The 119,941-nt window shown below is 38.8% G+C and overlaps 15 protein-coding genes, 1 long non-coding RNA gene, 1 other non-coding gene and 2 pseudogenes across 28 annotated transcripts; 9 read left to right on the plus strand and 10 right to left on the minus strand.

Annotated features, from left to right (window-relative positions):
* Nucleotides 1-3,174: 3,174 nt before the first annotated feature.
* On the plus strand, nucleotides 3,175-6,374 carry LOC121793039 (ACT domain-containing protein ACR6-like). Of its 2 annotated transcripts, XM_042191232.1 has the most exons (8): nucleotides 3,175-3,429; nucleotides 3,635-3,732; nucleotides 3,939-3,984; nucleotides 4,114-4,228; nucleotides 4,379-4,446; nucleotides 4,851-5,462; nucleotides 5,570-5,674; nucleotides 5,741-6,374. In XM_042191232.1, the coding sequence occupies exons 4-8, from the start codon at nucleotides 4,222-4,224 to the stop codon at nucleotides 6,062-6,064; spliced, it is 1,116 nt and encodes a 371-aa protein (XP_042047166.1). In that variant the 5' UTR covers nucleotides 3,175-3,429; nucleotides 3,635-3,732; nucleotides 3,939-3,984; nucleotides 4,114-4,221; the 3' UTR covers nucleotides 6,065-6,374. The 2 variants fall into 2 exon arrangements, with proteins under 2 accessions (XP_042047166.1, XP_042047165.1); XM_042191231.1 differs by lacking the exon at nucleotides 3,635-3,732.
* A 414-nt stretch (nucleotides 6,375-6,788) lies between these two features.
* On the minus strand, nucleotides 6,789-8,667 carry LOC121793041 (60S ribosomal protein L7a-2). Its single transcript, XM_042191233.1, has 6 exons — nucleotides 8,573-8,667; nucleotides 8,248-8,497; nucleotides 7,616-7,785; nucleotides 7,397-7,525; nucleotides 7,223-7,315; nucleotides 6,789-7,130 (listed from the first exon to the last, which is right to left on the minus strand). Exons 1-6 carry the CDS (start codon nucleotides 8,573-8,575, stop codon nucleotides 6,999-7,001), a joined length of 777 nt encoding a protein of 258 aa, XP_042047167.1. The 5' UTR covers nucleotides 8,576-8,667; the 3' UTR covers nucleotides 6,789-6,998.
* A 1,012-nt stretch (nucleotides 8,668-9,679) lies between these two features.
* On the plus strand, nucleotides 9,680-14,213 carry LOC121767639 (actin-related protein 2-like). Its single transcript, XM_042163968.1, has 15 exons — nucleotides 9,680-9,881; nucleotides 10,134-10,244; nucleotides 10,803-10,937; nucleotides 11,041-11,112; nucleotides 11,201-11,279; nucleotides 11,480-11,529; nucleotides 11,767-11,870; nucleotides 11,969-12,037; nucleotides 12,105-12,168; nucleotides 12,254-12,322; nucleotides 12,420-12,503; nucleotides 12,580-12,638; nucleotides 13,009-13,075; nucleotides 13,572-13,655; nucleotides 13,975-14,213. The coding sequence occupies exons 1-15, from the start codon at nucleotides 9,840-9,842 to the stop codon at nucleotides 14,053-14,055; spliced, it is 1,170 nt and encodes a 389-aa protein (XP_042019902.1). The 5' UTR covers nucleotides 9,680-9,839; the 3' UTR covers nucleotides 14,056-14,213.
* Nucleotides 14,214-14,484: 271 nt separating this feature from the next.
* Nucleotides 14,485-16,161, minus strand: LOC121767651. The gene is made up of 2 exons (XM_042163981.1): nucleotides 15,809-16,161; nucleotides 14,485-15,018 (listed from the first exon to the last, which is right to left on the minus strand). The coding sequence occupies exons 1-2, from the start codon at nucleotides 15,975-15,977 to the stop codon at nucleotides 14,681-14,683; spliced, it is 507 nt and encodes a 168-aa protein (XP_042019915.1). The 5' UTR covers nucleotides 15,978-16,161; the 3' UTR covers nucleotides 14,485-14,680.
* Nucleotides 16,162-18,822: 2,661 nt separating this feature from the next.
* On the minus strand, nucleotides 18,823-21,607 carry LOC121793043 (membrane-anchored ubiquitin-fold protein 4-like). Its single transcript, XM_042191239.1, has 3 exons — nucleotides 21,272-21,607; nucleotides 20,477-20,647; nucleotides 18,823-19,083 (listed from the first exon to the last, which is right to left on the minus strand). Exons 1-3 carry the CDS (start codon nucleotides 21,399-21,401, stop codon nucleotides 19,028-19,030), a joined length of 357 nt encoding a protein of 118 aa, XP_042047173.1. The 5' UTR covers nucleotides 21,402-21,607; the 3' UTR covers nucleotides 18,823-19,027.
* A 629-nt stretch (nucleotides 21,608-22,236) lies between these two features.
* LOC121793042 (regulation of nuclear pre-mRNA domain-containing protein 2-like) lies at nucleotides 22,237-26,983 on the minus strand. Of its 4 annotated transcripts, none has more exons than XM_042191238.1 (8): nucleotides 26,727-26,983; nucleotides 25,664-25,745; nucleotides 25,259-25,506; nucleotides 24,463-24,582; nucleotides 24,217-24,373; nucleotides 23,649-23,785; nucleotides 23,529-23,564; nucleotides 22,237-23,291 (listed from the first exon to the last, which is right to left on the minus strand). In XM_042191238.1, the coding sequence occupies exons 2-8, from the start codon at nucleotides 25,737-25,739 to the stop codon at nucleotides 22,536-22,538; spliced, it is 1,530 nt and encodes a 509-aa protein (XP_042047172.1). In that variant the 5' UTR covers nucleotides 25,740-25,745; nucleotides 26,727-26,983; the 3' UTR covers nucleotides 22,237-22,535. The 4 variants fall into 4 exon arrangements, with proteins under 4 accessions (XP_042047172.1, XP_042047170.1, XP_042047169.1 ...); XM_042191236.1 differs by having other exon boundaries at nucleotides 25,664-25,807; XM_042191235.1 differs by lacking the exon at nucleotides 26,727-26,983 and adding an exon at nucleotides 25,872-26,000 and having other exon boundaries at nucleotides 24,217-24,370.
* A 993-nt stretch (nucleotides 26,984-27,976) lies between these two features.
* On the minus strand, nucleotides 27,977-28,048 carry TRNAQ-UUG. Its single transcript has one exon. It is a non-coding gene; the product is annotated as a tRNA-Gln (tRNA).
* Nucleotides 28,049-31,973: 3,925 nt separating this feature from the next.
* LOC121769553 lies at nucleotides 31,974-33,792 on the plus strand (annotated as a pseudogene).
* A 2,213-nt stretch (nucleotides 33,793-36,005) lies between these two features.
* Nucleotides 36,006-37,104, minus strand: LOC121771378. The gene is made up of 2 exons (XR_006044014.1): nucleotides 36,493-37,104; nucleotides 36,006-36,376 (listed from the first exon to the last, which is right to left on the minus strand). It is a non-coding gene; the product is annotated as an uncharacterized LOC121771378 (long non-coding RNA).
* Nucleotides 37,105-38,698: 1,594 nt separating this feature from the next.
* On the plus strand, nucleotides 38,699-41,518 carry LOC121767659 (glycerophosphodiester phosphodiesterase GDPD1, chloroplastic-like). Its single transcript, XM_042163992.1, has 6 exons — nucleotides 38,699-38,852; nucleotides 38,931-39,115; nucleotides 39,674-39,733; nucleotides 40,044-40,421; nucleotides 40,503-40,699; nucleotides 40,938-41,518. The coding sequence occupies exons 1-6, from the start codon at nucleotides 38,756-38,758 to the stop codon at nucleotides 41,173-41,175; spliced, it is 1,155 nt and encodes a 384-aa protein (XP_042019926.1). The 5' UTR covers nucleotides 38,699-38,755; the 3' UTR covers nucleotides 41,176-41,518.
* A 699-nt stretch (nucleotides 41,519-42,217) lies between these two features.
* LOC121771082 (NAC domain-containing protein 83-like) lies at nucleotides 42,218-43,447 on the plus strand. The gene is made up of 3 exons (XM_042167879.1): nucleotides 42,218-42,450; nucleotides 42,601-42,854; nucleotides 43,117-43,447. The coding sequence occupies exons 1-3, from the start codon at nucleotides 42,297-42,299 to the stop codon at nucleotides 43,303-43,305; spliced, it is 597 nt and encodes a 198-aa protein (XP_042023813.1). The 5' UTR covers nucleotides 42,218-42,296; the 3' UTR covers nucleotides 43,306-43,447.
* A 5,339-nt stretch (nucleotides 43,448-48,786) lies between these two features.
* On the plus strand, nucleotides 48,787-54,004 carry LOC121793044 (uncharacterized protein At2g33490-like). Of its 6 annotated transcripts, none has more exons than XM_042191242.1 (11): nucleotides 48,787-48,873; nucleotides 49,087-49,222; nucleotides 49,698-49,770; nucleotides 50,114-50,188; nucleotides 50,383-50,444; nucleotides 50,527-50,595; nucleotides 50,751-50,779; nucleotides 50,864-51,071; nucleotides 51,196-51,423; nucleotides 51,798-52,767; nucleotides 52,898-53,241. In XM_042191242.1, exons 2-11 carry the CDS (start codon nucleotides 49,109-49,111, stop codon nucleotides 52,915-52,917), a joined length of 1,848 nt encoding a protein of 615 aa, XP_042047176.1. In that variant the 5' UTR covers nucleotides 48,787-48,873; nucleotides 49,087-49,108; the 3' UTR covers nucleotides 52,918-53,241. The 6 variants fall into 6 exon arrangements, 4 of the variants coding, with proteins under 4 accessions (XP_042047176.1, XP_042047175.1, XP_042047174.1 ...); XM_042191241.1 differs by having other exon boundaries at nucleotides 48,801-48,873; nucleotides 49,030-49,222; XR_006048983.1 differs by lacking the exon at nucleotides 48,787-48,873 and adding an exon at nucleotides 53,877-54,004 and having other exon boundaries at nucleotides 48,880-49,222; nucleotides 52,898-53,003.
* A 2,175-nt stretch (nucleotides 54,005-56,179) lies between these two features.
* Nucleotides 56,180-56,575, plus strand: LOC121780281 (protein LATE FLOWERING-like). Its single transcript, XM_042177829.1, has one exon. It carries the CDS (start codon nucleotides 56,180-56,182, stop codon nucleotides 56,573-56,575), a length of 396 nt encoding a protein of 131 aa, XP_042033763.1.
* A 2,540-nt stretch (nucleotides 56,576-59,115) lies between these two features.
* On the minus strand, nucleotides 59,116-62,900 carry LOC121767669 (annotated as a pseudogene).
* A 1,512-nt stretch (nucleotides 62,901-64,412) lies between these two features.
* On the minus strand, nucleotides 64,413-67,060 carry LOC121770485. Of its 2 annotated transcripts, none has more exons than XM_042167208.1 (12): nucleotides 66,977-67,060; nucleotides 66,519-66,744; nucleotides 66,356-66,430; nucleotides 66,225-66,283; nucleotides 66,004-66,136; nucleotides 65,829-65,925; nucleotides 65,690-65,756; nucleotides 65,506-65,604; nucleotides 65,259-65,348; nucleotides 65,026-65,180; nucleotides 64,845-64,946; nucleotides 64,413-64,757 (listed from the first exon to the last, which is right to left on the minus strand). In XM_042167208.1, exons 2-12 carry the CDS (start codon nucleotides 66,706-66,708, stop codon nucleotides 64,607-64,609), a joined length of 1,218 nt encoding a protein of 405 aa, XP_042023142.1. In that variant the 5' UTR covers nucleotides 66,709-66,744; nucleotides 66,977-67,060; the 3' UTR covers nucleotides 64,413-64,606. The 2 variants fall into 2 exon arrangements, with proteins under 2 accessions (XP_042023142.1, XP_042023146.1); XM_042167212.1 differs by lacking the exon at nucleotides 66,977-67,060 and adding an exon at nucleotides 66,838-66,969.
* Nucleotides 67,061-75,283: 8,223 nt separating this feature from the next.
* On the plus strand, nucleotides 75,284-77,661 carry LOC121767678 (translocon-associated protein subunit beta-like). 2 transcript variants are annotated; one of them, XM_042164015.1, is made up of 7 exons: nucleotides 75,284-75,451; nucleotides 75,524-75,707; nucleotides 76,465-76,563; nucleotides 76,666-76,774; nucleotides 76,852-76,923; nucleotides 77,058-77,063; nucleotides 77,345-77,661. In XM_042164015.1, the coding sequence occupies exons 2-7, from the start codon at nucleotides 75,526-75,528 to the stop codon at nucleotides 77,456-77,458; spliced, it is 582 nt and encodes a 193-aa protein (XP_042019949.1). In that variant the 5' UTR covers nucleotides 75,284-75,451; nucleotides 75,524-75,525; the 3' UTR covers nucleotides 77,459-77,661. The 2 variants fall into 2 exon arrangements, with proteins under 2 accessions (XP_042019949.1, XP_042019944.1); XM_042164010.1 differs by having other exon boundaries at nucleotides 75,285-75,707.
* Nucleotides 77,662-78,340: 679 nt separating this feature from the next.
* Nucleotides 78,341-91,071, minus strand: LOC121780289 (GEM-like protein 5). Its single transcript, XM_042177841.1, has 3 exons — nucleotides 90,661-91,071; nucleotides 90,189-90,463; nucleotides 78,341-78,571 (listed from the first exon to the last, which is right to left on the minus strand). Exons 1-3 carry the CDS (start codon nucleotides 91,052-91,054, stop codon nucleotides 78,341-78,343), a joined length of 900 nt encoding a protein of 299 aa, XP_042033775.1. The 5' UTR covers nucleotides 91,055-91,071.
* A 1,774-nt stretch (nucleotides 91,072-92,845) lies between these two features.
* Nucleotides 92,846-94,696, plus strand: LOC121767719 (cysteine-rich and transmembrane domain-containing protein WIH2-like). Its single transcript, XM_042164044.1, has 3 exons — nucleotides 92,846-92,997; nucleotides 93,132-93,432; nucleotides 94,444-94,696. The coding sequence occupies exons 1-3, from the start codon at nucleotides 92,955-92,957 to the stop codon at nucleotides 94,490-94,492; spliced, it is 393 nt and encodes a 130-aa protein (XP_042019978.1). The 5' UTR covers nucleotides 92,846-92,954; the 3' UTR covers nucleotides 94,493-94,696.
* A 186-nt stretch (nucleotides 94,697-94,882) lies between these two features.
* LOC121793045 (protein AUXIN SIGNALING F-BOX 2-like) lies at nucleotides 94,883-98,447 on the minus strand. The gene is made up of 3 exons (XM_042191244.1): nucleotides 97,443-98,447; nucleotides 95,928-96,423; nucleotides 94,883-95,833 (listed from the first exon to the last, which is right to left on the minus strand). Exons 1-3 carry the CDS (start codon nucleotides 97,919-97,921, stop codon nucleotides 95,051-95,053), a joined length of 1,758 nt encoding a protein of 585 aa, XP_042047178.1. The 5' UTR covers nucleotides 97,922-98,447; the 3' UTR covers nucleotides 94,883-95,050.
* Nucleotides 98,448-119,941: the final 21,494 nt, after the last annotated feature.

Genomic DNA, 119,941 nt, shown 5'->3' on the forward strand with positions numbered 1-119,941 from the left:
GTTGTGATCGGGCTTCTTTTCGTCTCCTCTAGATGAGCTGTCTAAAGACCGTTTTCGACGGTCTGCCTCATCGGCTCGGGAGAACTGGTCCGCAATGTCCCACATCTCTTGAGCTGTTTGCGGACTGCATTCCACGAGCTTTCTGTAGAGAGCTCCGGGCAGGATTCCATTTTGGAATGCCGAAATGACAAGTAGATCATTGAGATTATCTACTTGTAGGCACTCCTTATGGAATCTCGTCAGGAAGTCGCTGATCTTTTCGTCGCGACCTTGACGTATAGAAAGCAGCTGAGCCGAAGTATTCCGGGCTTCCGCTTTCTGAAAGAACCTCCTGTGGAAAGCATCCATCAGATCTCGGTAGGATCTAATGCTGCCTTGAGGAAGGCTGTCGAACCACCTTCTGGCGTTCCCGATGAGCAGCTCGGGGAACAGCTTGCACATATGGACCTCATTGAGACCTTGGTTCGCCATATTATACTGATAGCGTCCCAGGAAGTCATGAGGATCCACGAGTCCGTCATAGGTTATCGACGGAGTTCGGTAGTTCTGTGGAAGGGGAGTTCGGGTGATATCGTCCGAGAACGGAGTCTTCAATGCTCCGTACATGGCGAACCCGACATCTCTTCGGTATGGAGGAGATGGAGATCTCCTGTGATTCCGGTACCGAGGAGGAACAGGAATGTGTCGGGGTTGAGGATTCTTCTTCCTGGAAGACACGGTACTACTGCGGTAGTGACTTTCATGTCTGGACGAGGAAGGAGAATCTACCGTTTTCGTCTTCGTCTGTTGGCTCTTTTGCAGGAAGGCTAAGAACTCATCCTGCTTCTCAGCCAAGAACAGCTTGACAGCCTCATTCAAATCAGGCTGCTGGGAAGACTCAGTGGGACGATTTTTGGAGCGGCTTGTTCCTTCGCCATGAGAACTGGTGGTGGATTTATCCCTAGGCTGTTTTCCAGACCTATGGGATGGATTGGCTTCCTCCTGGTTCTCACGGGCAGGAATACGGGTACTCTGCGATCTGGTATGCATTTTTTGGGCGGAAAAAATGGATCAAAAATTCGCTTTATCACAAATTTGGTTCTCTGTTTCCCACAGACGGCGCCAGTGATGACTCCGCGAATTGTTGATGTTAGTAAATGCAGGAAAATACAGATCACGACACAGAGAATTTTACGTGGTTCGATTTACTGAGGTAAATCTACGTCCACGGGGAGAAATGGGGGCAGGTTTGTATTGCTTGATCTGGAATTACAGCTTACAACACAGACTTGCTATATGGTATTTTTCTCTAGAGAACTTCTAACCCCTTTCTATCAGATCTAAGTTCTATTTATACATTGAACTAAGATCGTGGCTTACATCATCACTCTAGGTCGTGGAGGTCGTGTAGGTCATGGCCTAAGATCGTGGCTTGAGTTGACGCCACGTGGTAGTGGGTGTGTTGGAAGTTGTGGAAATCCTGCATGGGTCCACTAACTCCTTGTTCGGTCGAATACTGAGACCGAACTGCTTTGGTTGCCGATCTGAGAGTAGAGCTTGATGCCGACCTGAGAGCAGAGCTTGATTGGTTGGCTTTTACCGAGCTGTAGGCTGAGGCCGAACTCTTTGGTAATGCCGAACTCATCCGAACTCTTTGGTCATGCCGAACTCATACTCTTCCTTGGGCTTCGGGCTGATGGGCCGTCATTGCTGTTGGGCTTGTTTAGTCCGTACCCCATCATTTAGCATTACATGAAATATTATGTGTTGTTGAAGTTCTCCACGTTAATCACCTATGTATCAAACACTACCTATAAAAATGGATAATGCGTGTTAATATATAGTACAAACATGGAACGAAAAATGAATAAGACATACACATATTAAAACAAAAAAGGCCTTTGTCAAAATTAATACTACTATGAAAATTGCTTTCATAAAATAAAAGTCACTGTTATTAATAAAAGTCACAATGTCTTCCAAATAAATAATGACCCTTCTTATATTTAAAGTCAATGTTACAAATATTATTGTTGTATTGATAAAAGTTAATGTCTTAATATATAAATCGGAATCGTCGGTTCCGGTTTTATAGGAAGAGGAACCGGCCCTATATGGCCTTCCGAATTTAGATTACTACAATAGCTTATTAATTAATCACAATAATATTTTTTACTGCTTATTTTTAAGTGATAAAATATTTACTTTGTAAACTAGTACACATGATTGTCCTTAAAGCTAGTACTATCCCGTCTCATTCAAGATGTCCATAATCTTGAATGGCGCGGAGTTTTAAGAAAATTCATTTAGTGTACTAAAGTAGAGAGATGATATGTAATTGGGTGCTTTAACGAGGAGAGAAGATAGATGAATTTGTTTCTAAATATGTAAAGTGTACATCTTAAGTGAGACAAACTAAAAAAAGAAAGGTGGACATCTTGAGTGCGACAGATGAAATACTACTCTATTATACTCTCTCCGTTAATAGAGGCGTTTCTTTCGTTACGGAGATTAAGAATAGTGTGTTAAGTGGATAGTGAAAGTAAGAGAGAATAAACTCATAAAGTAAGAGAGAGTATTATTTGTTGCCAAAAATATATATGACTCAATTATCTTGAAAATTTTCAAAATAGAAAAATGACTCAATTAACATGGAACGGTGGGAACGGAGGGAGTAAATATATAGATAAGGGTTTTACAGACTATTCAATATTCACATTGACTGTATGACAAAATGCTTGCATAATTCAGTGGCTAAGGCGTCGAATATATTCTTAATAAAGTTTGATTTTATGCTAAATTCTCGATACATAATTAATAATTTCACTTATATGCAGAGCATAACTCTATGTTCACGTGGCCAAAATAAATTCCTTAATTATGATATTTTCCTTATACGTCATTTTATGCTGTAACATATAAATATATACATAACCAATACTTTTGTAAACATATTTTTTATATTTCTTGAAATTCTAAATTTTTTTATATTTGTTGAAATTCGATTAGAAATAAATGAGTCTTAGGGTGGATGGGAGAGGGGTTTTTTTTTCCTTTTGTTATATCATAAAAATGTATTGTTGGTGATTTAAATAATTATTCATTAATTGATGAAGTGGAGTAATTGTGAAAAATGATAGTACTATAAATAGGAAGTTGTTGAAGCCACGTCGCAGTTAGTTACTACTCCTTGAATCGAGTGAACAGACGCCTACATTTCCTACACAGCTAATTCTCACTCCTCTCTCTCTTCATTTTTTCTGCAAATATTATTTCTCCTCACATATTGGAGAAGACTCTCTGTTTACAGCGCATGCGCACTCCCATTTTTTCCATCCCTACTTTTATCCACACCGATCATTTCTCTTTTGCTACGGAAAATTTCCTCCACACATTTGAATAAATGGATGACGAGTTTGCCAAGCTTCTGCGCAGGATCAATCCGCCCAGGTTTGCTGTATATCTTTGTTTTAATGATTTCTTCGTTTGATTTTTATCGATTTCGACGTTTTCTACTGCATATGAATATTTCTAGGGCTTTTTTATAGCTTGATTGTACTCGTATCTGATTGGCGCCATCATGAATTTTTATTTTCCGTGAATCAATTATATCTGCAACTGCTGTGTTTCAATTTTTTTATCTTCGTAAATTTAGGTGATTTTCAATTGCGGTGAAGAGCTTGATAAAAGTAGAGGCATCGTGCTCCTTTGGTGGTTAGGTTATCACTGAGGAATTTAGTGCCGGTTATTATGGTAGTAGTTTTGAGATTTCCATGTCACACACACGCACATGAATTTGATTAGTGTTCTTTCTACAAACAATGTCATGGAATTTGGTGTAGGGATTCCATTTTTGTATTGATTTTCGTTGTCAAAATATGGATGCTGTATTTTAGCATTTTTTTAATGAAATACTTATGTGTTTGTATGAGGACTTAATTCTTGGTTTTTTGTTGCAGGGTTGTGATTGATAATGATGCTTGTGAGGATGCCACTCTAATACAGGCATGCTCCATCCCCTTGTCCCGTAGAGTTTGAGTTTTGACTTTCATACCAGGATAATGTTCATTCTTTCATTATAGTTATGCAATTTCTATAAATATTCTTATTGGTAGATGGTTTTATATTATTTAGGTTGATAGTGTCAATAAGCATGGAATCCTCCTTCAGGTGGTCCAAATTTTGACAGATTTGGATCTTGTGATTAAGAAAGCGTACATATCATCTGATGGTGGATGGTTTATGGATGGTAAGCTTCGTTTGTGACAGTTACTTTTTACACTACTAAGATTTCTGGAAGTTGGTAACAAGGGTGCTTTGGTATTCTGGACTCTATATAAGCTTCTAGTATTTCTTCATTTCAAGTTTTCAACGGTGTATCTAACACAATTTTGTACAGTGTTCAATGTGATTGATCAAAATGGAAACAAAATTAGAGATCAAGAGACCATCAGCTACATCCAAGAGGTATATATCGGTCCTTTTCGTTTTAAAGATTAAAACCTGAACCACTTTGTGGTGTGTCATTTCTCCAAATTAAGTTCTTAGAACTTTTTATTTTTTCCTATGTATAAAAAACAAAGAAACTCATCATGCATTGGTAGTGATTAGATCTTATAAGTGTTGAAGCACTTTTACATAATTTTCTGCATCCACTTGTGGTGCCGAGCTAAGCCTAAGCACACGAAATATATTTGGAACATGCGTTAGTCTAATTGGATTAAGAATAAGAAGAACTTTGCTGGATGTTCTGTTTTTGTCATTATTCTGTGGAACCATGATAAAGTATGTATATTCATGCATATTATATTTTGCTCATTGGTTCTGTCATCATTTGTTTTCTATTCTCATTTCCACTCAACCATCTGCAGAGACTTGAAAGCAGTGATGATTTGGTTGAACCTTCTTTGAAAGGACTGGTTGGATTGGTCCCTTCTGAAGAGCATACGTGCATTGAGCTAGCAGGAAGAGACAGGCCCGGTTTATTATCTGAAGTCTGTGCTGTCCTGACGGATCTCGAGTGCAATGTGGTGAATGCCGAGATATGGACGCACAATGAAAGAGCTGCAGCTGTGGTTCTTATCACTGACCATACCATGGGTTGTGCAATTGAAGATCCAAAGCGCCTAGCAGCGATAAAGGAGCTCTTGTGCAATGTTCTCAGGGGACACAGTGATCTGAATTCTGCAAAAATGACGCTTACACCACCTGGCGTCACCCACAGGCAACGAAGGTTACACCAGATCATGTTTGCTGACCGAGACTATGAAAAAGCTGACAACTTGATTTGTGGCAATGCTCATGCCACGAACTCCAGACCTCATGTAATTGTAACAGATTGTGCTGAAAAAGATTATACGGTCATCACCATGAGATCAAAAGATCGACCCAAGCTATTGTTTGACGTTATCTGCACTCTGACTGACATGCAGTATGTAGTCTTTCACGGGGTAGTCCACACAGGAAGAACGGAGGCATATCAGGTACAATTTCTTGTAAACGTGATTTTTGTGTTCATAAATAAACTGAGTAGTGGTTGCTCTGAGCAACATCTACTGACACTACTAAAGTCATTTATCGGGCAATATAGGAATACTATATTCGGCACATGGATGGGGTCCCTATTAGTTCAGAAGCTGAACGAGACCGTGTGATGCAATGTCTGGAAGCAGCCATTGAAAGGCGAGGAACTGAGGTACTGATATCGAGTGGAATGTGTCGAATGAGTAAACAGATTCTGATATTGTCTGCATTTTATCAGGGTCTAGAATTGGAACTGTGTGCTGAAGACAGAGTAGGACTTCTCTCCGACATCACCAGGATATTTAGGGAAAATGGTCTGTGCATCAAAAGAGCAGAGATCTCAACAAGGGGTGGGAAAGCAAGGGATACATTCTATGTCACGGATGTTACTGGCAGCCCCGTAGATCATAAGACTGTCGACTCTATCTGTGAACAGATTGGTGGTGGTGTTTTGCACGTCAAATGGGACATTAACTCTTCCCCAAAACCACAGCAGGAGAGCACAATTAGCTTCCTTTTAGGAAGCTTCTTCAGATCTCGAACCTTTTCCTCGTTTACGTGATTATAGATCCTCCTCTACTACCTTGAATCGAAATTCTTACTTTGCTGGGTTTCATGTTAGGGTCGATGGCGGAACATGGAAACATAAGAATAGTGTACATAGATGTTTTATGGCAATGGCCATGTTCCTCAGGTAGATGAAATCACACATACTGTCGATAGGTTAGGAAGAGGGTTGTGTAGCCTTGTACATGTAGTATTTATTAACTCTCTTCTGTTGAAGCTAAGGCTCTTGTAAGTATATAGATGCAAAATATGTACATATCCAAGAATGTAGAAGCCTTAAATGTTAATGAAAATGCTTCTTGTGACATGGTATATTTTATCAGTAAAACAAAGATGGATTTAGCTTTCTTCAAAATTTCGCTCATCACTTGGTAACATTAACAGTTACTACTACTACTACTACATTTGATATATTAGATAGGACAACATTGACAAATAAAATGAAATAAGCAAAAATTAGATAGTGTTACTGTATTAGACAGTTGGAAATGCCTACAATTAAACAGAAGTAGTATAGTATATTAAATTAGACATAAGAGTGGGAGATGAATAATCTGAAGCAACATTACACCCTTAACTTAGGAGTGTGAGGGCAGGGTAGGCCAAAGACCTTTTGATAGAAAGTTTTTGAGAGAAACAGCCAAGTTTTTAAGAGAGCAACCGAAATGGAAAAACAACTCATTTAACAAGAAATAGAGGGGGTATAAAACTAAACAAGCTGTAAAATAAAAATAATTAAATAACTAATCAAACGCTCGAGAAACGTAAGATTTATCCATGTAGATAGTCTGAAGGATAGGAGCTCCAAACAGAAGAAAAATAGATGCATTCGAAGAACAAAATTCAAGTCTGATGTTGGAAAAACGATAGCAGAATAAGAGATCTCTCATTGACACTATGACTAAGACAAGCAAAGACACAGGAACTACTTAAGTCATCCTCTGTGCAGCCTCCTTGGCAAGTACCCTTTCCTTCGCCTTGGTCTTGGCCTGTGACTTAGATCCCATGACACCACCTCCCCACTTCTTCCTTGTCTCATCGTACTTATCATTAAAGTTGGCCTGTAAACACAGCAGATGGAAAGGGTTAGGCCTCAAATTAAATAACCAAACTAGAAACACATCTATGATACAGTTGGACATAGCCAAAATACCTTGATGGCCTCAAGGATTTTGCTGAAATCCATCTTGTCCTCGTTCTTTACAGAGGTCAAGCACAGAACAGAGGCAGTTTTCTTGTGTACAATCTGCACAGCACAAAACAAAATCAAATTAGAAAAAAATGAACAAAAGTGAAATGCAAATTGAGAAGGTGGGTTGCAACTTACACTTCCCAATCGAGCCTTGCCCTTGACAATGCAGTATGGGATCTCCATCTTTCTGCACAAGGCAGGGAGCCACACAACAAGCTCAATAGGATCAACATCATGGGCGATCACAACCAGCTGGGCCTTGTTCTGTAAAGAAAGAACACATAAAATCAATGATAAAACACAACAGCAGAAGTCAGATGAACACAACAAATAGGATGAGGATGGACTTCAAACCTGCTCAATTAGGTATGTCACATGGTTCAAACCATATTTCACCACAATTGGCTTCTTAGTCTCGGGGGTTTTGCCCTCAGCCTCAGCTTGAGCTCTCTTCAAAAGCCTATCCTTCTTCTGAGCTCTATCCTCAGGTCTGTATTTGAGTATCATCTTGAATAGGCTAGTTGCTAATTCAAGCATAAAATCAATATACAGTGTCAGTCTATGCGATAAACTAATTTTAGATTAGATATGCAGAATCAAACTAAATACTCATAAATCAAGGTTGCTTCCATTCATTAGATAGCTAAATCTAACCTAAAATATTCTACAAACAAGAATTAAGTATAATTTTCCATCAGAAAATTCATCATTCTATAGGAATATATCCATACAAGTCATGACTGCATTGACCCATTAGATATTTAAACCTAATCCAGAATAGTCTAAAAACTAGATTACAGTTTTATATCGGAAAACCACTCATTCTACTGAAACAATAGTATATAACAACTTCTAAACATAACATACTATATAAACATTGCAAAACAGAGATGTAGCAGATAATTGAAAGGCATTCACGATAACAAACAAAAACTACCCAAAGCTAAAGAGCTAAAACGTAGAAAATCAGTATAAAAAAGATGTACCCAAATTCTTATCCAATGTTTTGGAGAATTGGTGAATTGGCGGTGGCACCTTCAAGCGCTGCTTGAGGATCATCTTCTTGCGCTGAATGCGCACGACTTGCGGCCATCTCACGAATCTGTGAAGGTCCTTCTTCGGCGGGAGAGCGCCGCCGATCCCGAACTGCTTCGGCCTCTTCTCGAAGAGTGGGTTGACCACTTTCTCAACCTTCTTCTTGGCGGCGACCGGAAGCTTAGCGCCCTTCTTTGGAGCCTGAAAATCAACATAGTTAGATTAACGGAGATGGATGTGTAGATGAATGGCGAGTGAGAATCGAATTTTGTTTACCATTTCTGTGCTGCTGCAGCTGCGTCTTCTTCTTCGACGAAATGAGAAGGGGTTTGCAATTGGACTGGAAACCCTAAATTTTATACTTGGTGAAAGCAAATGTGGATCTAGGGTTTATGCCAATATTGGGCCGAATTTGTAAACTATATTGGGCTCATTAATGGGTCGAAGCCCAACTACATTATATAAGACTAGTATTATTTGATTTTGTTTATAAAAAATACTCCATGATTTATAATGTAGGTTTTAGTTTTATTTAGTTATTATAATAGGTAATTAATCTTACTTAGTTTTTAAGTTATTTATTACTAGTATAATCATAAATTATGTACGTATATTACTTGAGTACAATACTGTTTATACATTATGATTTATGATAATAATTACTCAAAAACTTATACTTTGTGTTAATACTTTATACTTTAATTTCAATGTCAAATAAAATGACATCATTGTGACAAAATAAACGTTGTTTTGAATTCTACCAACTTATTTTCTATGTTTGAACAATATGATTTCTAGAGAAATGTTAGATAGCGCACTGTAAACTAATATTGAAACCATAATCTAAATAATTTGGTTGATTAGTTAACTAATAATCGATCGATTTAATTGATAACTAATGTACCGAATAAGCATCTCTACAGATAACCGATGTGCCCAGTAACCATCCCTTCTCATAAATGATTCAAAGTTCACTCATTTAAAGACAATTTATCCTATTAATCGTGTTGACATTTTAATTTAATCGTGTTGACATTTTTAATACATTGCATTAATGAGTTATCAAATTATTCACTCTGTTTCTTGTTAATAGACACATTTCTTTTCGGCACATAGATTAACAAGTGTGTTAAATGAATAGTGAATAAAGTAAGAGATAGGAAGAGATAATAAAATAAGAATGATAATTACTTTTAGTCAAAAATAAAAATGATTAAATTATATTAACAACTTTCCAAAATTAAAAGATGATTCTATTAACATGGACCGTAATTTAAGAAAATTAGCATTACTACCCCTAAAAATTATTGACTTTTTATTTGAAACAACAAATAAACGAAAATCTTACTCCCCTATATGTGTTTTGGAGTTCATATTTACACAATTGAATTTTAATTGAAACAAACATATAACAGAAAATGTCATTACTATTGAATAGTTTAGTGAAAAGAATCATTATTGTTACTTTGCTGAGTTTCAAAGCAAGAGAGTTTGGTGAAATCAGCAGAAAGTTTTGATTTTGCTGGTGTTCTGAGTGATATCAATGGATAGCCGGAACGTCGTCGTTTGCGACAACGGCACCGGTGTAATTGCCTTCATCTTCAACCACCTACACATCTCCGTTTATCGATCGATTATCCGTTTGCATTTATTTTTTATCACTTTCCTTTTCCGATCGATGCTGCATGTTTAGCTAAATCCGCAACACTTGTTTTTATCGAGTGCTGAAATTTTTTTTTTTGCCTGCTGATCTTTAATTATAGAATGATATTAGGTTTTCGAGGGCAATTTGAGGTCAATTAGCGATGCTAATAGGTTTTGTATGAATTGGTTGCAGTATGTAAAATGTGGATTTGCGGGGGATAATTTCCCAACATCTGTGTTCCCTTGTGTTGTTGGGAGGCCAATGCTTCGCTATGAAGAGTCTTTAATGGAACAAGAGTTCACGGTCAGCTTGTTGCCCTTTTGTTTCATCTACTTCTGGTATTTGTTATTTACAGTTTAGACGAATGCGTGTGTAGGTAACAGATCCACATAATTTAGATAAGGAAAAGCTGTAGCTTGATCCATTTAGGTACACGAAGTAAATGTTGGATAAGTTTTCTTCCAATTTATTAACTGTTGGACTTGGGACTCACGTTCAATGTGCAGTAAGATTGATCAATGTCTGTATGTTAACCTTTAATTCAAATAAGCTATCGAAGTTCGACTAGGAGCCAAAGAAAGGTTGGCCATTCCCATTTTTTATTTTGATGGGTACCACAAGGTTCTACTCAGCTGTTATTTGCTGGAAATATAGTCATGTAAAGTGCAATAGCTATCTAGGAATTGTAGCATTGGGATTTGGAAGTGGAATAAGTGGATTATTTATCATTTCCTACTCCCACAATCTCAATTCTATGGTTCAGAAGCAAGCTTTTAATTCATATCGTGATTCAGATGCCAACTCTTGTCGAGCTGCACCAACTTATCCATGACTATTGGCTTTTCGTATCTTTTCGAACAGGATACTCTTGTGGGTGATGCTTGTTTAAAGTGGCGGCATCAATTGGACATATCTTATCCTGTCAACAATGGAATCGTTCAAAATTGGGATGATATGGGACATGTGTGGGATCATGTATTTTCTAGCGAACTAAAGGTCATTTTTCCTCTATACCTCATTTAGATCACTATCTTTGATTAGAAGCGGGCAATATCATTTAAGATGGAACTGAATTTCACCTGCTCTTATCTGTCTGAAGGTAGATCCTACTGAATGTAAAATATTGCTTACTGATCCGCCTCTGAATCCATCTAAAAATCGTGAAAAGATGGTGAGCTGACATCTTAGAATGATGTGCTTATATTTGCTTCTTAATGTTCAATATTGACTAATCTATTTCCACATTATCTTTGTTTCAGGTTGAGGTTATGTTTGAGAAATACAAATTTCAAGGTGTTTTCATCCAAATCCAGGCTGTTTTAACCTTATACGCTCAAGGTGCTTACAGGAATAAATGGTTTTTAGATGTTTGTAGCTGAAGTTTCTAGTTTTAACTACTGAATCCAGGATATTGTAAATGGTCTGCCCTTTATAAAGGGATCATCTAATGATTTTGATGTCAAAATAGTCGTCTCAAATTTATAATTCCTTTTGGATATAAAAGTAATGTGCTTTTAATGTTTCTTGACCCGACTCAGGTTTGCTTACGGGACTTGTTATTGACTCTGGCGATGGAGTCACTCATGTGGTAATATGTTGTCCCTGTTCTGTACTTGTGATGTGAGTTGGAGGTGACAAAAGACACTTAATGAGTCCTCCGTTTTAAAAGAAATTGCAATGAGAATTATAGCATTGAAAAGTTGGTTCCAGTTTGATAGTGCCCGATCAAGTCAGAACTAGTTTAATCGTGTGAAGATCTAGAATCATGTGTGTTTATTTGGTCATGTTATACTCTTGAAAGTGATCTGTGAAACTTGTATCCCAGGTTCCAGTTGTTGATGGATACTCATTTCCCCATCTTACAAAACGAATGAACGTAGCTGGGCGCCACATAACATCATATCTTCTTGATTTGCTCATGAGAAGGGGGTATGTGTTCTTGAAATTTCACTACTCAGTTGTTGCATTATGTTGGGGATACTGGGCTATATGGCATTTTTCTCATTATTCGTTTTATCTCTGTGAAGGTATGCTATGAACAGAAATGCTGACTTTGAGACAGTGAGAAATATCAAAGAGAAGCTTTGTTATATAAGGTGAACTTGCCTTCACTTCTTTCAATGACGGCACACAGGTTTTAAAAATTTGCCTAGTTTCCTGCAGTTATGATTACAAAAGGGAGTATCAGTTGGGACTTGATACCACCATCCTCGTAAAAAATTATACTGTAAGTTGTTTTTGCAAATTCTTGTCATTTACCAAACTTATAGGATAACATGTATCATTGATGTTGATATACCTCTAATAATTAGCTCCCAGATGGAAGGGTCATTAAAGTTGGGAATGAGCGATTTCAAGCACCTGAGGCTCTATTCTCTCCCGTAAGTATGTTTCTGCCATTCCAAAGCATTATGAGTACTTTCTGATCCATGCTTTATGACTTTTATGCAAATAATCTATTTGTTGTAATTCATACAGGAGCTAATAGATGTCGAAGGAGATGGAATGGCTGACATGGTATTTCGTTGCATCCAGGAAATGGATATCGACAATAGGATGATGGTACCCATATTTCTTTTAATTGCAAGGTCTGCATTTTGCAGTTGATAGTGCAATTAGAATCATTTTCTTTTTGCAGCTCTACCAGCACATTGTCCTAAGCGGTGGAAGCACAATGTATCCTGGATTACCTAGTCGGTATATATCATATCCCTCTCCACTTTCAGCGACAAACTTGATCGTTTCATAAGCATATTTTATCGGGAAAGTCCATCAACTTAATGTTGGCGAGGACAACTTTTTGTGTGGGTTTATTGGTATAGATTATTAGCCTGAGATGCAAAGAGATTATCATGCTTTCTTATCTATACTAAAATGACAACTAGGCCTTTGCTCGTTATCTTTGCTTGTTAGATTCGTTGGACGTATTATGCTCATTATAAATAGCTTAAGTTAGCGCAGAATCTTGCTGGTTCTGGTGGATTTGATATTTATTAAGGGCTATGTTTTGTTTTTAATTCTCTTGAAACTCTTTTTACCTTGCTTAATTATGTCATATTATTACCAGCTTGGAGAAGGAATTATCGGAGCATTATCTTGATTCTGTGTTGAAGGGAAATAAGGACGGATTGAAGGTAAGTTGATACCAATTCTGCTTCTAAATTGATATCATTTTCAATGGAATATGACAAATTTAATCTCTTCTTCACTTCCCAACTCTCTCTGTCTCTCAACCTTCGTGTCGTTGATAAATTAATTAGAACAACTTAAGCACATTAGATTCTAACGTGCAGCATAATTAACGAGATTGTTATTTGCAAATAATACGAGGCTGAGTTGATCTCTTGAGAATTCCAAGGCTCAAACGCAATCCACTCCACATTGTTAAAATGTTGACGTTTAGATTAGTAAGCTCTAGATTGTTTGTACTACGCTAATTTCAAAGACCTGTGGTAATCACTCAATGCTTCTTGTTACTCTAAAATATAATAAGCGATAGTTTGTCATCTTGTAGTGGGTCACAAGGCTTTCACCATAACCAGTCAAGTCTACTATCTTGTTTGAGTTACTTTTGCTTCTTTTTTGTCTTGAACACGAGTCAGGTGATATTCTATTTATTGTTTGGCATAGAAACTAAGACTGCGTATAGAGGATCCACCACGAAGAAAGCATATGGTGTATCTTGGGGGCGCAGTTCTTGCCGGAATCATGAAGGTTCACATTATTTATCCTCTTCCACCAACACACACACTCTTTTATTTGGCTTTTCCAATTTTATAAATACATACTCCCTCCCTCTCAGCTAAGATAACACGTTTGTGTTTTGGAAAAATGATAATAAATAGTTAAAGTGGAGAGAAAGTAGAGTAACAGAGAGAATAATATAGAGGGGAGTCTCTTCTACATTATTTTCTCTCTTATTTTGCTTTAACTATTTATTATCATTTTTCTAAAAAAAAATGCTGAAGAAATGTATCATCTTAGCTGGAGCAGAGCAAGTAGTAAAAACTTGATATCGTGCAACACATTGCAGGATGCTCCAGAGTTCTGGATTAGCAGACAAGACTATTTGGAAGAGGGAGTTGCTTGTCTGAGCAAACTAGGCCAGGCATGAGATTCACCCCATCAGTTTCCCGAGTTGCAGTTTCGAAATTTCTATATATTAAGCTAGAAGTTAAGGTATTTTCATGTATGTATCCTTCACTGTGTTTTGGCTTCAATCAAATACTAGTATTTGTTATCAATAAAAATGAAATATGTGCTTATTTTGGATGTCCATTGTACAACATTATGCTCATTATTTCATGCCCTTTATATCAACTTAATAGTATTACTCTCTTCATCCCCAAAAAAATGTCTATGTTTTGGTCCACCTACCAAAATTAATCAATTTCAACCTTTAACCATGCACCAGGCTACTAATGATGTAGGTCCCACTATAATATTCAACTATTTTTTCTCTCCTATTTAACCAATTTTGCATTAGAATTTAGATTGTCCCCAAAATCTCTATTTTAAGGAAACAGAGTTTGTATCTTCTGTATTGGTGAACAAATTTGCGTTGTGCATTAGTTTAACGCAAAATAGGACATCAAGAGCAAACCTTAAATACATGTACATATTACTTGATATCTAAACAAACCAAACACTACATATAAAGATTGCACCAAACAGGAAATTCTAAAAATCATCCCTTATAATGTTCAAGTAGAGATATAAATCATAACCAAATTATTGATTCATTTCCCACACAGAGCAGTGTCTCTCTTGGATGGCCTATAACTCAATGCATTGAGGCTGTAAATGCACATATTGGCTCGTTTCGATTTGATTGAAATCTGGTCGGAAGTCGACTGAAACCCTGGGATGGCGCAGGCCTTAGACGACGTCGAGAGCAGAGTTGCTCGGCAAGTGCTTTTCACTGCTTTATCTCTAGCGCATTGAACCCCATCAACAGAAGGCACCTCAAGCCTATAAATACCATATTTATTTGTTGTTCTGTTCACTGAAAATGATATTTGCTCAGCAGTTCTAGGAGCAATTGCATTGAACATGCAATCTATTCTAACCTCAACTCCTGTCCCATAACAAAATAAAAAAATGAGTTATGATTGCAAGAAAATTGTCTCATTTATCACAAATCTCGCAAGTTCTTACCTAAATAGTAATTCACATTAAAACTAAATACAAAACCTAATGAATCCTAGTTTCAAGAAAGGTACGCATATATTATAGCTATAACTCATAGAAACAAAGGTTGCAAGAACTTGAATCAGTAAAAATACAATCCACTCAAACCAACTCGTCAAACAATTAACAAGAACACTTTCTCTCTCATCCCACAAAAATCCTGCAATTCCTCCTTTTTTTTTGTCTTTCCAAACAAAACCTAACTCATTCACATCAAACCTAAGGCAAAACCAAACACACCCTAAACTCAAAGAAGGTGCTTATATTGTACAGGTCAAGAATGACAAGTAAGAGTGTTCAAACTCTCTCTCATCTATCAGAAAACTTGCTAAATCCAGCTTAAATCATTCACATCAAAACTATACAACGACCTTAACCACGAAAGTTAAGGTTGCAAGAATGCTTTAAACTCAAGAACTTCAACTGAGAAATTATTCACAAAACATAAGAATACACGTTCTCTCTCACCCCACCCCCAAGAAAATAAAAATAAAAAAAATCTTGCAATCCCAACTCTTTTTCTTCCCAGAAAACAGAACCTAACTCATTCACATCAAAACTAAGACAAAGCCAAACACATCCTAAAACCCAATGAAAGAAGGTAAGCATACTATACAAGTCAAGAAAAAGAAGAAAGAAAGTTGGAACAATTGAAAAAGGGGGGAAATAGATGAAACCTGGTAAGAAGTAGCTATGTCTGGAGAAGGAGTTGTTGGAGCAGATGTCACAATAAACAATGCCCATCACAGTGATTTGGGGATTATTAATATTTGAGTGGGATTTAGCAGCTTCAAGTTGGAGGAGGAATGAAAAGAAACAAAATGCAAAGACTAATCTTGAGGCCATTGCAGCAGTGTTAATTGATGATGGATGAGATTTGACTTGAGGTTTTATTAGGAGCCTATGGCTACATTGTTATGAATTTCTCATGTTTGTGTGTGTAGATAATGAATGACAGTTGTGTTGGAGTAGCATCTCTCTCTCTTAAGCTTGTGGAGTTGCAGCACCTTTTTTTTCCTCTATGCATATAAAACAAGTGCATGTGAACTTCCTTTGGCTTGTTATGGAGCAGGTGTGTAGGAGAGAGAGAGAGAAAGATTTGATTGAGTGGATTGCAATTTTAATTACAATGCATACTTAGTAGGAGTATTTCTTTTGTTGCACTAAAAAGGCGATTCCGTCGCCTTGGCGGCCTCCGGCCCGACATCATATGAGGGGATTCAATCAGGGTACGCAGTAGCTCGTTAAGGAGGAGACCTTAACCCACTGGCGGCCAGAAGCTCATCTCCTAAGGCCTCACACTTGTGCCTGAGAGATAGAAGCAAATTTCTTTTATTTTTATAAATTAAGAGCTCGGATCAATAATACTTCCTCTTTTCCCTAAAAATACAGGATTTGATGCCGAAATTTTAATGTACTTAGTAAAAAATTGCTAAAGCTGACTATTTTCAGAAACAGAGAGAATAATTTATTTGGAACTAGACATTTAATGAATTGATTATCACAGTCAGAGGTGATCATGATTGTAGAAAATTACATGTACTATTATTTTCAGAAACAGAGAGAATAATTTATTTGGAACTAGACATTTAATGAATTGATTATCACAGTCAGAGGTGATCATGATTGTAGAAAATTCATGTCCTATCATTTTGGTTTAAGTATACTATTTATCTTATTTAGAATTTACTATAACTCACCCCTGTTACTTGATAATAATATTACACAAAATGTTAGTAGTATAATAGTATTATCTACAATAGAAAAAAACTTTAAATATGTAAAATCCATATTACACTATCATATTATAATTATTACATAATCAAATAATTTTTTAAAACTAGGAGGTTCCAAATTAAAAATGAAGACGTGTAATTATAAATATCGACACACACACACACACACACACATACATACACATGTATATAAGCAGGGACGGAACTAGAAATCCAAATAAGCTGGTGCTAAAATTTTTAAAATAATATATATATTTAAAATAGTATTTCAAAAAATCTTACCTATCCTACTTATTTTTATAAATTTATAAAATGATAAAACGCAAATAAATAATGAAGTTTAAATGCAAAAATATTTTTATATGTGATAATATTCATTCAAATTATGAAGTTTAGTACTCCATTTGTCCCGTGTTACTTGCACTTTTGTATTTTGGCTCGTACCAAACTACTTACACTATTTCTATTTTAACTAAGAATTAGAGTATTTAATTAATATATTTATGTTGGTTAAGTGTTCATTTATTTAGTGATCACTCATTATATTTAAAATACTAATTTAATCATATTAAAAAATAATCCAAAGTTTATGGCCTAAAATAAAAAGTGCAACTAATATGAGACAGAAGTAGTAATATTTGGAAAGTTATATAACATTAATTTGAATATTAAATCACAAAATTACAATTTTTCTTAATTACTACCACATTAGTATAATAAATGTCTACATTTTATGACTTTGTTTACGTAAATGAGACAATTGAGAACAATCAAAATTTCGTGATTTAATATTTTAACAGATTAACTAAAATTGGACCAAATTTCATAATTTAAATAACTATTAGTAACATTTTTTTATATTAAAACATAAATATTAAACTAAATGCAAGATAAATAGCACACAACATTATTCCTCCAATAAAAATGTATATTGATAAATCTCTAAAAACACACCATTAGAGTTATATTATAATGTACTCCATAATAAAATAAAATGGGCCCTACTGCTGCCAACTGTAAAGTAAATGAGAGTAATTAATTTTCTAACTCCTTCCCCTTCCTCTCATCACTACATAAAAACTGAAAGTGCAGACACCGGCAGCGTCCTCCGGCCATGGTGTGATGGTGGGGTTCTGAGACCGGCGCCGGCCAAGCCCCCGCTAGAGCGGTGGCTTGGCTCATGCTAGGTCCGTCCCTGTATATAAGTATATGGAGTAGTATATGTTTGGGTGTATCCGTGTATATATCTATAGGTTGGGTGCACACTGCACATACTTATCTCAAAATTCAATGCTTCTTCTCAGAAAATTTATTACACTGAAATTAAGGAGTTGAATTCATTCAACATCCCCTGTCCCTATTTTTGTCCCCCACCCAAAACAGAGATTCATATCTTCCATTATAAGTATTCATTTAAGTCCTCTTATGACCCTACAACTTAGTTCCCCCTTTAATTTTACTACACGAACTTTTAGAAAAATGCATATAATGGAGTATTTATAACAACCATAATTGAAATTTAAATGTTATATTTTGTCATTATTTAGAAACCACATAATTCATATGTAATGTTAATATTGTCACGCAATTTTGATTATGAAACAAAGCTAAGTTATGGGACATCTCAAATAAATAAAGAATTAGTTTCACATAAGGGAGGGATTATGATTGTAAATTGTTGTACTTATATTTTAGAATGTGACAAAACTAATGAATTTCATCGAATATCATAAATAAAATGGATTATTGGTTGGTTGCATTGCGAATATCCATCGCAAAAGTCTTTTTCGAAATTATAAATATAAAGTCTTTATATTTATATTTATATTTATATTTATATTTATATTATATTTATATTTATATTTATATTTATATTTATATTTATAATATGGGAGTGACAGTAACAACAAAAGAAATACTGAATCAAACACTGATCAAGAACTTGAAGATAAGTATTGGAGGGAAGAACCCAAAGATGTTGTATTCTCATGGAGTAGTATGTAAAAGTTCTGCACCTACACATGTACAAGCAGCAAATTTTTATAGAAACAAGCATACATGACAAACAACTCTTACACATAAATGCTCTCAAAACACACACTGAATTATGAGCATTGTACTGTTTACAAATTATTGTGTGGTTGAATCAAACTTCCACTCTCACAAGATGGAACACGAACATACATTCTTCTTTGGAGTCTCGTCGACCTTCTTCTCTGTTAAACACAATGGGAACTTTCAGCAACTATTTTGGGGAAAGAGGATATTGAGGACTAAATGATAGTAGAATCACTGTGAAATGAGATTAATTTTATTTTCACAGGAAAATTGTATAGGAAATCCAGACAAGACTACTGACGTTAGATTCCAGCATATGGCAGGATTATAATGATCCTTACAATGAAGATGCATTGCATTGTTTCTATTGTAAAAGACCAATTAACCCAAACTCATACCCTCAGTCGGCCATATAATGTGATTCTCATTGCTATAGGAAGTGCAATGCTCGGCTACATGTTTATGATGTATATTCCTTCTATGTATGTTTGTGCATCAACTATGCTATCATAAATAGGAAAAGGAAAAAAACAATAAACAATTGAGGGTCTGTGTTGTGATGAATTTATTTAGGAAATGATTATTTAGAAAGAAAAACAGGTGGAAAATAGATGAATAAAAGGAGAAAATTCCCAGGTTTTATAGCCATATTTTATGCACAAATATGCATAGAAGGAATATACTTGTTATATCATAAAAGTGTACTCACTACTGTAATAGATTGGAATGGATTGAGCATTGCAATTCGTGTAGCAACTAGCAATGATAATCACCATATGTGGACGAATGAGGGTATGAGTTCGGGTTGGTAGGTCTTTTACAATAGGAATAGTGTATATTCATTTTAAGGATCCTTCTAATCCACCAGTTTCGCATGATAAAAATTTTGCTAAAATCTTTTTAGGTGATAAAAATAATCTGCGGCTTCGAGACATCCTTAGTTTTTATCCAACAAAGTAAACATTGGATCAGACTGGAATTTTTGTTCATTTATCCTATCCAGGTTAATCATGCAAAGTAAACGCGGGGTCTAATTGGCTAAATTCTTCTATACTAGTATACGGCATTTATCTTTAACGACATATCTATCATTATCCTACACCACGACCGGGATATATTCATATTATTCAACCTTCAAACATGCCAAAAATTTCAAAATCCACATAGACTGCATGCTTCTTTTCTCAGTGTCCAAGTATTCCCTAGATCCAACCATCCCCTGTCCTCGACTCCCATTTTTAGGAGTTTTAGTCAATGTAATAGCTATATTTGTAATGTGATCATCATTCCAACTTGTGTGATAAGCAAAGTACTGAATGCATACAAATTTATGCTGAAACCATAGATTTACTTTCGAGCATAGTATCTTATTCAAGAAACCTATGTGCAAAAGATTACAGCTCCACATGACTAAAAGCTCAAAATCTACGAGTTAAAACATTGTAGGCAAAATTAAGTATGCAGGAAATATGAAGACAATTAGAGTGTCTGAACTTATGAATTATGACTAACAATCAGGTTTGCATCATAACAAATAAGTAAAAAAGTTACCCGTCTTAGCTTTTGCTACCGATGGCTGTACAACAGCGTGCATGGTGATAACTCCATTAGGCAGCTCTCCGAATGGCATCTTGCACTGTGCAACGGTCTTGTTATTCTCCAAAATTTTCCCAGCACTTATTAATTTCACATCATTTGCTGCTTTTGGGGTAACTTTCTTATCTGATAATAAGCAAAACTGCTCCAATTACATTACATTTATGGTTAACGTATGCATTAAACTAATACAAGTCTCTGAAACTCAATTTCCTCATGTGCTCGAAAACCACAACTTCATTCGTTCACACAAATTCTGGAGCTACTAATACATTCTTACAATCATATGAATCCTGGAGCTACTCCCTAATAACATTTCAATAAATTTTACCACATTTTAGCATAAATCAAAGGGCATTTAATCATAATGGCATAAACTTATACAAGTCTTTGAAAGTTGAAACTCAATTCCTCATGTGCTCGAAAACCACAACTTCATTTAAAATTGCCCTGCTTTAGATTCTTATAAACACACAAATTCTTAACATTTCAGTAATTTTTACCATTTACGCATAAAATTCACCGAGCGTTTAATCATAAGTTATTTAATCAATGGGCATAGACTCAAAACATATTTTTTATAACTACTAAAACGATTAGAGATAAACTTTCTTCAATATTTACTATGTTCCCTCAATCAAATGCACAAAAGGAAAATTGAACATAGAAGACAACAAAATCAAATGAAACAAGCTCATGTTGTAGCTCCAAAATTCAAAGAGAGCATAAAAATTGAAGAGTTAAGCTAACCTTTAGGCCACTCTGCGACAACTCTTTCCTTCAGCATAGCAACAGTCGACGCCGGCGAATATCGGAACGGACCGATGTCTGATCCATCGTACAGCCTGAATTTCAGCTCTACCAAATCCTCCTCCGGCATTTGCTTTCTCCAATATCCTCACAATTGGAGGTGGCAACCGAAATTGATCGAAATTGAGGAACCCTAGAACAGATGTTGAGGAATTATGCAGTGGATTCTCCACTTCTTTTTTTCGGTTTTCAAGTTGTATTCCCATAGGGGTTGGGTTTATCAGTTTTCATTTCCCTTTTTTGTTTTTAAGTTTTATTTTCTTATATTTTCCAAAAATAAGATCATCATGCGGCAACGGGTGTGCTTGGCTTGGCTACAAAGCACGTTGCTACACTGAGCAAAATCGTGTACAAAAACATGAGTCAATCATGACTTTGTCTGAAATAGTCATCAACATCTGCTTACAATTTATAGTTTTTATATTTTTATTCCTTTTCTCCTATAAAGATACCATTCATTCATCCACACTTCATTCTATCATTTGTTTTTCCATTTCTTCCTTCAAATAGTAGTACTATATTTTTGAATGAATAGATTGTCTTCGGAGTCTTGAATCAGTCTTAGAAGACCTACAAAAGCTACACTCATTCGATTTATTTTATTTTATTTAAATACTCCCTCCGTCCCGGACTACTCGCAGATTTCCTTTTCAGCATAGAGATTAAGGAATGGGTGTATAGCAAAGTCAACAATTGTGGCGGTAGGTGATAATTTGTACTAAAAATGGAAAGAGTGCAAATAACTTGGGACGCCCAGAAAGGAAATAAGTGCAAGTAGTCCGGGACGGAGGGAGTATTATGTGAGAGTATATAATAATAATATAGCATTGTATTATTTGCATCACTCAATAACGATAGATCCTCATGCATCATATACCACCATTTATCCCATCCCAACGACCAGCTTATCAATATTCCGCATAATGAATTGATGAAATCATGCACGGCCAAGATATATATGGATACATCACGATTAATTCAAATACTAACAAAGACTCTAAATAGAAACTTCCCTAACTCCTAAAGGTCCAAAAAAATTGTAGTAGAAATTAAGTTACAAAGAGCCTAAATTACAATTTGCAAATCACTATATACCCAATCCAAATCTCTCCACATTGCTACTGTATAATGGAAACGAAGCTTAACTAGTTTATATTAAACACCATGGTCATATTCAGACAGAGGGGGCGGTCGGGCCGTCGTTCTACTGACGGCTCAACGGGGCCATCGGTAGAGACGATGGCTGGCCATAGAAACCCCCTTCCGGTGGAAAATTTTGATAAGCATTCGACGGAGGAGAAAAAGGAGAAACTCCAGTTGCCGGAGGGGCAGCTGGGGTGTAACCAGGTGGAGGTAGCGGCGGCTGCAGGCTCGGGCTGTAGGTGTATTGGCAACTGAGTATTGGCATCGCAGTTTGCATGTATTGGGGCACCAGATACGACTGCATAGGTGGTGGTGGCAATGGCGGCATGGGAGGCGGAGATGATGGTGGTGGTGGGGGCTCGTTTGAGTTCATCTCCTGGGAAGTGCCCGGCAGATTTTGCTCAAAGGCTGGAGCAGGGGGGTTCTGAGGAACGTACGAAGGGTGTTCGTTCTCGAGCTTAGACTTCTTCTCAGGGGGCTCGTTGATGGAGCTTCCGATCACTCCTTCTGACGCAAGAGACGAGAGCACAAAGGTCAGCATCTGGGCAGAAGACGACGATGCTGCGAGTTTTGCTGCCATTGCAGCTGCTGCGGATTTCGGTTCTTCTTTGATGTGGCTTGAATTTCCAGGAGCGGGCGCCTGCAGGGTGTAGGTCACTGAGGCTGTCTGCTCCCCTGCTGCAGGTATCAATTTCTGCGGCATCTGTGACACTGGCACTGCCTTTCTACTCTGCTCGACAATAATCTGTCCATTACCATTGCCGCCAAGAAGTTGCTTGCAGATATTACCGGCCTGCTCCGAACGAGTCTGCGCTGCCTGAGAATGCAAGGGCTGTATGGTCAGAATCAGCTATCTATTATCGCGTGTACACATAGATAACGAAATCAGTAATGATAACAGTCCCGAAGTTTCTTAATCACTCCAAAAAGTGGAATCATTGAGTAAAACGAGATTCAGTTCAATAGTGATGATCCAGTTCTAACTTCTAAGCATCCTTAATAACTACTCCATTAACTATGCACAGTTCAGCAACAATAAACGAGCATAGTATACCTGAAGTTGATCTCGGACTTGATCCAGCTTATAGACCTATTAACAATATGAGCACAGTTCAAAGTAAGATGTAAGAAAAAATTAAAACAAGACAACCAACTCTTGTTCCAAGAAATATACCTGTTCCTGCAGAGCCTCTCTTAAGAGAGATACGAGGTTTCCTCTAGCAGATTCAACAACAGCAAGTTGAGTGATGCAGTCCCTTAGAACGGCATGCTGCTCCTTGAGCTCATCACCTATACCACCCTTGAAATGGCCTGCTCAATATTTTCCACAGATACAGGCTCAGTTGTCAACACCATAGCAAGATGATGAAGAATTATTATTATTATTATTATTATTATTATTACTATCACTATTATTTATTTATTTATTATTCTTATTATATTTATTATTATTATTATTATTATTATTATTATTATTTCAACCTCTAAAAAGTTGAGGCTTAATCTTCCCCACAAAAAGTGATTTCACTATATATTTCTGGCTGGGGACAGCTCTTAAAAGACAAGTTCCCTATCTTTTCTTTCATCAATCCGAAGGAGCTAATTCAAACAAGATGGACAAAGCACATGCAAGGTAAGAAAAAGAAGATGATAAACTATATATATTAACGGTATCGTGTAAAGATGTTCGGGTTTTGTCAGATATGATAAACAATGGCGCATGAGAATGAAAATGTACGTACCTAATTGAGAATCACCCTCAACATCTTTCTCGACTTTTTCAACAAAGGTGATAGCATTTCTACATTTGGTAAAAATGGCATCCTCGTCCACCCGACTGCTAGAGACAGCTTCAAAACCAGAAACTAGTTTTTCCAATGAATTACCGCCAACCGGCTGCTGTATATAAAGGAAAGAACAACCAATTATTTGAAACTAAAATACACAAACCATGTAGTCGTGAAAGCATTTGCCATTTTAAGACGTACCAGTTTAGATCCGGTAAGCTTCCGAGTTTTATTGCCATTGTCCAATTGCTTTTTTACAAACTCTTCCTTAAGAATTTGGCCTCTCGAGCCAAATACTTTTCTCTCGTCCCATATGCTAATCTGCAGATGATAAGTAAATAGAGTTGGACTTTTCAAGTAAACTGTTGTAAATAATTCTGAGAAATGAATACCACCAAGAAAAAAAATTAATCCCATTTCTCCCTCTGTTTGCAACACGACGAACCGACATGCATAAAGATTTATAAACACGGGAGTTAAATTTATTTTCATAAAATTGAAATTGCATTTGCGTTGTAGGTAACAGAATCATACATGCGAGTGCTAGAAGATAACAAGCGCAGAGAGTCCAAAACGTTTGATAAAGATAAACTACTAAACAATCTCTTTTTTAAGTGATAACGAAAACTTTAAGTGAAGAAACCTATAACTTGGAACTAAATATAAGATTATTCCAATAATTATATGGAAGTAAATATTAAAGAGGGGAAGAATTTGGAAAGTGCCTTCAAATCGTTCATGCAATCAAAGTACATCGCATGTATATGATAACACCAACAAACAAGAGTACTCATGCAATTTTTTATAGGCCTTCCTGAACTTTTACTTGCACTGTTTGTTAACAGAAATTATGCATTTAGTTTTAGAACTTTTACTTCATAATTCACAATCATTTCATTTCTTGACACCCATAAATAGAAAATGGCATCCACGAAACAAGATATCTTCTCCCCTGATCCATATATGCACGTATAAAATGGACAAAAGATACACATACCAGGCGCAAAGCAGATCTCTTTGCGAATTCATCTCCATGTTCAATTACATCGCGAAGAGAATCTGGTAAAACCTTCCAAAACTCTGCAACAAACTCTGCACCCTTTCGTCTACTGTTCTGGAGAATGTCATTTGCAAGATATAGAAAAGCCAGGCGCTGCTCACGGGGAGCACTATGGAACTGTCTATCCCATGTTTCTACGACTTGTTTTGCTTTGTTCATGTGAAAAATGCACCAGTGTGACAGAGCTCGACAATGTCAAGGAAAAAGTTAGCAATCAGTCAAAACTTTGCCATACATAACAAGACAGCACCAATGGGGTTTTTTTTTTGGGGGGGGGGGTGTGGGGGAAACCATCATAGATAACAAGCATCAAAGCTACTAATTAATAGCATTGCAGGATACTCTCAATACTTTGCTGTGAGCTGTTGAGCTTTGATAGCTTGTCAACCAGTATCTGAGGATTAAAAGTGCTTCCCATGGTGTCCTGCTCAAAGTTTGCCAGGCCAGTGAGTATCTAGCCGACCACCACACAAAGCAAATCGGGTACTGCAATTTAAAAGGAATAAGAAACACATAAGCCACATAATCACCGTGGAGACAACTCACATACGCGCAAACATGGTGAGAAATTGCGAGCGAGGTGGTAACACGTCAGCACCTTGGCGACAACCCCGCACAAAAACATGGAAAGATAGAGGTAGTAGGTGAAACAGTAATTACGCATTGATAGTTACAAGACCCACTTAAGTAAGGAAAATAGTAGGACGTTAATGCATGACGTAAGGAACATAATCCCACCTGAACTAAAAGTAAAATTTATAAAAATCAAGAAACCTAAAGTTTTAAACGGAAAAATAATACTGAGTTCTGCAGACATCGGTCATTCCACTATGCCAAGGTTTACAACGATACTAGTGAATCTTCAAAGATCTTATCATTATTGCATGCATTCGCACAAACAAGTACATAGAAAAGCTTAGTCAGGTAATCTGGATACAGAAACTTGTTCTTGAGCTATTTCAAAGGCAAGCCCACGTCATCTTAACCACGGGGCACGGTGTAAGGAGACATCCAACCCCAATTTGTATCGTACAAGACTGAATTTTTTTCATCGCAACTACATTGTCCATACTAGGACAACTTGACAAAATTGGAACACCCATCTAAACCCGGGTATAGTAAATTCTAGATGAAGAGTAAGGAGTGGTGTGAACAGCTATTTATACCAAAAATTGTTCAATTCACCCCTCGAATTAACGGCCAGGATTCTAAGGCTACCCACATAAGCAAAATGAGCTCAAATAATTACCAAAAACAGAGAATTCGCACATTAAAATCTCGCACATATTCTCCATTGATCAAATATGGATATAAAAACACGTGAAACGGCTGAAAATTTGCCAATTAAACCCGAATACACAAGGTGCGAGCAGAAAATTGTAAACATGAGCTTTAAAATACAAACCTTTAGAAGAAACACGAGCCTCTGATGGTAAAGACTAATTTTCTTCAAACTTCATTCTCACTTTTTATGTTCAATGGAGGACTCGTCAAACTTTTGGGTTATCAAGCGGAATTTAGTACACAGAAGCGATGATTTCGTAGTTAAGTGCGAATTGCAGGAATTTGAAGATGGAGAATTGAAATTAGGGTTCGCAATGACAAATTGGATTTGAGGATTGATATCATGCGGCAATGAGAAAGGAGAATTGACTTCACCTCTCTACCGTGTGATGATTTTATTTATATACTTTGTTTTATTATTATCTTTACTTGTATTTTTCATATAGATAAAAATTGTGTTTTTGATTTACTTTTTGAGTGAACTGAGTAGGGTATCTATTCATTCTTTGATTCACTTCCTTTTTGAGTGGCCTTAAAAAAAATCAAATTTAAAGCATCTATCCAATAGTTAATTTACTAGCTTATTTTGTCCAATACATTGCAAAAACTTGTAAGCATTTAAAAAATCTAATAAGAAGACTATAAATTGTTAACCTATAAAAAAGGGAATTTAATATCAATATCTTGTGCCCATCAAAGGGAATTTAGAGTATTTTTTTAGTGTTCCATTTATTAAAATACTCCAATAAGTATGGTCCATTGCATATTTTTGTTTTTTTAATTAAAATGTAGATAAAAAATTGTTCTTGAATTAAATTAACATGCACGTAAAAATCGAAATTCCCTTGCATGATTCAAGTAAATACTAGAAACGAATACAATAACACGTACTATAATTTTATATTCTGTCGAGATTGTCGAAAAAATACATTTAATATTACCCAATTGATGTTGAGCCATTTATATTAATAAATACTGGAAAAGGACAATTAATGTTATAAAATGAAAATTAAGAACACAACATGTGCGATATTTTATCTATCATCGAGAGAGGCGATCAGGCGGAAAATTACAGCAAGCATTAGTCTAATGATGTTGAAATCATTTTAACTTCAAAGACTAAAAAGTAAGCAAATATCAATGTGTGTGATTTTCTATGTATCGGGTGAGCGAGACAATCGGAAAAGTACCTCAAATATAAAGATAAAAAGACCATTTATTGCAATTAAATGGAATCAAATAATATTATAGGTGTGATTTTTTATTTATAAAGAGAGGCAAAGTAGTCGGAAAAACTTATCAAGCATAAAGAGTGAAAATTAAAAAAAAACAAGAAATACTTAAAATAAATTAAAGAAAAGAAAAATAAAAAGGTCCTACCGGGAGTCGAACCCAGGTCGCTGGATTCAAAGTCCAGAGTGCTAACCACTACACCATAGAACCGGTTTTGTAAAATTCATTCACATGTAATTAGTTGTTGGTTAACATATAGACATGTCAAAAGTTTATTTCTAGGAGTTAGAAATATGAGTATGCATCTAATCATGACTGTCTCCTTCACTTCAAATCCTCATTAAAATATAGATGTAGTATGTTCTTTGCATGCTTAATTAGCTTCAGTCGCATAAGTCTTACTGTATTTACATAGGAAGGAGTGAGTGTGTTGTTGCTACCATTCTCTCTATAATTCTTGAAGGTGTCATAGTTCTTCTTGTAAAAATCTGTTTCAAGACTTCAATCCATGTGTTCTCATTATGCCATTGGTTGTATTTTCCAAGGCTTGCCTTCCAACAACCTCGTATTTGTACTTGTACAGTACAGGGAAGGGAATTGCAACTAACAACCTCGTATTTGTACTTGTACAGTACAGGGAAGGGAATTGCAACTGTTGCATGTGTTGCCCACACACTTCTAATTCCACTTAACTTAATGGAACAAATCACCCTTGTTGAGTTTTTCTTCTATGTACATATCAAATATATTACCCCAAATGGATAAATTACCAGAGAAGCTACAAAATTGTGTATATCATGACTTTGATTTTTTTTTAATTCTCCCATCGATTTAGATTTGAGGAAAATTGTGTATACTTTGAAGTCAAACATTAGCCTATTTATTATTCTTGATAATTTGCCCAATTATTTTTATTACTGAGGAACCTAAATTCAAAAAGTAGTGACAGTGTAGTTCAATTTCTGGCAATGAAGCACGATGCATTTCAAGTGGCCATTTTAAATGCCCCTCATAAAATCTGTCATTATTAGAATGCAGTATGGTAGATGAATACATTTCTAACTTTTTATCTTCATATCCATAACTACATCTTTTATTGACTCTATGTCTTATCAAATTCATATATAGAAAAAAAATGTTTTCTTTTTGGTCAACTATATACTACTCCCTCCGTTCCAGTTTAAGAGTCACATTTAAAATCTACCATATTTGGACATAAAATTTAACCTCATTATTCATCAAATTTACACTCAAATGCCATTTTTTCATAAAAATAAAACAAAACAAAATTCTAAATATACAAAAAGTCAAAATGGTCTCACTTTCCACTACCTCACTTCAATTATTATACACTCCAATAACCACTACCTCAGTCCTCACTCCATTTATTACAAACTACACCAATTTCTTAAAATTTGTGCCATAAATAAATCTTACTCTTAAGGCCATCCACAATAGGAATAGCCCAGCAATAGCTCAGCCATAGCCCAGTCACTGCCACATCATCAGCACTAAAAATCCTCCTGTCACATCATCAAAACAAGCAAATAGCCCAGCAATAGCCCAGCCATAGCCTAGCCACTAATATCCACATCACTATTAACAAATATATACAAAATGAAATAATTAACGATCACACAATATGCGAAATTTAATTTACGAGACATATACGGGAAAAGTTTAATAATACTATTAAAATTTTAAAAGTACAATAATTTAAAAAGTACATTAATTAAAAAAAATACAATAATAAAAAAAGTACATAAATTTTAAAAAAAATACAATAATAAAAATGAGTGACAATTCACTCCTCGTCTCCGTCGTCGCCGTCGCCACCATCGCCGCCGCCACCACCGCCGCCGCTGCCGCCGTCCTCCCTCCGTATCGCCTCCAACTCATCCTGCAGGCTCATGAGCAAGGTTTGAAGCATGCTCTTCTCCACGGGATCCGTCGCCACCCGCCATTCGGCCATCGTCTTGATCAACTGAGCGCGCGTTTGGGCGCGAGCGAAGAATTTGAGTTCCCGGGTGGAGTGGCCAAGGGGGGATGCCGACTGGACCTCCTGGGAAGCCCCGGCGTTCCCCCTCGCCGCTTGCTGAGCGCGCTTGCGCCCAATCGGTCGAGGTCGGCCACCGACCGACCGCGGCGTGGGGAACTCCTGCGTCGTCTCGGGGAGGTCGTGGGAACCACCGCAGCTGCCGCTGTAATCGCCGGTGTAGTTCAGTCGTTGCTTCTTCGGCCAGCCATCGTCGACACCTACTCGAAACTTCTCGGACCTTCTCAGTACAATATAACAGTTCCATTAGGTGAAGTCCTTGTATAGCCCCTTCACTGGGAAGGCTTTCTCCGCTATTCTCCTGCAGTCATCCTCCGTTTGGCCACTGCTCATCATGCGGAGTGCGTTGGTGTACAAACCCAAAAATCGAGAGACCGCCGCCCTGATTCGGTTCCAGCCCTTCCGGCAATACTCCCCGTTGCGGGTCTTCCCCTCCGGGCAAAATCTCTTGTAGGCTGCTGCTATCTTGCCCCACATGTTGACGATCCTCTGCTCGTTCGAAACGAGAGGATCGTCGCAAACACTCACCCACGCCTTGCTGAGGGCGACGTTCTCGTCGTCCGTCCACCTCCTCCGTACCTCCTCCTCACCCGGCTGCGACGACTCGCCGACCTTCTTCTTGCCCTTCTTCTTTGGGGCGCCACGCCCCGGCCCTGCCCCCCCTTGACCTACAGTCACCGGAGCTCCGAGAGTATCAAACCCCAAGTCATCTAAGGAGAAACTATCAAACCCTAAGGGCGTTTGGGTCGATGTGTGCGAAGACCCAGTCGAAAAATCAAAACTGGGGCGATAGACATCCCCCGCCGTCGCTGGGGACCCCCCAGGAGTCCACTGTGTAGCCGGTACGACCCCCGGAGTCCACTGTGTCGCCGGTGGCCCCCCGGGCATCATCTGCATCCCCGGTGCCCATCCCGTTGGGGTCGGAATACTTGGTGCCCAGCCCGGTATCGGCGGAAACGCCCCGGCGGACTCCCCCCCGTTGGGGCCCCGGGCATCATCTGCTGCCATGGGTACATGCTGTAGTACCTGGGCACCTGTCCCCATCCACTTCCCACAGGGATCGCCGGAGTTTGTGACCCGCTACTTCCGGAACTAGGCTCGTTGTTGAGATCCATTTACCGTTGTTGATCTTGAACAGAAATTAAGATAGAGAGAATACTCGTTAAAACAAGTGGTGCGAATGAAAATGACGAACAAAGCGCGTATATATAGTGTTTCGAAAAAAAAAATTATTTTTTCGCGTTAGGCGGTGCGCTGGGCGATCCGGGCGCTGCAATAGCGCCGAACGGACCGCCCAACGCACCGCCCAGCGCCACGCGACCGCCCAGCGCTGCGCGGTTTCTCTCTCCAATCGCCCGCTGGGCGGCTGCAATAGATCGCCCAGCGAACCGCCAAGCGCCGGCACTCGGCTGGGCGGTCGCTGGGCGCCTATTGTGGATGGCCTAAATTGGGATGGAGGGAGTACAATAGAATTCAAAATCGTTATAAATGTCTCTAATATGTACTTTTGAAATACATAAAATCAATCCTCCAAACCAAAAAGGTATAGCAAACACCTTTTCGTTTGCCAAGAAGCCAAAAATGATTATAACTAGGGATAAATAAATGGTCTGATAAATTTTAAAATTGAGTGTAATTTTTAATTCCTCACAAATTATTTTATAATAATAAATTCAAAACTAATTTATCAAAACCAATTCAGTTCTGATAAATGATTATCATTTTAATCATCATTCATAATAAAATGACGATATTTTATACAGTTACACCATTTTAATTTTTCGATTTTAACCATTATAGTACAATTTTGAAACATTAACAATTATTAGTAGTATTTTTTGTTTCAGTTTTAAAAATTATTGAACCGATTAAAAGTCAATAAAAAATTACTGTATAATTTAAATGATAATTATATACTGCTTTATAATTTATTTACCAAATACTAGCAAACTGCTTTGAAAAAATAGTCCTATTTTATTATTTGACCTAGCCATTAAATTAATCAATTTTTGTTTACACCAATAATAATGTTGAGTATATGTTATTACCAAAATCTGTATTGTTCACGGGGGAGGGCAATGAAGTTTTCTCAAATCCAACATTTCCACCTCAACAAACAAGCACAAGCACAAGCACAAGCACCTCCTCTCTCAGAATCTCCCTAGCCTGTAATGTATAGATAAAAGCCCCCTCAAATATTGACTCCTCACTCAAAGAGAGCAAAAATGAAGTGAAGTAGGTGAGATTAAATCTTTACTCCGTCATCTCTCCTCCAAATTCCACCACCACTATGCAATTTCTTTAAAAAAAGGAAAAAGAAAAAATGTTCAAAAACCAACTTCAAGAACTAGCTCAAAGAAGCTGCTTCAACCTGCCGTCATACGCGTGCGTGAGAGAAGGCCCCGATCACGCCCCGAGATTCAAAGCCTCCGTCAACTTTAACGGCGAGCTCTTCGAGGGCCCCACCTACTCCTCCACCCTACGGCACGCCGAGCACGTCGCCGCCCTCAACTCCCTTTCCGCCCGCGGCCCCTCCAAATCCCTCACCGCCCGCGTTAACATTTCAAAATATTGTCGAATAAGTATTTTCTTGTAATTATTCTTTATTTCAATGTGTGTAGGATGAGACCGGAGTTTACAAGAATTTGCTTCAAGAAACAGCCCACACGGCCGGTTTAAAGCTCCCAGTTTACACCACGGTCCGCTCGGGGCCCGGCCACGTGCCGGTCTTCACCAGCACCGTGGAGATCGCCGGAATGAGCTTCTCCGGCGACGCTGCCAAGAGCAAGAAGCAGGCGGAGAAGAATGCTGCCATTGCTGCTTGGTCCCAACTGAAACAAAGTACTGTACTGTATGCTTACTCCTACTATTCCATTGCTGTGTAAATTGAGACTAAAATTGAAATTGCTTTCCTAGTGCCTTTGTCGGAACAAGAAAATGTGTGCGGCGGCGGTTCAAATTCCGGAAGAGTGATGAGGCGAAGAGATAATCATCAGCAGCAAAGTAGAGCGAGAATGCAGAGGCCTAGTATTATCCAAAGAGACAACATTAACAACAACCGGCTGCGGAAGCTTCCGGAAGCTTCTTCAGAGACGGCTCAGAAACACAGCAGCTTTCTCTCTCTTCTCCCTCCGCCGCCGCCGCGGATGGCTTACCAAATCCTGCCACCCTACTGGCCGCCCGAGTCCAAATCCGCAACGCTTGAAGAATCTCCGCCGCCGCCGTTCTTGGAAGAGGATCACGAATGGATTAACAAAATTTGCGCCGCCATCAAAAAAGAGCCCGGCAGCTCGAGTTATGGACGGAAAATTGGAGGAGTCTACAGGTCAGAAATTGGGAGAAGAACAAACTTGTCAATTCCATCAACATGTCATGATCTGGAAATTGGATTGATCCCCAAATTCTCCGGAGCTCAGAGATTCGCGCCTGCGGTTCAAATTAGGTCTGTGATTCCGGTGTGTGCGGCTCCACCGGTCAGGCTCAAATCCGACCAATCGTTGCCACTGAAACAAGAAGTTCCTGCTCCGCCGCCGCTGCCATTGTTGAAACAAGCAGTTCCAGCTCCGCCGCTGCCGCTACTCAAACAAGAAGTTCCTGCTCCGCCATTGAAACACGCAGCTCCAGCTCCACCGCCGCCATCGACTGAGTTAGTATTAGCTTCATCTTTGAGTAATCTAGAGTTGTGAAAGAAAGGGAAAAAAAATACTAGTATGATGAATTTTCAAATCAAGTCTTGTAAGTTGAAGTGATGAAGACTTGAATCCCTCCTCTATTTCGGGTTAATCAAGTAGATGGAGTGCTATTATAGAAAACTTAGGAAGTATCCAATTTTTGCAATCATGCAAAATACATAAAAATGGTATGGCCATATCCATATTAGTTCGTTCCACATGGGATACATGCTCTTGTGGCCGATGAAGCGCTTAAAATTGGATGATTACTTCATTGCGTAGTTAGGGTGAAAAAGTTCAATCGGTTTTTAAACGCATCGAATTGGGAAAATGTTATGTCTATATTAGAAATGTGAATAATTCATGTTTATGCGTTGTGTAGTGTAGTGTAGTGTAGTGTGTTTAAAATTTAAAACTAATTAACTCGATTACTCCGTATTTCACAGAAGAGTTTGCCAGTTCATTACTCATAGTTGAGTTTTTAAAGAGAGTGAGCATTTCGAAATTTATGTAATAGTAGGATTAAGGAAGAGATGAAACAATAAATGAGAGGTGGCTGGGCTGGGCTGGGACTGAGGCTCAGACAAATGCAGCGATAAACGCAACCCCATTTAATTTTGCACGTCACCGCAATTAATGGCGAGCATTTCAGTTAGGTCTTTCTCCATCTCTCCTCTTTAAATGCTGCTGCCGTGAACTATGTATCTAATTAGTAGTAGTTCTTGTCTCTCTTTTGCCTCACTTGTTTTTGACAGAGGAGGAGTATGTTTTGAGGGTATTATGGGTATGCAATTAATTAAGAAAAAAAATAAGATTTTGACCGCCGCTCCGCCTCGTCCACCGCCGCGGCTCTTCCTTGGCATGCAATAGGCAGCGCGGCGCTCCTATTATTGATACTCTAAAGTAGGTAACGGAATATATTGAGAATGATTATATGTTTTGTTTTTTGTCAAAAAAAAATGAAATGACACAATTTTGTTGGGACATCCAAAAAGGAATACGACTCAAATTAATTGAGACGGGGGAGTAATAGGAAGTGAGTTGAAAAAGTTAGTAGAACGGCGATCCTACTTTTATATACTTACTAGTTTTACAATTAAATGTGAGTGAGAATGAGTTAGTGGAATATGTGGTCCATTATCTAAAATAGTAGGAAAGTGAAGATCTCATTTTGATTTTCTTATATTGATCAATTTGTTTTTTTTTTAAGTTTATAATTTATAATTTTTGAATTAAAAATGAATTTTTCATATTATAGTTGCTCAACGTTTTCTATTTTTACGAGTAAAATAATTTATAATTGTAAATAGTATAACTTAATAGTCGTGGTATGATTGAGGGTTGAAGGGTTATAAGAGTTATGGTATGGGCCAAAAATGATGATGTAGAGGGGATTGGGACATTGATATGGCCGAGATTGGGACATGGAGGCGAACTGCCATTTAAAAACAGAAATGGCATTTCTCGTATGACATTTACACCAACAATAATCTTAGGCATAAGATCATAATAAGAAAGTAGCATCACCTTTCCTCCACCTCCTTTATCAACATAGGATATCCAATCTTCTCGGCTTCTAACTTCATCAGATCAATATCTTGTTCATAATCATAGCCATGATACCCAGGCACAAGAGGTACTCCAGCAGCACCCATTATTCTGTTTGAAGCAGTGGCAGGGAATAAGAAGAATTTACAAAATCAATAGCACATAACAATTAGGAACCTTTTGCGCTTAATTTATAACATGCAACATCTACTCTACCATATCTTAGATGTTAAAAATACCAGTCCATCAAGATGAGGAGTAGAACATGTTTATCCTACCCCAACTTTATTTTTCCATCAGGAGTCAAATTATGTGAATAGAACATAGGAAGTGCAGTTTTGTGAGATAAGTCTGCTATTACTCGGCATTAACTAAATTGCATAAGAAAGGAATGAGCAGGGAGAAAGGAGACGAGAGAGAGGGGATAAAAGGGAGTAGTAGAATAATGAAGAAGAAAACAGAAGGTAACTCAATGTTTTACCTTTTATCACGAATTGCAGATGCAGGAGGTCCAACAAATGTAATCAATCCCCTCATCTTGACAAAGTTGAGCAAACTCTCATAAGAAACCATAACCAGGGTGGATAGCCTAACTATCACAAACAATACATCCCACTCAAAGTGTGTCTCAAAAACTCCAAACAACCACACACAATGCAATATACACCACCTTTGTACCCCTTATATTTCATCAAAATGGACTCTCCATGAAAACTTAGATATCCACTATTACTCATTATTTTAGAACATTTATCCTCAATGAGCATCATCTACACTTCCACAAGATTAAAATAGTTTTACACTTTACCATTATTGAAAATGAAAAAATAGGGAAGATACCAAAATACCCAACAAGAATATCCAAGATAATGAAACCAGAAGAGGAAAATAATTTCCACAACAAGATGAATATGGAATATTGAGATAAAATCAGCTAATCAAGGATCCAAAAAGTTTGCAAATTAGAGATCCATATTTTGACATCACAAGATAAACCTAGTCTTTGAACAGCATTTCAAGCCAAAAAAAAAAAAAAAAACTAACATAGAGCAGCCAGGCGTTTTCTCTTCTTTAAAGATGACGAGCTCCAACGGGATTTCCCATGTCACAAGAAAACTGTAACAAAATCAAAGGTTAAATTCGAACTGTTTAGACATTGAGCACAATGCTCCTTCTCATCAGGCGACTCAGAGCAGAACCGAAAACAAGTCACAAATGCTCCTCTAGTGCTGTTGCTCAGCTTCAGCCTTCTTCTGACTCCATCTGTAGAATTTTAAACATGCTATCTTGCATCAACTTATCTGTATGATTTTAAATGCGCCACCTATATCACAAATTTTTTTATGATGTATTATAGCATCATTCCATAATCTGTATACCTAAATACAAAAGTTCACACAGAACTAGGAATTACAGGGAGCTTCAACCACGATGGACAGAAACAAGAATAATCGACTATTATTGCAAATGCAGACCTGCAATGTTATAACACCTGGTGTGAGAGTGTCAAATCAAGCAAAGCACAGCACTGGGATGTTAGCGTTCACTCGTGATACTATTGCTAGTCTAACTATGATTATAACAGCAGACACAAATAGGCATCAGCATCCCCAAAAGCTTATGAAATGTACAAGATCAAATATATATGAGCAACTACAAGAATTACAAACAAATCAAACAAAAATGACTTATGCTCTGCTACAAAGCAAACAAATTTATGCACCATAAATTTGCACATATTCTCCAATTACCAAAAAGCAATTTGGATATACATAGAGTGGATTTTATTGGATCTATACTGATATATGTGCCCGAGCTCATCACATTTGATTTATTAAAAAATTTGAGCCCAAACTTCGCACACTTGATTTTATGGAAATTTATTTAGTATAATACACTGGATTTATGTACACACCAGCTATAGCAACTGTAAATTCCTGTAAAATAAATGTATATATGAATATTAAGGCCTAAGGGATATTCATATGAAGAGAGAAACACGGCAGGGTTATGAACAAGTCCAAGAAAGAAAAAGAGAGTGCAAGCAAAAGAGAGTGCGGGGTTAGATTCATATAATTCCATAAGAAATAAAATCCATGCCTATAAGTACATGGATGACTGACACAATGGACACACAAACTGCATTGTCGGATCAATGAATCAGAATCGATATTATATGCAAGTGACAAAAATATGTGTGTGGCGTGCACCTGCTGGAGGTGTCGACAATGATGATGATGGGGACATTACCGGGATAGTAATCTGATGGACGGGAGGAACTTCAGGGAGGCGGAAGGACTCGACTGCAGCGGCAGCGGTGAGACTGAATTTTCCGGTGCTGAGGTCACAAATGACGGCGATTCAGAAGCTCACCGCCACCTTGCATCAATTTGGCACTTGTTTTATGGGTTAAAAAGTTGTGTCCACCAAAACTCATTATCTTTTTTCCATTTTTAGTAAGTGGAGTCCACACTTCACTAAATCACCATTACTCTCTCGTTTTATTGAAAAGGTAAATGAGTGTAATGGTATTAACTCAAACAGGGGAGTAGTACTATATACACATCCATTCACTACCACATACTAGAACAATGCGGCATTTTATGACTGTAAAAGGGAATTCAAATATTCTTGAATTGGTAGACGAGACAGCATAATTCAGATAACAAGTTGAATTAGATTCTACAAGAGTTGTTCAAACATAACATATCTAATACTACTATTATAGTGCATAAATGGATAAACGCAGAGATGGAAGAATCAAGGGCTGGCATCTAGTTTAACCTTCCACTGATCGAGTTTGAAAGGTTTAGCAATGGGATGATTGACAATTGCTTGGATAGTCATAGTAGCAGCTCCTTCTGCTTCGACTTTTTTTACAACAAGAGTCAAAAACATTAGCATCCCTGGGTTGTACACGTAGACAGCCTTAGCAATTTCCACAAACTCATAAGTTTTGCTTTCCTGCAAACAATGTTTCAAATGAACCTTTTATTACTAGAAATTCCGTATTCCAATTGTGCCTATTCCACCCAAAACTTAATGTTTGTGATTTACCTAACCAAACCTTCATTTTCTTTGGATATAATCCTTACAATTTAAAAAATGAACAAAACTTCACCTTTATCCAATAACCGCCAAAAAGTCAAACGTCATGATGTAATGTGGCCCGAGAAGATTGGGCATATTGATGACTCATTTATATACTCCCTCGATTCAATAAATATGAAATATTTAATTTTAATATATTATATTATTTTTTAATTAATAAAGGAAAAATTAAGTAAGAAATAAATAAATAATAAGTGTGGAGAACAATTTCAAATAAATATAAACCTTCCATTAAGCAATAGTAGTAGTATTATTTTGAGGTTGTTAGATGATACGAATACGATATCAAAGGAGCAGAGAGTTTCTATAATTGGAAAAAGTGATTTTAATAATGAGGGGTTAAGTAGTAGTAAAAAAGAATATCCAAATGAATAAAGCGGATTTTAAGGAAAGAGAAATGGAATATTCGTGGAAGGCGACTCCCGCTTTAAATAGCCATCGTCGAAGCGGTTCCCCAACACAACAAATTCGACAATAACGATTGTGTCCTCTCCTCCTCTCTCGCTCTCCCTTCCTCTCTCTACATCCACAATGGCCCTCAAAGCCGTTCACGTCTCCGACGTTCCCAGTCTCGACTGTGTCCACGACAATGCATCTTTCTCTCTCTGCACTTCGCGGTTCTCGAAAGGTATCGTATCGGTATCACCTCGATTTTCAATTTTCTTTTTTGGTTTCAGCTGGATTGTGATCGAGTTTGGAATTGCAGGTGTGGACATTGAGAGGGCGGCGTCGCTTAAGGTGCCCAAATTCCTGGTGATCGGGCACAGGGGGAACGGGATGAACATGTTGCAATCATCGGATTTGAGGATGAAGGCAGTGAAAGAGAATACGATCCTTTCGTTCAACACTGCCGGAAAACACGCCATTGATTTCATCGAGTTTGATGTTCAGGTACACATACATCTCTCCGTTTTTTTTCTAGTGATTTTTTTTCTTGTTTCCACCGTCGTCGCCGTTTTCCGCGGTTGTTTTTAACACGTTTTTTGTTTTTCTCCAAGCTGAATTCCCCGATTTCCGGTGTTGTTTACGAAAATTTGCCCCCCCCCCTTTCTATCAATACTGTTCAAAGCGGTGGTGCGTCGCCGTCGTTTTGCCTTCCAATTTTTTTTCTTGTTCAGCTCAATTTTATTTTCGGAAAACAAACAAAATCACATTTGATCAATCTCATGTTTAATCTCGGAAAAGAGGCAACACTTAAAGGCTTTAATCGTCAGCTCAATTTATCCCCTCCTCAAATTGAGGTGCTAGATTTGATCAATTTCGCCTGTTAATTTGGTCAAGATACTGATTGGTTTGTTTTGTGGTTTTTCCTTGATTTTCTTCGTTATGCGTGGATGGAATTCTATGTTTATGGTCTTTGCTCTTGAATAGAAAAAGTACTCGATTCTAGTACTTTTGAAGCAAGAGTATTGGACAGGGGAGTAAAGAATACGAGTTTGGATTTTGTAGGTGACAAAGGATGGCTGCCCCATCGTTTTTCATGACAACTTCATCTACTCTGAGGAAAATGTAAGACCTTCTTCCCCCTTTTCTTGGGTCATTTTAGATGTTATTCATAGCCTTGAATCATATCAGAAGTTGGCATGTCAATCTTTTCATAGCCTATGGTGAATCATTTCAATGTAAGACCTTCGTCTTTTTCTTGTTTTCAACCTAATTTTGGGTAATTTTAGATGTTATGATTACATATTGTGAATCTTTTCCACCTAATATTGGTAATATTAGATGCTAGTCATAGCCCTGAATCATATAAGAAGTTGATAACTATTCCCAATCTTTTGATAGCCATGATTTGAAGAGACATTAATGTATGTTTCAGGGATCAATTTTTGAGAAGAGAGTCACAGAATTGTCACTCTCTGAGTTCCTTGCCTACGGTCCTCAGAGGGAGCTTGGATTGGAGGGGAAAACATTGTTGAGGAAAACAAAAGAAGGAAATTTTATAAATTGGGCCGTTGAATCCGATGAACCCGCATGCACTCTTCAGGAGGCATTCGAGAAAGTTAACCCTTCTTTGGGGTTCAACATTGAGTTGAAATTTGATGACTACATTGTATATCAGCAACATCAGCTAACCGATGTGTTGCAAGCTATATTGCAAGTGGTTTTTAATCATGCCAACGAACGGCCAATTATATTTTCCACCTTCCAGCCAGATGCTGCTCTTGTTGTCAGGCAACTCCAGAACACCTACCCTGTAAGCTAGCTGAACGATCTCAATTCTTGAAAATTGTTGCAACTCTGATTTGTAATGGTTGTCAATGTTTGTTGTGTGCAGGTGTTTTTCCTCACTAATGGAGGAAACGAGATCTATGGTGATGTAAGGAGAAATTCCTTGGAGGAAGCCCTCAAACTATGTTTGGAGGGTGACTTGCAAGGGATTGTTTCCGAGGTGAGGGGCGTCTTTAGACAACCGGGAGCAGTTAAGAAAATCAAAGATCTTCAACTCTCTTTGCTCACATACGGCAAACTGAAGTGAGTATATCGATTAATAGATGCATACATGCTACACCTCTGTAGTTTAACAACGCGGATCGTATGAACTTAAACTCTCTTTGCTCTCACATACAGCAAAATGAAGTGGATGCATACCCGCTACATTCTGATTGACACTGTAGTTTAACAACATTTGAGTCCTTATGAGTCATAATCATAAGAACTTAAAACTCTCACATATGGCAAACTCATGATTGTTTGGTGCTGTTGATTTCAGTAATACGACTGAGGCCGTGTATATGCAACATTTGATGGGGGTGGACGGGGTGATCGTGGATCTGGTGAGGGAGATTTCGGAAGCCGTGTCAAAGATGGCGAGGCCGAGGGGCGAAGTTGAGGAGAAGATTGTAATGGAGGGAGAGGAGCAAGTTATAGTAGAAGGGAGCAGGCCCCAGTTCTCACAAATGGAGCTGGAATTCTTGTTGAAGCTCATTCCTGAGTTAAAACAGCAATAATGATGATACAATACACACCACCACCATTGTATAGATAGTTGAATTTGAGGGATTAATCTTGTGTGTGTGTGTGTGTGTGTGTTTGTGTTTAGGGGGTCTGTAGTTTCTTACACTGCACATATTTCTTTTTTCTTTTACTCCTTTTTCAAAACTTAGGATGATTAGCAATTGGAAAACAAATGTTCTAGTATTTTGTATAGGTTAATAATGTCTAGTCATTTTCCAATTAGATGTCCCAAGTCTTACTCTCTTTTCTTTATCGGAGGATTGTATGTCAAAGCACCTTTGTACTGTAATGTATGTAGGGGTTGATTTTAATCACATTTTCACTCTAATTTGTCAATTCTACATTTTTTATATAATTTTTGTTCCCATTACCCATATGCACGTGAAAAAACAAAGCTTTTAAAGAAAGTTTAAATTTTTAATAATACTAGTATATTTTTTACAACACACTCGTTTCTAGTAGAACTCATGTGATTTTTTTATACACCCACTCCACTTATAAGGATTTTACCTTAAAAACTTCTCAACTCATAAATAATGAGTAGTACTACAAAAATTTTTGTATCACCTTATTGACTACTACTACTACTAATGTACAAAGAGACGTCGTTATTGCCTTTAAACACATTTGTTTGAAGTCAAGAGATTGAAACCAAATTGAGGGTCGAGTCCGAGGAGGAATAGGATTTCCACGTGGCCAATTAATACTTTACTAATAAAACAAATTCTTATCACCAAAGTCAATATTTAAACGTATAATCCGACGTTAGTTTTTTACCTTTTTAAAATATTGGTTTAACCAATTAAATAGTCAATGGAAACGTCGAATTCGAGAAGGATTAGGAATAGGAATAGGAATAGGAATAGGAATAGGAATAGGGAATCAGGATTTCTCAAATTAAATTAAATTCATAAAAACCTCAAAAAAGGCAACCCAAACCTTAATTTGGGTTGAAAACTTTCCATTTTTCTTTCTAAAATGTTAAAAAATTCTCTGCATTCTTCTTATATAAAGATCAGTACCGTTTGTCTCAAGATAGCCCACAAGGAAAATTCCCTCTCTCTCTTAAACCTACCTTCAAAATCATCCCCCCCCCCCTCTCTCTAGGGTGAAAATGGAGATTGCGAATCTTCCAATTGGGTTCAGATTCAACCCCACCGATGCAGAGCTTCTGTACTACTTAAAGAAAAAGGTTTTGTCTTTGCCATTGCCAGCAAATGTCATTCCTGAATTGGAAGCTTTCCAATTCAATCCATGGGATTTGCCTGGTTAGTTCTTGTTTTCTCTTTGCTGATTTCAAGAATCTCTAAAACTGATAGAGCAGATTGTTTGTTGGGCTTGTTCAAAATTGCATCTTTTTGATTCCCTTTTTCTGATTTTGGAAGAAATTTCATAACAAAGGTCTGATTTTGATGAAGGTGGGTTGAATGAGAATAGGTTTTTCTTCTGCAAAAGGAAGAAGAATTTGATGAGCAAATGCAGCAGTTTCAGCACTGATTGTGGGTACTGGAAATCAAGTGGCAAGGAAAAGCAGATTGTGGCTGGAGAGAGCAATCATGTGATTGGAATGATGAAAACATTTGTTTTTTATCAGGGTAGGAACATCAAGACTCAATGGATTATGCAAGAATTCACTATTGTGGCCCATCTCAAGACACCGTTCTTGGATCAGGTAATTCACACTTTTAGTTTCATACGAGCTTTTAACTTTTAATACTACGATAAATATAGTATGATAGAAAGAAAAGTAGTTAAATGATAAAGTTTACTGTAGTGCGTGGTGAAAAACCTTGTAAAATTTTTAGTAAAAGTAGCAGTAAGTTAATTTGATGACGAACTAAAATGATAAATATATCTAACATTTGATTTTATTTTTATTTTTGAAAATGTTGTCTGAATTGGAGTAAGATTTTATAGTATTTATGTTTATGCAGAGGCTGATGATGAAAGTGGGGAGTTGGGTTGTTTGCCGTTTGTACCAAAGGAAGATGAGAGCAAGAAATCATGGGGCAGCAGAGTTGGGACATTCCTTTGCTCAAACGACGCCGTTTTTGCCGACGTCGCCATCATCGTCGTCTTCGAGTGAGATCACAGACATGTCTTCTAGTGATTTAGATGAGTAGTATTAGAGGGCCTAAGACCATCTGCAACGCTGTCTCTTATCCGTCTCTTACTCGTCTCATCCCTTAACTATTCATGGGTCTCGCTGTACTTTTCACCCAATCTCTTAACTGAGAGACGGAACCTGCAACCATTCATCTCTTATCCGTCTCTTATCTCATCCCTTAACTATTCATTCAATTTCATTTTTTATTTTTATTTCCAACAAATTCAATTAAAAAAACACACTTCATTAAATAAAATAAAATTACAACTTAAATTTCTTAAAAAATTAAAAAATATATATAATTAAAAATCTTAAAAAATTTAAAAATACACAATTTAATTTCTTCCACTCACTCTCTCTAGATTCAAAATCTCAAAGCGCAAAGAAGCAGAAGAAAGATCATGTGTGTCTACCGGTTGCCAAATTTTATCCAAATGTGCTCTATTAGATCATCTTGGAGTTGGGCGTGGGCGGTAGAATCACGTATCCTTGCCCGGATAGACAACTGATCTTGCAATGACCGTTTTTAATTTTTTTTATTAAATTCAAATTTTTTTAAAAAAAAATAATTTATTGCGTCGGCGTAACGACTCCCACTCGCGGGCCGGCGAGTGGGCGTCACGCATGGCGCCGGAGCGCGTGGCGAGATAAGGGACACCTGCGAGACGCGTTGCGGGTGCCCTAATGACACATGTAGTCTCATTTCGTAATGCAATTTCAATTTGGCAAATGGCAATGACAAAAAGGGTTTTGAATGGAAATCTCTTTTTTTTTGGGTGATTGCGGGAGGTCGAACCCTAACCATTAAACGTCTCTTTCTTTTGATTTTGCTTCTCTATGTTTATTTTTAGTTCAGCTAAAGCCTAAAAGGCATGTTCATCTTTTACCAACATGACTACTCACTTTGTACATGTCGTCGTAGTTGCGTTGTTAATATTTCTATTGACACGTTTTTGACTGCGTAATATGAAACGATAATATATTAGTAAGTACTATGTCAGAATTTATAAGATAGTAGCAGCAGATGCAAAAAATAAATAAATAAATAAATAAATAATGGCAAATAATATTGGATATAGAAAACCAAAATTGGATACTGCGAAGGTCATCATCGACTCGCCGTAGTTTGGGTTTGTAAATTGGGAGTTATTCTTTTCGTTGGTGTCTCTCCCCTTCTCTACTCATTTGTTTATTTCTTTCACAAATAAATCAACTCTTTAAATCAAACTCTTATTTTAATTCGTTATTCGTGCCTAGTAATGAATGGAAAAAGAAGTACTACGACATAAATAAGCAAAGGCATCATAAAGAAGTACTACACCAAACCACATAACTTGATAATACTAAACTCGAATTATAGTACGAATTGTTGGAATAATAGTTGAGTATGTTTTGGAAGATGCATGTTGTTTTTTTCTAGGGTGAAATTATGGTTTGTTAAGATGATTGTCTTGCAATAAGAGGGATTGCGCAACCCACAATAAAACATTCGATTTTTTTGCAATTAATAAGAGCCTAATTTTTTAGGGTCGGACGATATTGGCATGATTGTTTTTTGATCGCCAGAAATAACAAGATAATAGAGAGTCGTGCGAGAATGGGACCCAATAAAGGCCTGAGTGAATGGTATTGGGCATTGATTAGTTAAATTGATACCTTAATTTATTGAAATTAAAATGGGCTTTATTTCGAATCATTAGTTGGGCCTCTATTTATGGTTTTAGTCTTTTTTTTCCCTGAAGTAGGCTCTATATAGAGTTTGATTAATCAAATGTTGAAATTCAATTAGCACAAGGAGTGGGTTTTTTCTTTTTTTTTCTAGACCACGATTGTCATTCCTCGAGTGTACTGGTCTTTTTTTTTCGACTTTGGGAGAGACGCATGACCCTCATGCGTCACCTTTTAATAAAACGCATGCCGATTATGCGTCTTTGTGAAAATCACCCGGTCTGGTGTTTTGCCACTTGCAAATCACCTGGTCTGGTGTTTTGCCACTGCAATCTCACAATTCGAAAAAATTGAGAGACGCATGTCCCTCATGCGTCTCTCACAAAGACGCATAATCATCATGCGTTTCATTAAAAATGAGACGCATAAGGGCCATGCGTCTCTCCCAAAGCCGGAACAAAAAAAAGTTCAGTACACTAGAGGAATGACAATTGTGTTCTAGAAAAAAAAAAAAAACCCAAGGTACGCAAAGTAAGTATATTCTGACACTAATCTGTTTACAAAGTTATAGAGTTTTTTATATATATAAATAAAAAAGAGCTTTTACCAATCAAGGATGATTTATACGGAGTATTAATTATTTTAAAAAATATTAATCACCCAACTTGTCAAAATTAAACTCCGCCATGGCATTTACACCCCGACGACGCTCTATAATGAAGAATAAGACCAAAAAGCGTCTAGATTTATTTCAAATTAAAATTAAACTTAGTGTCACACGTCATTTGAATTTTTTTGTCAATTCAAGTGTATTAATTGATTTAATATGTGATCTAATATAGTGTTGATATGGTGTAGTAGTCTTCCTCATTTTCAATTTGAATTTGAATGGTAGGCTCAAGTAAACGCATTAATACGACATCGTATGAATTAATTTAATGACCTTAATTTCCCCTAATTGCCAGTCTTTCATCTCAGCTGCTTTTGTAGAATTCTTTACCTTATTTAATAATTAATATGTGCACTATACTTGTCTCCACATTGCTAAATCAAGGCGAAAATGCTTACAAATTGCATTTCAAACTTATTCAGTCTAACCCTTTATATTTAGTGATTACTTAAATATAAGATGCGTCATTAAACACTTATTTATTAATAATCACCATTGATTTTGAATGTTTGATAGTATAGTTGGTCTTGATTATGTATCTTAAAATACTCGACTCTTAAAAATAAAAGTCTCGATTTATGAGTTTATCCAATATTTGATACTCCCTATAAGAAAAGCCAATAAATCTGTTTCTTAACTCCACTTAATTTTTCATCATTTTTTAATTTAAGTATCAAACAGACCTAAAGATATTGATATTCAAACTCAAATTTCCAGCTATAGTTTTGATAATCTTCACTAATTAAACCATCTTGGTTGGATAAGACAAATTTAAAATTCAATTACTAAAATGTTCTCTCTAAGTATGTGATTGTAATTAATTAAAAAGACAGTCAATAATATACACATCTTTGACTTTTGACTATTGAATCTAGACATCTAATTTTATTGCCCACTTCATTTATGATCTTAGATCATAATATAATGACAAATGTATACAGTAAACCTATGTAGTATATATTTTAATATTCGGAGTAACTTTTATGTGGGATATTGGCCTTATTGAAGCATCTTGTTTGGTATGGCAATATATATTTTTTTCATGATTTTCCTAATTTTTACACAAAAAAAAACACATTTTCTCTATTTCATTATAGTACGGTTTTAAAATACTACTTATTATTATGAATTTTAAAAGAAAATAATGTATAAAATTGAATGAGCTTTGATTCTACATATAATACTCAAAATACATATATTTGTAGATAATTTAAAGATTGGTCATATCGATTAAATTTGTATATGTTAGTATTTTTTTCATTTCAATTTCTTTTATTTTTCCACATTTTACACAAAATATATACATCTATTAATTTTCATGCAATATCATTCTAAATAAAATAATTTTTTATGCATCATGAATGAAGATTGTACAAAGAGCTTTAATTTGATATAAACAAGTTATGTTAATTTAGAAATGATTAAAATAATTATAATTTGTTTAGTGCCTGATTAACCACCACTAAATTGATAAGTATTTTTTAGATTACAAGTAATTAAAATAACTTTTATTGTAAATTTTTTACAACGAGCAAATTGTTATATTTTAAATTAAATTTAATGTGTCATTTTCAAATTCAATGCTATTTAATTGACCATTAATAACATTTTACTCTAAAAATGTTTTTGATATTAAAACTCCCTCTTCAATAATGCTATAGATAAAATAGAGTAGTATCGAATTTCAATCTCTCTCTCATACGTAAGATATAATTCAAGTTTGTGATAATGGATGGTAAAATAAATAACTCACTAGTCAGATTAAGTTAATCACGTCATTATCATTTTAACTAAGCAACAACAACGAATATTTGACTGAGAATGCCACCATTTGACTCTAATAGTTTTATCCTTATTTGTTATTCACAAACCATATTATTATTATTACTATTACTATTACTATTACTATTATTATTTACCATTTTGATAAAAAAAAATAATTATCAAGAATATCTATTGGCGAATCCAATATTTCCCGCATTGATTCATATGCAGCTCAATGAATGGAGTAGTTGGCCCACAAATATAAAGCTGCTTCATATCCAAAGTCATAATTATTAATTCAGCTTATTCAATTCAATTTGATATCGTTAGAAAACTAAGCACGTGTATACATTCACACAAATAATTTTTTGGAACTTTATAAATTCCACTTTAATCTAAACATCCAAGCACTCCATTAGTCCTATGTTTTTTTTAAAAAAAAATTATCCAATAATAATTGTAGTTATTGCACAGAAATAAGTACATGTCACGATTTTAATTACGAGTCGTTTTAGGTTATCATATTTTTGACTTGTAGATATCATCTTTATTGATAAACTCAATAAAGCAACAAATAGATTGTACATAAAAACAGGAAGAATTATAAAGTGAGAAATGAAGCCACACACCATGTGAGTTGGACGACGACTTAAAAGTCTAAATAATAATTTCCGTTAAGATCATATAATACCCGCAAACCTTGATTAAATGTTAATTGAAATTTATAATTTTTTTTATTAAGGTTCAACATTTTATATGTAGATTCATTAAATACTACATAAATCATAGCTTACGTTAAACAATATAGGGCAGATTGACAAAAAATCACCAAATTCGATAAGTTCCTAGCTACTTATAAAATGACTAATTATATTTATAGCTCTAAGAATTTTCTCAATTGTCCTATTACGAAAATTCCAGCATGTTACATGTATGAATTTATTGACGTGACGTGTATATGTGTTTATTAGTGTGGCGTGTACATGTGTAAAAATCAAAGACAAGACTAAATAAATGTAACAAACGTCATTGTTTCACTAGCCGAACGTTTTTCGTCTGCCACGTCATACATAATTTGATGCAAATATCAAATTATGAGACAATTAAGAATATAATCGGTCATTTTTAAAATTGTAGGATTGACTAAAAAAGTGATCAAACTTTATGATTTTTGGGCAATTTACCTTACACTCCATGTGTTCCATCATATTTTTTCATTTTGAGATGTTCGTTCGTAGATGAGTCGCTTTCATACTTCATTCACTTTCTTAATTTATTCACTTTATTCAATTTTTATTTGATGATCTTTATTTTTTGCTGTCTTACTTTTCTATCCCTAGATTTAACACGATAAATATTTTTCTATTAAACTCTGACCGAAAATAAACGGATGGAGTAAGTATTATATAGCGACTCTTGTTGAAATGCATGAAACCGGAGGAAACAGAATAAGCAGAGGACATTTCACGAAATTATCTCGGAGTAAGATTTGATACCCACAACTGTAGAGTTGCTTTCCAATTTCGGCTCACAACGTTAGAATTTTCTGTTCTACTGTTTCTTTCTCTCTCAATTCTTCTTTCCCACACTTTTTTCCAACTGCTTTCTCATCTTTGCTTCAATTCTGAGAATAAATAGGCTTCTGCGTGTTGATTTTCCGAGTCAATTGTATTTCCCCAATTTCTGGGAGGGCAGGGATTTCGGAGCTAATTTTGAGATGAAATCGTCGTTGCTAAGGATGCGGATTATCGGGCACAAGAATCGCGACCCGAACGGAAAATGGGATCAGAATTTTTCGCTGCCTATGAATGGATTAACGCAAGCAGCAGAGGTGGATCTTTTTTAGTTAAACTGATTGCTGTGTTTTAATCTATTGTTGTGGTTTCTCGTTTCCATCGCAATTGAATATGCCAATGCTGAAAGCTCAGCTCAAAGAGCAGTTTTGTGTAAATTGTTAGGAGTAGTAGTTTATTAAAGGTGGATTCTGACATCTATTTGTGTTCCATTGAAATGGGGTTTCCACAGTTCTAATTTTGGCACACAGTTTTAGATATATATTTGTGGAGATCTTTTATGCCTAGTTTATGTCTGGTTGGATTACTGAACAATTGATTTCTTGTTTATGTTTTTTTGTCTTTTTATATTCCTCGGTGTTAAGATGGTGTGCAAGTGTTATTGTTATCGTTATCGTTATGCTGCTGCTTTTGGTTGTTTTTTGTATAATTTTCAGTAACTTGTTTGTATATTCCCTGTTTTCATTCGTTATCTGGTTTATGACATGTGTTATTGGATGCGTTTGTTTGCAGGATATGAAGGACATGCGATCGTGCTACGATAGTCTACTTTTGGCCGCTGCAGCTACATCAAATAGTGCTTATGGTACTCGTTGAGTTTGTTAAAATGGTTGATGTTACGCTTCTAGAAGTGACATGATTACAGAGGATAGGATTTGATTCTGTTTTGCAGTCTTCTTTGCTAGAAAGTGTTCTCTTTATTGATTTAATTTTGGTGGAATCATAACTGCACTGTTCTGTTTAATTTATTCCAAAGATCGACACCATGTGGCTTTGATCTATGGGTTTCTAAATTCTAATGCTAGAAGCAATATCAGTTTAGAGAAGCAAAGAATTGAAGTTTGAGATAATTCTCAATGATTTGAACTTGATTGATATGATTGCTCTACGTACAATTTAATATTTACAACTTCTTGTTATTATTTCAGAGTTTTCAGAGTCGTTGCTGGAGATGGCAAATTCTCTACTAGAAAAAACTACTATGCATGATGGAGGAGAAAGTAGTAAGTCAGTCAGCTCTCCTGCTATATGTACTTGTCTGGTTATTGGCAGCATTGTTGCACTACTTCTTGTTTTTTTATTTGTACTTTAATTTTTTAAGATCATTTTTGCTAAATTTAACATGTATCTCCTGTTGGTCTGCATGTAATTGAAATGGTTTGTTTTTAATGCTAAATGTTTTTATATGGCTGTTTAGGAGGAGCATTATCTATGCTTGGAAAAGTACAGCTTGAACTTCAGAAACTGGTTGATAGCTATGTGAGTAATTATCATTGGGTTAATATTAGTTTTAACATATACTGTATTAGAAAATTTATACTAACTTACTTTTACTTTCCAGCGGTCCCAAATTATCATGACAATTACAAACCCATCGGAGTGTCTCCTTAGCGAGCTACGGAAAGTGGAGGTTCGACTACTAAGTAATTGCCTATTGGTTATTTTGAGTGAAATCTGTATCTCAACCTCAAATTGTGTAGTCTATTTTAATGAATTGCTGGGGTGGATTACTTTGTGAATTATATAAGGTGCACTGTTATGATAATATTTTTTTCACTGGTGCAGGAGATGAAATTGCAATGTGATGAGAAAAGGTGTGCCTTTTTTTTTGAACCGGAGTATTCTTTTATTGTTGTTACCCTTTTTATTGATTGCATAATTTGCATTCTAATTTTTAGGGAGATCTTTGAATACATGGTAGAACAAATTAAGGAAAAGGGTAAGTCGAGACATGGAAAAGGGGAGACATTTAGCTTGCAACAATTGAAAGTTGTTCACGACGAATATGATGATGCTGCAAAGCTCTGCGCTTTCCGTGTGGAATCATTGAAGCAAGGGCAGAGCAGGAGCTTGTTTACCCAAGCAGCTCGTCACCATGCTGCACAGGTTTCTTTTCGACTCTATTATTCAAGTTAATAAATTATACTACTATATATCATTCAAGTTAATAAATTATACTACTATATATCATTCAAGTTTTCATGATTTTGCACTTATTTTCTGTAAGCAGTTGAACTTTTTTCGGAAAGGACTTCAGTCTCTCGAAGCGGTTGAACCATACATTAAAAATGTTGCAGAAAAGCAACATATTGACTTTGAGCTATCTGAATTAAATGATGGGGAAAAAGACGATGGAGACAACGGTTCTGAGAGTAATGACTATGGAGAGTTAAGTTTTGACTACAGACCAAATGAACAGGAACTAGGTAGTGCCTACACATTGAGGAACTCAATGGAGGTGAGTTCTGTTTGCTTGTTTTTTCGACTCAAACTACGACTTTTATATTGTATCTTCACAACACGTCTGTACTTGAAATAGGGATTCTAATGATCATAGCTTTATCTTCGTCTATTATCTCGCTTTCTCCACACTTGCATCTGAGACCTCCCATTCAGATTTTGCGCGACGTGTCCGCTTTTTTTTTTTTTCTTCTTTTCTCTGCAGTTGGACCATCATCTAGAGAAATATTTCAGTCTTACCCGTCCTAATTCTATGTATGGCTTGTGCGCACAATTTTCCACATTATACTATCGTTTATTCGTTTACGCAATGCATCAGGCTCTTTCTCAGTTCCATAGAAGTTAACTTGTTCTATCTCATGGACTATGCAGTTAAATAAGTTAGATGCTCCGAGTGCACAAACATCTCAGGTAAAAGATGTTGAGTTGCTGAGAGGCGGCAGTAGAAACCAATGGGATCAATTACCAAGCCTAAGCCAACGGCCTCGAGCAGGCAGCCATTCTGCTCCGCTCTATCCAGAGAAGTTTGATGCTACTGAGAAACTCAGAGAGATCAGGCATGCTCTCCCGGAGCTTACTACTACCTATGCTCTGCCCACTCCAGCTGATGCAAAAGTTCCAACGACAAGTACTTCCATACCGCTATCTAGCCCCAAACTACCTGCTGCGACTTCTAAAAACTTGTGGCACTCATCTCCATTGGATATGGGGAGGCCAAAAAAAATCACCGATGACCAGTTTTCTGCACGCAAGCCTCAAACAGTAGCTGAAGAAAGCAGCATCTATAAGCACTCTCTTCCGCTGCCGCCTCTGACTGAGGGAGCTGCTATCCCACAGGTTGATTCACAGATAGGATTCGATGCTAAAAATCATACAAGACAAGCTTTCTCTGGTCCAATAACAAGCAAACCTTCTTTCAACATGCCCATTAGCTCCAATGACATGCCTCAATCATTTTCTGGATTGCTGTCACGTCCATCTGGTTCTCAATCTCCCTTACTCGTAAATGTGACTCACAATGCCTCACCCTCCCTAGAAACTTCACCTAAAATAACTGAGCTACACGAACTCCCTAGGCCTCCTGATACGTTCGGTTCCAAACCAATTCAATCAATAGGGACTCTTGGACACTCTGCTCCCCTAGTCAATAGAAAACAGGAAGTATCCCCAACGAATAGGAATCCCTTTAGACGACCAAGGGAAGGGTCTCCACTTCCTCTCCCACAGCTGACAGTGTCTCAAAGTTTCTCCATACCTTCTAGTAGTCAGAGAGTTGCTTCTCCTCCACTCACACCGATCTCCCTATTACATTTGAAGTCACCAAATTCTGGACAGATAAGAGGTAAGTGAAAACTGTTGGTTGCTATTTTCCATTTACAAGTAAAATCTGATGAGATTATGATGGTATAAAACAATGAACTCACTTTCTTGTAAAGATGAACAAGTTCTGATTATATATATCACATCTTCAGTGAATGCAGGTGGCAACTGACTGCTTTCACCTCGGTTGATGTAAAATCTGCATTCTTCAGCTGTGGAAACCTGCAATCCAATATCATTCTGCCAGTGTCTTGCTGGGTAAATCTTTGTAAATATATCTGTTTATTTGTATTTACTTAGTTAATCTCAATCAATTCTTCTTACTATATTTTGGGAGATGCATCACAATTTTGCCCTTCTGTTTGAGTTTGGTTAGTATACTTGTTTATAATAATTTTTTGTATGGTGGATTGTATCATTTGTAGGTGTATAGATTAATGCAATAAACTGCTGTAAAATGGTGCAAGCAATGCTAAAGAAGTTCTTGAATTGCCAACTTCCCATACTTTGTTACTCCATATTTCTCTTTATCGAGTTACCTGTTGCTTTCTCCATTCCAACAAAGATTACCCTTTTTTTGGACAACATGAAATTTTATTTTTTGAATCATTTTTGTGGGGGAACAGACTAAAATATTAAGAGATAAAAAGTAGATGAGAGGCAAAAATAGAGATAACAAAGTTTACTAAGAAATGAATCATTTTTATTGGGAATAGTCTAAAAAGAAAAGTAAGTCGTCTATGTAGAGAGTGTAATTATGAAAAAGTAATACTACTGTTTTCTTTAGTATAATTTTTGAACAATATGATGCTTTCCCTAAAAAAAAAAGAAGTAAAATATCAATTGCAATATTGTTTTAACTCTATGGATATTGTAGAAGCAATTTTAATTTTTAACAAAGCGTGGGATATGGCGATAATCCAAGTGAGTAGTGACTGATTCAGCTGCTGCTCCGCCGCCGCATTTCCACCGGAATTTACCTCAAATCTCGATTGCCCCCCAAGCTTCGTCAATTTTGCTTCTTAAACATAAATTTGTTTGACTGAGATTTCATAATTATTTGTAGAAATTGAGTCTTACAGTTTACATTTTAAAAATTCAGCCTCTAAACTCTTAAATTTGAAATTATAGGTCGGTCGGTATACTTGATGTTGAAGTTATGCACTACGCAGAGGGAAATAAATCGAAGGTATGTACATGTAGTAGTATATGACTCTGTTATCATATAAACAGTGATGAACTAGACTCATTGGAATAAAAATCCCTAAAGATAATTCAAGAAAATAAGTCGTATTTCTCATTTTCTCCCCTCGCTCGCTCTGACATTTTGGTGTGACATATAAGCACATTTTTTGTCATAAAATTTCCTTGTTTGTTTGTGCCTTAAGCAAGTCTTTGATAAATTGGGTTATGCTTGCAGAGCTGCAGCTTCCTCACTCTGCTGTAATGCTGTGTGTGTGTGTGTGAGAGAGAGAGAGATTTGTTAGCACAATATAGTAGTAGTAGTAGTAGTAGTAGGTGACCTTACCACGGCTATAAAGGTTCGAGTGATTAGTTTTGGTTGAAATGCAAAAAATGATGACAAATTTAATTTCTTTCCATCGGATTGGACAATCACCTCTTTCCTTTGTGTATCAAAATTCTCATCGTACACGTCTCCTCACATCACAAACAATATATATTTGTACAAATATATGAAGCCCATACTGACAATGTCTTGTCAATTTCAGTATGCTAGTGTTTGTATATAGGCCCCTTTTATTTTCATGAAAGCTTTGCTAAATTGTACCACCCATGCACCTATGATTCAATTTTAGATATTGTTTTAGACAAAAAATAGTCTTCATAATAGTTGTCATGAGCTTAGATAGAGATGAAAAAAATAAAATAAAATAAAATATTATTAGTGAACAATGAGATTCGCTGCATTAGAGAGAAAAAATTACTATAAATAATTAAATAGAAAGTAATTTTGATAGACGACTAAATATGATAAAAAATAGTAGTATAACTATTTTTCGTGGAGAGGCAGTTGCAAGAAAATGGAAGGATAATTCTCAATGACAAAAACGAAAATAATATGACAAAATCAATTATGATTGGACAACAAAATAATGTTATTTTAGAAAATATGACATCATTCTATTTTGAATATGACATCAATTTATCTAATGTGATTTGGTTTGGTGTCATGTGACTTTGATTTTGATGGTCGTAGGACAATTGTGAAATATTTGAAAAGTTATGGAATTGACAAAAAAATTAATGGAAAGTTGTGATTTAAACGTTAATTTTACTCAAATAAAAATAACTAAGTCCAACATATGGTTGAACTAAAGATTGAATATTATTCAAAATTGGAGGATTCCATTAGCTAGGCTAGGCCATTCTAAATCAATAATCAATCTTGATGCAATATTTGTGTAAATTCATGTTGAAGTGTTAATATGTGTGACAAGTGAGTTCAAAGTGAAGCAATCACAAAAAGTACAAGGTCGAAACAAAAATATGCAATGGGGATAGTGGAATTATTCTTATTAAAAGTAAGCTAAACAATTCTCATGCTACTTGTTGTATAGAGAGACTTACTCATTTCGAGAAGGATAAAAATATTGGTTGTCAGTTGAGGATAATGAAAAATTTGGTACAATTCTTGTTTTTTATGTCTCCTTTTTCTAATGCAAGCAAAAAACTTACTTACCTCATTGTTTTCTAACTGCACCCTACACAATGGAAAATATTTCATTGGATTCACATATTTCTGATTACTCACTCCATCTGTCATTATAAAAATATGAAATTAGATTCTTATTGCTGGCAAAACCAAAATAGCAAGATTTTATTGAGAATAATATTTATGACTTTATCAATTTCAAAAAAAATAACACCAATGCATGGATTGAGTTGTTAGGAAATAATAGCAGAAGTAATCATAATGTGAAAGGAAAATACAAGAATTATTTATCTTGTTCAATAAGATGTAAATATTTACGTTCAAACAACAACAACGCCAAAGTAAGAGATTTCACTATATAATTTTAGAATATAATTACAATAAGTGCATGCTCTCAAGCTCCATACTCCAACACAATCGAGTGGAATTATCATGATCGCGAACTAATTTATTTTCTTTCAGTCTCCATACTATACCATGACAAATAATTACCTCAAGACAAATTTAGACTATTAAAAACATACTTACTGTATTGATCAAAGGAATACTAGTAGCTATAAGTAATTTGAGAAACAAAACAACATGGTGCGCGCGGAAAGAGACAAAACAAAGTAACAAACTCAAACTCAAACTCAAAGGCATATATAAAAAGCCTACAGCAGCTTTAGGTTCATTCCCACTACTTCTGCTCTCTCTTCTTCTCACAAACACTAAAAATAACTAAATTTCTCTCTCTCTCTCAAAGCTCCGTACCGCAACAATGGCGGATCCTAGCACCTACGATTTCCTCAAGCTCAGTGCTAATCCGTCAAACAAACTAAATCCTCCGCCAAATTCGTGCTCCAGCTCACGATTGTTCTCCTGCCTCTACTGCAACCGCAAATTCTGCACTTCTCAGGCCCTAGGCGGTCATCAGAACGCGCACAAGCGCGAGAGAGCCGCCACTCGGAGAAATCTCGCCACCGGAGATGCGATCTCGCGCCTCCACAGCCACCAGCCCGGCGCCGCCGACCTCAGCTCGCCACCGTACGGTCACTGGCTGGACGACGGGTCGAGCAGCGTCGCGCTCTTCGGCGGCGCTAGATCGGTTTCCGATCGGCTCTCGCTAGGTGATTCCGGCGAAAACGTAAACCTCGATCTCACGCTTCGCTTGTGATGATTATTCTGTTGTTCATTTTTTTTTGAACTGGATCGCGGCGAGTGGTTAATTAGGGTTTGGGCAAAAGGTTATGTGAAGGAAAAACTGGAGATCAACTGATTTTTAGGGATGATTAATGGAAATATTAATGAGATTCATGTGCATGGTGTTAAAATATTTGATTTCACTTTCGTATTTGAATCGTTGATTATTTTAGCGTTGCTGAGATAAGGAGGACGTGGTGGTAGGGGTGGCGCCGCCGTCTAGCTGGCGGCGGTTTTAACAGAATCGTGACGTACGGTGATGAGCTCATCGCATATGCATGCACACTTTTACTGTTAGCTTTCGTTTAGAAATTCCAGACTGTTAATTACTCCATTTAATGTTCATTCATTATATAAAAATTACTAACACACTTTTTAATTGGATACATTTGTGTTTAAATTAATAAATGAAATTTGAGGTAAATTTATAGATATATTCTATAAGTGTGTGAGTGGAGACAAAGTCTAGAGGCGGTCACTTGTTACAGTGAAATCTGCTCCTTTTCTTGTGTTGATTTACACAAATTATTTTGGCTTCTTTTTGGTCGTACAACCTAACATACATTCTACTCCATTTGATATACTAGTAATAGTAGTATTCAATCTACTATTTTATTGTTCGAAAAATAGTGAAATAAACAGTGTAATGTAATCATATTTTAGTCTTTCTCCGCATTTAAAATATGGAATTAGACATTAGATACAAATTTTGCAATTAGCACATCCTCTCATCCACCACATAAACATGTACTCCCTCCGTCCCAAAAGAAGATGATCCATTTCTTGAACGGCACGAGAATAATGTCATTATTTGGTTTTTATAATTAAATTTTGTCACACTAAATATCAGTGGACCAGATCCTCTGTTCTAGAAATTGGCTTTCATTGTGTGTTATTTAATTTATTTTGGTTCATTTTGAGATTGCTAGCAGCCTACTAATAAAGTCATGATAGTTCCAAAAAGTGTAAAATCAATTATGCATTGATGAAATAGTATAAGTGGCTATATTTGTATAGTTGTAAAATTTTGATTAGGTTCTGTAATTTATTGTAATCCGTAATGGCCATCTTATTGGAAAGTTATAGCTATTTAATATTTATTTTGGTATAGTTAAGAGAATTGATATGCTATGGGACAATTGGTGAGGGATGGTGAGCACCTCCTTCCATGTCAGCAATCTTTTCATTATTATTTTCCTTATACAAAATTATCTCTTCTCACCTTTATTTACTTTTGAGATCCAAAATTCCATTGCACTCCTATCTTTCTTTCTATAATAATTAAAATTTTGTCTCAGTATCATTTCTCGTCCTACCCTTTCTTAACTTTTTATCACAACAAAATTAGCTTGAATACATTTTTGCTAAGTGCAAATTTTCCATAAACATGCTCTTTTTATTTGCAAATTCTCCATAAACATCTCATACAAAACTCATTTGTGTAGTTTTGGGAATTTGTTGAATAAAATCTATTGTGATGCAATTGGGATGAATTTGGAACTACAATGGAGGGTGATGGACTGAATAGCCTCCTATACTTGAATAGAAGTTAGTCACTTTGTATGTGAAAATGATGACAAACAATTATTGAATACTGATAATGACTTTGGCAATTGAATCGGTTTATATTGAAAATTTTTGCAACTCAACTGTTTGTAAAAATGCTTAAGTAAGACATTATCTAATTCTTGCTTAGAGGCATGAATTTTTTTGTGATGTATAATTATACTGTGTTTACTAATTCATGAGAAAGAACGATGAAAGTTGTTGGGAAAAGGACGGTAAAATATGGTAGGAATATAAATAATAAAGATATAGTGAATCTTCATAAATAAATACTATCATTAAAAAGGGAGAGAAAATTTTGTATAAGGAAAATAATAATGAAAAGATTGCTGACATGGAAGGAAGTGCTCACCATCCCTCACCAATTGTCCCTTAGCATATCAATTCTCTTATCAATATAATGTATTATTACCTTCTTAAGATAGCACAAATGACAAAATGCACTAACTAACTAAAAATTTAAAACCATATATTTTGTGTATATGTTACAAAAGCTAAAAAATATGTAGGTTAATGTCACCAGAAGTGAATTAAACAAGTCATCTATTCATTAAATATTTTATTGTTTGATTGAAAAACATGACTACTTATGATGAATTGTGTACAAAAAATCATACCCACACAAAGTATTTGTTTTCTTTTATTAATGTTATAATGGATTTGTATAAAAAGTAGTGTTTCTGTTACTCGTGAAAACTGGTTATCTAACGCCGATATAGATCTAATTATTTTTATCTCTCTATATCTTTTACCTTGTAATTAAATACACAGATAAAATAAGTCTAGATTAATCTGCTCTATTTATTTCATCTCATCAATTTAATATCCCAGAGCCATTAATATTCAATAATAAACCAAATTTAAAAGTTACTTGAATTCCAAATATCATGATTGTGATCCATGTATATTCGAATATTTCTATCAAGCTTTACACAGATTTTCTCAACAGCAAGTCTAAAAAGTTTTATTAAAAACAAAGTGTCACGCATCAAGAATAATTATAGTAGTAGTATAATATATACTACTGTAATAGTTAGGAGTCAATTTTGGTAAAATCGAATGTGGATACCTCGGAAAAAAATCCATGGATTGCTTGGTAAGATAGACGAGCAACAATGTGCCTATAAGGATCACTCTCTCTCTTCATCTGCAAATAAGCAAGACATTCCTCAACCTCTCTCTTCACTTCCAAATATATTTCTTGACCTTTTTCTCTGACTTTCACTCCCTGCTCCCTTCCTACACAAACACACACACACACACGGCTATTCAACGATCATATCGAAACACGTTTGATCGAGCAGGAAACAGACCTTCGGTTTCTATAGGCTTCCCGAACAAGAAGTAGAAACGGCCTGGGATTTTGGGTGGGTGCAATGACTGGAAGGTGAACATCTTCGTTCGAGACCTCTCCCACGGCATCCCTCCTCAGACACTTTCGCATGCATAAATAAGCGTTTTGTTTATTGTAAGTAGTGACTAGTGCATGATGTAGAGATACATACCTCAACTTCACCACCTCATGTGCCCTTCTATAGCATTTTTTATGTATGGGATGCGCGTCAGATCGTTGTAATCCAAGAGTAACTGATCGAAAGATTGACAGAAAGTTAACAGAGTGTTCATGTTTTCAGGTTGAAGAATGAGAAATAAGTGAAACAGGCTTACATGGCATATATCATCTTCTCCAACAACACCAAAGGGCACGATGTTGGCTCCAAATTTAGCCGCCACCCTAACAAACTCAGGTTGTTCTGGCCAGAATAGTTTGTATTCCTCACCCTGACATTTAATGATAGCTGAGACAGATTTCATACTAAAATACTGAAGAAGATTCATACATCTGAGGATGTGTCAGGCCACTTAATATCACCTTGCGATGAAGGGACTCGCGCATTCCTCCAGGATAGAGTAGAACATGAGAATTTGAAGAGAGGAGCCTGTAGAAATTAGTTGCTGAGACCGGAACTGCTCCCATGATCCTCATATTATCGAAGGCCGAAAAAGGTGGTGGTATTCTTCCTTCTCTTAACTTGGTGAACACAGTCGGATGTGTCATTCCTCGTAAGGCAATGTCTCTTTCAATCCAAAAATTGGCCAAAGGGGCACGACTTCAAAGCCAAACATCATATGATTACCGACATATAGTACTGGTCCTTCAGAAGGAATGCCATCCAGACTTCTAACGATGTCTCCATTTTCCATTGTCGACAGGACCACAGGATTGAAGGCAGTTTCACTCCATCTGATTATAAATAGATATAGTCAGTGATGACGCGAATACGATTATGTGCTGGAGATGGATAAAAGAGCTGAGATGGTGCGAATGCAATTTTACCTATGTAAATCATAGATTCTCTGAAATTCAGAACGGGTTGGCGGAAAGTAATCTGAGACATAATTGTGGTGTTCTCCACGTCTGTAGAAACTGGCACCAGTTAAAATCGAGATCAAACTGAAGCCATGCTCCTGCATCTCCTGAGATCAGCATGTGCAAAATGTACCATGAAGTAGCAAAACTGAGAACATAATGTAATAGATCTATGTTCAAATAACCACTAAATAGTCTAATGATTCACAGTTAACAGAACTGTCTCATACAATAAAGCCAGGCATTTATGTACCAAGAAGAGGGCATGGCCACTGCCTGAGAATAGACGAACTTGACACTTTTGCAACACCTGACAAAGTCTATCAGCTTCTTCTCTACTTGGAAACACCTTATCTAGTCTGCTGCAGTATAACAATCAGCTGCGTGATGAACAGTAAACCTCTGAATGTAACATGGGTGTTGTTAATGAAAAAAATAAAAACAAGAAACTGTCTGACGACAAGATGAACTAATGAGCGAGAAGTAGAATATATCAATATGATGGATCTGTATTAAAATTAATATTCTAGAATAGGAAAAGATTATCTCTATAACTCTATTGATAGTTAATACTATCAAATCCAGAGGGATGGGAATAGGTTGACAAACCTTGCAAGTATCAACGTTTGAGCTTTCACTGCATGAAGTCGTGAATTGGCAAATGCAGCAGCTGATTTAAGTAAATTCACCTTCCAGCGAAGTATTTCCGCAGTGAATAGCTACGAATAATAGTCCATGAGAAAATACACAGCTTAGTTGGTGAGAACTAAGTTGACCAATATAATTCTACTGAAACTTTCTCCAAACCGCCAGTTGTTTCAGAAAGGAAATTGACAAATTTGACAAAGCAAAGGAATGGTTATATCAGCAAAACATTATTCCGTATGAGAAATAAATATTTTGAACAACTACTCTGGGCAAATGACCTGGCTACAGATAGCAATGAATTTGTAGAATAAAACTGAGGCATGTTCATCACTGCTTTTATGTGTTTATGCTACAAATAGGGATCTTACAGAAAGATATGAGGAGATTGCTGTACTTTCCTGAGATGACACCTCAATCATTTGATCCAAGGGAAGACATTTACTCATTAATGTTGTCACCATCTTTGCAGGGCTTCCTAATTGAGAAAAAAACTCATGTGAATACAAGTTTTTATAGCTCACAAAACATAGCCATTTTTATTTCAATGTTCTTATCATCTAAAAGAATGATAAAGAATGTCGACCTAACAGTAAAGCTACGAAATAAGGCAAGCTGGAACCGAGCTGCTCAGGCATCATCGTGGACAATGGCAACAGACTCAGTGGTTCCAATAGAGATTTTCCAAGAGAAGTGGCTGCACATAACAGATTGAGCAGACAAAAGATTCAGTTGCTAGGTTCTCTACTCACAATGATCTGTTCCAATATCAGAACTACCTGGATTAGCCAAGATCAAGGCAAGATCAATCTCTGGATTACGAGCAGCAACAGCAAGCGCGATACATGCCCCCAAAGATTCTCCAGCAAGATATATAGGTCTATTTGGAGCACGCGAATGCTCCGTCTTAACGGTACTTTCAACAAACTTCACCAGGTCTGAAAGATATGCATCATCTTTTAGTTATCATAAGGGGGCATTTCATTTTTTACATTGCTCATTGTTTATAATGAATTTCATATCCCTAAAAAGTACGTTAAATATGTAATATGAGGAATTCATTTATGGTAAGTACTATACTAATATAAATGTAGAAGAGAACTCACTTTCCAAGCCTTTCATGCTCCATCATAAGCCCTAAGCCCACTCCATCTACTCCTGCAAATTGGAACGAATTTAATCTCAACTGTTTCAAATTTTTAGTAATTTCCTTCACTGAGATTCCAACCTCAAATAAAAACCAGTCCCAATTCGCTATAAAATAAGCTAACCAGGTAAATAGAGCAAAAGAGGAGAATCCTTCAGCCTCGATCGGCACTCCAGAGGTGAAAACCACCTCGGAGGACCGCCGTCCGATCTACTAACCAACTCTCGACTCTGATCAAAATAATTTCTCAAACTCGACGATCCTTCTTCCGTCTCCGTCGCAGGATTCCTCCCCACAGCGTTGTGAACGGTGAGCGAGGAGCTAGCTCTCGCAGCTGTTTCTCCTTCCGAACCGGTGATGCATAAAACGAGAGCTCAGACTTTGAAATTAGCCTAATTTTTGCGGTGGCGGTGGATTCGTATCTTTGGCGGAGGATCGATGGCCAGTTACCGGCAGCGATTGCGGCCATGAATTTTCAAAGTGGTTGATCAGAGCGCGGGTGCGAGTGTTTGAATATGGTGAGAGAGAGTTAGTGACCAGAGATTATTAGCTGATTTTGATACAAAATGACAATCATTTTTCCATAACGAGTTGAATGAAATTCAAATTAAGAAAGGAGTATAGTTTATATATTAATTTTTCTTTGGTATTTTTAGAATGCTTATCTGTTGAAATGTAAATCGTAACTCCTACTTATTAGCCTAATGTGTTTGATATACTAGATTTTAAAAAATGAATTCTAGGAGTTCTAGTTTATAATATTTTATACTCCATAAGAATAAACTAAAAGAGAAGATTAGTTTTTTGTTTAATGGACTAAAAATACGAGAAGAAAGTAGTAACTTATTCTACTTCTATTTTATTAGAAATTTAAAGTGTGAATTATATTTCTCTATTTTGTAGCACCCTTAATCGTAGATGGAAATAATGAGATATAGTATTAAATTATTTTCATTATGTATTGTTTCACATGAGATAATATAGAAAATTTTGAAAGTCTTCGAGAAATAGAAACTTTTAAAATAGTCTGAGTTTTAATACAATATATAATTAATACAAAAAGAGAAAAAAATTAGTAATGTAAGAGCATCCACGTCCGTGCTCTTGCCAATGATAACGAATGTGGGTCCGGACCCACTTTTATTCTCTGCTCATAGGCAAGAGTACAATACACATATCCGTGCTCTTCCGGACATGCTCAAGGGTCCCCCCATTCTATTATTCAATTTAAATAAAAACATTTCCACAATTAAAATGCATTAAAAATAACCGGGATAATATTACAAATTACAAAAAAATTAAAAATTACATAATTAAAAACCTAAAAATTAAAAATTACATAATTAAATTCATAAAATTAAAAAAAATCCACTACTCGTGGCCGAATTTCGCCAAAATTGATGATGAATGTGTGTATTTATAGATAATTTTGGAATTACATTTTTTTTAAAAAAAATTCAAAAAAAATGGTAATAAAATCTGTATATTTTGGGAATCCAAATATATATATATATTTTAATTTTTGGTATTATTTTTGATTTTTTAAAAAAAGGAAAAAAAAAGTCAACGGCCAATAGAAACGCGCCATGTCGCCCTGCTCGCTTAGCTAAGAGCAGCGCTGTGCCAAAGGCAAGAGCGCAGCGGCGGACAGCGGTGTGCTCTCCGCTGTGGATGCTCTAAGAGAGAATGAAAAAAAGGATATAGTAAGAAAAAATAGGGAGTAATGTAGTAGTGTTTTAAGTTGGGATGGAAATGAAGTTCAAGTTCGGGGGTGGTTCAGTCTGGCTCAAATGGGTTGGGTATCCATTTGTGATCTGGTTGAGAGATTCTACGACAAGATTATGACGTCCAGCATCCATGCATATCATTTGGGGTGAACAAACACCCAAAAACCCAACATATATATATCTGATCTGAACCGTTTCTAAATTTAAAATTTGGTTTAATTTTTTTCGGATTCAGCTAATGTATTAGCTCAAAGATTTTAACATGCTTAAGATTGATTGTATTTGGTCAGCTGTTGCAATCTCTCGAAAAATCTCATGATGAATAGTGGAAAATTTGGAGGCCATTTTTCCTACATAAGCTGATCATTATATTCATAATCAAGAATTACAGTTACATAAAGATTTAAAGCAAGAAAAGAAGACATAATTTCGAGCTTTTGCTGTGTGAATTGTCACCCTCAAGAAACAGCATAGCTAGAAAACAGAAACCTTACTTACAAGCTGCATTTTCTTGCACAAGTTTTAATTTCAGTTTCCCTCCAACAATGTTCAAGTTTTGGTTTCTTTGTCGTCGTGGTTGAGGTGTTTCTTTAGCGTTTGTTCGGGACAGTCCCAAAGAGGATCAGCCTCTGGCAATTCATATTCATCAGGCTTGAGTGACAGCTGAAATTCTGGAAGCTCTGGCAAACTCTTGAGGCCTCTGCGTGTGATTAGGATAACGAATATACATTAGTAACGTGTATTAGCCACGAAAAATATGAAGACGGAGAGGGTTAAAGTCGAGTACTTCTCTTGGTCTAGAAGGTAGGTATACATCTGAGTCTTCTTGGCCGCGGTTTCTGGTATTTTCTTCTGCAAGTGCTTCATTGCGCCCCAAGGCGGAGGGCACCTAAAAGAGGATAATGTCGTTGGTTTTGGTATTGTTGAGAGTGAAGGAAGATTTTGGTTTGAATCAATCAATCAATCACCTTGTGATTGGTTCCGCAAGGCAGAAGGTCAAGCAGGCCTTCTTGCTCTCGACTAGCAGTTCCTCCGCGGCTAGAACGCAGCAGACAGCGCTGAGGTGGCAGGATGGCTCGGTGCCCTTGTCTAGGATCAGGCTGTGATAGTAGTAAGCTGCAGCCTGTGTAAGCCTCAAAATGTGTTAGCTTCAAAAGGAAGGATGTGATTGGTTAAGGAAAGGGACGGAAGATTCGAGCACCTTTGCTTCTAGATGCTTCCATTTGAGGAAGAACAGTTGCTTCTTCAACACTGTGTTGCTCTCGTTTTTTTCGGATAAGCAGCAGTGGGCCTAACAAAGTGCACGAAATGGCGCTTAGTCAAGTCACACATGGTTATTAAATTATAGGTCTCTTGGAGCTGGAAGTGTGTTTCTAACATTATTAATCAATTTAGGTCTCTTGTAAGACAGCAAGGGTGTAATGTTTCAAACTGAGATGCGTCTTTACCTGAGCGTAGAAACTCAGCTGTTCGCAGGCTAGTCTCCGCTTAACAGACAGAGTTGCATTTTTACTGAGGCCAGCAAGTCCAAGCTGAAGCTCAGTTCCCTACCATAGACCATTCAATAAAATGTGAGTTCAACTTCATGATAATTACTTATGATGTTTCAAGTTGTAATGAAACTAAATCCACCTGCGCCAAAGCTTGATGTGAAATCGCCTCTAGCACGTTGTCCTGCATATCCGAAGGCAACCTGCTTCTGCGCATGCAACCCAATCTGAGCAACACAAAAGCATATATAGCAGCGATAATCTGTAGGATGCGAACTCACTTTAGCTCATGTGGTAGCCGCGGAAGAACATCAAGAACGCAGAAATTCAAATATCCGGCTGCCTTGAGCAGCAAATCAACAGCATCTCTCATACAATCTAGCACACAAATCACATCCATATAATCTTCATTCATTACACAACATTTGAAAAATTAAACACTCAATAGATATAAACCTGCAGACACAAGCCTCTCAGGCAGACTACTTTCTTTAGGTATGAGCTTCTCATTTGCCTCCATCAATGTCAGCATTGCCATCATGTGCACAACACACAGCAATTCGAACCACGAATTCGTCCCACAAATATCCTGCTCATCATCATCAAAACTCAATAGAATTCAACGATTTTACCAAATAAAATGCCTATCAATTTTTTTACATTCTTGAAATCCTCACCTCTCTCTCCTCTCCCAATTCTCTCCATCTGAACTCCACCAGCTCCTGGAGCCCATATTCTATTCAAACACATCAAATCATCACACTTCCACAAAACCAACAGATATAAAAATAAAAATAAAAAAACATACCTTTCTTTGTAAGACCAAGAAGGAGAGGCAAGTATTCCTCCAATGCCCTGATTAGTTCACTGACAGCAGACCCTCCTGCACAAATCACTCAAATTTTATTTTCACACGCTTGAAAACAAACAAAATTGCTAGTAGTAAAAAAAGATAGGATCAAGAACAAGACCAGTGTCCTCCCCAACTAAAGCAATCTGATTTCTGATAGCTGCAATTCTATCAGCAAGATCGTTGGGGACGAATCCTCTGAGAATTCTCTGCAAATCAGAGTGAATTGGGATTCGTAAAATTGGGGCAAAAATGGAGATTTCGGGGACGATCTTCTTCTTCTTTTTGTAAACTGAATTGGTGCACCCCATTGTTATTTTCTTGATTTGTGCTCAAAATGTAGCTTCCTACACATTAATAATGAAAAAGTCAAATGTTTTAGCGTTGTGTGTATACATGTGCAGGCTATAATGTAAGAAAAAGACAACTAATTTCCTTACAAAGGGAAGATGGAAGGGAGAAGTTTCCTTGATGATTGTATAATTGTGCATGAGTAATTTTATAGTAGCATGAAATTGGAAGTATGCATAAATAATAAACCAAGATAGAATCTTGAGATAGTTGCTAATAATATACTACCGCTACATGTGTATATGAAGCAGAGGATCTGAGGAGTGAGAAAGCTCAGAGATCCAAAAATATGTCACATGGCGGGGGCGGAGGAGGAGAAATTTGCTACATACATTCATAAAAATTAAATAAAAATTAGTAGTTTGAAATTTGACTTTTTAATAGAAAGATTGAGTTAGTTAAACTCAAAAGTTCAAGACTCGCTTTTTTTGTGATACTATGCATGCACACAAAATCACACAGATTTTTTATGTGAAAGTTGATAGTTTTTCATGATCTTCAATAAGTGCAAAAAAATTCTTTATTTCATTTTCCTATGAAATTGTGAGTGTGTTTATGACAAGAAATTATTAAACCACAAGTGGGATATTTTGCTAGTAGTCAGTCCTGACCTAGTGTCATATTTTGTTGGGCAAGTTCTTCTTTTTTCTTTTTTTTAAAGAACAATTTTGTCTATATGGAATTGTAGATAAGATATGTATCTAAATAGATTATGTTTTACTCGAAATGGTTTTTTTAAAACAAAACAAATAAGATAAAAACTATTGTGAAATTTGACTTTTGTAAAGGGAGAAAGAAGTGATGATTGAGTTCGTTACACTCAATGTCATTTTTTTTGTCACTATGCATGCACACAAAATCTCACACACACACACACACAATTTCATCTGAAAATTGATGATCTAAATCTTAAATATGGATTCTTTACTAGTACTACTATAAAGCTAGATCTACCACTGGTGTGATTTTGCTACTCATGTCAGTCATGCCCCCAGTGTCATGTTTTGATGGTCTAATTCTTTTTTTTAGAACAAATTTGCCTAATGAAATTGTAGGCAAGACATATATCCAAATAATGATTCATTATTATATGTATTAATTAATAAGTATTAAAGTGATAAAATAAGATATTTTGGTCGACAGTATAGTAAAGGGGATTAAATCAAGGTACGTAGACCGTAGTGATCCGCTAAGAGGGATGGCCCAACTGTCTGCCAGAAGCCCACCTCCCAAAGTCTGCCTGAGAGGTGTTCCAACTATACGACAGTAGTGAGATTTGATCATTGGTCAATCATACTAATAGTAGGATTTGATCTTTGGTCAATTATACAAATCTGCCACTTCGGAGTCAACTGCGTTGTACTCCATCCGTTCCATAGTAATGGAGGTGTTTCTTTTCAGCACGGAGATTAAGAAAAATTGTATTACGTAAGTTAAGTAAAGGGAGAATAAATTGGAAAATGAAAAAAGGTAGAGAAATGAAGAGAAAATAAAGTAAGAGAGAGTAAAGTAGATGTGGAGAAATGTGTTGACTTTTATTAAAAAGGGAAATGACTCTATTACTATGGAAGTGAGGAAGTACTATTATAAGTTCGTCACATAAAAAGCGATGAAGGTAATAAGAGTATCCACTATAAGGCGGACACGCCCACTAGCCCCGCCCCAGTTTTTGTCCATAGCCCCAATTTTGTTGTCCATAGCCCCAAAATTCTATTTCCGCCACTATAGTGGACACCTCCAATAGCCCCAAAATTCCAAATACAAAATTCCACATTTTCACATCCCTCCAATAGCCGCGTCCTCGCCGCGAACGCGGCTATCTCGCGTCCGCCCCCCCCCCCCCCCCCAATAGCCCCAAAAGTTGTCCGCCCACCTTCCCCACTATAGCCGCCCGCCCACCGCCGCCCACCGCCTCCAAGACGCGGCTATAGCCGCGTCCTACTATAGTGGACACTCTAAGAGTTTCATGAGAAATACAAATAAAATAAAATTTTAATGCGTATTAATGAGAAATACAAATAAAATAAAATTTTAATGCGTATTAATGTTGCCGGTGCTGCTACACGCCTACACCCATGCCCATTGGGACAAACAGACAAAATAAGAAAATTTTTAGTTATGGGACTATTCATGGGCCCATGCTTGACACATGTCATTATACTAATTTATTACTCCCTATAATATGCGTATCTAAAATTTATAGTTATAATATTTCACTAATTATCTGATAGAAAACAAACTTTTTAAATGTTGATAATTTTGTTATAAATAATTATGAATATATCTCATAAATAAATGTGAATAGATTACAAATATCGAGTTCAAGCATCATGTAAACATGCAACTTTCTCATGCTCAACACCCTCAAAGCTTGAACCAACATTTAACAAAGGAGTAGTCAGTGCTTAATAATAAGTCCCTTGAGCATATAGCTGTGAGTATCCATAGGAGGTGTTCAGTTTCTAGATAAAATAGTACTAAGATATTCCCTCCGTCCCCGATTAATTGTCACTCTTTGACCGGACACGAGTTTTAAGAAATGTAAAGAAAAGTTGGTTGAAAAAGTTAGTGGAATTTGGGACCCACTTTTTTTTATTGGTTTTATATTAAAATGTGAGTGAAGTGAGTTAGTGGAATGTGAGACCTACTTACTATTTATGGTAAAAATGAAGTGTGACAATTATTGGGACCGAAATGGAAAAGAGTGACAATTAATCGGGGACGGAGGGAGTATAATATAGCATTCAGTTGTGAGATTATTTTAGTAACAGGAGTTAGCTATGACTAATTATCACATGATTATTTATCGAGGATTGAGTTATCTCATGAACTAAACATACTACATATTTAATCTCGGAATATAATCTTGCAAATCGTACGCCTCCTTAATATAGATAATACTAATATTTTTAATAAAATAGGAAATAAAAAGAACATAAAAAGAAGATGATAGGAGTACATAAGTTGATGGACTATTGATGGGGTACGAACTAAACAAGCCCAACAGCAGTGACGGCCCATCAGCCCAAAGCCCAAGGAGGAGTATGAGTTCGGCATTACCAAAGAGTTCGGAGGAGTTCGGCATTACCAAAGAGTTCGGCCTCAGCCTACAGCTCGGTAAAAGCCAACCAATCAAGCTCTGCTCTCAGGTCGGCATCAAGCTCTACTCTCAGATCGGCAACCAAAGCAGTTCGGTCTCGGTATTCGACCGAACAAAGAGTTAGTGGACCCATACAGGATGTCCATCACACCCACTACCACGTGATGTCAGTTCAGGCCACGATCGTAGGCCATGACCTACGCTTCACCCACGATCTTAGGCCATAACCTACACGACATCCACGACTTAGGGTGGTGACGCAAGCCATGATCTGAGTTCATTATATAAATAGAACTTAGATCTGGTAGAAAAAGGTTAGAATCTCTCTAGAGAAATAATCATATAGCAAGTCTGTGTTGTAAGCTGTAATTCGCAGATCAAGCAATACAAACCTGCCCCCATTTCTCCCCGTGGACGTAGATTTACCTCAGTAAATCGAACCACGTAAAATTCTCTGTGTCGTAATTTATTTTTACGAGCATTTATCATCATCAAAAATTCGCGGAATCATCAACTATTAATACAATTAATTCATGATAATCTTTGTTAGAACGAAATCAACGCAACCTCACTTCTAAATCACACTAACTTTTTAAGCTTCACTCCACAAATTTTTATCAATCCCCTCATTTCTCACATTATTTTATGTCTATTTGTCAATACTTGACATATTACGAGGTCCGAAAATTGCTTGATTTTCCACTCTGTTAATCAAAGACTTTAGTGTAAGTTGGCACATAGCCACATACTAATTGGATTTTGATATTGTAAACACGGCACTGTTTACACTTCCCATATTAATTAGGAGTAGTAGTATTAAATATGCTTTTTTGTATCATTTTTATACTCAAGTTGCACGTACTAAATGGATTTAAATATTATAAACACGGTACTAATTTAATTTCTCACAATTAACCATGAAATATGCTTTTTGGTATTATTATTATTATTTAGAGAAAAGCAGGAGGGATTACATATTAATTTATTCATCGAAAATGGTAAAACCAGAACTAAAACATGGTCTGAAATAGCGAATCTAATGAGATGAGATTTGAGCCACCAACATGCAATCTGGAGTGTAATAAATATTCACATAAATCATCTAAATGTAGTAATATTTGATTTGGATGTATTAATTAATGTTTATTTGTGCAGGTTTATTTGCAGAATTAGTATTAAATTATAATTTACCAGATGATGTAAGAAGGATAATGATCATTAATAGTTTTTAAAATGATTTCATCGTCACTACTGAGATTATTTCTAAAAAATTTATCATTTTCTAGCTGGGATCTGAATCTTTGTTTGGAAACGTAAATTTTTGCCATAAAATACTCAAAATAGGTAGCTGGACTATCTCTAACACACCAATAAGATTCGGAACTTTCTAGACGTGAATTACTTGTGGACTTATGGGCCCATTTATACGGCAGTTCTTGAACTTCAGATTCTGGGCCTTGGCCCGTAGAAAACAAGGATGAAATTATCCCTTTTTCTATAGTTTGTTTCTTTTTATAACTTTGATTTTATACCATTGGGATAATTCATCTAAAAAAATCAATCTATTAGAGAGAGCTTGTTTGGTCCGTCAATGCCCATATAATTGATGCGAAGCAAGTGTCGTAACACAAGAATAATTGCTCGTTACATGCAATTATGAAGGTTAATTCAATCTAAAATTCGTGAGTTGGTCCGAGTAAACCGGAAAATGTACAATTGGGATATATTCTTTTGTGACCCGAATTATACTTGAGGCATTTACTTTGGGTTTGTAACGAAGAAAGATTAGGAGTATTCAATACTTTATACTAGTATATTCAAATTACTTGTTTTTTTAATTGTTAATGCTTTAGTTAATTGGAGAGCTTAATTGATAACTATAATTAAATAATACTCATTAGATATTCAAATCAAGGGCCTAGATGATTAGTCCCGGAATATCAATACGATTAACAAAAAACGTCAATAAAGATATTAAGGTCAATTTACAATAAATTAGTTATAACTAACTTTTGAAAAATATCTCATTACTTTAAAACGCATATAACTTTCTCGATTTAAATTATGTTTTCGCACAACATATATCAAATTAAAAATAATTTCATAAGGATTTTAACGAGATCTCACTTGCATATGTTTCGATGTCAAAATTTGAAAAAAATTTCAATTTTTTTTATTTTTTCGTACAGCAATAATGTCAACATAGTATACAAAATATGTAAATATACTACATGTAGAATGTCAATATAAACAATGTGTTAACATTCTCAAAGTATTGTGTTGACGTTCTCAAAGCATCGTGTTGATATTTTCGAAACACTATATTTACATTTTCATCCAAAACCCTAATTTGATAGTTTTTTTTATCTTTTTCAATTTAATTAATAAAAACGAAAATTACACATGATAAATTTTAGACCACAAGATTTCTAAAATCCTATGGTCTTAAATTAGTTGTAGTTAACAATTAAATGATGAGTTAGCAATTAATCACTCCCCTCAGTTAATTTATGGTATATTTGTTTATCTATTTATTTATACCTGTTTTATATTTGGAGATTGTTTGAGTGCCCTAAGCTTCAATACCATGCCCTAAGCTTCAATACCAATATTATCTTCATCCACATATACATATATTACTCCATAATTATATTCACAATTATATAAGGTTAGATATATATAATAGTACGAAAAAATATTGTGGATAAACTAAAATTTCATAAGTGGGAAGAGCCATTGGTTGAAAAATTCAAGTGGGGGTGAAAGAATTAATTCCAATATATCAGAATGAGACACGAGTTACGACTTTTGGCACACAATCAAATTGATTCTATAGGATCAAATAATTGTAGTCAAATTTGAATGCAACTTTACAATAGATGTTATTCTATATATACGTTCCAAATAAAATGTCAACCCAATTCCACGAGTTAGTTTAATAAGAAATATACGAATTGAAGTGGTCAATGGAATTACTATGCAGTCCACATAACTAAAAATGATGTGACCGCTCAAGGTCAAATCTAAAATCCGGAAAATATATATTTTGTATTTTTGTATCGATTAATTAAGTATTAAAGTATACTCACTCACTAGTTATTAGCCGATTGTAGTAATTTACAATAGACAATATCAACTTGTTATAAAATAAAATAATATAATAGTATAAAATAAACTACTGTTGTTTTGGCAACTTCAAAAATTACATATTAGAATAATGTATTCCTATTGAGGTATCATCAAGTTGCATGGATTGTTGGCTAAGAATGCTCTTACTTCAAGTATCAATATTTTGAATTTGACATTTCTTTTTCAAAACCAATTTATAAAAGTTCAAATTAAACTAATACTATTATTATAATGATTCACAATTACAAAGTTTTTAGTCATAAAATGACCCTATGACTCAAGCAGTAATGCTAATTCACGTTAGGAGTAATTCATGTGAACTAAAGGAAAAATAGTATTTTAAGCCAAATGTTTAATTTTTAGTATTTGTTAATCTTTGTGACTATTTTTAAACCTATATTTACAATAGCAAAATAAATACTGAGTTTGATATAATAACTCTTTATAAAATTTGACTAATAGACATGCAACCATCTTCGAACTTATAACAATTTGAAGGATTAGTTTATATATGATCGATATGCATAATATATAAGTTCTATAAACTAGTACTATATGTATATGATATTTTATAGTATTTTTTTTTAAAATAAATAAATTGATGAGCAATTATTTTCAGATAATCATATACATGCATGGTGCAGAAAGAGAAGACACTGGGGCCATGCAGAATATATTCTTTATATGGGCAATGGGATAATGTTGCAGAAATGAATGGACAAAAATAGAATAAATTTGAGAGAGTTACCAAAAAAGAAAAAGTAGTCAATCATGCATGGGTGTCACCCCTCAGCTATAAATAGGAATGCAGTGTAATGATCATAAGCAGGAAAATCAGTGGAGTGTGAGAAGAGGGAGTTCTTGCACGAGGGCGAGAGTTCAAGTTTGATAGCCAAGGATGACTTGCCTGTGTCAAATTCATCAAATGTTCAAGTTTAATTAATCATTGATGTTTTGAGATTTAGGCAGTCTCCTTGGCTAATCTCACTTGCTCTTCTCATTTCATGCTAGGCCTACTTTTTCATCAATACAAGTTTAAATGAGGAAATGAGTTCTTGCATGATGATAAGAGTTCAAGTTTGATAGCCAAGGATGACTTGCCTGTGCCAAATTACTCATCAAAAATTAAATTAGTTAGTTTTTGATATGTTTGGAAGTAGGCAGTCTCCTTGGCTAGTCCCACTTGCTCTTCTCATTCATGCTAGGCCTCTTTTTCCATCAATGCAACTTCTCCACCTAGAGAGAGAGAGGGAGAGGGAGAGGGAGAGTAGTATATGAGGAAATGAGTTCTTGCATGAAGATAAGAGTTAGAGTTTGATAGCCAAGGATGACTTGGCTGTGCCAAATTACTCATCAAAAAGTTAGTTTTGATGTAGTAATTGGATTTAGGCAGTCTCCTTGGCTAACCTCACTTGCTCTTCTTAATCATGCTAGGCCTACTTTTCCATGAATACAGCTTCTTCACCCAGAGAGAGAGGAAATGCATGGGTTGTGTTTAATAAGTTTTGATGTTGTTGAGTATATTTGGCTAATCTTCCTTGGTTTAAGGCCAGGGCTGCCTTGCCTCATTTCCCCATCAACTGTAAAAGTATGAAAGAAATGCAATAAAAGCTTAACAGTTGGCGTGCGAATAAATGGACAGAGATGGGATGCTTGTTTACATCGGTGGAAAGATATGACGAGCAACAATAATACTGGAGCAGCAGCTGGAAAGAAGGTGGCCATTTCATCCATGGGCAGCTGCACTTGAGATTCTTCAAACTGGACCAGCTTCCTTCAATCCACACGTGACTCGAATATGGGATGAAATTGATGTAACCATCGGGGGGGATAAACTGTTTTTTTTCTTTGTATAAGCATTATGCTACGAGTAATCTAAATAGGAAACTAAAGATACTGATATTTTTATTTATTTAGATTGATGCAAATTAAAACATATAATAATTAATATTATATCATATCCAAATTCAAACAAAAAATTGATGTATTTCTTTATGAAAATTAATATAATATTTGAATAATTTTGGAGTATTTTTTAGAAAAATAAATATACTTAATTTGAGCATTCAAATTAATTTATACTCGCCTACTTGTTATTCTTTCATATTCATAATCGATTATATATTTATTAGGATCTGTTACAAGTAGTATAAAATACACATATATTAAAATTAAATTTGAAATCAACTAAAAAATTGAACTCTGACAAAAAAAATCATATTGAAAATCGAAAAATATAAAAATAAAATTTAAATTATAAATTGTTTTGCAGTTAATAATTTCAGATATTTTGCTGGATCCCTTGTCAGTTACTGAAAAATTTCAGATGGTTTATTGCATCTAGCAACGAGTTGAATTGAAATCGGTAGCGGCAATTTGTCAATTAAAATACTGTACATTTGTCGCGAAATCTGCCAAGCGGCTTTAGACGTGGCAGTGAAATTATTGAGTAGTGGTCGGAAATTACGATAAAGGTAAACCCTAGCTCTGGAATTGAATCCCAATTCTCTTCTCATCTCCTGCTCCACTCCTCTCCTTCAAAGCAGTGATGGCGAATTCGAATTTCGGCTTCCCGATCTTCATTCTCGCCGCTCTGTTGCTGGCCTCCTCGACGATCGCCACCTCCCAAGCTCCATTCATCGTCGCCCACAAGAAGGCCTCTCTCACTAGCCTCAAACCCGGCTCTGAACGCGTCTCCGTCTCCATCGATATCTACAATCAAGGATCCGCGTATGTTATACTTCGTTTTACTTCCCCTTTCCTTTCAGATCTGTGTTTATTAAGACTCTATTGATGGTAATTTTGTTAGATTGCTGTGATCCAGCCAAGTAATTCCGTTGCTGCAACGTAATTTTATGATATTTATTGGGGGTTTTGTGGTTACTTAATAAATGCTTCTGATCAATGGTTTTTGGTGGTTTATATTGATAACTTTGAGGTTTAATTAGGGTTTTATAGAGGATCCTTAATTTGTAACTGCAGTTCCCATTGAATATGATAGGTGTGCTAGTGCAATGTGCAAACTCTCTTAATCTAGTATAAAGAGACTTCTATCTACAGTTAGTTGCTAATTGACTTTAGACAATGAGTGCTTGATGTTGCCCGATCCATTGGAAACTTGAAAATGATTATTGCACTATTTATCTTGATCCATGAGCTGGACTTTAATTATTTGCCTGCCTTGTTAGTATATTATATAGGTAGTTTGGTGATCGACTTTGTAGGATATTTGGTAACAAGGTATATAATTTGTTGTGATGGGAGGAGAGAGTATCTATGCAGATTCATATATTTTGTTGGTTTTTTGCATTTATATTAATGAGTTTCCCTAATATGGAAAGGAGTATTAATGAATCCTCTGATTGTAGATCACATCTTCTGCTGTTCTTAAATGAAATAAACCTCTTTCTTTAATTCCTATTGGTCTCTGACAGTTGTACAGTATCCTACAATGATGTGCTAACGCAATACTCTTCTGCATGTTTAGGACTGCTTACGACGTGACACTTCACGATGATAACTGGTCTAGTGATGTATTTGGCATTGTCGCTGGTAACACATCAGTCTCCTGGGAAAGGCTTGATGCGTAAGTCATTATTGAGTGAAAATGATATTCCTTTGATTAATCTGTTACCGCAGTTAGTCCTATTTTTGTTATCTCATTTTGCTGTTATGTTTATAATTTCAGTGGGGTAGTTCTATCACATTCCTTTGAGTTGGAGGCGAAAACAAAAACTGTTTTTTATAGTCCACCAGCAGTAGTAACTTATCGTGTTCCTACAAAATCCACCTTGCAGGTCTGTTATTTTTCTGAAAAATTATACTATGTACAAATTTAGAAAGTTTGTGTTATTTATAAACTGTGACCTTTCAGGAGGCATTCTCAACTCCAATCCTACCACTTGAAATCCTAGCTGATAGGCCTCCGGTGAAGAAGCTTGACTGGGTAAGTTCTAATAAAATTTTGCTTTATGATTTCACTTCTCCTCATATTTACTAACTAATACTTCCTCTCTCTACTTTTTCCTTGTGGTGATCTTGGAATGGAATTGATTTATGGGGTCACCTGAAATAATTTAGGCAAAGGTACGACACACATTTTATTTCTCTCCGTTGATTCTTTTATGTTAGATAGTCCATCCTTGATCTGGTACGTGAGATTGCTATTTCTGCCGAACTTAGGAATTAAGAAAAAGGTTTCCTTCTATTTGAATTACATAAAAGTTTTTTACAAGTGTACATTGAAACAAACTTTGCTTATATGGGAAACTTTTACAAGTGTACATTGGTGATAGGAATAATTTATATAATTAATGAATGTCCTCCCAATGCTGCAATCATTGAAAAACTATTTTTCACACTCGCAGAAGCTGCTGGCTAAATACGGATCCCTTGTTTCGGTGGTAATCATTGTTGTCTTGTTCGTGTACCTGGTGGCCTCTCCATCCAGTGGTGCCAAGGGTAGCAAGAAGAAGCGCTAATCAACAAACTTATGTGCGTTGCAACCTCATTGCCCTCTATTCTGTAACTGGTGCTGCTGGTTTTTGGGTTCTGTTTTTGTTAGTACAATTTTCACACTTGTAGCATTAGACACTAGACGTGAGATAGCATGATAGTACATCGGCCTCTCTTGATATTTAACTCTCCATAAAAAGTCTTCATATTGATGTTTTGCTTTTGTTGAGAGCTCTCTAAAGTTAAAAGGTGGAATGCATCTACGTCATGTCCTAATTTATACGAGTTTCATGTTTGAATTGTGCAAAAAAATAAAAATTTTAGTGCAGTTAATTTAATGCAGGGGTGACTTTATATGTTCATTGCAATGATTTTAGTTTTCACGAAAAAAAAACACTTGCCACATATACTCATCTCTGTATATGTATAAAGTACGAATTATTTTCAGTCCTTAGATCATGAAGATTTGCAGTGAATTTACAGTTGTGTTGTAGTGTGAATTTGTGATCATGAGTTCATTCAAATGGTTTATAGTTTGTTACTTTGTTGTTTAGTAAAAATAGCTACATTAATTAAGGGGAATGTATGCGTCTTTCATTCATTTAATACTCCATTATCTATTGCTTATTTGTGTTGCATTTTCTATTACATAAGTAGATGAACAGTCTGTAAAGTTCAAGATTCTCCAAGGTTAGGCATATTATTATATATTCTTCTTATGTAAATCCCAAATCATTTATATTGTCAATAGTATATGAAATTATATTATAAGAAAATAGAGTAGCCAATAGAAACGAAAGTAAAATAGCAATAGAAATCAAAGGAATGATAATCTCAGACTGTAAAAAATGAAATAACAAATGTTGTCTGGAACTCAATGTTCAGTACAGACCATATAGGCCGTTGCTCTAAGCATACTTTGGCCCACCGGCCGGAGGAGGTTGAGACACAGGAACTCCGGCTGCCGCGAATTTAGAAATGCCATCAAAGAGATGATTGGTGGCTTTTTCGTAGTTGACAAATCCCATAAACCAGAAATCGTGGCCGTCCGTTGACACCAACTGTATGTATCTCTCCGTTTGATGCTCCCTCATCACCACTGGATTCACGCTCCCTATCTTTGCTACTGGTATCAAAATCTGCACCATTTTTTATCACTTACTCATTGCTTAATTGTTCTTTAGAATTATGAAAATTCCCATGCATCTCAGAGTTGAACTCAGGATTCATCAAGGGAGAAGTACCAACGTGGAAAAATTGTGATGCATTTTTTGACAAAGTAAAAATGCTAAATTGCTGAAAAAAATCATGAAATTTTATCCAAATTTGGTTCGCCTTGCTATTTTAAAAATTAATTGAAAAATTATTGATGGGGTACGTACTAAACAAGCCCAATAGCAGTGACAGCTCGGCCAGCCCAAAGCCCAAGAGTTCAGTTCGGCATTACCAAAGAGTTCGGCCTCAGCCTACAGCTCGGTAAAAGCCAACCAATCAAGCTCTGCTCTCAGGTCGGCATCAAGCTCTACTCTCAGATCGGCAACCAAAGCAGTTCGGTCTCGGTATTCGACCGAACAAGGAGTTAGTGGACCCATACCGGATGTCCAACACACCCACTACCACGTGATGTCAGTTCAGGCCACGATCGTAGGCCATGACCTACGCTTCACCCACGATCTTAGGCCATAACCTACACGACATCCACGACTTAGGGTGGTGACGCAAGCCATGATCTGAGTTCATTATATAAATAGAACTTAGATCTGATAGAAGAGGTTAGAATCTCTCTAGAGAAACAATCATATAGCAAGTCTGTGTTGTAAGCTGTATTTGGCAGATCAAGCAATACAAACCTGCCCCCATTTCTCCCCGTGGACGTAGATTTACCTCAGTAAATCGAACCACGTTAAATTCTCTGTGTCGTGATTTATTTTTACGAGCATTTATCATCGTCAATAATTCGCGGAATCATCACTGGCGCCGTCTGTGGGAAACGAAGAACAAAATTTGTGATAAAGCGAATTTTTGATCCATTTTTTCCACCCAAAAAATGCATACCAGATCGCAGAATACCCGCATTCCTGCCCGTGAGAACCCGGAGGAAGCCAATCCATCCCATAGGTCTGGAAAACAGCCTAGGGATAAATCCACCACCAGTTCTCATGGCGAAGGAACAGGCCGCTCCAAAAATCGTCCCACTGAGTCTTCCCAGCAGCCTGATCTGAATGAGGCTGTCAAGCTGTTCTTGGCTGAGAAGCAGGATGAGTTCTTAGCCTTCCTGCAAAAGAGCCAAGAGCCGAAGACGAAAACGGAGGATTCTCCTTCCTCATCCAGACATGAAAGTCACTACCGCAGTAGTGCCGTGTCTTCCAGGAAGAAGAATCCTCAACCCCGACATATTCCTGATCTTCCTCGGTACCGGAATCACAGGAGAACTCAATCTCCTCCATACCGACGAGATATCGGATTCGCCGTGTACGGAGCACTGAAGACTCCGTTCTCGGACGACATCACCCGAACTCCCCTACCACAGAACTACCGAACTCCGTCGATGACTTACGACGGGCTCGTGGACCCTCACGATTTCCTGGGGCGCTATCAATATAACATGGCGAACCAGGGTCTCAACGAGGTCCACATGTGCAAGCTATTTCCCGAGCTGCTCATCGGGAACGCGAGAAGGTGGTTCGATAGCCTCCCCCAGAGCAGCATCAGATCTTACCGAGATCTAATGGATGCCTTCCACAGGAGGTTCTTTCAGAAAGCGGAAGCCCGAATCACTTCGGCTCAGCTGCTTTCTATTCGTCAAGGTCGCGACGAAAAAATCAGCGACTTTATGACAAGATTCCACAAGGAATGCCTGCAAGTGGACGATCTCAACGATCTGCTTGTCATCTCGGCATTCCAAAATGGAATCCTGCCCGGAGCTCTCTACAGGAAGCTCGTTGAGTGCGGTCCGCAGACAGCTCAGGAAATGTGGGACATTGCGGACCAGTACTCCCGAGCCGATGAGGCAGACCGTCGCAAACGGTCGTTAGACAGCTCATCGTCCCGAGGAGACAGGAGGAAGCCCGATCATAGCGATCAGGGACATCCTCGCCGAACTCCTTTTGGCGATCAGGGACATCCTCGCCGAACTCCTTTTGAAAGGATTCAAAGGACTCCGGTGCAAGACAGATTGGGACCCCGTCTCAATCCCGAGAAGCCGCCCGCTCAGTTCGTACCGCTGAACAAGCCGAGAGCGGAAATTTTCGAACTACACTCCGACCTGTTCGAAAAGCCAAAGCGGATGACGAAATCTGCCGCGCGCCGACCCCAGGATAACTACTGCTCCTACCATCAAGACCACGGTCACGATACCGAGGAGTGCAGAAACTTGGCTGCAGGTATCGATGTTCTTGTGAGGGCAGGGACATTGAAAAAATACCAAAGCAAGCAGTCAAAGAAGAATAAGAAGCAGAGAGGTGCGAACTGCGCTCCTCAGGATCCGAAAAGGCAGCCGGATCCCGAAGACGATGACGAGCCGCAATATGATGGAGTAATCCTGACTATTGACGCTCTCCCTGCCGGGAAGACCAAGTCGTCCCAGAAGTCAGAGCGCAGGGGCTCCAATCGAGAGGAGCCAACGCATAAAAGGCTGAAGCAGGACGAAGTGATTACGTTCTCGGATGCTGATCCCGTCCCGGCCATCTCTCCTCACCAAGACGCCATTGTCATCCAAGCCGGAGTGGCAAACAAACTGATCCACAGGGTGTTTGTGGATACAGGAGCGTCAGTCAGCATTCTTTTTAAAGAGTGCTTCGACAAACTAGAAGTGGACCCAGCTCGGCTCAGCCCGGCTCCGCTTCCCCTGAAGAGCTTCGCCCAGGAGGACACCCGCCCTGAAGGTATTATCAGCCTTCCGATCACGGTGGGGAAAGCGCCTACTAGCTCCAGTACGATGATTGAGTTTTTCGTGGTAAAAGCTCGGTCCCCGTACAACGTCATCCTGGGAAGAGACTGGCTCAACACAGTTCGGGCCGTTTGCTCCACCTATCACCTCACCATCAAGATCCCTACTAAAGGAGGGATAGCGGTCATCCGAGGTGACCAAAAAAGAGCAAAGGAATGCCTGCAAATTGCGCTTAGAAGTGCCGAGCAGTCAGATCGGCACCACCAAGCATAGCAATCACAGCAGCCGGAGTCAGAGGCGATGACCGAAGTCATACCGGAGCCGAACTCGATGACAGTTCAGCTGTACGAAGACGATCCATCCAGAACGGTTAAGATCGGCTTCGCGGGAACGCCTCTACTTCGGGAAAAAACCATCCAGCTCCTCAAGGAGTACAAAGACGTCTTTGCATGGTCTCCGTTGGACATGACCGGAGTGCCCCCCGAGGTAATCACTCATCGTTTAAATATTGATCCTTCGGTCCGGCCGATAAAACAGAAGCAAAGACTCTTTGCGGCAGAACGAAGTCAAGTCATCCATGACGAAGTCCGTCAATTATTGAAGGCGGATGTGTTATTCGAAGTGAAGTATCCTTCGTGGGTGGCCAATCCTGTCATGATCAAGAAAAAGGAAGGAGGATGGCGGATGTGCATAGATTTCACCGATCTAAATAAGCACTGTCCCAAAGATTGCTATCCCCTTCCGAACATAGATAAAAAAGTAGAAGCTCTGATAGGCTTTGAAATTTTTTGTTTTCTTGATCTATACAAAGGATACCATCAGGTTTTAATGGATGAGATTGACGCTTCAAAAACGGCCTTCATTACTGATTTCGGCATTTTCGCTTATAAAAAGATGCCATTCGGTTTAAAGAATGCCGGAGCCACTTATCAAAGGATGGTAGACAAGCTTTTTCGGCACCTGATTGGAAAGGAAGTCGAAGTATATGTTGACGATATAGTCGTCAAGAGCAAAAGCACCTCGGAGTACGAGCACAACCTCAAGTCCACTCTCAACGTGCTCAAGAAAGCCAACCTCAAACTTAATCCCCAAAAGTGTACCTTTTTGGTAGATTCGGGAAAGTTTCTGGGTTGTTGGGTTTCAAAAGACGGACTCAAGGCAAACCCCTCAAAGGTTCAAGTCGTTCAGAACATGGCGATGCCGAAGTCCATACATGACGTGCAAAGGCTAACCGGATGTCTAGCCGCACTGAGTCGATTCCTTTCCCAAGCAGCCGAAAAACAACTGCCGTTCTTCAAGGTGTTGAAAAAGGCACCAAAGTTCGAGTGGGGAGCCGAGCAGAAAAAGGCCTTTGACGAGCTCAAAAGTTATCTAGCCGAGCTTCCTATTCTCTCTGCTCCAGCCGAAGCCGAAGTACTATTCTTATACTTAGCGGCATCGGATCAAACCATCAGCGCGGTGCTTGTACGAGAAGAAGGCCTAAAGCAGTTTCCCATCTACTTTACAAGCCGAGCATTAAGAGGTCCAGAAACAAGGTATCAACCTCTGGAAAAAATTGCTCTGGCGTTAGTAAATGCAGCAAGGAGACTGCGGCCATACTTCTATGCTCACAAGGTATGCGTCTTAACCGATCTACCTCTTCGGCAAGTTTTGACCAAGCCAGAAGCATCGGGCAGAATCGCCAAGTGGGCTATAGAGTTGGGAGAGCACACAATTGAATATCTACCTCGGAAAGCCATCAAGGGACAAGCCTTGGCAGATTTTCTTGCAGAAGCGAAGTTCGATCAAGCAATTCCTATTATTGCCGAACAGAAGAATTCTGCCAATGCCGAACTAGCACAACCCTTGGAATCCGAAGTAGAGCCGCCGGACTGCTGGAGCGGATTCGTAGATGGAGCTTCAAACAAGATGGGAAGTGGAGCTGGTATTTTACTTGTCGCTCCCGACGGACACGAGGTAACCTACTTACTTCGTTTCCTATTCCCCACTACTAATAATGAAGCCGAGTACGAAGCCCTCCTGGCCGGACTCCAGTTAGCGCAAAGTCTACTCGTCAAATCTCTCAAAGTCCATTGTGATTCACAAGTCATAGTAAATCACATGTTGGGTACAAGTGAAGCCCGTGACGAGAGAATGAAGAAGTATTTGGACAAAGCGCAAAGCATCAGCCGAAGTTTCTCCTATTTTCGGATAATCCGCATTCCCAGAGCGGAAAATAGCCGAGCAGATACCTTAAGTAAGTTGGCCTCAGATCCGAGCTCAAAGGCGGAAGAATTAATGCATCGAAGCATTGATGAAGCCGAGGTACATTCTGTATCCAGCTCGCCGAACTGGATGACGCCGATCTTGCAGTATCTGGATCAAGGACAATTGCCCGAGGATAAGAGAGAAGCTCGGAAGATCACGTGCCGAGCTCTTCGGTACGAACTTCATGAAGGAGTCCTCTTTAGAAAGTCTTACCTCCAGCCGTTATTGCGGTGCGTAGGACCAGAAGAGACGGACTACATCCTCAGAGAAGTTCATGAAGGATCGTGCGGTAGCCACATCGGAGCCAGAGCTTTAGCTAAAAAAGTTCTGAGATGGGGATATTATTGGCCAACCATGGTACAAGAGGCAGTGCAGCTCGTCAAGAAGTGTACGAAGTGCCAAATTCATGCAAATGTCCCAAGGATGCCGCAGACCGATCTATACACTATGCAAAGCCCTTGGCCTTTCATGCAATGGGGCATAGACATAGTGGGACCACTTCCTCAAGCTCCTCGGCAAATGAAATTCCTTATCGTTGCCGTGGACTACTTCACGAAGTGGGTGGAGGCTGAACCATTAGCTACGATAACGAGCTCAAAGGCATTGGACTTCGTCTGGAAGAACATAGTGTGCCGATTTGGCATACCCCACATCCTCATCTCGGATAATGGGACTCAGTTCACCGACAAGACGTTCAAGAATTGGTGCCAAGAGCTGAACATACAACAGCGGTTCACTTCGGTCTCCCATCCCCAAGCAAACGGACAAACGGAAGTAACGAACCGGATTCTGGTGAAAGGGTTGAAAGCTCGGTTAGAACAAGCCAAAGGACAATGGGTAGAAAATCTCCCTCAAGTCCTATGGTCCTACCGAACTACACCCAAAACCTCCAACGGTGAAACTCCGTATAGTCTGGTGTACGGCACTGAAGCCGTAATTCCGGTGGAGATCGGCGTACCCAGTCCCCGAACTCTAAATTTCTCCTCAGAAATGAATGACGACGGACTGAGAGCAGAACTAGATCTCGCCGAAGAAAGAAGAGAATTGGCGTGCATAAAAGCAGCCAAGTATAAGGAGCAAGTAGCCCGGTATTATAACCAAAGGGTGAAAAAGCTTCAATTTCAAGTGGGAGATCTCGTCTTGAGAAACAACGAAGTAAGCCGAGCAGAAAAGCTGGGCAAACTCGAACCCACATGGGAGGGTCCATATCGGGTGTCAGAAGTCCTCGGCAAAGGGTCTTATAAATTGACTCACATGTCAGGAGAACAAGTACCCCGAGCATGGCACGTCTCCAACCTCAAGAAGTTCCACTTGTAAGAGACAAGTCCGGTCAGTCCGTCTCGTGTCTAGTTCGGTCATAGGGGTATGTGTTTTTATTTGTTTGTTTTTTACTTGCACCTTTTACTTGTCGTTTTATAAAAAGTTTAAAGTTTTTTCTTTCGTCTTTTTCATTTTTTCTCTATGTGTTTTGTCCCTATGTGCTTGTCGTCTCTTACAAATGGTACCAAGGTATATCGTTCTTTAAAGACTGATCCCCTTTTTAGATCGATTATTAAAGACTATTGTGAGTCCAAGCTTCTAAGGAGGATATAAGACCACAATTCAGCTTAACAAGCAGTCCGTCTGAAACGAACTGCAATAAGCCAACGATTGTGAGTCCAAGCTTCCAAGGAGGATATAAGACCACAATTCAGCTTAAACAAGCAGTTCGTCTGAAACGAGCTGCAACAAGCCCACGATTGCGCGTCAAAGCTTCTAAAGAGGATACAAGACCACAATTCAGCTTAAACAAGCAGTTCGTCTGAAACGAGCTGCAACAAGCCCACGATTGTGTGTCAAAGCTTCTAAAGAGGATACAAGACCACAATTCTGCTTAAGAATCAAGCACTTCGTCTGAAACGAACTGCAACAAAAGTCCGATTCTCGCGATAAAACTTGCCTGAATTAGGACAAGGGAAAGTCCAATCCACGCGATAAAACTCGCCGAATTAGGACGACCAAGTTCGGTCAAAGCAGTTTACCTCATAAGACCGAGGACGACCATGTCTAGTCAAAGAGGTTTACTGCATAAGACCACTTCGGTTAACTGGGAAAGTCCGATCCACGCGATAAAACTCGCCGAATTAGGACAAGGGAAAGTTCGATCCCGGCGACAAAAATCGCAAAATTAGAACACAAACCAAGTCCGGTCAAAGAAGTTTATTTCATCAGACCAAAGACGAGTCCGGTCGAAGATGTTTATTTCATCAGACCAAAGACGAGTTCGGTCAAAGGTGTTTATTTCATCAGACCAAAGACGATTCCGGTCAAAGATGTTTATTTCATCAGTCCGGTCAAAGAAGTTTATTTCATCAGACCAAAGACGAGTCCGGTCGAAGATGTTTATTTCATCAGACCAAAGACGAGTCCGGTCAAAGATGTTTATTTCATCAGACCAAGGACCAAGTCCGGTCAAAGAAGTCTACTTCATAAGACCGAGGACAAGTACGATGAAATTTTTTCGCTAAGCTGTAAATACAGTGTTAGAAGCGAAAACAAAATTTCATTTATCAAATCTTGTTCGGCATACAACTCCGCTACCCTACAAAATGGCGTTACGCTATTACAAAGGACTATTCTACCGTCCAGGGTTGCTGAAGTTAAGCCACCTATCTGCAAAATCCTCTGGAAGCCGAGTTCGGTTGTTCCGAGCAGATGAAGAATAAGCAGGTCGACGAGATGCTATCCTCGACCCAACGCCTCTTCCCCGAGCCCGAGAAGTCCTAACACCTCGGCGATGAAGAGTCTCTGCAATAAGCATCTGCTGATCTTGCTCGCTCATAGTCACAACTCCTCGGCGAATTTCAGTCCGTCCCCGTCTTGACGATTCCGGTTGCTCCTGAGCCCGTTCTCGTCTTGACGTTTCCGGCTGTTCCGGAGTTCGTTGTTGGCTGGGAGTAGGATTTTGAACAAGGGAACCAGAGGTTTGATCTGGAGTGCGAGCATCTGTTGGCACGATATGCCGAAGGAATCTTTCTATGGAGGGGCGCCGAGAAAGAACAATGTCGTACCGAGAAGCCCAGCGCCGTAATGATTTCACAACTTGTTGGCAAGCCGAGCTCTCCAGCGCATTGTTCCTCCGGAGTACAAGATATTCCTCCCACAGTTCGTCAACTCGACTCTGAACATCTGAGATGGTCAATCCCCCGCGCACACGGATGTAATCCTCGTACGCAGTCCTCTCAGCAATGGTCGTATTCAGCTCGGCCTCCAGATCCTTCTTATCGGACTCTAAGTCCTTATTATCGGCCTCCAGCTTCACTAAACGAGCCAGAAGCTCGTCATTCTTCGTCTGATCGGCTATAGCTCTTCTCTCAGCTTCGTCTAAAGCCGAAGAGTACAGCCGTTTCCAGTGAAGTATCTCCATCTCCTTGAGTACAAAGCAGCTATATTAGTTCGGCAGCTGTACCGAGCAGATAGTAAAATACAACAGGAGTAAAGGCGAGTACGAAAAGCTATACGAAGACAAATGTAGAGAATTTTTCATTCACAAGGAAAATTTTTTACACTAGGGCTTCAAGGCCATTTTACAAGGAAGAAACTAGACTAAGAGAAGGGAGACGAAATCATACTCCGCCTGCTTCGTCTCCGGCTCCTCGGTCTGGTACAGCTTCCTTCTCCTGGGCTACCTCAGCCTCGGCCTCGCCTCCTGCCGGCCTCGCCTCCGCCTCCTGATCGGCCTCCTTCTCCGGATGCCCGGCCTGATCGACTTCGGCCTCCCGCTCCAGCGGCTCGGCCTCACCCTCTCCGTTGTAAGTCGAAGCGGGTGAAACGGGTCCCACGGAGGCAAAGATAGCCTCCAGGTTCTCGTCCCGATCAGCTCGACAACTCCGGACTCGGTCTGCAGAAAGCAGGACCGAGGATGAAGCGAGCTCCTCAAGGAGCGGCAGATTCTGAAGCCGAGCAGCTATCTCTCGGCTGTACAGAGGCAGCACGACGTCGGGCCCCTGCTCGCCCTTATCGGCAATTAGCCTTACCAGACTACCGACAAAGGCCGAGAACTGGCTGCTCAAAAAGAGTCTCTCCGTGTAGGCACGGAGACCCTCTCCTTGGGCAACCACGGCGGCAGCATCCCTCCGTTTCGTCTGCTCTCGCTGGATGACGAGCTGGTTTTTGGCAAACTGAGCTTCATCCTGGGCCGAAATCCTAGCAGCCCTGGCTTTCTCAAAGTTTGCCTCTGCCTGCTCGGCCCGGTGACAAGCAGCCGCCAATTTCCTCTGCATCTCGGCATAGTCGTTGGACGCTTTGGAGAGTTCGACGGCGACGAGCTTGGAGAGCATATCATTCCTCTGAAAATGGATAAGGAAAAAAGTTAACAGAGGGCACCAAAAATACAAGACAAGCCAAGCCAAGGAATCAAGAAGACAATTCACCTCGGCGAAGTCCGTGGGCCATAAAAATGGCTCACAGATATGCTCCGAAGGAGGCGCCAAGACCACGTCTTTCTCTGGCGCCCTTGGGGGCTTCTGGGTCTTCCCCTTCTTGCTTGCCGAAGTCGACTCCGGCTTCTTTGGACCCGAAGAGGTCTTTTGCCTCTTCGGATTCTTCTCGGCATCAGGCGCCGAGCTGGTAGCCTTCTCTCTCTCCGGCTCCACAAGCTCGGAGGACTTTCTGATAGCCTTATTCAACATGAACACTGCCAAAAAGCAAGAAAGCAAAGTCAGATTTTCTTCGTTAAAGCAGTAGAGCATAAAGATAAAGAGAAATCCTCACCCTCGGCCTCTTCGTCCGAAGACGAGATGTCGAACACGACGTCGCCCTTGACGAGCTCAGACTCCGTGTATTGTTTCCTAACTATGGGAATCTTGTTGAGCTCGCCATCGAGCTCGTCCAACGGTTCAGGCCGAGGGTGACGGATAACGGACTCCGGCCCTCTCCAGGGAAAACTAGGAGCCGCGGTCCTATCATAGTAGAAGAAGCGATTTTGCCACTTCGGCCACTTCGTTTTACAAAAGGCCCTAAAGGGCTGTAAAGGGATCAAGTAAAACCAAGACCCCTTCCTCTTAAATTGAAAGAATTTAAGGATCGCCTTCAAAGACAAATCCCTTCCTAACCTACGGAGTTCGGCAGCGAAGGCCGACAAGTGCCTCCAAGAGTTCGGAGTCACCTGGCCTAAAGGAAGCTGAAAAAAATCTAGTAAATCTATAAAGGCAGAAGGGAGGGGGAAACGAAGCCCGCATTCTAAGCAGGCCTCATACACGGTGACGTAACCCTCCGGCGGGGAGTCAGCCCTGTGATCACCGTCAGGTACCACCGCCTTCCCCCCAGGAAAAGAGTATTTTTCGTAAAGGGATATCACAGTATCCTTACTCAAGATACTGTGAAAATACTCTACGGTCTTCTCCCCGGATTCTTTCCGGCTAGAAGACCCCTTACCCCCTTTCCTAACGCTACCCGACTCCGAAGAAGAAGAAGAAGACATTTTTCTTACTTTTTGAAGGTGAAGGTAGTCTGAAGAAATTTTTGAAAGCGGAAGGAAATTTTTCACGCAGAAGATAGAGAGTGCAGAAGAAGCCAATAGCGAAGGTGTTCAAATGATGAAGAAAGACGGTATTTATCAGATTTGGAAAAGATTTCAAATCATCGCACCGTTTCATATCCCACCTTTTCAGGATTCAACGGCCGGATTTTACTGTCGCATTTAATGCCGCATTTAATGCAGTCACGCGCAGGGCACGTCCCCTGACTTCAGCCTCCCCCGTACCCTTTTCCAGAATGCCGAAGTGACTCGCTTCGCCGAAATGAATCACTTCGCTTTTCGGGGGGGGTAGTGATGGGGTACGTACTAAACAAGCCCAATAGCAGTGACAGCTCGGCCAGCCCAAAGCCCAAGAGTTCAGTTCGGCATTACCAAAGAGTTCGGCCTCAGCCTACAGCTCGGTAAAAGCCAACCAATCAAGCTCTGCTCTCAGGTCGGCATCAAGCTCTACTCTCAGATCGGCAACCAAAGCAGTTCGGTCTCGGTATTCGACCGAACAAGGAGTTAGTGGACCCATACCGGATGTCCAACACACCCACTACCACGTGATGTCAGTTCAGGCCACGATCGTAGGCCATGACCTACGCTTCACCCACGATCTTAGGCCATAACCTACACGACATCCACGACTTAGGGTGGTGACGCAAGCCATGATCTGAGTTCATTATATAAATAGAACTTAGATCTGATAGAAGAGGTTAGAATCTCTCTAGAGAAACAATCATATAGCAAGTCTGTGTTGTAAGCTGTATTTGGCAGATCAAGCAATACAAACCTGCCCCCATTTCTCCCCGTGGACGTAGATTTACCTCAGTAAATCGAACCACGTTAAATTCTCTGTGTCGTGATTTATTTTTACGAGCATTTATCATCGTCAATAATTCGCGGAATCATCAATTATGAAATTTGTATTTATTTGCAGCTCTATCCACGACTGAAAAAAGTCGTCCGACGTTGTTCAGCTTACTGACGTATGATATCAACACAGCCATATCATACACAGTTTCACCAACAAGTCCAAAATTCAAAAAAGAAAAATTCGATTGAACTTCAAAATTCGCAAGACAAACCAGAATTCGATTACATTTTGAAAATTTTGTACCTTGTAATAACTCCAAGTCTCTTGGCCGGAGGGTGCGGTGAAGGACAAGGGGCGGTCGCTGCAAAATGCAACGTGGATGTCGGAGAGATAGAGAGTTCCGGCGACCGGACCGGTGGAAGTGGACAGGTAACAAGCAAAGGTCTTTTTGAGCGTCTCGTTTGGATAAGTAGCGAAAGATTGTTTGTAAAGACTCTCAAATCCACCCCCTGTGATTGCTTTGGCGCCCAAGTTCATCTTCCCCCACGCTGCTCCCGACACAGACGATCCCGTCTTCACTACATGCGTGCCAAATATATAAATGTCATCCACACATGAAAATGTAGGGAGAAAACCCATGTTTGAATACATAATTGATAAAGTAAGATAGAGGTAAAATAATAATAAAAAAAATTAATTAAAGTTTTGTTAGGATAAAATGAGTCTCATCTTATTATAGACAAAATCCAAAATTAGAAAAAGAAAAGTTTGTTACAATTTTTCCAAATGTTGTTAGCTGTGACCTCAGCCTTGGTGCTCCACATGTTGAATTTGTGGAGAACTGAATTGAATGGAGTAGAGTTGTTTTTGTCAATAGGAGTATATTGGAGATAGGGTTGATGATGGTTTTGGTAGTCCTTTTGATCGGCTACACCCCACATAGCTGCCTTTTGGTTGTTTGGATGACACGTCGGCACTGCCGGCGTGCCCATCACGTGGGTCCCCCATTTCTCTGCGTCAGGATAGGACGGCTCCGGGTATTGGACGGGTTGGAATTCTTGATTTGCGGGAGCAGAGGAAGATGGCCCCGGAGCTGAGAAAGACGGCTCCGGAGCTGTCGAGATGTGAGGGTATTGGATGGGTTGGGATTCTTGATCTTTGCCGCTCATTGTTTGTTGTGTTTGGTTTGGAAGTTGGATTAGTGTTGATTTCTGAATTGAAGAGGATATTGGTATTTATATAGGTTGATGGATTGAATTGAAGACGCATTTGTTGACCTTTGAATATTCATATATCATAAATATTTGTTTTACTTGTTGCTTGTGTCCACTATGGACACGCCGCGGCGGACGGCGTGAACGGGGGCGGTTGGGGGCGGTCGGCGCGGCTGTTATAGTGGAGGGGTGGGCGCCGCGGGGTGGACGCGGCGGGTGAGGGGGGAGGGCGGCGGACGAGGGATCGCCGCGTGCGGGGCGAGGACGCGGCGGTGGATTGCTGAGAGAGAAGGAGGGGGGCTATAGCCGCGGCTGTCTATTGCTATAGCCGCGGCTGATGCGGGGGCGCGGCGGGAAGAGAAGGGGGGCGGCGGTGGGAGGGGGCTGTCCGCCCCCTATAGTGGACACCCTTAGCCGTGTGATTTTTGGGGAGGTCACATAATTCTTGATTTCATCAATCTTCTAGATGTAAATGATTCACATTAATCAAGTCACATGATGTGGATTGGTAAACGGGCAACTTCCTTGGTACCACTACTAGCTAAACAATTAGGATTAATTTATTAGTGAGATAGTATTTTTTTAATATTTTAAAATATTCTTAGATTTACAAAATTTATTACATAGTTTAACACTTGATCATGATTTGATAAACAATTAGGATTACTTTATTGGTGAGATATATTGTTTGAAGATTTTTTGACGTGTGTGCACACCTGAGAATGATATTTGCTTAGTACTACATATATTTTATCAATTTACAATTTACTGACTTAGAGACATTTTGTTGGAATAATTGCATTATACACAAAATATATCACTAATATTTTAAATTAATATTCACAATTTACATAAATCTTACAAAATATTCCATTCTTGTTTAAGTTAATACAAAAATTATTAAGCAAAGACTAAGAAATTGAGACAGAATGATTAACTTAAAGTTTGCGCATACTAGTTAGCGCAATGCTCATGTGTGCGTAGTGCTCATGCCGCATAGTGAGTGCAAGACAAACCCGACCCGACCCAAGTTTGACTCGGTCAGAAAGTAGCACTCCCTCCATTTCATAGTAATTGAGTCATTTTGTCATTTTGTTACGTTCCATAGTAGTGGAGTCATTTCATTTTTTTAGTAAAAATCAACATATTTCTTCCCACTTACTTTACTATCTCTTATTTTATTCTCTCTTCACCTCTCTACATTTTTCATTTTTTACTTTATTCTTTCTTTACTTAACTGACTTAACACAATTTTTCTTAAATTGCATGCCAAAAATAAACGTTTTCACTACTATAAAACGAAGGGAATAGTAGACTAGCAGTAGATATTTGAGGAGGTGGGTGGGGTGGATTTCAAGAGCTACACATAATATAATACTCTCTCCGTCCCAAGGAAGATGACACATTTCTTGGGCGACACGAGATTTTATGCACTTTTATTTTGTATTAGGTGGAGAGAGTAAGTAAGAGAGAGAATAAAATAGAGATAAAGGAATTCTACTTTTAGTAATGAGTCATTTTGGGTGGAATAAATTAAAAGGAAAGTGAGTCATGTTCGAGGCGAATGGAGTATTACTTACTCCATATCATTTAATCTCCCTGTATAGTCTTCACCATCCTATATTCAGGTTCGGCCCATATTTATAGCCAAGGTGGGCCCAAATTTACGGCCCAGATTCATTTTACACAAATTCTTTTTATATTTAAATTTATTTTATTGAATTTCACTTACTAGAAGTATCCAATGCTGTAAATTTACTTCATCTTATAAATTATCATCAGCTGTTGATCAAAGTCGACTAGTTTTGAATCGATAGAACAATTTCGAGGAGAAAATTAGGCGTTTGGATCGAAGATGAGTTATCAGAAAGTGCCGCACGAAAATTACCCTCCTCCAGGTCAATTTTCCTCAATTCTATAAAAATTTGATGTTTTGATTTCAATTTTAATTTCAACAAACAATGCGTTTCGCTCGAAATTGATTGATTGAAAGTTGCACAATTAATCGAAATTGTGTTGTTCGATTATTCAGGGTATGGGACGGTGTACCCTCCGCCGTCGGCGTATCCGTCCGCGCCACCTCCGCCACCGCCAGAGGGGTATCCGTATCCTCCTCCGTCAGCGCACGAGGGGTATCCATATCCGCCTCCGTCACTGCACGAGGGATATCCGTACCCGCCCCCTCGGCCGACAGGGTATCCGTACCCGCCTCCGCCGCAGCAGCACGGCGGGGGATATCAAGGATATTTCAATCATGGATCTCCGCCTCCTCCACCTTCCTACCACGTTCACCATTGTGATCACGATGATGGTTCCTCCTTTTTCCAAGGCTGGTATGCTAATTCTGAATTTTCTATCTACTTTTGGATCAATTTGTGATTGTGATTGTATGTTCTTGTTGTATGAGTGAACTGTTACAGCTAAATTAATCTAGGTTATTGGAATTTAAGTGAGGCTCAGAATGTGCAAAAAAGATGAAAGATAGTGTGTGTTATAGTGTACAATATTTGGTTGAGGAATCTTGATAATGAACTTAGTGTGACCCTGGGATAATTGTTTAATAGCCTTTGAATACTTTTAGACCCATTGCGGATTGTGGTTCTTTTCCTGTATAGTTTAGTATGAACTAGCTCTCTGAGCTTTGTTTGATGGCCATTAACTAAGGGAACTGATTTTGGTTGGATACAATTCATTGATAATAATCTGGATCATGGTTTAATGCTGGTGGTACTAAATTCTTGGAGTATTTATTCTTGAGGATGATGTGGCACTCTAGAAAACTAGTAATAATCTGGTTCATGGTTTAATGCTTGATGTACTAAATTCTTCAAGTATTTATTCTTGGGGATGATGGGGCTCTAGAGAGCTAATAATCTGGTTCATGATTTAATGCTGGTGGTGCTAATTCTTAGGGATGATGGGTACTCTAGAGAAATAATGCGAGTGGCTTGTGAAGGATTCGATCATGAGTATATACCGATATAGTGTGTTTTATGAACCATTTGATCACATTGTCTTGGAGAAGAGTAAACCTCATCTGGATTCAAACTGTTACTTTCATCACATTGCCTTCTGTGCTCAAATGTTTTCAAGAATATAATTTTGTTCAGCCATGCTACTCTTTAATACTCCTCGCTTGTAAATTAATCAAATAAGGCTATGAATATTGCTTGATATGTGAAATGTTGCCACTTGCTACCACCAGTCCACAATCTTAATCATCTGACTAGGTACTAGTAGCTTTTTTTTAATCTTAATTTGGTGTAAATAGTCTACCCTTTCTTAGCCACTCAAAAGCATCTTAGGTGAATCATAATTGTGAAGGTGATTCGTTTAATGTGCAGTCTTGCGGCCCTTTGTTGCTGTTGCGTACTGGAAGAATGCTGCTTCTGAGTGATGGACTTAACCGTGCAAGACGAGGACCTCATGGAAATACTATTATTTGTTTTATGACAATGTCTACTCGTATAATTCTTGTCATTAAGTTACCTAAGCTGTATTTGTAATCTTGGTAATATGCAAGTACTGTTGAATTGGATTCTGGACATATAGAACCTCGCGGAAATACAATTGGATTGTCTTCTCTTATAGTTCTTAGTTTATGGGTGTTTCACTTGCCGTTTTTTCTTCCACTTTGTCTGTTTATTCGTCCATAAAAAAGAAATTTGGAGTTAGAAAAAATTAGGCGTGCTTAAAATTGCAGTGCCACTAGGCACATCAGTATACTAGCAAGTGTAGAGAGAGAGAGAGAGAGAGAGAGAGAGAGGTGAGAGGTTGTGGATATAAACGAAAGCAAGATACATAGTTTGAAGTCAAATGAATATCCCCCTCTCCATATATAACAACAATAAGACATCAGTGAACTAGCAAATACATAAACAGGTGGTGTCTAAATTAACAACCTAGAGCTAATTAATACATACGAGCAACAGCTCGCTCCGGCTGCCGCATTTACAGCGTCCAAACAAAATCAGGGGCATCCTTCCGAGGCCCAACAAGGGTCCGGTACAAGTACATCTTCTCGACTCTATGCCTATCATCACAGCTGGCCTCGCCCTCCCCCTCACCAGCCTCGTGCTCGTTGATTATCTCAACATTAAGCCACGGCATCTTCTCAGCCAGAGTCTTGCATCCTCCGAGGGTCACTTCACATGAGGACATCCAAAGGGATCGCATTGTTTCATACTTCCCCATGTCCGATAAAAGTGCCATGTTACCAAACGGGCTGTCTCTGATCTCCAGCTTCTTCAGTTTCTTGCACCCGTTGAGCACATAGAGCATCCCTTTGTCGCTGTCACCAGCAAACGCGATAGAGAGCATTTCAAGCTGCTCAGCATACATGCCTATGTAAAGAAAGACTTGATCCGTCAGAAGGCCAGAGACTGATAGCCGTGTCAGGCGCTTGCATGACTGGACAATCGCCCCAAAACCTTCATCGAGTGGTTGGTTGGTTACAGCATCTGGTACAATTGGGTCAAGGGTGCACAGCCGAAAACGTATGAAGTTAGGGCAGTTTTTGGCTACTGTGATGAGGGCAGCATTGGTCATCTGCTGACAGAAGTACAAGATTGAGTTCAGCTTTGGGCATCCAGCTGATATAGCAACAAGCCCTTCTTCCGTTACAGCTGTATTTCCCACGCCATAGAGGTCAGATGGGAAGACTCTCAACTCCTGTAGCTCCTTGCATGTGTTGGCCACGACACCAAGTCCTTTATCTCCGATGGTATCTAAAATCTGCGTAGATAACGTCCAACCTCAATTAATCACGGGGAAAGAAAAGAGAAACAAGTAGCTACAACAAAACAAGCTCAACAGGAGAAAAACAAACCCAGAGCCGCTCTATTTTCTTGCAGTGACAGATTAGCTTTATAAGCTCATTACTGAAGATTCCAGGGGCGTAACTCAAGTTCAACGAGGTCAAACTGATGCAGATTGGGTAGATAGCGGGCAAGCAGCGTCCATTCACATCCAGAAACCCTGACAAGCTTCTAATTGAATGACAATTCTTCATAGCATTTTTCAGTTTGATAAAAGTCTCCGAGTCCGGATCATGGGTGAAGGAGCCAGTGCCCAAATCACTCAACTGAGGAGCTCGAACCAAAATCTTCTGCAGAACCTCCAGAGGCACTGTGTGGTTCAGTCTTAGACTCCTAAGGTTGGGACATCTTGCAACCAGTCTCTCGAGAGCAACAACGTTAACCTCTCCCTTGAGGCATGCAAAATTTAACGAGACCAAAGAGGTACAGCTCTCTGGAAAACAACTGAGCCACTTGCCCTTGAGATCATCAACTTCATTTTCCTGCAGATCGAGCTCCCTGAGGAACCTGTCATGAAAGGTCGAGTCATCAACAACTGAGAAGCAATATCCTCGAACTAACAGAGGAACAACTTGATTGTATAAACAACTAAAAACCTGACTCCACATATTACACGAGGTGTTAGTTTAGTGTGGTAAGATCGAGTTTTTGAAGGATTAAACAAGTCCAAAACTAACCAAACCATCAATGTAAATGGCAGTTTAGCCATTACGATTTTATGGTTTGTACCACTCAAAGCAAACACTCCTATGACCACGAATCTAATCCACTACAAACCTTCAATAGACAAAATTGCGATTCTTATAAAGAAAGAGATTCAAACTTGTACTATACACAATCGTCACAAAATTAATAATCCAGGCCAAAATCACCAACAGCATAACAGATCAACTACAAAGTTCAGCATAAAAAAACTCAAGCCCACAAATTCCAATTGCTCAAAGCAGCAAGAAAAATACTCTAGCCCAGCAAGTTCCGATTGCTGGACATCATGACCTTGATTGAATTCATAATGACTATGGACAGCAAGTTTCTAAAAGCCAAGAACTTGATTGAATTCATAATGACTATCGACAATCATGACCAATAATCACTAACAGCATAACAGGACATCAACAAGTTCAGCATGAAAAAACTCTAGCCCAGCAAGTTCCGATTGCTCAAAACAGCAACAAAACTACTTATACCATAAAAGCCAAGAACTTGATTGAAATTATACTACTAACCATCCACAATCATGACCATATTTATATTCAACACAAAACCAAAATCACCAATAGCATAACAGAACAACTAACTACAAGTTCAGCATGAAAATAAATACCTCAAAATTGCTCAAACTAGCAAGAAAACAACTCTATACCATGAAAGCTCACAACTTAATTTAATCCATCAAAGCAAATCCAAAAAATACCAAATTTCCATAACACAACAAGTCCCGAAAGCACAAAATAGCAGGTCAACTACCACACAGCCGAAAGGGAATAAAGAAGATAATCGAATTCATGAAACCAAAAAAATCAGACCTGCAATTGGATGCAATGGCAGCAAGACCAACGGTAGTGAACCCTTCACAGCTGACCAAAACCAAAGACTTGAAATTGGGGAAAGATTTCGCAAGCAGCTCGAGGCTCTCATCCGACACCACCATCCTCTTCAACTTCAGCTCCTCTAGATTGATTCCGCTCTTGGCCATCGCCTCGATCCATGGGTACACGTGGCCGCCCCAGCCATCAGGCACCAGATTGAAATCCGCGAAATGAGGCTTCCCTTTCAGTGTCAACGATCGGAGCCGCGGAAACCTAGCAATCAACCGCTCCGGATTCACGGCGTAGCAGTTGCCGATGAACACCTTCTCGCGGCTGAATCGCTCCACGCTGTACCACGATTTGCACACCAGCGACACCGTATTCCGGTCGCGGTGCGAGGTCAGGAAATCGAACACGTGTTCGAGCACTTCCTCCGGGAAGTAATTCATCACGCTCTGAAACTGAAACAGACACATCGATGAAGAACCCTAATTTTTCGGATCTGAAATTGGTGGTGTTTCCGCGGATAGGAAGGTGGAATCTCACAGCAACAAACAGATCCGAGAAGCTGAGAAAGAGGAAATTGAAGAAATCAACTGTCTTGGGAGGTTGAAAATGGGAATTGAGTTGAAAAACTATAAGATAATGGAAAGAGAGTTTATTCTGAGCTCACTTATCACCATCATCATCCAAAAATCAAAAGGTGATGATTACTAAGTTGAACAGAGATAGAAAAAAAATTCAAAAGGTAAAAAATCTCGATAGAGCAAGATCTTCAACACCAAATCCAACTGCCGATTGGAAAAAATTTCCCCAATTAATCGGTTTATTTAACAAAAAGATCCAAAATCAATTGGAACTAATAAAAGGAAAACCTAGATCCAGCAATTAATTGAGTTTGTACAGCAAAAAAAAAATCTATCCTCATCTCCATCTCTCTAACCCCATTCAGTCATGTTAAAGGGGTAAAGCTGAAACCACACTCTCTCATCTCATCATCAGACAAAAGAAAGAGAGAAGGGGGGAATCCATAACCAAGCATAGGTGAAGCTTAACTATGGTTTGGTAGATCAACGGCTGGCATCGATGGAAGATGGAATCTTGACCGTAGAAAGGGCATGTGTCTTCTTTTCTCTGGTTTCGATGTGCAATCACCTCAGCCAAAACGTCCTCATGGAATTTGGGAACTCCATTTTCCACTTTGGCGATAACGTTGTTGTTTCGCACGCGCCCAGACAATCCCATGTGGGGGGATCTCCTTCAATCGCCACGCGAGTGCCTACATTTTCCGTACGCGAGCGCGTGTTCTGTGGCGTATGCTTTTTCTTCGATGATAGTAGTAATTATTTTGTGTTATTACCTTTTTTCGTGGTCTGAATTTTGTTTTGTCTTTTTAATATTTTTTGTGCGCAGGGTCGAAATATTGATTGACTGATTAATTACTTAAAGCATTTATATTGATATGAAGGATTTTGAGATATATTATTCGACATACAATTCGACATAATATATTGGCCAAATTTATAAGTTTTGATCAATTTCAGAATGTTTTAAAAATATTAATTATATCTGTATAATTTTAATTGTGGTTGAGTATATTTTAATTGTCTCAGTGGAAAAAAAATCTAGCTAGACACATATATAAAAACTAAAGATTTGGCTAACTAGGTACTAGATGTATCAAATAATAATCAGCCAAATGTTTTGTTTCCATCACACACATCGGCATAACTTTTCTAAATTTGAGATTATATGCGACAATGAATAAAAATGTTATAAATCGACTATTTTTAAAAGTTGACTAAAATGGATCATCTATGGTTATTTTATTTTTTTGGCAATTTACTCCAATTTAATTATTAATGCGGCCAGATAATTAAGTAACTGCCATGTTGAAATTAATACTGGTCTTAGACGTTAGAATCATATGAATATGACAACCTAATCGTAGTAATGCTTTATTTATTTTAATTGGAACGAAATACGGTGCGAAAATTGTCACACACAATGAAATTTAGGGGTTATTTAAGCATAATTATACACGTGTATGCAAATGCAACAAATAAGAGTTTGAAGTCTACACGGAATACAATTATGGGGCCATTATTTTAAATGAAACAAAGAAACTGGGGAGGTGCATAACACTTTTCACACAAAATATATTACTACTAGTTCTTAATTTAAAATAGAGAAAAAAGGCGAGTGGGAGGTTTATGGGCTGGCAAAACTTGTCTAGCATGGGAATTAAAAATAAGAAAAAATTTTAATCCATAATTTAATGAATTTGACTTGGATTAGTTGGTTTAAGTTTCCATCAATGTTTTTTTAATTGCCTGAAGTTCAATTGATATTGTGAATGACACTAATGACGGTAGAAAGTTGAAACCCATACTTCAAAATGCATATTTGTATATAGTTCAAAAATATGAATTTAAGTTTAAAAATATGAATTATAAATTTATAATTATTAGACTATCCTCAAATCCAAATCAATAAGACAAATGAAAAAATACCAAAATTATGATATAACTAAAATTAACTATAAATCGACCAAAGTTTGAAATTTTTCTGGCAATTCTTTGAAAATAAAAGACAAAATTAGTGTTAATGCAATATTGAAAGAGTTTCTCAACTTGCATGTGATTACCAGAAGAAAAAAATTGAGAAAAGAAAGGCATGAAATGTTTGAATCAATAAGAGCATCTCCAATGGTCGGCGTCACCACCGGAGCGCCGATTTTTCGCCCACGCCGGTTTGACGCCGAACCATTGGAACCGGCGTGGGCGAAATCGGCGTCAAAATCGGCGTCGCCATGCCGATTCCCGCGCTGACGCCGGTTCCCACGCCGATCCTCACGGGCGCCATTGTGGCTCCCGGATCGGCGCCAAACCGGCGTCGGATTTAAATATTTTTTTTTTTTTTCGCAAAACACAATATATACGCGCGTTGAACCTCATTTTCATTCGCACCACTTGTTTTAACGAGTACTCTCTCTCTACCTTACTTTCTGTACAAGATCAATAACGAGCAATGGAGAACAACTACGAAGGTACTCCAGTTAATCCCGGGGGATGGTCTCAGACTCCCCCGGCTCCCGGTGTAGGGTCTCAGACGCCCCCGACTCCCGGGGCAGGGTCCCATACTTCCCCGGCTCCTGGGGGAGGTGGTTGGCCTCCAATGAGCGGGTACTACAACGTGTACCCGTGGCAGCAGATGATTCCGGGGTGGGCACCCGGCATGCAGCCCCCTATGCAGATGATGCCGGGGTGGGCACCCGGCATGCAGCCACCGGCGCAGCAGATGATGCCACCGGCGCAACATATGATTCCACAGTCGCAGGCGACGCACGGGGGGGACAACGCCTATCGGCCGACTTTTGATTTTTCCACCGGTTCTTCGCACACATCGACCCCAACGGATGCACAGTATTCGGAGACCTTCTCCTTAGCGGACTTGGGTTTTGATATTAACGACGTTTCTGAAACTCTCATTCAAAGCCAGGGAGTAGGGCGGGGTAAGAAGAAGGGCAAGGCGAAGAAGGTCGGCGAGTCGTCGCAGCCCCGCGCCGAAATCCGGGGCCGGAGGAAGTGGACGGACGCGGAGAACGTTGCGGTTGCCAAGGCGTGGGTGAGTGTTTGCGACGATCCTCTCGTTTCAAACAACCAGAGGATCGTCAACTTGTGGGCGAAGATAGCTGCAGCCTACAGGGCATTTTGCCCTGAAGGGAGACCGTGCACCGGGGAGGAGGTCCGGAAGTGCTGGGACCGAATCAGGGCTGGCGTCTCTCGATTTTCGGGTTTGTACGCCAACGCCCTCCGCATGCAGACCAGTGGCCAAACAGAGGAAGACTGCAGGAGGATTGCGGAAAGAGCCTACCCCGATCCGGATAAGAAGTACTATGAGTTCACCTACTGGAACTGCTACGTTGTGCTCAACGAGTCGGAGAAATTCCGGGCAGGCGTCGACGCTGGCTGGCCGAAGAGGCAGAGACTGAACTATACCGGAGATTATAGCGGCAGCAGCGGTGGTTCGTCAGACCTCCCCGAGACGGCCCAGGAGGTCCCGACTCCTCGGTCGTTCGGTCGCCGACCTCGCCCGGTTGGGCAAAGGCGGGCGCAGCAGGTTGCGAGGGGGGGCACACCGAGTTCCCAGGATGTCCATTCGGCATCCCCCCTCGGCAGGTCTACCGAGGAGCTCAAATTCTTCGCGCGCCAACAAACGCGCGCTCAAATGGTGAAGACCTTAGCCGACTTCCAAGCGGCGGTGGACCCCGAGGTGAAGGATTTTCTTCGCGTATTGCTCCAGAGCCAGCGTGAAGAACTGGAGGCGATGAGGAGGGACACCGGCGGGAATAGCCGCGGCGTAGGTGGCGACGGAGGCGGCGGCGACGGCAGTGAAGAAGCGTTGGGCGACGACGGAGACGAGGACGGCGGCGATGAGTGATTTTGTTTTACTTTTTTAAATTAATGTACTTTTTACTTTTTGTAATTTTTTTAAATTGTTGTACTTTTTTTTAAAAGTAATGTACTTTTTAAATTTTAATATTATTATTCGAATTTTCCGTATTTGTCTCGTAAATTAAATTATGTATGTTGATACAATTGTAAATTAAATTATATAATTGTTATTAGTGATGTGGATAGGTAGTGTGAAGGCTATTTGATGGCTATTTGATGTCCAGTTGATGTGGCAAGCTGATGTGGCAGGAGAATTGTAGTGCTGATGATGTGGCAGTGTGAAGGCTATTTGACGGCTATTTGACGTCCGCCAGCATTGGAGATGCTCTAAAAATAATGATGATAAATAGAGGCCATCATTTGCGAGAATTGCTCCCCACATGTGAACACTGTCGCAATCTGAGCTCACAGCCAAGAACTTAAATGCCAAACCATTTCGATGTTAGTACTAGTACGTTCATTCTACTAGGCGGCTACATATTCAAATCATTTATTCAAATTTTCAATTTGTATTTCATATAAAATCATCTTCACATTTTTGTGATGAGGAACATGACAAACATAAAAGCGTTACTCAGCAGATCCAAAAGGAGAATTCAGCCGAGGTTAATTTGAGACGTTCAATTTAGGGACTGGTTGCATTGGAACTGTGTGGCCTGAAACCGGGCTCACGGGCTGAGCTGAAATCAGCATACTCGCTCGGTTCTGGAATTGACGGCATCCCTGCTCCAATTTCAAGCATACAAACAACTACATATATAGTCTTAAGGATCACAAACTACAATAGTTCCAACTATCACTCCCCCAAATACTTGAAAATGAACCTCTATATCATTCAAATAAATCCTATCCTCACTGCAATTCATGCTCTCCTACTGAATGATCAAGAAAAAGCATCACATTGAACAGAAAAGTTCAATATAATTGGCATAAAACGATTATAGCCTGTGCGCTGCAACATGTCCAAGACACTAAAGCCACATAGGTTGAGGACCTTCCAACCATGGATTTTGTGCAATGGTCCATGCGCGGCAGCCACCCCCAACCTACATATCTAACCCACAGACTCAACTAAAACTACATATAGAGTTCCGTGCAAGAAAACTCCATGTCGAGGTGATGGAGAAAACACAGAGACAAAATATTAAATAATACCAAATAGAACTAGAAACACAAAACAAGCTGAAGATATGATATGTAGTTTGTCCCTATGATTATCAGGCATCAGCAGCTTATGAGTAATGAGTAATACAATATTTAAGGATTCAATTTGTACCTCCATCACCAAGAAGAGTTCTGCAGCGTTGAGGTAAAGCAGTAGCAATTGGTGTTCAAAGATAGAATCAAACATTTCACTTGACATGTCAAAGCAGAGAGTCAGCACCGCATATAGAGATCAAGAAGTTTGCAAGCAAATAAATGCACAACTATTGCAATAGCACAGTCCAGAAGGGTAATGAAGTGTCAACACAATGGGCAATTGCTTCTATAGTGTCTACAGCCATGCTGCAATGAAATTAATTTTGTCAAAGTCCCCACCATCTTTGTCGTGTCGAGCTTTCATCCAATCTATAGGAAAAACATGATCTTAACATAATAGTAACAAAGAACAACAGATCATGGCATTTCAATTGCGTTAGAAACATCATGTTTTATGAAGAAAAAACATCCTGTAAAGTAATTAGCTCAAAAACTATTTTACATCTATGGTTCAACATAATGAACCTTTATATCATACTGATGAGGCCGCACCTAAACAAAACTTCTGATTTAATATAAATATCGATACCATAACAGACTTGAGAACATCGTGAGAACCCCCTTGAGAAGCTAGTGCATGGCCAGACCCAAGTGCGCTGCAGCCCCCCAAAATTAAGCTGTGTGGCCAGGCGATGAGAAATGAATTACAGCTTGCACTGCTAAACCTACACATCTGCTTTTGAATCCATGTTATCCACAATCCCTGCAGACAATAACATCAAGTTCCATATCGCTGCCAACCCGCTCTTGACAACATTTTCAAATTCAAGTATTCTGGATGCCTCAAACAAGAAGTCACAGCAGATCTTGTAAGTGAACTGGAAGAAGAAGTAGTGTATTGGCACACCATAGAGTTGTTGGAGCCATTTCTGGGCATGGGCAATCAGCCATCATAAAAGCTCACTCCAAAGATGCATAACATCAAAACTGGAGCGTGACAGATACCCCATGTGCAGCTTGCTTAATTGCTTGGCCAACTGCAGGATGTCTAAAATATTTGAAGCATTGTTGGAACAAATATGCACATGGATATCATCACACTGCCCATTGAAAAACAAACCTAAGCATCGGGCACCTGTAATATCAAATAACAACACAATTCATCAACACAGTCATCAAATGATTGCATCCAGCAAAACACCACCACCGACTCAAAAGAGGTTGGAGATGTTGTCACACCCACCCCCTCTCCCAATATTTTCTTTCTAAGTCAAATTCGGACCATGTTATAGCATCAAGGTCAACTCCACCATGATAAAATTCAAGGCAATTCTCACAGAGGGATTAACAAAACGACAGAGGAAAGGATGCAATGCAATGCTAGTAATGAAGGAGGAAAATAGATTTGATAGTGATTGGCAGACTCAATAGCCATCATCATTGAATGTGTTCATCTTTGGTCAAGAGACATACCAATAACCCAATCACAATTCATAGAGCATGAAAGGATTCATGAAAACTATAACTGAATAAAAAAAGGAGTTGATACGAGAACATTATATTTCTTTACTTACCACAAAGAGCTAGCAGCCACAGCAAAAGAGCAGGTGAGTGAAGTTACAGTAAACTACTTCCCTATGATCTTCTAGTATCCTATAATTCCATTTCCCATAACTTCATCTCGAAGTCTTATAAGGTCACCTGAATTTGTTCTCTTCTTAAGCTATCAAATGACACCATTACATTTCCAACATAAAATCAGAAAAGTAAAAGTACTTTTTACTCTAATCAGCTCATCACATATATCACATACGGAATATGATTTTAGGGTGATTTCTTTCATGTTTACTACTAGCATATAATGTAGTATCTCATAACCTTCATAGAATGTATCATAAAACTTGGATATATCCTCAACCTGATGCCTTCAATCTATTAACACATGTCACAACATTGTAAGGTATCAAAAGATAACATGAAGTAGCGCACAAAATAATCAACATACCAGAAAATTGCTAAAATTTCCTAGCAAACTACATACACCTAAATCACGAGTGATCAGAATCCTGAAAATGATAGCATTTACTGATGGAAGCTCACGATCATTTACACTTCAATAATACACATAAATCACGACTGATACGAATCCTGCAAATAACGACTGATAAATTGAGCATTTTCAAATAACTTCCCTGAAATTGAGCAAATCTCATAGTAAATTAAAAATACACAAATCACGAGTGATACGAATCCTGCAAATGATAGCATTTACTGATGGAAGCTAACTGATGGGGTACGTACTAAACAAGCCCAATAGCAGTGACGGCCCATCAGCCCAAAGACCAAGGAAGAGTATCAGTTCGGCATTACCAAAGAGTTCGGCCCAGCCTACAGCTCGGTAAAAGCCGACCAATCAAGCTCTACTCTCAGATCGGCAAAAGCTGCTCGGCAATAGTTCAGCAGTTCGGTCTCAGTATTCGACCGAACTGGAAGATAGTCAACTCATGCAGGATCACATGCAGGATAGTGGACCAAGCACAGAGATAGTGGACTCATGCAGGATCTCATGCAGGATAGTGGACCCATGCAGGATCTCCATGACCTCCACGACATTCACAACCATCATTAGTGGTGATGCAAGCCACGATCTTAGTTCAATGTATAAATAGAACTCAGATCAGATAAGGAAGGGTTAAGTTCTCTAGAGATCAAATATCAAATAGCAAGTCTGTATTGTAAGCTGTAGAAAACAGATCAAGCAATACAACTCTGCCCTCTTTTCTTCCCGTGGACGTAGATTTACCTCAGTAAATCGAACCACGTAAATCTCTGTGTCGTGATCTGTATTTTCCTGCATTCATCACCATCAAAAATTCGCCAAACCATCACTGGCACCGTCTGTGGGAAACAGAGAACCAAATTTGTGATAAAGCGAATTTTTGACCCTTTTTTCCACCCCAAAAAAATGCATACCAGATCACATACTACCCGTAATACCGTTCGTGAAAACCATGAGGAAGCTAGTCCAGCCCGCAGGTCCGGAAAACAGCCTCGGGAGACATCTACTTCCAGTTTTCACGATGAAGGAACAAGCCGCTCAAAAGGTCCACACACCGAGTCTTCCCAGCAGCCTGATTTGAATGAGGCTGTCAAGCTGTTCTTGGCTGAGAAGCAGGATGAGTTCTTAGCCTTCCTGCAAAAGAGCCAAGAGCCGAAGACGAAAACGGTGGATTCTCCTTCCTCATCCAGACATGAAAGTCACTACCGCAGTAGTGCCGTGTCTTCCAGGAAGAAGAATCCTCAACCCCGACATGTTCCTGTTCCTCCTCGGTACCGGAATCACAGGAGATCTCCATCTCCTCCATACCGAAGAGATGTCGGGTTCGCCATGTACGGAGCATTGAAGACTCCGTTCTCGAACGATATCACCCGAACTCCCTTGCCACAGAACTACCGAACTCCGTCGATGACTTATGACGGGTTAGTGGATCCTCATGATTTCTTGGGACGCTATCAGTATAACATGGCGAACCAGGGTCTCAATGAGGTCCATATGTGCAAGCTGTTTCCCGAGCTGCTTATCGGGAACGCAAGAAGGTGGTTCGATAGCCTCCCCCAAGGCAGCATTAGATCTTACCGAGATCTAATGGATGCTTTCCACAGGAGGTTCTTTCAGAAAGCGGAAGCCCGAATCACTTCGGCTCAGCTGCTTTCTATACGTCAAGGTCGCGACGAAAAGATCAGCGACTTTATGACGAGATTCCACAAGGAATGCCTACAAGTAGATGATCTCAATGATCTACTTGTCATTTCGGCATTCCAAAATGGAATCCTGCCCGGAGCTCTCTACAGAAAGCTCGTGGAATGCAGTCCGCAAACAGCTCAACAGATGTGGGACATTGCGGACCAGTTCTCCCGTGCCGATGAGGCAGACCGTCGCAAACGGTCTTTAGACAGCTCATCCCGAGGAGACAGGAGGAAGCCCGATCATAGCGATCAGGGACAAACTCGCCGAACTCCTTTTGGCGATCAGGGACATCCTCGCCGAACTCCTTTTGAAAGGATTCAAAGGACTCCGGTGCAAGACCGATTGGGGCCACGTCTCAATCCTGAGAAGCCGCCCGCTCAGTTCGTACCATTGAACAAGTCAAGAGCGGAAATTTTCGAACTGCATTCCGATATGTTCGAAAAACCAAAGCGGATGACGAAATCGGCCGCGCGTCGACCTCAGGATCAATATTGCTCCTTCCATCAAGACCACGGTCACGATACCGAGGAGTGCCGACATTTGGCTGCAGGTATTGATGCTCTTGTGAAAGCAGGGACATTAAAAAAATACCAAAGCAAGCAGCCGAAAAAGAACAAAAAGCAGAGAGGTGCGAACTGCGCTCCTCAGGATCCGAAAAGGCAACAGGATCCCGAAGACGATGACGAGCAGCAATATGATGGAGTAATCCTGACTATTGATGCTCTCCCTGACGGGAAGACTAAATCGTCCCTGAAGTCAGAGCGCAGAGGCTTCAATCGAGAGGAGCCAACGCATAAAAGGCTGAAGCAGGACGAAGTGATTACATTTTCAGATGCAGATCCCGTCCCGGCCATCTCTCCTCATCAAGACGCTATTGTCATCCAAGCCGGAGTGGCAAACAAACTGATCCACAGAGTGTTTGTGGATACAGGAGCGTCAGTCAGCATTCTTTTTAAAGAATGTTTCGATAAACTAGAAGTGGATCCAGCTCGGCTTAGTCCGGCACCACTTCCTCTGAAAAGTTTCGCCCAGGAGGACACCCGCCCTGAAGGTATTATCAGCCTTCCGATCACGGTGGGAAAAGCGCCTACAAGCTCCAGTACGATGATCGAGTTCTTTGTGGTAAAAGCTCGGTCTCCGTACAACATCATCCTGGGAAGAGACTGGCTCAACGCAGTTCGGGCCGTTTGCTCTACTTATCATCTCACCATCAAGCTCCCCACTAAAGGGGGGATAGCGGTCATCCGAGGTGATCAAAAGAGAGCAAAAGAGTGTCTGCAGATTGCGCTTAAAAGTGCCGAGCAATCAGATCGGCATCATCAAGCATAGCAATCACAACAGCCGGAGTCAGAGGCAAGCGAAATGACCGAAGTCACACCAGAGCCGAACTCAATGACCGTTCAGTTATACGAAGATGATCCATCCAGAACGGTCAAGATCGGTTTCGCGGGAACGCCTCTACTCCGGGAAAAGACCATCCAGCTCCTCAAGGAGTACAAAGATGTCTTTGCATGGTCTCCGTTGGACATGACCGGAGTGCCCTCTGAGGTAATCACTCATCGGTTAAATATTGATCCATCAGTCCGGCCTATAAAACAGAAGCAAAGACTCTTTGCGGCAGAAAGAAATCAAGTCATCCATGACGAAGTCCGCCAATTACTGAAAGCGGATGTATTATTCGAGGTGAAATATCCCTCTTGGGTGGCCAATCCTGTGATGATCAAGAAAAAAGAAGGAGGATGGCGGATGTGCATAGATTTTACCGATCTAAACAAGCACTGTCCTAAAGATTGCTATCCCCTTCCGAACATAGACAAAAAAGTAGAAGCTTTGATCGGCTTCGAAATTTTCTGTTTTCTTGATTTATACAAAGGCTACCACCAAGTCTTAATGGATGAGAATGATGCTCCAAAAACGGCTTTCATTACTGACTTCGGCATCTTTGCTTATAAAAAGATGCCGTTCGGTTTAAAGAATGCCGGAGCCACATATCAAAGGATGGTAGATAAGCTTTTTCGGCATTTGATCGGAAAGGAGGTTGAAGTGTATGTTGACGACATAGTCGTTAAAAGCAGAAGCACTTCGGAGTACGAAGACAATCTCAAGTCCACTCTCGACGTGCTCCGAAAAGCCAACCTCAAACTCAATCCCCAAAAATGTACCTTTTTGGTAGATTCGGGAAAGTTTCTAGGTTGTTGGGTTTCAAAGGAAGGACTCAAGGCAAATCCGCTAAAAGTTCAAGTTGTTCAGAACATGGCAATGCCGAAGTCCATACATGATGTGCAAAGGCTAACTGGATGCCTAGCCGCACTGAATAGATTCCTTTCCCAAGCAGCCGAAAAGCAAATGCCATTCTTCAAAGTGTTAAAGAAGGCACCAAAGTTTGAGTGGGGAGTCGAGCAGAAAAAGGCTTTTGACGAGCTCAAAAGTTATTTAGCCGAGCTTCCTATTCTCTCTGCTCCAACAGATGCTGAAGTGATATTCCTATACTTAGCGGCATCGGATCAGACCATTAGCGCGGTGCTTGTACGAGAAGAGGCCTAAAGCAGCTTCCCATCTACTTTACAAGCCGAGCATTAAGAGGTCCAGAAACAAGGTATCAACCTCTGGAAAAAATTGCTCTGGCATTAGTAAATGCAGCAAGGAGACTGCGGCCATATTTCTATGCTCACAAGGTATGCGTCTTAACCGATCTTCCACTTCGGCAAGTTTTGACCAAGCCAGAAGCATCAGGCAGAATCGCCAAATGGGCCATAGAGTTGGGAGAACACTCAATCGAATACCTACCTCGGAAAGCCATCAAGGGACAAGCCTTGGCAGATTTTCTTGCAGAAGCAAAGTTCGATCAAGCAATCCCTGTCATTGCCGAACAGAAAAATTCTACCAATGCCGAACTAGCACAGCCTCTGGAATCCGAAGTAGAGCCACCGGACTGCTGGAGCGGATTCGTAGATGGAGCTTCGAATAAAACGGGAAGTGGAGCTGGTATTTTACTTATCGCTCCCGACGGACACGAGGTAACTTACTCACTTCGGTTCTTATTCCCAACTACTAATAATGAAGCCGAATACGAAGCTCTCCTTGCCGGACTCAAGCTAGCGCAAAGTCTATTTATCAAGTCTCTCAAAATCCATTGTGATTCACAAGTCGTAGTGAATCACATGTTGGGTACAAGTGAAGCCCGTGATGAGAGGATGAGGAAATATTGGGACAAAGCGCAAAGCATTAGCCGAAATTTCTCTTATTTTCGGATAATCCGCATTCCCAGAGCGGAAAACAGCCGAGCAGATATTTTAAGTAAGTTAGCCTCATATCCAAGTTCAAAGGTGGAGGAATTGATGCACAGAAGCATTGATGAAGCTGAGGTACTTTCAGTAGCCAGCTCGCCGAACTGGATGACGCCGATCTTACAGTATCTAGATCAAGGACAACTGCCCGAGGATAAGAGAGAAGCTCGGAAAATCACATGCCGAGCCCTTCGGTACGAACTTCATGGAGGAGTCCTATACAGAAAGTCCTACCTTCAGCCGTTATTGCGATGTGTAGGGCCAGAAGAGACGGACTACATCCTTAGAGAAGTTCACGAAGGATCTTGCGGTAGCCACATCGGAGCTAGAGCTTTAGCTAAAAAAGTTCTGAGATGGGGGTATTATTGGCCAACTTTGGTACAAGACGCAGTACAGCTCGTCAAGACATGCACGAAGTGCCAAATCCATGCAAATATCCCAAAGATGCCGCAGACCGATCTATATGCTATGCAGAGCCCTTGGCCTTTTATGCAATGGGGCATAGACATAGTGGGACCACTACCACAAGCTCCTCGGCAAATGAAATTCCTTATCGTTGCCGTGGATTACTTTACAAAGTGGGTAGAAGCTGAACCATTAGCTACGATAACGAGCTCGAAGGCACTGGATTTCGTCTGGAAGAACATAGTGTGCCGATTTGGCTTACCCCACATCCTCATTTCGGATAACGGGACTCAGTTCACCGACAAGACATTCAAGAATTGGTGCCAAGAGCTGAATATTCAACAGCGGTTCACTTCGGTCTCCCACCCACAAGCAAACGGACAAACGGAGGTAACAAACCGTATCTTGGTGAAAGGGTTGAAAGCTCGGTTAGAACAAGCCAAAGGACAATGGGTAGAAAATCTCCCTCAAGTCCTATGGTCCTACCGAACTACACCCAAAGCTTCCAACGGTGAAACTCCGTACAGTCTGGTGTACGGCGCTGAAGCCGTGATTCCGGTTGAGATCGGCGTACCCAGTCCCCGAACTCTAAATTTCTCAGCAGAACTGAATGAGGACGGACTGAGAGCCGAGCTAGATCTGGCCGAAGAAAGAAGAGAATTGGCCTGCATAAAAGCAGCCAAGTACAAGGAGCAAGTAGCCCGGTATTATAACCAAAGGGTGAAAAAGCTGCAATTTCAAGTGGGAGATCTTGTCTTGAGAAACAACGAAGTAAGCCGAGCAGAAAAGCTGGGCAAGCTCGAACCCACATGGGAAGGTCCATATCAGGTGTCAGAAGTCCTCGGCAAAGGGTCTTACAAATTGACTCACATGTCAGGAGAACAAGTACCCCGAACATGGCACATTTCCAACCTCAAGAAGTTCCATTTGTAAGAGACAGTCCGGTCAGTCCGTCTTGTGTCTAGTTCGGTCCTAGAGGTATGTGTTTTCTTTGTTTTTTTACTTTGTCTATGTGCGTCTCGTTCGTTTATGTGCGTCTTGCTTGTCTAGGTGTGTTTTGTCTGTCTATGTGCGTTTCGTCTCTTACAAATGTTACTGAGGTATCTTGTTCTTCAAAGGCTGATCCCCTTTTTAGAACATATATAAGCCAACGATTGTGAGTCCAAGCTTCTAAGGAGGATACAAGACCACAATTCAGCTTAAAAAACAAGCAGTTCGTCTGAAACGAACTGCAACAATAAGCCAACGATTGTGAGTCCAAGCTTCTAAGGAGGATACAAGACCACAATTCGGCTTAAGAAACAAGCAGTTCGTCTGAAACGAACTGCAACAAAGGGAAAGTCCGATCCACGCGATAAAACTCGCCGAATTAGGACAAGGGAAAGTCCGATCCAAGCGATAAAACTCGCCAAATTAGGACACAAGCTTAGTCCGGTCAAAGAAGTTTATTTCATAAGACCGAGGACTAAGTCCGGTCAAAGAAGTTTACTTCATAAGACCAAAGACGAGTCCGGTCAAAGAAGCTTACTTCATAAGACCGAGGACGAGTCCGGTCAAAGAAGTTTACTTCATAAGACCGAGGACGAGCACGATGAAATTTTTTCGCTAAGCTGTAAATACGCAGTGATAGAAGCGAAATGAAGATTTCATTTATCAAAACTTGTTCGGCATACAATTCTGCTGCCCTACGAGAAGGCGTTACGCCATTACAAAGGACTATTCTACTGTCCCTGGTTGCTAAAGTTGAGCCATCTATTCACAAAATCCTCGTGAAGCCGAGTTCGGGCGTTCTCGGCAGCTGAAGAATAAGCAGGTCGACGAGATGCTCTAATCGACCTACCGCCTCTTCCCTGAGCCCGGGAAGCTCTAGCACCTCGGCGGCGAAGAGTCTCTTCACGAAGCATTTGTTGATCTTGCTCACTCATAATCACAGCTCCTCTACGAACTTCAGTCCGTCCTTGTCTTGACGTTTCCGGTTGCTCCTGAGTCCGTTTCGTCTTGACGTTTCCGGCTGTTCCTGAGTTCGTTGCTGACTTGGAGTAAGGTTTTGAGCAAGTGAATCAGGGGTTTGAGCTGGAGTGTGACCATCTGTTGACGGGAAATGCCTAAGGAATCTCTCGATTGAGGGACGCCGGGAAAGAATGATGTCATACCGAGAAGCCCAGCGCCGCAATGATTTCACGACTTGTTGGCAAGCCGAGCTCTCCAGCGCATTGTTCCTCCGGAGTACATGATATTCCTCCCACAGTTCGTCAACTCGTTCCTGAACTTCAGAGATGGTCATTCCCCCGCGCCTGCAGATGAAATCCTCATACGCAGTCCTCTCAGCGACGGCGGTATTCAGCTCGGCCTCCAGATCTTTCTTTTCGGACTCTAAGTCCTTATTGTCGGCCTCCAGCTTCACTGAACGAGCCAAGAGTTCGTCATTCTTCACCTGGTCAGCTATGGCTCTTTTCTCAGCTTCGTCTAAAGCCGAAGAGTACAGCCGCTTCCAGTGAAGTACCTCCAGCTCCTTAAGAGTTCAGAATATAGAGCAGCTATGTCAGTTCGGCATTTCAGATTACGGAGCAGGTAGTAAACCACAACAGGAGTAAAAGAGAGTACGAAAGGCTATACGAAGACACAAGAGCAGAAAGAAGAATTTTTTCATTCATAAGAAAAAATTTTTTCTACACAAGGGCTTCAAGGCCGTTTTACAAGAAGGAAGAAACTAAACTAAGAGAAGGGAGACGAAATCATACTCCGCCAGCTTCGTCTCCGCCTTCTCGGTGAGGTTCAGCTTCCTTCTCCTTGTCTGCTTCAGCTTCAGCCTCGGCCTCCCTGCTCTCCCCAGCCTGCTCGGCGCCACCGTAGCCGATCTGCTGCGCCTCCTGCTCGGCCTGCTCATCGCCGGTCTGCCGCTCATGCTGCTCGGTCTCACCCTCTCCATGGAAAATTGGAGCGGGTGAAACTGACCCTATGGAGGCAAAGATAGCCTCCATGTTCTCATCGCGGTCAGCTCGGCAACTACGAACTTGGTCTGCAGAAAGCAGGACCGAGGACGAAGCAAGCTCCTCAAGCACCGGCAGACTCTGAAGCCGAGCTGCTATCTCTCGGCCGTACAGCGGCAGGATGACTTCGGGACCCTGCTCGGCTTTATCGGTCATCAGTTTCAGCAGATCACCGACAAAGGCTGAAAATTGGTTGCTCAGAAAGAGTTTCTCCGCGAAAGCACGGAGAACCTCCCCTTGGGCAACCACGGCGGCAGCATCCCTCCGTTTCGTCTGCTCTCGCTGGATGACGAGCTGGTTTTTGGCAAACTGAGCTTCATCCTGGGCCGAAATCCTAGCAGCTCTGGCTTTCTCAAAGTTTGCCTCAGCCTGCTCGGCCCGGTGACAAGCAGCCGCCAACTTCCTCTGCATCTCAGCATAGTCGTTGGACGCTTTGGAGAGTTCAACGGCGACGAGCTTGGAGAGCATATCGTTCCTCTGAAAATGGAAAAAGCTAAAAGTCAACAGAGGGGCCACAAAAAATACAGGAAAAAAGCAAGGCCAGAAAATCAAGAAGAGAATTCACCTCGGCGAAGTCCGTGGGCCATAAAAAGGGCTCACAGATATGTTCCGAAGGAGGCGCCAAGACCACGTCTTTCTCTGGCGCTCTTGGGGGCTTCTGGGTCTTCCCCTTCCTACTTGCCGAAGTCGACTCCGGCTTCTTTGGATCCGAAGAGGTCTTTTGCCTCTTCGGATTCTTCTCGGCATCAGGCGCCGAGCTGGTAGCCTTCTCTTTCTCCGGCTCCTTAAGCTCGGAGGATTTGCGGCTAATCTTATTCAGCATGTACACTGCCAAAAAGCAAGAAAACAAGGTTAGTTTTCGTCGTCAAAGCAGTAATGCATAAAAAAGAAATCCTCACCCTCAGCCTCTTCGTCCGAAGACGAGGAGTCGAACAAGAAGTCGCCCTTGACGAGCTCAGACTCCGAGTACTGCTTCCTAATCATGGGAATCTTATTGAGCTCGGCCTCGAGCTCGTCCAACGGTTCTACCCGAGGGTGAGGAATAACGGACTTCGGCCCTCTCCAGGAAAAGTCCGAAGCCGAAGTCCTATTATAAAAAAAGAAGCGATTTTGCCATTTCGGCCATTTGGTTTTACAAAAGGCTCTAAAGGGCTGTAAAGGGATCAAGTAAAACCAAGATCCCTTCCTCTTAAACTGGAAGAAATTAAGGATTGCCCTCAGAGACAGATCCTTGTCTAGCCTACGCAGTTCGGCAGCAAAGGCCGATAAGTGCCTCCAAGAGTTCGGAGTCACCTGACCTAAAGGGAGTTGAAAAAAATCTAGCAGCTCTACAAAGGCAGGGGGAAGAGGGAAACGAAGCCCGCATTCCAAGCCGGCTTCATAAACGGTGGCGTAACCCTCCGGAGGCGAGTCAGCCCTATGAAGGTCGTCGGGAATCGCAACCTTTCCCCTAGGAAAAAAATATTTTTCGTGTAAGGATATCACAGTATCCTTACTCAAGATGCTGTGAAAATACTCTACGGTCTTCTCCCCGGATTCTTTCCGGATAGAAGACCCCTTACCCCCTTTCCTACCACTACCTGACTCAGAAGACGAAGAAGAAGACATAGTTCTTACTCTTTGAAAGTCTGAAGAAATTCTGAAGAAATTCTTGAAAGTGGAAGAAAATTTTTTCGCAAAAGAGAGAGAATGCAGAAGAAGCAATAGCAAAAGTGTTCAACTGATGAAGAAAGGACGTATTTATCAGATTCGGAGAAGATTTCAAAATCATCGCACCGTTTCGAATCCCACCTTTTCAGGATTCAACGGCCGGATTTTACTGTCGCATTTAATGCAGTCACGCGCAAGGCACGTCCCCTAACGTCAGCCTCCCCCGCACCTTTATCCAGAATGCCGAAGTGACTCGCTTCGCCGAAGTGATTCACTTCGCTTTTCGGGGGGGGTAGTGATGGGGTACGTACTAAACAAGCCCAATAGCAGTGACGGCCCATCAGCCCAAAGACCAAGGAAGAGTATCAGTTCGGCATTACCAAAGAGTTCGGCCCAGCCTACAGCTCGGTAAAAGCCGACCAATCAAGCTCTACTCTCAGATCGGCAAAAGCTGCTCGGCAATAGTTCAGCAGTTCGGTCTCAGTATTCGACCGAACTGGAAGATAGTCAACTCATGCAGGATCACATGCAGGATAGTGGACCAAGCACAGAGATAGTGGACTCATGCAGGATCTCATGCAGGATAGTGGACCCATGCAGGATCTCCATGACCTCCACGACATTCACAACCATCATTAGTGGTGATGCAAGCCACGATCTTAGTTCAATGTATAAATAGAACTCAGATCAGATAAGGAAGGGTTAAGTTCTCTAGAGATCAAATATCAAATAGCAAGTCTGTATTGTAAGCTGTAGAAAACAGATCAAGCAATACAACTCTGCCCTCTTTTCTTCCCGTGGACGTAGATTTACCTCAGTAAATCGAACCACGTAAATCTCTGTGTCGTGATCTGTATTTTCCTGCATTCATCACCATCAAAAATTCGCCAAACCATCACTAACGATCATAAACTCCTAACTCACAGCCGATCATCACACGCAACACAAATAGTTTCATAATCCAGACTCAAATCAATACAGCAACCTAGCAACGTTCTCATACATTACCAAATACACACGCTCGAAATCCCGCTCGTGATCACAGCAACTCGAACAGTAGCTCAACAAATATAGCGGATTAAATGCTAGATTGTTACCTTGTTTCGTAATAATCGAAATAAAAAGTTACAGGAATTTATGTAGCTGCTGGGCTTATATTAGTTCTCAACTCACCAATTGAGTTGGGCCTGTTGTATTGCGCGGCCCAACAATTCACATATTCACTCCAAATTATATTATACTACTACAATTTATTTATATATAAAAAGTATATACATATATAGTTTGAAAATCAGGTGAAACAAACACAATTATATTGCATCACATGATTGTACATATTCAAATTTAAAATGATTTATATTTTTTGTTGGTTATAGTAGTAATATAATCAAGATAACAAAAACATATGGAGTATTTAAGTTGAAAAGGTTAATGAATATGTATACACACGATTATTTTATTCTTTTAACTTGTTATAGGTAAATTTTACTGAACCAAAATCGAAAAGTCATATACATATAGCCATTCATAGTATGTACTATATATGAAAATATGGAAATGCAAGAGTCATTTTTACTTTAATATTCCTATATAGTACTAATAATGATGATTACGAGAGAAAATTCTTTTAAAATATACTCCAGTAATTCTTATAACATCATCGTTTATGTCGTTATACGAATACATAATTTCGTGCAAATCATGTACGGGCATAGTAGTTAAAGTTAATTTTTATTTCCACATTTTTATATACATGGATATAATTTCCATTGATATGAAAATGCGATTTCGTGCAAATCATATACCAGTAATTAATATATAAGGGTGTGATACTTAAAAATACCTACTCTTAAATCATATAGTATAGTATAAGGCTGCGATTTTCCATAGCTATACCAAAATGCTTAAATGGCGAATTAACTAATAAATCTAAATAAATCCTGTCATGCACTCTGCAGCAGCTAATGAATCACTAAATACTCAATAGTAGTAACTGTCAAGTGTGTGAATCTACTAATATATATTTATCAATTATCAATATATAAAGTGACAGTTTTTAGGAAAAAAATTTAATGTCAGTTTTGCCCTTTTTGGCGGGAAAGTGATGGTTGACTGTGTAATTATTTTTTGTTTTTGATATTGTTGTTGACAAAATGTATTAAAATATCTCCAGTATCTTTGATAAGAGATTGGAGTGTGAGCGTGCGAAAGTGTGTTTGCTGACTGTGTTATTATTATATTTTTTTTGTTTAATAATATCGATACAAAGTGCAGAGGATACAGTTCCTTTAAATGTAAGGATGGTGTGTACACAACAAACAAGAAGTCATGTTTCCAATGCTGCAAACCTATTTTATTTTTTTATTCCATCAGTACCTGAAAATGAAATGTATTTGGTTAGTGCTAGAATTCTCCAAATAAAAACTCAGCCATTACAATGATAACTTATTGAATTTTAATTAAAAGATAAGTTAAGACTAAATTATGCAGTATTCGTTCAGATTTATAGGTAACTAATGTAATTTAATTATTCTGAAATATAATATTACTATCTTTAAAACATGTATCACCTGCAAAAAATGGATGTAACTATTAGTCTGGATAATAATTCAGGATTGACATTTTCAGGCATGTTACTGCACTGGAAAAGAGAAGGCTCTCATCTTTCCAATGTTGCCACTTATTCATTTTTGGTGAAGAAATTTTTTGAGATTACCTAAAAAGAAAAATAACTTTTGATTAATTATAATAATCTCTTAATTGGTACATAAATGTCATGGTTAATATTTTTCATAAAAAATATGTATAATGAAATCATGTATGTATTAATTGTAAATTGTATTCTAAAGGCACATTATTATATCTTATTCTTTAAAAATTTTAACCTCGAATTTGTTGACCATATTCTGCATCTGAATGGGTGGTAGGTGTTAGGCCTTTGCAGGTTCTCCAAACAATAAACTTTCCGTCTCTCCCAGGCTGCTAATGATTCAGTTCTTAAGATAAAACAATCGAAATAAGTATAATGAAAACTTGTGATATTGAAGCTAAAGGGTATTGGACAATGCACAACCTAATACATGTTTCTGGAAAGGTGATAGGTTGAACCTATAATCTTTAAAAATGAATATCTTTAAAACTATTAACTAATTTTATATGTTAGGTGCAAAGTTACCAATGATTGTGTCTTTTTGGAACCTGGATACTTTTTTACATTGCAGTCACCTGCTACAATCCCTCTATAAATACTCTCTCCTCTTTATTTTTCAGTCACTAAGCAACATTCACCAACTGAAAATATCATTCTCGGTTTTTAGGTAGCTCTCTCTTTCTCCATCTGTCACACCCCAACCTCTAAGGCATTGTTCATACTCTTTTGCAACCATGTTTATCCTAATATGACATTTTATTTAGCTATTTGGTCAATTTAAAGACAACAGCTGTACATTTTAGTAGTTCTTTTTTCGTTTTCTATAGTATTGGTTTCTGTTTCTTCTCTTTATGTTTACTAATCATGCTATGCTCATTTTTATTCTAAAGATGTTCAGTAGAAGTAACCTCTGATTATTCACGTGTACAATAGTATCCTTTACATCCCTAAACCTAGTAGGCGCTTGCACATTCATCTGCCTTGATGACATGTTAATAGATTTAACGTATGCGTGAACATTAATTAAAGGTGAACCTATATATGCATTGCTAATTATCTACTACTATAATGATTACCATGAAAATGTGTATCCTTCAAATTTTTTGATAGACCTAAAATATCATTACTTATAAAAAATTATAACAATTTAATAATTTGATATTATATGGACATATTTAGATATGTTTATTTTGATAAAAAAAATTAAGAATTCTTTGTGTCTAAAGTTCCTTAAAATTATGATTTTTTTAAATCAATTATTGACATATTATTGTACATGCGCCATATATACCATTTATCAAGTCTAAAAGTCGGAATATTCACCGGTCTATATATGCAAGCATAACATCTCAACATATCTATCATGCACTTGTACATTAGCTAAGATTTATGTGTATATATGCCACTAAAATATACATAAATTTTAACTAACGGTTCGAACTAATGCTTGTGCATTAGTTATATATATGCGTCACTAAAATTAGTAAATGCTTGCGGGAAGGTCGCACATAGCGGACTGGTTTTTGTCGAGTTTTCCATGATTTTGTAGGCCTATTTCCATGCCTCTTTGTCCAATATTTTTACTATGGTATAAATAGGTTAACAAGATCTTGATTAAGACTGTAATATATTGACAGTGATCTACTGTTTGTATGTGTATACATGCAATCATCGAATCTTTCTATTAACAAGTAATGATAGTTAATATGTTAAATAACAAAAAAACCAATGGATTAATGATGCATCATCTGTTTTTCGATCCTCATTACAACGGATGTTAACCTCTATCTATACGCACGTAACTATATGTAGTTAGTTAGTTCTTGTAGATTTGTTAGATTAAGGGAGTTTGGATTGTTTTCTAATGTTTTCTGGAAATTGATGTCACGAAACTTGTATATCTTTTCAAGAAGCAGCTAAGGAACAGTGACGTAGGCATCCTGAGAAGGATGGTCCTTCCAAAGGTCCGCAGCTTTAATCTTGCTCGTTGTTACGTTATGCGCAGTAATCAGTTAAATCCTAGTCGTCTCACAGTGTAACGGCTTCATGCATCGTTTCTCCTCTAATTTGTAATGTTACACTATCCAAGTAAATGTTATTCGACATGTG

The sequence above is a fragment of the Salvia splendens genome, chromosome 2 (assembly GCF_004379255.2).
Source record: "Salvia splendens isolate huo1 chromosome 2, SspV2, whole genome shotgun sequence".
NCBI lineage: Eukaryota > Viridiplantae > Streptophyta > Magnoliopsida > Lamiales > Lamiaceae > Salvia > Salvia splendens.

Coding starts and splice junctions, on each gene's coding strand:
- LOC121780281 (XM_042177829.1), top strand. CDS start 56,180: ATGGCGGATCCTAGCACCTACGATTTCCTCAAGCTCAGTGCTAATCCG.
- LOC121767659 (XM_042163992.1), top strand. CDS start 38,756: ATGGCCCTCAAAGCCGTTCACGTCTCCGACGTTCCCAGTCTCGACTGT. Junction 39,734..40,043: donor TCATCTACTCTGAGGAAAAT/GTAAGACCTTCT, acceptor TGTATGTTTCAG/GGATCAATTTTTGAGAAGAG. Junction 40,422..40,502: donor AACTCCAGAACACCTACCCT/GTAAGCTAGCTG, acceptor TGTTGTGTGCAG/GTGTTTTTCCTCACTAATGG.
- LOC121793043 (XM_042191239.1), bottom strand. CDS start 21,401: ATGCCGGAGGAGGATTTGGTAGAGCTGAAATTCAGGCTGTACGATGGA. Junction 20,648..21,271: donor TGTCGCAGAGTGGCCTAAAG/GTTAGCTTAACT, acceptor GCTTATTATCAG/ATAAGAAAGTTACCCCAAAA. Junction 19,084..20,476: donor GGTAGCAAAAGCTAAGACGG/GTAACTTTTTTA, acceptor TGTGTTTAACAG/AGAAGAAGGTCGACGAGACT.
- LOC121793039 (XM_042191231.1), top strand. CDS start 3,383: ATGGATGACGAGTTTGCCAAGCTTCTGCGCAGGATCAATCCGCCCAG. Junction 5,463..5,569: donor GAAGAACGGAGGCATATCAG/GTACAATTTCTT, acceptor CGGGCAATATAG/GAATACTATATTCGGCACAT. Junction 5,675..5,740: donor TTGAAAGGCGAGGAACTGAG/GTACTGATATCG, acceptor GCATTTTATCAG/GGTCTAGAATTGGAACTGTG.
- LOC121793041 (XM_042191233.1), bottom strand. Junction 7,786..8,247: donor AACATTGGATAAGAATTTGG/GTACATCTTTTT, acceptor TGCTTGAATTAG/CAACTAGCCTATTCAAGATG. Junction 7,526..7,615: donor TGACATACCTAATTGAGCAG/GTTTGAAGTCCA, acceptor CTTTCTTTACAG/AACAAGGCCCAGCTGGTTGT.
- LOC121793044 (XM_042191242.1), top strand. CDS start 49,109: ATGAAATCGTCGTTGCTAAGGATGCGGATTATCGGGCACAAGAATCGC. Junction 49,223..49,697: donor GATTAACGCAAGCAGCAGAG/GTGGATCTTTTT, acceptor GTTTGTTTGCAG/GATATGAAGGACATGCGATC. Junction 49,771..50,113: donor TACATCAAATAGTGCTTATG/GTACTCGTTGAG, acceptor TTATTATTTCAG/AGTTTTCAGAGTCGTTGCTG.
- LOC121780289 (XM_042177841.1), bottom strand. CDS start 91,054: ATGAGCGGCAAAGATCAAGAATCCCAACCCATCCAATACCCTCACATC. Junction 90,464..90,660: donor TAACAACATTTGGAAAAATT/GTAACAAACTTT, acceptor GCACGCATGTAG/TGAAGACGGGATCGTCTGTG. Junction 78,572..90,188: donor AGACTTGGAGTTATTACAAG/GTACAAAATTTT, acceptor AAAATGGTGCAG/ATTTTGATACCAGTAGCAAA.
- LOC121793042 (XM_042191234.1), bottom strand. CDS start 25,985: ATGCGTAATTACTGTTTCACCTACTACCTCTATCTTTCCATGTTTTTG. Junction 25,746..25,871: donor ATTTCTCACCATGTTTGCGC/GTATGTGAGTTG, acceptor AACTTTGAGCAG/GACACCATGGGAAGCACTTT. Junction 23,786..24,216: donor TGAGGGTGATTCTCAATTAG/GTACGTACATTT, acceptor AATATTGAGCAG/GCCATTTCAAGGGTGGTATA.
- LOC121767651 (XM_042163981.1), bottom strand. CDS start 15,977: ATGGCCTCAAGATTAGTCTTTGCATTTTGTTTCTTTTCATTCCTCCTC. Junction 15,019..15,808: donor ACATAGCTACTTCTTACCAG/GTTTCATCTATT, acceptor GTTATGGGACAG/GAGTTGAGGTTAGAATAGAT.
- LOC121767678 (XM_042164015.1), top strand. CDS start 75,526: ATGGCGAATTCGAATTTCGGCTTCCCGATCTTCATTCTCGCCGCTCTG. Junction 76,564..76,665: donor TCCTGGGAAAGGCTTGATGC/GTAAGTCATTAT, acceptor TTATAATTTCAG/TGGGGTAGTTCTATCACATT. Junction 76,775..76,851: donor CTACAAAATCCACCTTGCAG/GTCTGTTATTTT, acceptor GTGACCTTTCAG/GAGGCATTCTCAACTCCAAT.
- LOC121767719 (XM_042164044.1), top strand. CDS start 92,955: ATGAGTTATCAGAAAGTGCCGCACGAAAATTACCCTCCTCCAG. Junction 92,998..93,131: donor CGAAAATTACCCTCCTCCAG/GTCAATTTTCCT, acceptor TCGATTATTCAG/GGTATGGGACGGTGTACCCT. Junction 93,433..94,443: donor TCCTCCTTTTTCCAAGGCTG/GTATGCTAATTC, acceptor TTTAATGTGCAG/TCTTGCGGCCCTTTGTTGCT.
- LOC121767639 (XM_042163968.1), top strand. CDS start 9,840: ATGGATAGCCGGAACGTCGTCGTTTGCGACAACGGCACCGGT. Junction 11,280..11,479: donor TTTAACCTTATACGCTCAAG/GTGCTTACAGGA, acceptor GACCCGACTCAG/GTTTGCTTACGGGACTTGTT. Junction 11,530..11,766: donor GCGATGGAGTCACTCATGTG/GTAATATGTTGT, acceptor CTTGTATCCCAG/GTTCCAGTTGTTGATGGATA.
- LOC121771082 (XM_042167879.1), top strand. CDS start 42,297: ATGGAGATTGCGAATCTTCCAATTGGGTTCAGATTCAACCCCACCGAT. Junction 42,451..42,600: donor CAATCCATGGGATTTGCCTG/GTTAGTTCTTGT, acceptor ATTTTGATGAAG/GTGGGTTGAATGAGAATAGG. Junction 42,855..43,116: donor AGACACCGTTCTTGGATCAG/GTAATTCACACT, acceptor ATGTTTATGCAG/AGGCTGATGATGAAAGTGGG.
- LOC121793045 (XM_042191244.1), bottom strand. CDS start 97,921: ATGTGTCTGTTTCAGTTTCAGAGCGTGATGAATTACTTCCCGGAGGAA. Junction 96,424..97,442: donor GCCATTGCATCCAATTGCAG/GTCTGATTTTTT, acceptor CTTTCATGACAG/GTTCCTCAGGGAGCTCGATC. Junction 95,834..95,927: donor AGAAAATAGAGCGGCTCTGG/GTTTGTTTTTCT, acceptor TTATCTACGCAG/ATTTTAGATACCATCGGAGA.
- LOC121770485 (XM_042167208.1), bottom strand. CDS start 66,708: ATGGGGTGCACCAATTCAGTTTACAAAAAGAAGAAGAAGATCGTCCCC. Junction 65,926..66,003: donor TGAGAGGCTTGTGTCTGCAG/GTTTATATCTAT, acceptor TTTGTGTGCTAG/ATTGTATGAGAGATGCTGTT. Junction 65,181..65,258: donor GGAAGCATCTAGAAGCAAAG/GTGCTCGAATCT, acceptor AGGCTTACACAG/GCTGCAGCTTACTACTATCA.